This window comes from Citrus sinensis, chromosome 3 (assembly GCF_022201045.2).
Source record: "Citrus sinensis cultivar Valencia sweet orange chromosome 3, DVS_A1.0, whole genome shotgun sequence".
Lineage (NCBI taxonomy): Eukaryota > Viridiplantae > Streptophyta > Magnoliopsida > Sapindales > Rutaceae > Citrus > Citrus sinensis.
This window is the reverse complement of record NC_068558.1, coordinates 47788403-47907744: the sequence shown is the minus strand read 5'-3', so window position 1 is coordinate 47907744 and position 119342 is coordinate 47788403. Positions and strand designations below refer to the sequence as shown.

Below are 119342 nucleotides of genomic sequence, written 5' to 3'. Positions count from 1 at the left end.
AATTAAAATTTCAACATCAATCCAACACAAATTCTCAAATTTAAATATAAAATACACAAATCTATAAAAAAAAAAAAATCACAAACTAGTATCTAAGAGTAACAATTATCATTTCATATTATCATTCAATAGAAGATCTTCATATCATTCACCACCATTAGCACCCATCCAACACAATTCCTACAATAATGATTAAGATTAACATTTTCTAAAAAATAATTTTTTTTAAATATTAATACGAAGAACAAAATTATAATAATGAAATAGTCCGTGCATTAAGCTAAAAAATAATAGTTCATATAAAATTATAATAAGTATATAATAATTCATGCATTAAATTTAAAAAGGTTCAATCAAAATTATAATAAGTATATTTTTAGATAAAAATATTTTCAATTAAAATTAAATTTAAAATTTTAAAAAGCTGATAGTTGTTGGATACCCGCAATTTGACTAAAACTAAACACACTCGCAACCTAGTGCGAGTTTAAATTTATAATATCAAACTCTTCTGCAGCCTACAAAATTACTTGCGATAGGCGTGTTTTGCGCGGACGGGATTAGGTGGATTTGTGAGTTTGTTGGTACCATTGCTATCCATGTATGGACGTGGAAAATATGTTGGAGCCAAGTAAGATAGAGCAGGAGGCATGCATGTGAAAGTATGCAATAGCAAAGTATAGTAGAGTAGGAAGCATGTGTGTGGAAAATATGCTGGAGCATAGAACCAAGTAACGTGAAGTAGGAAATATACATGCAGGAAACACGTTGGAGCAACGTAAAGAGGAGTAGGAAGCATGCATGTTGGAAGAATACTGGTGTAAAGTGATTTAAAGCACGAAGCATGAAGCCACAAATGATTGCAAATTCAGAAGAAAAAATCTATTAGGAAAAATTTAGAAGTTTCAGAAATCCAATTTGAGAAAGAGATAAATATAGATTTTGAAAAAAAAAAAAACTCTAAGTAGTAAAAGCCCATCAAAATAAAGAATTATCAACGACTTTGGATACATAAAAATTGTATTATAAATAGAGAGTCCTTCATGCATAGAGGACATAAGCAAATAGCTAAAAGAAAAAACTTCATTATAATTCTTATTAAATAGTAAAAATTGCTCTTTTACTCTCATGGTCGTACGCCAAGCATTGAACTATGTAAATTCTCTGTATTTGATTTTTTTTTTCGTTTATTTAATTTTCTAGTTGACTTAAAATCAGCATCAACACAGCCCATAAAAATTGGTTCCTTTCTACACTATATCAACTCCAAAGGAATAAAATTTATCATTAAAAACTTAATATCAATTAATTTTAAAAATTTATTAACCATGAAATCCAATGAAAAGGCAATAAATTAATTTGTAAATAAATGGATTTGAATAGTATTGCATTATAACTATTGCATTTCGAATATTAAAGTTTACTTATTGATGGGAGATGATTTAGATCATATATCCAAATTATATCACTAGTAAGCAAATTTTAACTTATGTACTTGTTGTTAATGATAAGTGCTGACAAAATCATTGTTTTATTTATATTCAAGAGTCATATTATTTTTTGAAAATATTAATGGTGTGTTTATTTACCCGTAATTAGAATGAAAATTTTAGAATAGGAATTATTGACGTGTTTACTTACAAATTTGAAGCTTGGAATCGGAATTGAATTCTTGCGAGACTATGATTTAAGGATTCATTACTGAAGTTCTAATTCCCAACCTTAAATCTATCACTAAGATCCTGATTCCTAAAAAGGGGTTGGGAATCAAAGCTCTATTCCCATGATTGACAAAAATACCCCCTATTTTAAATTCTTAATTCTTACTTTGTCCTAATTAATTCACGAGTATAAAAGAAAAAAAAATCAAATTAAAACCACGATAATGGAATTGGACACCACCCAAAATCGAATAAACAACACCCAAACCAAAATTGAACCAACAGCACCTACCATTGCTGATTATGAAGCCACTGACGACCAGCTATGGATCTCGCGTTGAGCAACAGCACTTGCTATTGTCAGAGCACCGGAGTAGCTCCTCCCCAAATTGTTGCAGCAACACATGCCGTTGCTGGAAATAGTAGCCGGTGACGCATCTCCTTCCAATCTCGCATGAAACCAGCAATCAATCTGGCTCGACGGCAGTTGTTGCAAAAATGATGATGATGATGATTATTATTATTTTTTTTTTTAAACGATGACGATGATTATTTTTGTCTCCAAAAATGATGATGATTATTATTATTTTTTTTTGGGCATAATATATAATGTTATTATTATTGTTGTTGTCATGTTTATTATTATTAATTTTATTATTATCATTATTGAAACAAAGTTATTATTATTTCTTATTGTTATTAACAATAAGTTTTTTGAATAATGATAATATAACAAATATTTTAATAATAATAATAAATTAAGGATATTTTAATAACTTAAAATAATTCATTCTAATTCTAAAATAAAGAAAGTAATTTATTAAGAATCTTATTTCTTTTTTTGAATTCAGCCTATTCTCATTTGAATTTATTTCAATTCATTTCAATTACTAATTAATAAACATACTACAACTTAAAAAGAAACAAACCGAGTTACAATTCAATTCAGCCTTTATAATTTAGGTAGTGTTTATTCTCTGAAATGAAAATGAGGAGTGTGGATTCTTTTATTTACAATTTTTAAGAAGAGAGTAGGAATCTCACTCTGTGGACTCCACCCAAATTTAAAGTAGGGAGTGGGATTCTCACTCCTACGGGGGAAGTGGGAGTGTAAATCTACTCCCCCTTCTTTTTTTTTTACCCTCATATTTAAAATAAAATAAATAATATTATAGTTATTTAAATAACATTAGTATGTTATTTTATAAATTAAATTTATTAAAATAATACTATTAAACATATTTAAATATAATATTATTATATTTAGTTAAAAATAATAAGTTGCAGTGGTTCTAAATTAAATTGTTTTAAAAATAATATTATTATACTCATAGAGAATTAATAATATTACTATATTATATCTTTATTTGAAAATATAATATTATTATATTTATTTATTTATTTAATTAATAATAATAATAAATATTTTATTTTAAAAAATATTAATTTTGTACTATATTATCAATGATAATGTTTCATTTGTATTGCTATTATTAATAATTTTTTTATTTACATAATTAAAATTAAAATTAATAAAAAAATTATGATTTACATAATTAAGAATATTAATAATTATTAATTTATAAATATAATAAAATAAATATTTTATTTTTTAAATATATTTTTTATTAATTTTGTAATTAAATATTATAATTCTTTAAATAAAGATAAAACTGTAATTTAAAACCATTTACTTTTAATTCAAGACAATTCTATACTCTCACTCTAATGTAAGTAAACAACCTACCCACACTACTCTCATTCCACACTCCTAATATCAGAATTTCCACTCCTCAGAATTACCACTCTAATTTAAAATGTAAACGCTAACTTAGGTGGCGTTTGTTTTTTTGTCTGAAATCTGAATAGATATGAATTAGTCTGAATTCTGAATATGTATGAATGTTTGAATCTAAATAATATATTTATTTTTTCGTCTGAATCTTAGAAAATAAATATTCAGTTGTTTGTTTTTTCAACTTAAAAAGCTAAAAATATATACTTTTACATTTGTATCCTTGTTAAATTTGAATGTCAAATAAATAATATATTAAATACCATAATATTTTAACATTTATAAGTAAAACTATATTCAAGTGAAACATAATTATTTTGGAATTTTAATATATAAAATACCATAAATTTTAAATTTTATCGTATATAATATAAGAAAGAAAAAACAGAGATATTTTTATGTGAGGTAAATATTTATGGGTGAGTTTTGGGATAGACATGAAAAATAAATTATAAAACAAAGATATTTTTATCATTAGCAAGTAATTGACTTAATTCAGATTTCTCAATTAAGTAAAAAATCAAAAAAATTAGCTTATTTTATTAAGTAAAAATTACCTAAAAAGTCTCATTAAGTTATAAAAATAAACATCTCTAATTAATTTAATTAATTAAGTTAAGTCATTTTAAGTCATTAAGTTAAAAAACAAAAGCCACCTTATTAGACTTTAGAGTCTATCGGATTCAAATTTAACTAATATCAGATTGAATGTGATTTATATCATCCAATCAGATTTGATTTGGATTGAATCGGATTCGGATCTATCCGAATAATCTGATGGTAAATTGGGACTGCACTGCTGATTTAAAAAAATAATATTAACTAAATATAAAAGCACAGAAGTAAAATTCCTAGGTGAAAGGCTAATTCCAAAACCAAAATATCAGCAACGACGCTTCTCCGGACGACCAGACCGACGCCGCGAACCACGCTGCCGACGACGCAACCCAAACGATCCCAGCCGCATCTTGGTCGACATCGAAGTCCAGTCGGCCAGTTGCACGCCGCTCGCCATCGACGTTCCAGACGAGCATCTGACACCGACAGCAACCTCGCGACTTGTTCATGGTAATGCCGACGCATTTTGAACATGATTGCCTGGTTGCTTCTTATCTTATATTAGCTTGTGGTTGCCTGGTTGGTTCTCTTTTGGCTAATATAAATTCTTTAGAAAATTCTCTTTTGGCTCTCTTTTGATTCAGTGGTATACTACTACTTTCCTTGCTCTGGCTGAGTTGCTGACTTAATGTGATTATTTTGATTCTTTGAACATGTAAAATGCTTTGAGTAAATGTTGAATATATGATCAGGAAAGCTTACGATGAGATTAATTTTCTTTTCTTTTCTGATGATTTACATTTACTTGTGTTTTCACTAATTATAGATTTCATGAATTTGTGAAAATTGCCAAAAAGCCCCAAATCCGAAATATCATTCAAATCAGAACTCATCTGAATCGATCCGGAATATTCATCTGGTCCAATTTATTTAGATTTGAGGTTTGGGTTAGAATTGGATGATTTTTTCGCAATCTGATTCATCCGAATCCAATCTGAATCTGAAATTGCCTACCCCTAGATACAACCTGCAAGCCCAAATCAGTCGGTTTCTTAGTTTCCTTCTAGACACACGCCTAGCCTAAAGCTTCTTCTATATTTTCTACACACTGCCAAGGCAGCCGTTTAAAAACGAATCCATGCGCATAAGGACTTAGCTTGTTGGAACTTTGTACAAGCTGCATCCGACAGTCCAGTAAGTTTTATGGGGAAACTAACTTAATTTAGGCTGAGAACTCCTGTGCACAAGTTTTTCATTTACTTTTGACTTCCTTCTCTTTTCTGCGGACAATTAACATTGTATTATTTTTTCAATGTTTGTGAGAATTGCTTTGCTGCTGTTAACTGTGTGATTGATATGAGATTTATGTGTTGTGGGTTTATTACCACAAATCTGATTATTTATATCTTATGGATTTACAGTTAGATTGTGTTCAGAATTGGAATATGTGTGTATGCACATAATTGTTTGATGGAATGACACTAAGAGCACTTCATATGTTTAGGTTTTCAATTCTAAAGTGTATAATTGAAAACAAACTTTGATGTGTGAACTTAAACCATTTGCAGAAATGAAGATTTTCGTTGCTTGGTTACCCGACTTGGTTGGGAATTTTGGACCAATTAAATGTTAATTCCTATTTTCAGTTTTTACTTTTTCTGAATTCCCTGTAAATCAAACAAACACTATGCAAAGTGCTATCGTGAATAAAATAGAGTTATTTGTTCAAAAGAAAAAGGCAATTAAATGTTTCAGTTTTTACTCAAAGTGGGTTGATTCATATAGGTCTAACTAGTAGTGTAATGGTAAATCATTCAATGGTGGAGATAGCACAAATTTAAACTCTTATATATATATATATATAGAAAGGTTTCTTGGAATGACTTGTGCGCACCTTGATAGTGATGCAAGACTTGTTATATTAGTTGAGATGAAATTTCTTCAAGGATTCAGAAATTATCTTTCCTCAAAGATTCTTATTTTTTCCAAACACTGGATCTGATAATGGCATTGAGTACACAAGTTGCCCATTTCCATATGAGTCTCTTAAATCTGAGTTGCCGTGGTCCCCATTATTGTTTGTGGCTTTTCTTGTAGTAGATTTTGAACATAACCATCTAACAACTTCTAGCTTTGTACTTGTAGAATTGAGCTCTAATCTGTTGGGTCATGAGAACTGAAGAGTCGAAAGATCCTCTGAAGGAGGTTGATTGGAAAGCCATTGGTAGTGAATTGCAGAAGGACCCTGGTGCAGGTGTGAAACCAGTTGTAAAGAAGCGGCTTCCGAAAAAGATTAGGCAAATTCCAGACTACTATTTCCTTCCTCGAAGATCTTTACCCTCGGCCATAGCCTTCTATGGGTCTTGCATTGCTGGTGGAATTGGTGCTGGGATGCTGCTGGAGATCTGGATAAACAAGAAGGTTAAAGGTATGACCTTGATGACTATAATCTTTTTGATTGCTGTTATTGACAGGTTAAGTCACTGTATAATTTTAGTGATAAGATATAAATTAATACAAACATACTAGGTGTGGATGTTTCGGGATTCGGTTTGGGTTGCAACCCATTTGGGTTGGAGAATTTAACCCAAACAAGTTGAAAAGTTATTTTGGTTTGGTTTCAAATATCGGTTCGGATTGAGGTTGTAATTTTTTGTTAAAAATTCGGTTTGGGTTGCAATTTTGGGTTACAGCTAAAAATTCAAATTTAATTACAAATTCAGCCAAAAAAAATAGCTTAAATAAAAAAATTCAAAATTCCAAAAGCCAAAAGCCAAAATCCAAGCAAATAAATAATTAATCTTAAAAAAAAAAAGAAACAACATAATAAAATTACTGAATTACAAATTCTACACCAAAATTCAATCTCTATGAATGCTCAACTCGACAAGCAACAGTTACATTAGCAACAATTAACCTCCACCAAAGAAGCATCGGTAATCAGTCCATTTTGCTAAAAGATAAACAATTGTGTTTATCAGAATGTTGTCATATAGATTGACAAATTTGCTGTGTCTAGATAGGAGTCTACAAAACCAATGACGGGAACCAAGCATCAGTAAAGTAATAAACTCAATTATTAGAACCTAGAAGACTGCACGTATTGCTACTTCTGGCTTCAGCTTTTAATTTCAACTTTATCTTCTTAATTAACTACCTAATTATCTTTATTAATCATCAATTCTTTAATAACACAACGACAATAAGATTTAACACAGTTCAGTAAAGCAAACATGAAAAATTAAAATAATTAAACAATATTCTCATCAATCTGAGAGTAAGAGAAAGATTTAATTCCAAGAAAGAATAAGAAAAACCATTGATAAGTTTCGAAATCTGAGCTTGCAGCAAATATATCCACAGAGGAAAAAATATGTAGATAAAGGAAATTAATTAGAAGGAGATAGAGTGAAAACAGAAATTATTGGAAGTCAAATTTTGATGTAAATGTATAGAAGCTAAGATTCAGTTCCAACCAACTTACCATCAAGTGAAGAACTGCAGCGCTGATGAGTTAGATGGGAGCTACAACCCTGACAGCCGATGAGATGGAAGTTGCGACAACCAGGCAGTGGTACTGTTGGGAGCTGCGACGCCGACAAAGTAAAGACTGACTACTGCAAGAGAGTGACAGATAACAAGGGTGGCCAGTGGTTGAGTGTGATGACTGGTGGTGGTGTAGCATGACTGATGGCAGTTAGTGACAGGGAGATGAGTTAGGCTTAGCTTAGAGTCTCTGTTTTAATTTGTTGTTCAGTTCGGTGTTAACGTGAGGTGAATTCAAACCCAATCGGTTTTCAATTCTCAACCAACTTGTTTTTAGGGTCAAACTGAACTGAACCAAAAACCGAAATAAATTTGAGGTTCGGTTATGCCACCCCTAAAATATAGTGCCAGGCTAAAATTCATTCAAAAACACATGAAAAGGACATTTGGTGCCTAATGGTCATTTTTGGGTCTTACGATGACTTTAAGAAAGCTTTTTATGTAAATTGTGATTGTAAGAGTATCTACAATAATCAGCCCTTTTCTGTGGGCTCGTCCCTTAATTTTTTTGTTAGAAAATAAAAAGAGCAAATAATTAATTAGAAAAAAAGAAACAGAAATGAGAAAGAAGATTTTTTTTTTCCTTTTAAGCATCCTGTTTTGATGGGAGAGTAGTTCTTGTGAGTATTCATGATTATTACAAAAAACATGGATCATTTGCCATTATTGTTGATCATAATGCATTAATGCAAATGATATTTGTGAGCTGATGTAGCCATCACGTACTTACAGAGGTGACCAGCTTCGAAGTGTTTTCTCTCTCTTTTGCCATTAAGAATCATGGAATTTCCCTGTCATCATGGTTGAAAATAATCGTATTTGTAGATTTTGGAAGCCTTTTGGCTTGACTCGCTTGCATTTAAGTACTTTGTTATGGCTAACGTATTTGTCATTGTCTTTCAGAGGATGGAGGAGTCATATGGGAGTTTGACAAATAGAGCTCTGGATCATAGGAAGAGTTGCCCGCCTTCTAGACAGTTGCTTATCTTTTTTTATTTTCATTCTTTTGGAAAGTTATATACAGAGGCTGTAGGAGGAAACCTAAAATAGTAGAATGCTCTGTGTTTGGAATTGACATTCATGTTCCTAGCTGTGTGTAATTTTTGTTAGAATTTTACATTAAAAATAAGGATATGGGATGTTGGATAGATGAATATTTGTTTGCTATTTATCTTCCTTTTATTTGCTGCACTTAGGGGTAGCCAAGATTGTAATATTTGTTTATACAATTGTGTAGCTGCAGGATGGCGAGCTTCTTCCTTGACCTCATGCCTTCGAAATTAAGCTTGTCTTCATAAAAAAATATATTTTTATTTCTGGCTATTGTCTTGATACTTGAGTAATGTGTTGAGGGCTATGTTAGTTTTTATTTTTTTTGAAGTCTATTATACAGAGATGTTATTGATATTACATTAGATATTATAATTAATATTTATAATCATATTATATAACTAGAACCATCGTCATACATTGACACATTGAAATACTTACCCATATATTTTAAATCCTCTATAATTATCGTCATACATTGGCACACTGAAACACTTACTCATATATTTTAAACCATCTATAATATTAGAGAAATGTCCACTCCACTCACATTTCGTAAGGGAGAGATTGTATTTACTCAATTATGTCATACATTGACACAATGAAGCACTTACTCATATATATATATAGAGGGGTGTTTACTTTATTTACATTTCATAAGAGAGAGACTGTCTTCACTTAATCATGTCATACATTGACACACTGAAACACTTACTCATATATGGAGGGGTGTCTACTCCACTCACATTTTGTAAGGGAGAGACTGTTTTCACTCAATTATGTTGATAATTGATGAAGTACTGAAATTAATCTCTATAAAACTCTTATGGAGACTCAAATTCTTGAACTCAATATTATAAGTGTAAGACTTCACCTATTGGACCAAATGCCTATCGGTGAGGGCTATGTTAGTTTTGCTCCTAGTAATATTGGGCCAGGATAATATTGCTTTCCATGAATGAGTTTGCAAAAGCTGTTTGCAGTTTCAATAGTGGAATTTCACGTTCAGTTGAGGAGAATTCTCTTTTCGAGGATCACAAAGTTGCGGCGATTTTTACAAAATGGGTTATTTATTTTCATCACTGGAATTGCACCTTTTCTTACCTTGTCCGGTTGACTCATATCATTTTGATCTCATCTTATTATTCAGCATCTCAAAGGGAGGATTCTTGGCATGATTTTGTTATGAACACTTGTGATGCTTTTCAGACGAAAACACTTCCAAGGTCCAATGGCAGTTGCTTGCCCCCAATACAAATTGAACAGGCAAATCCCGTGGCCTAAAAGAAAATAGGAAGCAAAGATGAAGACTGAAATAACCGAATTTGCTAGCTAGCTATCTTTCTCTTGAATAAACTAATTAGCTAGCTAAGCTTTCTCTTCAATAAACTAACTACTGGGCTTCTCACAATTAAGAACGGTTATTTTCTCCGCGATGAGACACGTGTAGAGAATCTACTGGATCGGAAGAATTCAAATATCGTTCATTCCAGTTATCAATGTGCCACGGGGGGCACAATAGCATAAACCCACGAATTATTTTCCCGCTTCGGTAACCGAAAGGATCGCTAGCTGCTTTACATTCCCAAAACGCCCCTAATGAAAGTATCTTAAGCATGCAAAATTGCAAATCGATTTCGAATTTTCGAATTACGATCCTGTTAACGACCTTACATTTCATATAGCTAATAGCTATACAGCTGAGATGGCAACTTTGTAAATAATCTCGAAGGAAGACCTATTTTACAATTTCCATTCTTGAATTCTCTCTAACCGCCAAAACAAAAATAGCACACACTCCGTGCATGTTCAATTCTCCCTAGCGACCTCTCCATTGCTCTCTCTGTGGTAACTGAATCTCTCTCTCTCTCTCTTTCCCGTCTCTCCAAGAAAGCAACCAATAACTGTGAAGGTAATCTCTCTCTAACTGCAATAATTATAACATGAAAATAAAAAAAGTATTTTATATCATCTCACATAAATAATAATCTCTCACTAGAATGACAAAAAAGCTGCGAGATCTCTTACATGATGCAAAGGAAGTAGACATTTTTCCACCACCGGCGCCGGCACATACGAGTGGCTACTCGGCTGTCGACGAGGATATGGTAGAGCAAGAAAATATGTCGCACAAGGAATTTATGTCAGCGGCTTCTTCACTTGCTGGAAAGAACAGCTCATCGGTCGATGAAGCCACAGCGGCGGATCCTTTGGTCGAGATTCAACCGAATGTTACTTCTTCGACCGAGTTTATAGTGATTGAAACTTTACGTACTACCGAAGAATCTAAAGAGAAAGACGATTCGCTATCTTTAGAGGATGTAAAATCTTCAGTTGCTTGGACAAAAGAGAGCTCAGAAGCTTCGCAAAACGGAGAGATACTGAAGCCGGAGAAGGCGAAGAAGACTGTGAGACTGCAGGGCCACGAGAACAACGTCACCGAGAACGTGATTTTGCCAAAGGCATTGCCGTTAAAGCCGTGCCCGAGTGTCGGTACGAATCTTGAGGCCTTTGATCTTGCGCTGAGATCTATCGTTGGTAATCATCAGGAGAACGGAGAGAGTACTGGTGCTGCGATGATGGAAGAGGCGTTGGAAAGACTTAAGAAGTCTTACGTGTACTTTAAAGGAAAGCCTGTGGGGACATTCGCTGCGATGGATCCCAACGCCGAGGCATTGAACTACAATCAGGTAAACGTAACTTGTCCATTGAACTTTCGCTTGTGTAGAAGTGATTTCTTGTAAAAGCACTTAAAATGCCCTTTATGATCAATTAAGTGTTTTTCATTCGTAAGTTCTCCATAGGTAAACATAAATAATCTATTAAGGACTTTTGAAAATGCTTTTGAAAACACTCTCAGATGCACCATCGATTAATCTTAATTTGTATATTGTATTCTTGTGTTTTCTTTATTATATCTGTGTACAGGATTTGAGCTGTGGCATTCGTTCTAATTTGTGCATAAATTTGATTAAATAGAAAAATTGACTTTTCGTAATTTTTCTTTGCGTTTCTTCTCGGTAATAATGCATATCTCATTTTGATTGTATTTCTTATCTGCTTTTTTCCTCCAGTCAACACTGATTGCTAAGTGTAAGCCACTGGAGGTTTTGAGAAACTTTTAGCCGTGCATTATAATTTATTAGTCATTTCTGCAATTTTATCTAATTTAGTTTTGCTTCTCCAAGAGTTGATGATATTTTTCATTGTATAACTGAAGGTTTTTGTGAGGGACTTTGTTCCCACGGCCTTAGCTTGCCTGATGATTGAACCTGCAGAACCAGAGATTGTGAAGAACTTCCTGTTGAAGACCCTTCACCTACAAGGTTGGGAGAAGAGGATCGATAACTTTACCCTGGGAGAAGGTGTGATGCCTGCTAGTTTTAAGGTACTCTTTAACTCGCATCAGCAAAAGGAGACCTTGGTTGCGGATTTTGGTGGCAGTGCTATAGGAAGAGTTGCACCTGTAGATTCTGGGTTTTGGTGGATTATACTGCTAAGATCATATACCAAGTGCACTCGTGACTATGCTCTGGCAGAGTTGCCTGAGGTGCAGAGAGGAATGAAATTGATACTTAACCTTTGTCTCTCAGATGGCTTTGATACTTTTCCCACTCTTTTGTGTGCAGATGGATGTAGCATGATTGACAGGAGGATGGTAAGTCTTTTTGTTAGTTGTTGAAATATTATTACTCATCGAGAATATTATTTTGTCCTAAACGTGAGCCAAGTTCTACTTGGGCTTTCTGTTCTTCTTTGGAATTATTTGTCCCTGTTTTTGGTAGCTAGACAAGAAGGCAGTCTAGCTAGTGTCAACTTAGTTTTTTCATTGCTAGTTATGATGTGAAATTCCTACTAGTTATATAGCTGATAATAAATTCTTTTTAGCCTGTAAGGTTCAAAATTTTTAGTTAATTAAAGCGCATCCATTTACCGTGTTGATCGGATATGCTGGATAGCGAATATGATCCTCATGAAGTCTTATGTTTGATTCTAGCTTGTTGGCTAGCTAGCCAAGTTTTGGGAATTTATTTATCTACTTCGTAATTCATAAAATTATCTTTGACGAGTTTCTTTTGACTTACAGGGAATTTATGGGTATCCAATTGAGATCCAGTCTCTCTTCTATTTCGCACTGCGGTGTGCTCGTCAGATGTTAAAACCAGAGCGCGATGGCAAGGAATTGATTGAGCGAATTGATAAGAGGATCACAGCTCTCAGCTATCACATCCAGAAATATTACTGGCTTGATTTTACGCAGCTAAATAACATATACCGTTATAAGACCGAGGAATACTCCCACACAGCTGTTAACAAGTTTAATGTCATTCCAGATTCTATTCCTGATTGGGTATTTGATTTCATGCCATTGAGAGGAGGATATTTGATTGGGAATGTCAGTCCAGCTAGAATGGACTTCCGGTGGTTCTTAGTTGGGAACTGCATTGCCATTTTGAGTTCTCTAGCCACCCCTGCACAGGCAACGGCAATCATGGATTTGATTGAGGAGCGTTGGGAGGACTTGATTGGAGAGATGCCATTGAAGATATCTTACCCAGCCTTGGATGGACATGAATGGAGGATTGTCACTGGTTACGATCCTAAGAACACACGATGGAGTTACCATAACGGTGGATCTTGGCCAGGTACAAGCACACATCTCATATTTAATTTTTTGAGTTTTGACTATTACTTACCAATGAAGAACTGAAGTTAGCTACTCCTTGATACACCTTTTTTTCTGACAATGTAGCACAGCGTTGTTTGCTGATTATATTGATGAAATGAATTTTACGTGAGTGAGATTCAGATCGTATGTTGTGCTCTTCGAAATTTCCTAATTGAATCTCAGACTCTGTGGACGATCTTTTTTGCATTGCTGTTCCTCTTTTTTTTTTCTTCCTGACATGCGGCTGTTTGGTTTCTCTATGGTAGTTCTGTTATGGCTGCTTACAGCAGCATCCATCAAAACCGGAAGGCCTCAAATTGCAAAACGAGCTATAGAGCTGGCGGAGCAGCGCCTCTCTAAAGATGGGTGGCCTGAGTACTATGATGGTAAGACTGGGCGTTATGTTGGGAAGCAGGCAAGAAAATATCAAACATGGAGCATAGCTGGCTACTTGGTTGCAAAAATGATGGTTGAGAATCCTTCCAATCTTCTGATGATTTCTCTTGAGGAAGACAAGAAGATAGCTAAGCCAAGGCTCAGCCGCTCAGCCTCATTTTGAGAGTACGTGAACGGCAGAGATTACAAAGGCATTTGTAGTAGCAGGAATAGGATTGCAAACAAATCAATCATTGGCTGATGCTACTGCAGTAGTAGTCATCACAAAATTTTTTTGTTAAAAGCCATCAACTATGCTGGGACTCCGAGTTGATTGATTGATTGCTATGATTCATTGAAATGTTTGTAGAAACTGATTGTTCTCCGCACTTTAGATGGGATTTTCCCTTTTGTTTTTTGGGCTTTACTTCTCAAAATTATTTGCTTTTGGGCTGTGGTCATAAATTTTAAACAGGATCGTGTTCCCAAAATTAACTCCACATGGAATATACTCATAATTAGGGGGAAATGAAAAGAAATATAGACCTTAATGCATGGGTACTCATTAATCAAATTTATATTTTCCTAAACCTAACCTCTATAGAAGAATAAAGTAAAATTGAATAAAAATTTAATCGTATGCCATCACCAACACTAATGTTTCCTTTTGCATACTTTTTTTTTTTTTGGGAGGACGCATACTATTCCTTATTTCCTTTTGAAATAAAGTTAAAAACAAACGGATAGTAAATAAATAAAACCTACGACCGATCCATTCCATTCCATATGATATGGTCTGTTGTCGCTATTCTTTGGAGTTCCGGCAAACACATCAATTGACAAAAAGAACGATCCATTACGAAAATAGCAACAAACAAAAAGAAAGGAACCATTTAACCAATCTCTCTTGCCCCGTAAGTATCAATCAATCAATCGAAGCGATGGACAAGCCCTGCAGCTTCATGTCGTGCGATAAGTTGGATCGGGTGGCCAACTGGGTGGGCGCCAACGTCGCCACCGCATTCTTCGCCTCGCTGGAGCGTTGCTCCTGCATCAACCTCAGCACCGCTGAATTCGAAGACGAGGATGAGGCCAAGGACCGACCTCTCATGGTCTTCCGCTCCACTGTTCACGGCCGCTACGACCTCGACGCCCAACACGCCAACACAACCGTTTCAAATGTTAATAAGCTTCAATAAATCAAGCTTCCCGTATAATCATCACCTTCCATCTTCTAGGGTTTGTAAATTGTTCTCTCTTTAGAACAATTTGCCTTCGTTTACAAACTTTCTTTTGTAAGAATGTGTATTTTAATGCGTGTATGACTTTGTAGAAATTTGGTGTTGATCGATTTTAATTACTCTTTTTTCTTTTTATTTGTGTTAGAAACCTATTAATTTCTCACTTTGCAAATTTATGTGTTATATTCTTGTTCTTATTTTGTAATGATGATCTGTTTTCATCTCAAGTTGTGGACTTCGGTGGGGCCTTACTGATTCTTGATCCAATCGTTTATGGCTTCATAAGGTTCGTGCCTGTACCGGTTTTTGTAATCAAAATGTATTTGTTACATTCTTTAGTTCTGATATTTAGACTTGCTTTTGTCTCAAGTTTTGGAGATTTTAACTAAACATATTGGTTTTGTTGGTTGTTTTACTGTACATGTCGCGGCGTTAATAATTTTCCGAACCGTTGAGATGCCAGGATCAGTGCGTCAGTAAGAGCTAGAAGGTTTTTAAAATTTTCTTTCAGTCTTTTAATTGTTTAGTTCGGCCAATCCAGCAAATCCATATAGTATGCTTCATGTTTTTTATATGATTTCCTCCACTCTTTATATCCCCTTCACCCTTTCTCCTTTCTCCTTTCTCCATAATTATTAGACTATTGGTTGCTGATTTTCTCTGGATAGCTTTTTCATAGTTCCTATATCAGGCGAGCTAAGACCACTATCTGGTAGAGTCATTGCTTTTATATTTTAATTGCTGAGATCTTAAGAGCAAGAAGTAATTAGATATCTGTTTGTGGTTAGAATTGAAAACATGTTGCACCATTGGAAGTGAGATTTTGCCTTTGGTCAGAACATTACATTTTGTTTACTATTCTTCTCAAGGCCTTAATTTCTAATTTGTTCGCTGGCTTTTGACTTAGTATTGTGCAGCTTGGTGACATTTAAGTTAAAGGAGAGTCAAGAGGCTAAATCTAGTTCACCTGCAATAGCAATCAGATCTGAGAGTAGGATTCAGGATTTTATATCAGGGGCTTTACATGTTAGATAGTCCCCCCCCCCCCCCCCCAACAAAAGAACCCAAAAAAAAAAAAAACCATTGTCATACTGCTAGTATACGATGAAGTGAATAACTTATAATCTGTGTATCCTTGATTCTTTTTCTTTTTCCCTCTTTCATTTCTGCTGTCTAATTATAATGGAAGATTGTGCAAATATGAATTCAGGACTGTTTCTTACTTCAGAATTTGTAGGGAAATCTTGGTTCTCCGGTCTATGGTTTACATGTTGAATTTTTATCTTTGTCCGGGTTGATAGTGTGTGGCATGGTATTTGAATGCTGCCAAAGCATGATTTTCACTACATCTATTATTTTTCTTATTACTGCTTTTCGCATTTATTTTGGTCGTTAACGAGTTATTCATGAAGTATCCATAGTAGAGGGATCTTGGTGATAGAGAGTGTGGATTGATCTTTAAATGTCATTATTATATCTCTGTACATAATTAGATACGACAAGTTCAAATGCCGCCAAAATGAGAATTTTCTGCTGCATACGACGAAGTCTATCATTGTGCCTTTTAACCGTTGGGAAGTGACTTGATTCAAGGAATGTTTCCCACGGGGTATCTAAATATCGTGCCTTTTAACCATTGGGGAGTGACTTGATTCAGGAAGTTGTTGGGAAATCTTGGTGCTAAAGAGCATGGATTGAATTTTAGTCCGCAATGTGGTTTCCTTTTCTGGTATAATGAGATGTGATGTCCATGCAAGTACCAGTGGAGTAAGGTCTACGATATTGACAGATCCCAATTTATAGAATGAGACTGATAATCCTAGTAGTTACTTGGGCAGTTCAAGGATGTTTCCTACTTCTTTGGTTGGTAGACACATCTTGATGCAAAAAAAAAGTTTGGATGGAATTTCAGATACCGATGTTTTATCTGCTGGAAAGTTCATTTTGTTTGCTGTAGCTTATAAAAGAAAATTCTATATTTGCTTATTAAATTATTAGTTGATTTTGCATAGATCATGGCATGTCATTTATTAGCTTGAAACTTTAACTTGTTATCACCTTATTAGCTTGAAACTTTCACTTGTGCCAGATTATCACCTTAGCTTATTAGTTTGTTTGAGGAGAGTGCAGCCAAATGAAGTACTATTGACAGGCAACATCCCTCGGAGAAAGAATGATGATGAAAAATGGAGCATACATGGTGGATTCACATTAGGTTAATGAACCATTATTGACATCACACAGATGGGGAAAACTTAGATTGCTAGTGACGCTATCTTCCCTGGATTTCTAGTAAACAGATAAATAACATACAACAACTGTATATCCATCAAGATCTAATCACGCATCTTCATGGTCTCTCCAGCAAAGCAGCATCAACACACAGCGCCTTATAATGTACAGCCTTGCTCGCTTCTCCTCTAGAATCCTAGTTCTTGAAACCTGGACTTTGCCTGACCTGCGCCGTGGAAAACCCAGACATCTAGTGGCCATGAGCTTATGAGTCTTGGTTTTGAAGAAAGATGGAAAGCAAGAAAATTCTGCTACCGACCCGGAGTAGTCTCTGTTAGTTGATAGTTACAAACGGGCACCTTTTCTTATATGATGGGTTTCAGACGATAGTGTGAGGAGGTTACAATGGTTTTGTTACATAATTTTGTCTTGGTGTGGTGTGAGCAGTGAGTTTTCTCGGGTGTTTATATTGTAATTGGAAATTTGGAGCCATTTTGGCTTCATTGGGAGCTCCGCAAAAGCTCCTGGAAACCAAATTTCTGCATTCAAATGATGCGTTTTGCTCAAAGTTTTACTGGCATTTTTATGGAGGAGAGAATCTCTATTAGCTTTCTTACATAAAATGTTTTTTGCATTCTTATTCTAATATCAATGCTTGTTTGTTTTTACTTTTTACCGTAAATCTTCTTCTCTTCATATGAAGCTCACTTTTGTAACTCATGGATCCGGAGGCTACAAATGGAAGATTATTACTTGCTGCATGGCATAACGTCTTGGCCTCACTTCCAACCTCCAAGTTCTCGCCAGATAAGCTGGACGTTGGATGAATCACGTGATAAAGGTTTGATTTTACATAATAACCTACCAATTAAATTATAACTTATTCTTAATTACTCCTGGAAAAACACACAATTTAGCATTCGGGTTTTGGGCCCAAACTTTTCTTCAATCTTTTTATCGGACATTTATAAGTAAACCATTTCCTTTTAATCAGACAATTGTAAGTAAACCAATAGAGAGATTCTAAATTACCTCTATTATACTACACCTGCATAACATATTTTATGAAATGTGTGTATGAATTAAATATAAATATTAATTACACGATGATTTTTTAAAATAAATGCACACATACCATAACTATATTAAGTGAGTGTAGTTCAATAAATGTACTCCAGAATCTCTTAAACCAGTCACCATCCCACCTCTCCAATGTTTCAAATAATTATGAAACCGTATCCATTAGTTCTTTGTTACGCTGAGATATATTTATCTAAACGATCCTTTAAAATAATCAAATGCTAAGATATATTTATCTAATCGGTGGTTCAAAATAATCAAATTTGTTAACATTTTGCGCTTTGGATATGTTTAAAATAGGAGTAATGATAAAGTTATAATTTTTTGTATAAACCTATTTTATACAATATCTTTTTGCTCACATAATTTGTTTTTACTATTTTGTATTTTTATCCAACCATTGCTCAACCAATGACTAATACCAATTGAAATTCGCTTAAAAAGTGGATACTCAAATCATGAGAAGAATCTTCTTTTACATTTACACACACGCAAATATATATACATATATAATGCTCTGAACCAAATAACATTGGAAATCTACCTAGATTATAATTGAGGTCCCCTATTGAACAAATTGAAGCTAGATTGATCTTAAGTTGAGAGGCTAATAGTCAATGCATTAACACATGCATGGAATTAATCTCGCCCTCCATCACATTGGTTGAAAGGAGAATTATTTAGCAATATCCGGAGTAGTTAATTAAATTAATTCAAGTTTCACTTTGATTTCTATCTATTTCATTTTCATGTTAGTTATGCTCGTATTATAAAGAAATAAAGAGGTCAACTCTTTGGAGATTAGCTTTTTTGTGTCGGCATCTATACTAAGTCGATCGTTATATATTAAACTAACACATGTTCATGCAAGGATCCATTTGCTCCAAACAAAAACAATGCAACATGATGCCATCTAAGAGATTGATGTCGATAGATAAACTTAAGATTACTTTTAAAATTACGAAAAATACTTGAGGGAAAAAGAAAAGGTCCAAGTTACAGGTGGAATCATCAAGTTTTCCAATCATTTGATATTAGAAATTAGTTAAAAGGGTGGCTTAAGCTTGGTCTTTGATTCATTTACGTGGACTTTTTCTCGGCCAACTGCTCCCTAAAGTGTCAGCAACTCAGCATGGAGCGGGTTTAGAGATTTGTATATACAATCTTCATGGTTCTTATGTATATGCGTGCGTATAGGAAGATATATTATAATAATGTTCTTAAAACCAGCAGGAATTAATTCCTGACACCATTCACCCGCAGGCCCGAAGCGTGATACTGAAGTTACATTATCATATCAATTAGACACAATCATCTATTGGCTCAAGTTTGGTCGACAGTAAAATCCGACTTTTAGCTTGCCCTTTTTGTTATTTTGGCTATACAGCTCGACACGTTCCGTTTCTAAAAATCTATTTTTAAAGTTGTCGCACAGTTGTCTGTGCTTAATGCTCATGATTACATTTTGCTGAGGTTAATTTTAATTGCCTAGGGATCGAGTCACCTAATACAATCTCAATCAAGCCCACTATAGACTCAAGGTGATATTATTGTGAATCAAATGGAATATATTTTAGGGCCACAATTAATGTGAATCATAATACATGATCATAGTCATTCTGTTAAGTACCTTCAGGACAGTGAATATTGCATCATATCTAATAAGTGCATCTATGCATACGCGATTATGTCAGTGGGCAAATTGACTTAATTATCACATGCATGGCGACTCTGAATGATCATATTGTAGAATCCGGACCAAAAAAGATTCAATAGTGAAAAGGGTTAAAACTTTGACGCAACACACGCGAAAACGGCTAGCTAGATTAGCAATCTAATTAATGAAGATTTTTTTCAAAAAGCTGAATGCATGGAGAGAGTGGTTTCATGATATAATTAATTAAGTAGGAAGTTCATGCTGTATAGTTCCCCGCAGAGGCACGATTCGAAAGGCGTGCACCAACTTTGCGTATGATTGAGTAAAAGAGAGTGTCTAACAAAAGCACAACAAACAAGCCCACCCTTTACTCGATTTGAGTACTGCGAACTGCAAACAAATTTAATTAAAATCATCTAGCTCTCTGGGTTCTTTCCATTTCGGCTAGTCTTTTAAGTGCTTTTTCTAACGTTTCATTGGCCGAGAGAATTTCTGTCAGTTAAATGTAAAGAGAATGGCTTTGTTTTATATTACAATATGTATATTGTATAGTAGGCTTGCTGTGCTGGTGGGGTTTTAACACTCTCATGCAGTGCTTAGGAGCAGGTGTGCTTTAACTTTCTCGGTCAAAATATATGATTAATTTTACAGCAAAATATATTGCTGACAAATCAAGCATAAATTAAAAAAAAAAAAAGATCAAATGTTTCTTTTTTGTTTGAGGACAAGAAAAGAGAAGGCCAAATTAAACCTTCCCCACATTGGGTCACATAAAAATAATCACGCCCCCAACATCTTATTATCACGAAACCATGTTAGAGGCATCATGAAAGCTGACAAACATTTACACAACTAGACAAACCCAGGCCTTTCTTCTCAATTTCCCTCTCAAACCTAAAAGCATTATTTTTGTTCCCAACAAAAAAAATACTACTAGCCGTCACCGGTCACTCCCTATTAAAAGAGCCCTTCTCTCAATTCCCTTCTCCACTTCAACTTATTAATCAGCTATATATTTCTCTCAAGAAGTACAAGAATCGAAAATGGCTAGCTTCACCACTTCATTGATGCTATGGCTATGCTTGTTATTCTGTGTTCACACTGTTCATGTTATGGCAACGTGGCCTCGAGGGAGATCAACGAGGTTTTACGAATTCAAGGTTTCTTCTAGTTATATGCATACATACATGCTCGCGCTATAAAATATATAAAATCCAAATGACGTTCTTTATGTTAATGAACTGAAGATTTTGCCTTTTGATTTTGTGTGCTGAATACTGATCAACGATTATAGATACAAGCCACGAGAGTTAACAAACTGTGTAACGCCAAAGACATCGTCACAGTCAACAACATGTTTCCAGGCCCCGTCGTTTACGCCCAAGAAGACGATAGAATCATTGTCAAAGTCACCAATCAATCCCCCTACAATGCGACAATTCACTGGTAATTATATATATATATAGTAATGATTAGTCCAAGTTTCAAGCATATACTTTTATGTATCTATATACGTTATATATACTTGATTATTGAGTCCATTAATAATTAATTTTCAGGCATGGCGTGAGGCAGAGACTATCGTGCTGGTTTGATGGTCCAGCTTATATCACCCAGTGTCCAATTCAATCTGGACAAACTTTCACGTACGAGTTCACAATGTTTCAGCAAAAGGGCACCTTTTTCTGGCATGCTCACGTTTCTTGGCTTAGAGGCACCGTTTACGGTGCCATTGTTGTGTATCCCAAGACCGGAGTCCCTTACCCTTTTCAATTTCCCTATCAAGAGCATATCATTATACTAGGTAACTGCCTAATTTAAATACTAAAACATATGTGTGTGTATATAGTTATTATGTAATAAGAACTAGTAAATTAGACAAAAAAAAATTAAAAAACATAAACACACATTCTAATATAGTGTATTTTATATGTTGTAATATTAAAGTGTATATTTTTATTATCTTTTATATGATACGTTACATTAATAAAATATGAGATCCCTCATTAGAACATCAACTATCATGTGTGTGTACTGTTCAATTGAGACTTAATCACCTTAAATTAAGTCAAGTCACATACCCAACAATGTTTCTGTCTGAATTGTAGAATTACCTAGTAGATTTTTTGGCACCTTCTGCACATTTTTGTTTTAATTACTTTGAAATTAATTAATATATACAGTACATGTATGTATAAATATTACTATTAGGGGAATATTGGCTGCAAGACGTGGTGCAACTTGAACGACAAGTTCTAGCTAGCGGAGGTGCTCCTCCTCCATCTAACGCTTATACGATCAACGGTCACCCAGGGCCCAACTACAACTGCTCCGCCAACGGTATTTGTATAAATATATATATATATTGACACTATTAGGGCGTACGTGCGTTGTTCATCTATTTAGTTTATTAATTTAATTTTTCTAATAATTAATAATAATATGATTTCAGATGTGTATAAGATTGAAGTGGTTCCGGGGAAGACGTATCTATTAAGGCTAATAAACGCAGGCTTAAACATGGAGAACTTCTTTGCCATTGCAAATCACAAATTAACAATCGTTGAAGCTGATGCCGAGTACACAAAGCCATTCAGTACAGACCGTGTGATGCTTGGACCAGGGCAGACCGTGAACGTCCTTGTCACGGCGGATCAGCCAATTGGAAAATATTCAATGGCCATGGGACCTTACATGTCAGCACAAGGGGTTTCATTTCAAAACATATCAGCAATTGCTTACTTCCAATACTTGGGTGCCCAGCCTAACAGCCTCGCCTTACCCGCTACATTACCTAGATTTAATGATAATCTTGCTGTTAAAACTGTCATGGATGGATTAAGAAGCCTAAATCCCGTACCAGTTCCGAAAGAAATCGACGCTAATCTTTTCGTCACTATTGGATTAAATGTCCAAAAGTGCCGGTCTGGGAACCCTCAACAAAATTGCCGAGGGCTAAATAACGGGGTTATGGCTGCTTCTATGAACAATATTAGTTTTATTAAGCCTAATGTTTCAGTCTTAGAAGCTTATTATAAGAAGATTGATGGTATTTTCACTGAAGACTTTCCTGAAGCACCCTTGAAATTCTATGACTTTGTCAATGGGGCACCCAATAATATCCCTAATGACACAAATTCCATGAATGGGACTAGGACCAAGGTCCTTGAATTTGGAACCAGGGTGCAAATTATTTTGCAAGACACTGCAACCGTCACCACTGAAAATCACCCAATTCATCTCCACGGCTATAACTTCTATGTTGTCGGGTACGGTACCGGAAACTATGACCCTCAAACGGCGAATTTCAATTTGATTGATCCTCCTTATATGAACACAATCGGTGTCCCGGTGGGCGGATGGGCTGCAATTCGATTCACTGCTGACAATCCAGGTAAGTTTTTCTTTTTCTATACCTCAGCTCAGCAAAATAATTAGAAGAAATAACTACGTACTGACTTGTTCTTTTTGAAATTTTTTTAATGCAGGGGTTTGGTTTATGCATTGTCACTTTGATATACACCAGTCATGGGGATTAGGTACGGTGCTGATAGTGAAAAATGGAAAAGGAGAGCTAGAGACACTTCCACATCCACCAGCAGACTTTCCCCGTTGTTGAATAATAAACAAACGTTGATCCAATCAAAGGATTCTTTTAATCGCAAGTGTGTAATTGTGGTTCTTCATTTCATTGAGACCGTGAAATTGTGGGTGTAAATTAAAAATGATTGGAGGAATAAAACTGTAAGCGTCTTTTCCTTTCGCTCCTTTGGATTACCCTTATCTTTCTCTTACATATTACAATAGCCAGTACCGACGCATTTATGCAAAACTCAACCACCAAGGCAAATAGGCCCCAATGCTGTCAACGGTAACTACAATCATTGGTGCCTATAGCGGCATTTACAAGTATAGCACTAATAGTGGTGACCAATACTTGCAAGAAGCGCACCAAGCCCTAGGACAATCAACTAGCTAATCCTACTGTCGTTGATGTTACAAAATAACGACAATAATGATAATTTATGCAATAATAAGAGAGCATAAGTGACGATTCACGTATAAATAACATGATCAAAAGTACACAGACAAGACTACCCTATCTGCAAGAAGCCCATATCAGAAAGTCAATTGAAATAACTGAAAATCAAAGCCCCTCCTTTGAAAGGTGGATGGCACACTAGCACCCTCCTATGAGTTTCACGTGGCACAAAATAAATATTGGGTGAGAAGATTGTCAAACACTTGCCTAAAAGCGGAGTAGAACTTTTAACACAATTAATTACCTGTTGGTTGCATAATCCTCTAATGGCTATTTTGAAAAATTATCATTGTTCCAAGATTCTAACCTAATCACCCACCCAATCCAACCACTGACACAAATAGACTTCGAAACAAGTATGAAATGATTGAAAAAGAAGCCACATAATGGAACACATAAAACCCAAATTATAATATATCAAATGTACTACTTCAGTATAGACAGTACAACAGCCATACATAAAATGAATGCGCATATGAGTAAGTAATCAACCAATAATTTCTTTTATAAAAAAAAAAAAAAAAAGCCAATAACTTTCAAAAGAATAAAAATAAAAATAAAATTAAAATTGAGCAAAAACTGAAGGGAGGACTTGGAAATTTTGTTTATATACTGTACATGCTCAGCTAACAGCCCCAATTTTCTTTTTCTAGGAGAGGAATATTTCAACAAACCCACTAATTTCAATTGGCAAGACTGGTACAACCACCTCTCGAGACATTAAAAGTTAAGGCATATGAAAGAATATAAGAGAAGAGGTAGACCTCTTCTCTAAAGGCAATGGATAATATTTCCTACTCCTTTCATTGAAAAGCCTCTTGCTCAAATGAGTATTCCACAACCTCTGCTTGGAAAGAACAATTCTCACTGACGTTTCCCATTATTGGTTCTACCATTCTCCAGTGTTCCTTCACACATTGTAATGGGATACTCATTTAGGCAAGACGCTTTGCATGGGAGGACACTCATTTAGCCCAATGGGCAAGCGAGACTTAGATACAACCACTGCATTCCCTGGTTTCGGGTGCTTTACATCAAAGAGGTATGAAAAACTATTTACACAAGAATTTCTCACGAATCTTACTATCTTGTTTACTTTTTATCAGATTCATCCACACCTATGTCTCCCTTCTACTTACGAAGGTAGAGGAATCGAATTCACACAAACCAATCATCATGTGGCACGAATAAGTATTACTTCAAACCTAATAATAGTGCTCGTCAAAATTTGACTTCCCAGGTGGAAATTCTTTCTGCAGTATGTATATTATTAAACATGTAAAATCAACATTCTGGGCTGGTCTTCAATGAAGCCCAGTATTTCTCTCCATTGTCACTTAGTCTAGACATAAATTTTAGCTTCTGGTTACTCTTCAAATTCAAGTAATCAACCTGTGAACAAGATGGAAATCATAAAAAAGTTATAAGACGAACACAAAAATGTCAAGAAAAAAATACAATCAATTTTTTTTCCTCCTTTGCTGGGAAAATGAAAACTGAAGTAGTTGGTTCTTAAACCTGATCTGGATCAAGAATCAGCACGCAAAATGCATCAACTGGGCCTGCACAAGGATCTAGAGAAAACTCCTTGGGTTGTTCATTAACACTGGGGCAACCTTGCTCAGGATCCAAGTACTGCAATCGCGCTTTCATGGAACAGCCAAACCATGATTTCTCTCTTATCTGCATAATAAATGTAAAGGAAATGAGGAGAACATACAGTATATCTACCAGAATTAGCACCATAGAACGCAATTTAATAGCCAAGTCCTCTGAAAGTCAGGTTCTAAAAATTGGGGTGTGTTATTGTGTGCACATTAGAAGAAAAGATCCAACATCACCTGCAGTTTTTCAGGATCAGAGTTGGACCCATCAATAACATCAACTCTTCCATTGATCCGAAACTGATCCCAAGATTCAGTAAAGTACCAGCATATCTGATGCATCATATATACAGTTAAAAATAAACTTAAGAGAACGAGATAACGAAACCAGAAAAAATATACATGTAAAACTCAAAAAGTGATTACCTCAGAAAATGGACAAGATTTAAGCTCCTCAATCTGCATATTATTAATTTTATTCAGGTAAATTAAGCACTTACATGTGTGTGTGTGTATTAAACAACTATACAAACTGAATAAAATTGATAAAAATTGATTTTGAAAAATAAAGAACCTTTCGACTTCGTGTATCAGAATTGATCTGTATCTTGTCAGTGTTGTCTTGAAATCCTCTAAAAACCCAACAAATTACTCGCATCTCATTAACATCTTCGGGAAAAAAAAAATTAAGTTCTTAAATAAAAATTTTCACTTGAAGAGGGAGAGAGTACCGGAAAACGACAGTGCGATTCGAAGGCCTGCCGTTGGTTCCAACCGTTGCCTAAAAACAAGGTGGCAATTCTTAAATTATGCAAGTCGAGTGAAAAGTATAGTTATAATTAGTAATTACGAACGTACAAGCTGAAAGTAAATAGAGTGCTTGAGGTGAGACTGGGACTCCAATGCCTGGAGAAGAAGCTGCTTCCATGGCGCTGTTACTGGCGTTCCCATTTCTGTCCTTTTTTTGTGGTCGTTTCTTTCAGTTTCAGCTTTGCACTTTCGGCTTCTGGCTTACTGTTTTCGTTTGTCGAAACTCGTAGGTTCTCGGGGTCACTTGTTTTTGGACCTTCATAAGAATCAAGCCACTCAGGCCATTAGTCCGTAGCTACCCAGCCCATAAGGCCCAAATATCCAGAAACTAAGTTGCTTTGCTGGGCTTGGAAGTAGTATTATCTTATTGAGTGGGACTATTGGCACCCCTCAATAACTCTAATAAAACCCTTTTTGTTTAAAGCACCTGCAATGAAAATTAAAATAACATAATCACTAATATCACCCACGGATTAATTTCATAAATGACCTTACCTATTTCTTCCTAAGACCTAAAAGACTTTTATGGAAAGATAACATAAGACCACAAAATTACTCAATTTAGTGTATTATTATAGATTTTTGATCAAAATAAAGGAACTACTGACTCTTCCATGGCGAATAAATAAGTTTTCTAAAAGAAGCTACTATGATTTAGACAACAAGATAACTAATGGTGAAGTCAGAACTACAGCTGCAATTAAGCTTTAAACCCTTTAAATTATTATATTTCTTAAGAAATAATTAAGATTTTTTTTCCTTTCGTTGATAGCCATTAAACTGATTATTGAATGATTTTGTACATATTTTAAACCTAAAAGTGCAAGTTAACACTTGTGAAACTCACTAGTCAAGTGCGTATATAAAATAGAAAAAATTTATTTTGAACTTCCCAATAAAACTAAAACTTAAATAATTTATTTCATCTGAAGTTATTTGTATACACGATCCTTAATTTAGCATTTCGAATAAAGAATTCATTGTAGGTTTGCAGCAAAAATGCAAACAACAAGCAATGGTAACGATAAATGCAGAGTGAGAGAAAAAGAGAGAGAAATCTGCAGTTTGAGTTGAGAAAAAAGATTGGTTTTTTTGTCATTTTATGAGAGGTTAAAATTGTAAACACACAAGAGGGGTTTCGAAAGAGTTTTCAAGGGGTCCTAATAGCATCACTCTATCTTATTATAATATTTCCCTCTTACGTCATTATTAGTTTGTGTTTATAAATTACGAATTGGCAATCCACGGCTACAATCTGAATTTCCTTTCTTTTCAATTTTTTTAGTCATTGCCATACAATTTAACTTACAAATGTAATTAAACAAACATTCGTCACCTGAAATCATTGATTTGCCCATCATTGTCTCCAAGCTCCCGAAGCCGTTCTGTGATTTTGACCCTTACGTCTTTAGGTAAAGTTTAGTTCCCGAAGAAGTGAAGAAAAGTATAATCAAAATTATTTTTTTGGTGTGTTTCCTCTACTGGAAAGAGCTGAAGTGCTCCCGGTGTGTTTGAAATATGTTAAAATTTTGTTTCATTTGTCGGCAATGCAACTTAGCTAAGGTAGTGTTTACTTTTTGGAGTGGGAGTGTGGAGTGTGGATTCCTCCCACTCCAGTGTTTACTTACCTTAAAAAAGGGGGAGTGGGAGTGGGAATCCGTGGGTTCTACTCAATTTTGGAGTGGGGAGTGGGATTCCCACTCCCATGAGGGGAGGTGGGAGTGGGAATCTACTCCCATGAGGAGAGGTGGGAATGGGAATCTACTCCCTCCTCTTCCCATTTTATCTCTATAATTAATTAAATAAATAATATTTAATAAAATAAATAATATCATATTTATTAAAAATAATAATTATATCATATTTATTTTATTAAATTTAATAAAATAAAAATAAATAAATATGATATTTAAATTAATAATACTAAACATTAATTTTAATAAATATTAATTAATTATTTAATTAATAATAATAAATATTTTATTCTAAAAAAATATTAATTTTGTACTATATTATCAATAATAATATTTCATTTGTGTTGCTATTATAGCTTGGCCTCATATGACGTTGAAGTTGCATTAGGATCCGTAAAAGGCAAAAAAGAACAGTTGGAGCATGTGAAGACATAGTTTTGGTTGGGGCAAAGTTTGATAAGTGGGAAGATAAAACTTCTAGATACATGACAAAGACATGTTTTCATTGTTGTTTTGTTTAGCTAAAAATGTAACAAGTCCAAGTGGCGTTTATTAATGGAAAATAACGTAAAATAAGGTGGTCACCATTTATTTATAAATTCTGCATTTTTAATCTCCTTAGTAGAATGAGTCAAATGCAATCTCCATCACCAACTACCATTTATGGAACATAAAGTAGTCACGAGCTTATCTGACTCCAAAGTCCAAACTCAACCAGGAATCAGATGTCAAATTCAACGTAACCATATTAATTGTTTTGGTAACTCTCAACCCATGACATTAAAAATACGAGAGACAATGCTTCGGCACTTTACCCCTTTTCTTTTGTTCACAAAATCATGATACAACTCATTTGATTAGATTCCTAAACGGCGAATTAATCGTGTAGCAATTAATTTGGGTCCTTTGATGGTACAAGTTTCTTGAAAAAAAATAAAAATAAAAATTAAAAATTAAAAAAAAAGGGGAGAATGTCATTAAAACCGATGAAATTGATATCTTCACGTATGACATAACTTTAAAGTTAAAAAAAAAAAATGATAGGCAACCCGGTAAAAGAGAAATTTATGGTTTAAGATGTTGGGTGTGACTCTTGGAAGTGATATAAAAGGAAATTGAATAGTAAGTAATCTCACAGCATTCATTGTGTTTGATGGGGTTTTGTTCAATTCAAACACGATTATGGTTAACTAAAGAAGTCCTTAATTAATTGACCGAAACAATTTTGTATGGTTGTATCTATTCCTTATTGTATTCATTGAATCGAGATTGGTCAATAATCCGAACAGGAGTGTGACAATAACATAGTTTATATATATATATATAGAGGACTTTGATATGCAGACCTTGGCAAATGATCATATACCTCGTGCATGGTTCGAGAAATTAGAGGTACCATTTGCGGTAATGTTACCCACATTTGTATTTATTAATTTACTGATTAAAAAAAAATCAGTAATAAGCTACTTGTATATGCATCTACATTACATCCATGGCAAATGAACGAAGGTAACTAAGAAAATGGTTAATTTTTGGATTACCATATTGTGAAATGATAATTTTTACGATACCTATAAATTATTGCAAATCTTAATTCGCTTTCATTTTTTATTAAGAAGATTAAAAAAAAAAAACTTTCATCAACCGCCTCCCAGTTTTTCCTTATCTTTTGAATGCAATTGGCAAGTTGAAGTTTATAATAATTTATGAGATATTATGAAAATTATCATATTACGAGGGGAATAATTTAAAATTTACCCGTAAAAAAATTTCATAGGAAATGATAAATCATAGATAAATTATCTTACCAATATATAAACACCGGAAAAAAACAAAAGGAATTTTCTCTAGATCTCTTTACATTCACTTAGGTAACAAGTGGTGAAGTAATTTTAATCCATACAATATGAGTTAATTATTCAATAAGATTTTGTATTTTTTAATATTGCTCAAGATATCCCAGTTGTAGATCTGTTTCCATTCAAATGTATTTTGTTATCATTCACATTTTTTACTTTTTGCATGTAAGAATTTATCTTTAAGTTGTGTCATATAAAATTATTAATTTTTCTCTTAAAAAGTTAGATCCAACAACTACAAAAATAATCACAGAGGTGTTTTGTGTGATTTTTGAAAATACAAGAACTACGCAAGTAATATACTCAAATTGTATAGAAAAAAATTAAAAAGAGCACATTTACCTTATGGTTTAAACCAAATTAATCTAATAATTTAAATAATTATTGAAGGGTTTAATCGCGACATTAATACCATAATTAATCATAATTTATGTAAATAAAATATAAGACTTGTAAACTTAATATAATATTTGTAAAATAACATTAAATGTAAAATAAAATATATAAATTATGTAAATGGGGTATAAAACTTGCAAATATAAGGTAAAATAAATAAATTAACATGGGTGTAGTACGTTGGTGTATTATTAGCAAAAGAAACAAAAACTTACAAATGAAACATTAAATAAGTAAATCGACATTAAGTATAAAATAAAACATAAATTAGGTAAATAGAACATCTAACTTGTAAATGAATGATAAGATAAGTAAATAAACATAAGAGTAGTAAGTTGGTGCATTGTTGATAAACAAAACAAAAACTTATCAATAAAACATAATACCTATAAATTAAGTACAAAATAAAATATAAATTAAGTAAATAGAACATCTGACTTGTAAATGGAAGATAAAACAAGTAAATTAATGTAACAGTGATTAGTGTATTATTAGTAAACAAAACAAAAATTTACAAATGTAATATGAAACTTGTAAAATAATATTAAGTGTAAAATAAAATATAAATTATGTAAATAAAAGGCGAAACAAGTAAATTAACCTTGGAGTAGCAAAATTAGTGTGTTATTAAATATTGATTAAAAAGTTAAAAAAAGCTTGCAAATGTAAATTAAAACTTGTAAATAACATTAATTGTAAAATAAAACAAAAGATTTGTTGATTACACCTGAAACATGTGGATAGAAAGTAAAATAAGTAAAATATTATAAGAATTATTAAAAAATAAAAACTCACTAATGTAAAATTGAAACTCATTACCATATTGATTATCTTATATATTTACTTATTTTGAAAATTATTTTTCATGTTTTTCAAAGTTATTGTAAGACAAGTCCACTTTACATTTTTCGAAGCCCCTATTTGATATTAAGGTTGGACAACAATAGTTTTTATGGTTGCAATTTAAAAAGTACAACACTAAAGTATTTGCTAAACATTATCTGTTGTGACTTAGAAGTTAAGTGAATTTGATCCACTACTCATACGATGAAAAAACTATAATATTTTTTTTCCAAAATTATTATTTAAAAATCACATTTATTGCATGTTATTAACTTTTATTTCATATTTAAAAAATAGTTAAATTTTTTTCACAATAATTATAGTTTAAAAGCTATAGCACTTAATATCGAACATGACTTAAACCTCTTTGACAGCAACTCGAAACGATCTCTAAGTATAAATAAAGAGCAAAGTTTAAAATTACTAGAAGTATGTATAAGACTCAAAATTAGATCCAATTTTATTGACTTATCATGTATGTCTAGTAATATAATAATATAATTTTATTTTGTTTTGGCTTGATTTATCAAGAAAAATAATTTTATTTAATAATCTGTATAGTTAACAAATACTATCATAGAAATGAAAAAAAAAAGTTATAAATATCCTACATGATTTTTTTCTTTGTTAGTAAAACTAAGAGAAATTGATACTTGGGTAGGACAGTCTCAATTAGTCTTAAACAACTCTTCAGTCTTCCCCAATAAATAAATAATTTTATTATTCCTGCTATGTATTAGGTGGATGCTGACTTTCTATAACATTATTATGTGATAGAAAAATTTAGCGGTACTGTTCAATAAGTGACATGTAAATGACACGTAATTTAAAGTAAAAATTATTTATCCAGCTTTATAAAACTTAGCATTAGTCTTATATATGTAGTATTGTTTATTGCTTGGATGGTAAATTATGACGGAAGAATCTAATTTTTTTTGCTTGCATGATCATTGAATTCTCGAAATATTGTTTATTACGGTTAAAAATTACAAAAAATTAGTTTGACTTAATATACTTACATGCATAGATATTAATGAAGTCATTGCTAAAAAAAAATATTTACCTTAAATGATATGGGATGCTTGTGAAATGAACTGGTGAATATTTTTTAAATCTTCAAATAGTTTATAATATTAGTTTATGACGCACATGATGAGTTCGATAATTGAGACGAATAACGTACTAGAAAAAATAATGATACGTATATTAAGATAATATGTACGTATTAATTATTATAATAACATTACACGAACAGAGAATTTTAGGATCCATCATAATCTGGGCTAGAAGCTAAGGTAAGCATGTGAAGACAATATATAAGATTCTAAGTACAATTATTGGGAATTGAATTTTTTTTTTGAATTAACAAAAGTGAAATGGATTTCGAATTTACTTAATTCTGATCATTTTAGAAGAGATTCAGCAAAGCAGTCCAACTGAAGTTGCTCATCATCATTCTTCAGGATTTGTAAATACTCTTCATAGAGCTTCTCTAGCGAGTTTTCACCAGGAAAAATCTGAGATTGACACTCAAAATCAGAGCCGTTAACAAGATGATGATCCGCAACAAGAAACCCAGCTGCCCCATCATCACCATCTTTGAGACTGTAAGAAGGAACTTCTTCTAACACATGCGCAGCAAGGACCCCTTCCCCTCCTTGGGAAAAAGTAGTACGCGCAAAACTTTCATTTCTTGGCAACAGGTAAGTAGTCGTAACCCTAATGGGCTTTGGGAGATGGAGCTTGTGCTTTCCTGTGGGCTCCACAGGTGATGCAGCCGCAGCCGCAGCCTCAGCCTCTGTCTTACTGATTCTTCTCCTTTTCTTGATAATTCCGTCTTGAACAAGAGATGGCTCCGACAGTTTCTTGTGGGTATTCGGGTCGGTTCCTTGAACTCGAAGCCTTTTGCTAAGATGGGTATTCCAGTAATTCTTTATCTCGTTATCGGTTCGACCCGGCAGCCTCCCTGCGATGAGAGACCATCGATTCCCGAGAAGCGAATGCAATCTGATAATCAGATCATCCTCATCAGGCGTTATGTTGCCTCTCTTGATATCTGGTCTTAGATAGTTCATCCATCTTAGCCTGCAACTCTTTCCACATCTAAGAAGCCCTGTAAATATAAATCGCTAAATTGTAATGTAATCAATAATATGTATATCTTATCAAAATAAATAAATAAGATCGAACATGATACACAAAAATTGATACTACATTTTACAAGATTATTAATTTAATTTACCAGCCTTTTTAGGCAAAGATCTCCAATGACCTTCACCGTGAACTTGAATGTACTCAGTAAGCAATGTGTCTTCTCTAGGAGTCCATGGACCTCGCTGCAACCCAACCTTAGAACAACAGGGAGCCCTTCCCATTTCCCTTAGAAGGGCTGCTACCAATTATATTTGTGAAATGAATGCCATATAGGCAAGTGGGCATGTACAGTCTGAGAGAGAAAAAGAATGGTGATATTTATAATCTCTTACGTCATATGATCCTATTGTAGACTTTCGTACATTGCACATATATCTCAACAACCTTTCTGCCATCTGCCCTTCTCATGCATGCCCACGTATACCAATCGGACGGCATCATCAGCTCCACAAATGGCATTCAAATCAGGACCGCTCATCATTTGGAAACGTCAAAAGTCAATGTCATCTCATTCATAAGGGGCAGGGACACGAGAAACAAAAGGGGCTTGCTTGCTTGCCAGCTCAACATGCTTTTCCCCTTATTTATTTATTTATTTTGTGAATTTACTAAAAGAGTAAAAAATTTAACAATAATATTTGAGATTCTAATATTTGAGTCCTTACTTAAATTTTAATAATATATGTCATTCATCAATTAGATGATGTATTTTATATCTAATAAAATTACGTAAACACTATTCAATAGATGAATGTGACATCAGTTGAGATTCAAATTAAAATTTATATGTTAGGATATCTAGTATTGCTCAAAATTTAATTTGTTCAACTCTTTACAAATAATTGACTAATCAATGCACTGAAATTCAACAATTTTTGTTTTAATCTTTTAAATCATACTTATGTACTCAGTGAAATAAAGTTGACACGGGAACAATTCAACAATGATCACCTAAAAAGAAAAAAAGACGATAAATGGAAGAGGTCAAATTAATTTCTTTAGATTTGAGAGTTGAGGCTCGTTTTAATTACTTTGCATAATTGGGTTAGGTTATCTGTCTTGCTGCTTCTATATCACTCGCCAAAGCAATGAAAATGAATCACTGTAGGGTTAAGTAACATTAGAGGTTAACTATTCCTAATTAATCGCTAATATCTTTTTTTTTTTTTGGCAGGCTTTAATATCTATTAATTTTTTTGAGAAGATTAATATCTATTAACTGGTATGAGTAATCAATTCAATTTTATTCATAAAAGAGTAGTGGCATTTGACCTACTTAAATTCTCTTTTCAACTCCACTTCTCAATTGTTTTCAGAATTACCCTTATTAATAATTTTTTCCCAACCCAAAATTTGGAGAAACTTGGTCCCAGAATCAGGAGGTGCAGATCAATTGTAAAGTGATAAAAAAAAGGGAAAGAAGGAAAAGAAGATTATTTAAGGAAGAAAAATAAATAAGAGTTGTGTTTGAATTAGAGATGAAAAGAACTATTCTCCTTTGGCAATTGGCAGGACTGTGTAATTCGGTTTCTAAGATTGAACGTGGGGTTTCGAGAGACCAGAATTGAGTGTGCCTGCCATGACACCCCGTCCCTCCCCTTTTCTCCTGAGTGAAAAAGAAAATAAAAATGAAAAAAACTCCACTAATCATTCAAGTGTGATATTTATTAGCATCATCACTTTAAGAAGCAGCTTTAAAGCGAAAACTGATTTCAGTGATTTGTCAGTTGACACCAAAATGATAGTATGGTCACACCCAGCAGCAACGTGTAAGATTTCGTCAGTCGATCTTTTTCATCACTCAATGTTGCCCCACAATAAGCTGGCGCCAAGTAATTTCTCAATCAGTTTCCTTATCCTATTGCTACAAAGATTTCCTCAAAGTTTGTTCTCCGAGTTTAGCAAACTAATCTCTTGCTTCCTAACTGATGAGTATGATATGTGATGGTAAAATGTTCTACCGTAATGTAAATAAAATCACTGTATTACTTGTATCAAATTGAATCACGATCTGTGTTTGCTTCTCCAATGCTTTGTTAAAAATCGAAAATTGTTTATTGATAAGTAAGGATAATTTCGAAGATAAATAGAATTAATTGAAAATACAAACAGTAATAAGATAAAATGAGGGAGTTAAATATCACCAACTTTTCATAAAATTCATTTACCTTCAATGTACATATACATTAGAATAAACTATATTTTTATATTTAGTAATTAAATCCTGATGTGAGCTTATCTAATCTTTGGGAAAAAAATATTAATACATATCTTTGAAATTTACTCTCGCTATTAATAACTAAATATCACACTTTAAATCCTTACTAAAGTAAAGCTCGTATCACAAGAAATTTTTATATTTGGTTGGCGAGTTTTTACGAAGATATCATCTGCTTCATGATTCCTAGCCTCACGTATATATACATGGTGTGATTACATAACTAAGTGCTTAAGTAAATGAAAGCATATAACAATCTACCAAAACAATTAGTGCTTGTTTGGTAATGCTATAACATTTAAAATAATTGGTGTTAGTTGTGTTATAGAAATAATCAATTATGAATAAAATCAATTAAATATTTAGTAAAATTTATTTTAAAAATACTGTGAGTTTTAAAAACAGTAATGTATGTTTAGTAAATCTTACTATTAAATTGTTGTAAGAATATAAATGATTGAATTGGATATAATACTAAATAAAATTTATTTACACGTTTATAAACATGTATATGCAATATTATTTTCTGTGTACATATATAATAATTGATAACTAAAATAAATATTTTATAATATTAATTTTATTTTTCTATTTTGTTATCTCAATATAATTGGTAATATTAATAATTTCTTTAAAGTTATTTATTTTATTTCCTAATTAATAAGGAGAATTTTGGATTTTTGTAATATATATGAGAATATATATGGAATTGTATTAAGTTTAAAAATGATTCTCAAAATCATATTTTGAAAAGCTAATCATTCCCTTCTTTTTAAAATAAGTGGCTTTTCAAAATCTACTGTAGAATGGGTGGTTTTACAAAAAAGTAATTTTAAAAAAATTTACTAAATACTAAAATTATTTTTAACTTTTCAAAATTACTTTTAAACTTCTCAAAAACAATCTTAAATGGGCCTTACTAAGGGCTAGTTTGGTAATGCTGCAGCTTTTAAAATAATTGTTGTTAGCTGTGCTGTACAAATAATCAGTTGTGAAGAGAATCAATTAAGTGTTTGGTAAATTTTATTTTCAAAAGTACTGTGAATTTTGAAAGCAATTATGGGTGTTTGGTAAATCTTATTGTTAAACTGCTGTAAAAAAAATAAATGACTAAAATGTACATAATGTAAGATGAAATTTACTTATACATATCAATATTGATTTTGTTTCCAATTTAAATAAGGATAATTTCGGATTTAAGTAATAATTGTAAGGATATTTATGGAATTATATTAAATGATAAAATTGATTATCAAAATCAGAATCTAAAAGTTACTCCTTCCCTGTTTTTCAAAATTAGTTGTAGGAGGAGCTGATTCTGACAAAATTGATTTTGATTTTTTTTTACCAAACACCAAAATTAGTTTTTAGATTTTTAAAATCACTTTTAACCCTCCCAAAAGCAATCCCAAACGGGGCCTAAATACATTGATTTTTTTTTTTTTTATTCGGGCATTCGCCCATCTCTCAATTCATCATCAAGAGAGAGTTGGTGGACGAAGAACCATCTTTAGATTTTAATTTAATTTTAACCAACCAAAAAAAAGTTAACGACAGTTTCCGTTGACACAATTTCGGACCAATATTAATGTAGATGTAGAAATTTAAGACGGTGGCAGGTGGACCTATTACTTTCAAAAATTATAACATTTGGTTCTCTAATGAATTATCAGGTAAATATGTAAAAGTATAATTAATGTGCACCACTCCCTCTGCTCCCAAAAGGGGTATGTAATTGAAAAAGAAAACTCAGCGATACTGAAAATTGATAGATGATCTTATTTTGTCCATCAAGCTGCTAGCTTTGCTAGGCTAGCAATAAGCATTAAATTATTTCTTAAATGATCAACAAATCACATTTAAGGAGGAAGGAGGATGAATTGTATAATATAGGGCTCCAAGCCATGTAACCCTGAATAATATGACGATGAAAATGGAAGTTTATGGTCTAACTTTTTTCTTTCCTGTTCTTTTTTTCCTTTCCGTCTTGAATTAATGTTTCTACTTCGTTTCCATATTGTCTGTAAAGCTTAGCTGCCTTAAAGAAGAATAAAAATAGATAGCTCGAACTGCGGTTCCGGGGAAGTAATAATAAGGTTTTGTACGCGTGCATCTAGTTTTTGCAGATATAAAAAATGATAATGATGATTTTGATAAGAATAATAATAATTATAATAACAGCGAAGAATTGGCATCTCTGGGCCACGCATGCTAATAAAAGGTGGCTCTCCTGGCTGCCATTATAAATAAAAACAAGGATGAAATTCCATATTTATCAAAGTCTCTGCAATAATTAAGTTTAATTTTCGGGCCTACTATGTCAATTAAGTTAAATTTACGTGGCAGTGGGATCATTTCCAAATAGCGCCACTCATTTGGAAATGATCCCCTTTTGTTTTTCGATTTTAACTTTCTGGGGCAAAGCAATTAGCCCAGGCCACGCCCCTGGTTTAGTATGAAAGAATTGTGTGGATGTCGTGACGTTGATGCTAATATATGGCTTTCGCCGGGGAAAGGTCAAAGGAGACCAATGTCAGACTTAGGCCCAATTAAACCTTGGGCTTCTTTAGAATTTCAAATCCAGCCCATTTTCACGTAATTTACCAGCAAAAGCATGCACCGTTGTTCTCTATTTCCAACATTTCCAAATTTTCTGTGTTTTAAAATAATAATAATAATAATCAAAATTTTCGATCACAGTTTAAAAAATAATACATCTGTTAACGCCTGTTTAGTTTGACCAATCAATAATAGAGGCTTCTTCCGTAACAAACATCCGATATTAATAAAATAATGCATGTGTTGATCCGGGCCAGATGGCATCGCTCGTCTCTCATCACTCAGTGCCAATCCAAAATACATCGTATAAAGTTAAATTGGCCATCGGTGAAGATACAATAAAGTAGTAGTGTATTGTTCATACAAAAAAAACTTCTTCCTCTGCTCTTTTCCAATTTCAAATGACTAATCAAGTAGGGTATCGCTTTCTTTTGAAAACACAGTGAATATGTATAGAATTTGTTAGTTCTTAAATTAAGGAAAAAAAAATTGAAATAGACATGGCTTAAGAAGGATATGGAAAATTCTCAACAACAAAAAAAATAAAAAAAAAATCATTGAATAAATCAAATCCCAGGTACCAAAAATATAGACCCACTTAATAAAGGATACATAAGATTTTTGTGTTAATTATGTTTCACATGCAAGTTATTTTGCAAACTTTTTCATTTTATTAATTAAAAAAAGAAGAAGAAGAAGAAGAAGAAGAAGAAGAAGAAGAAGGCAGTGAAATATCTGCAGGGGCGTGACGCGTGAATTAGTTTTTTTAATATGGGAGGGAATCTCTGTAATGACATTTTTCTCTGGCTTGTAAAGTAATTTTAACTAAGGTTAAAAATGTTAAAAGTGGGCTACTTTTTCCCTGTACGGAGATCTTCGGATTGGATCGTCAGCATAATGTGTTCTTGGACCAGTTCTAATTGGATCACCAAAATGATCCATTGTACATTATTAATCTCTCTGAACAAAAATAGTGAACTAATGATTTTTGTACATGTTGGATTTAATTAATAGTGCCAAAATATTTGTACCATAAAAAGATATAAATCCTTAAAAAATACTGTTATCAATTAAAAAATTATTTAAAATTAAAAAAAAAAAGAGAATTATAATGGATCACAACAGCCTCTCTGTCGATCAAATTCATTAATTTAATTTTAATTAATGCTAGCCATTATTTATTAATTAACTAAATATCTATTCACTAAATTAAACTAATAGTAGAGATTAAAAAAAAATCTAAGTTCACAACTCCCCCATTATTCATATAGAATCACAGAAAAAACTTATTTATTATTTAATGATGAATTTTAAGATAATTCTGCATTCATTAATGATATTTTATCATATAATTAATTAAATTAACCCGAACACATACACACAATCTATAACTATAAGCTAGCAGGAAAAAGTAGAGATCTATATATGGGGGGAACATGAAATGGAAATAGACTCCAATTGTTTGCGAGACAAAATTAATGGTTGAAATTCAAACAGAATCAGATACGAGCACATAGGAATTCTCACCAAACAAAACAGGCGCAGTATTTGGGCCCCAAATCAGGAAAAAGCATAGTTTCAGGAATCAAAATAATAGCAATTATCAATGGCGTCGCCGAATTATGGGGATATATATATCCATAACGCAAAGCCGAAGCGCATGAAGTTGCAGGAAGCCCTCGTGCAGAATTAACAACAAAAAAGACGCATTAAAATTGTGTGCAATATGTATGTATATATATATATATATATATGCATATTTGTCGATCGATCAACGAATATATAATTAATTTACGAATGAATTAATATGCGCGGCGTCGATCGCATATTGTGTGTAATATATTTTGATGCATGCATGGGCTGGGTGGGTGCATCCAATACGGCAGGAATTTTTGAACGGTAGAAGAAGGGGCGGGCGACTGACGTGTAGAGCATTAGAACCGCAACTATGTGTATGTGTACATATCCATCCATGTTATTCACGTTGAAATATAAGGAGAATAATTATTTTGCCCACCAAAGCATCTGTCTGTCTGCCGTGTGCCCGCTTTGCAACAGCCAATAGCAATCCCCTATTATTCTCTTCTATTTTTTTTCAATAAACAAAAGTCAGATTTCTGTTGATTGATGTGTGTAAATATATATATATATATCAATATATGTGTGTGTGTGTGTGTGTGTGCATGTACATAGATAGTGCAGAAGAATTTTAACTTTTCAAGGAGACAACAAAAAAAAGGGTTCATTTGCAATCATGCAATGTATAAAGATCACTTTTTGAGGAAAAAAAGTAATTGAACGAAATAAATAATCATTTTGTTTCGAGACGACACCCCAAAAGAGAAAAAACAAAACAAAAGTTGGCCATTTAATTGTACAATCGTAATAACCTCATGTCACGTAGACAATATTCAAATTGAATTTTTTAATTTTTTAATTTTTTTAATTTTTTTTTGGTTGGGTAAAAAAACGAAATGATACGATATACGAATTATTGTGCTCTAGGGTTTTGAAGGTTCAGCATTTCGAATTTGAGATTTAAGGCGAGGGGTGCTTCGAAGAAATAGAAATAGAAATTGAAATTGAAATTGAAGGCACAGTCAGCATCAAGATAAAGAAAAAGGCCAGCAAAACGCCACCAACACGATGAAATTACAAAGCAAAAGCAGAAATTTCTCATCAATCCTACCGCATTAAATGGGCCCCACAGCGGTCGCTTTTTGTCGCCTCTTGTCGGAGAGTCCCCCACTTCTCCCGCCGTGAACTTTCCATTTTCACTTTCATTAATTGAATCCATTCGTTTATTAATTAATTAATTCATTCATTACATTACATTCATCATTCCACTCCTTCTTACGTCCTCAAATTTTCTTTTTGTTGTTCGTTTCACAAATGACTCAAGATTACGCCTCCGCAAGTAGTAATTTGTAAACGAATTATTATTCGTTCGTTAGATGCGAACTAATATATATATATATATATATATTCATTAGATTTGTTCACTTGATTACTACTTAATTCTCGTCCTTGATGTACACTTATGTAATTAATTATTATACATACATATTGGGCACTCCAGTTTGCAAATGTTTTTGATAAGCTACTTAACACTATAATTATTAATTTGTTAATTTTTTTTTTATGGGTAATTGTATAGTTTAATGAGAGTTTCATCAAGCTAGTGAATATATATATATATATATATAAGTTTTGAGAGATCGATAATCTAGGTTCATGATTTTTTTTCCCCCCCTCCTTTTTAAGGTAACAGAGAAATCAGACTTAATAAGAATGTATGTATTTTTCATGAATTAATACCATTTTTGAAAATCGTTAAAAGTTGTCCCGTGAAAGCAGCTACATAGCTAGAAGCCATGTATGTCTATCTTTATCGATCTTTACTTAATAAGAAACCACGAAAAGTTAGAGCAGAATTAATAATGTAAGGATCGAGATCTGTTGTCAAAATTACGGAGGAATAAAATCTTATCCTAGGCTCCTAGGCAGCGGATTGTCCAAAGTCCAAAGTCCAAACAAATCCCAACTCCCACGCTCATGAAGGGTCGTCGAGGGGAGAAAGAAACATTGAAAAGGATAGTGACAAGAGAATACAAAGAATAAAAAGACTTTCTCTCCATTATCAAGTCAAAAAGTCGAAACCCACCACAGTAATACACACTCATATTCCACCCACGATCATTAAACTAATAATTTAGTACCACTATTTCTCTTATAATACAATCCGACAAAAATTCCCCACTTCAAATAATTAATAATATATATAAAATACCAAAACCTTAATCCTTTAATTTCATTTACTTTATTTAAAACAAAATGTGAGTAGTCAAAACAAACACCCTCTTTGTTTCTTTTATCATTTATATATATATATATATATATATATATGCACATTTAAAAAAGAAAAAGAAAAAGAAAAAGAAAGAAAGAAAAGGTTTTTCAAACACATAAAGCCAGCACAGAAACTATCTAAAACATTCTTTCTTTGAACAAATAGCAGCTGCTGCAGACAAAACTCAAAAGAGGTGAATTCTCTCTTTCTTTCTCTCTCTGAAGTCATCACTTGCTTTTCATCAATTAACTTTTGTTCTTCTCAATTTATGGATGCCGCTAAATGGCCACAGGTTGGTTGATCTTATTTCCTCGATTAATTTTCTTTCCATATAAAACTGATGGATTAAATATACGTATCTATTTCTTCATGCTGCTGCAAGTTTGATTTTATCTAATGATAATCTTTTTGATGATCATATGCATATAAAGTTTGAAATATGTTATTAAAACATGAAAGCAGTACATACACTTTATCTTTTTTCACCTCTTGGCTGGTTTATGCAATAACTGATAAAAGGAAAGGAATGGGAAAAAGTTAACCCTTTTTTTTTTTTTTGGGTTCTTTTTCATTTTGTATAATTTTGATCGATTCAGTCGAAAAGAAAAGCATTCAATGCTTTTATTAATTTTCTCTTTTTATATAATCTGTTCTACTTTAATTTGTGGATTTATGAATTTCTGTGTGCTAATTTTGTTTTCTGGTTTTTTGAAAATAATGGCCGGTTAACTCTCTTTTTTTCAATCAGAACTTTCCGGAGGTTGGAGGGGTGAAGGCAATGGAAGAGGTAGTTTCAAATACATGCAACAGCAGCAGCAGCAGCAGGCCGCCGATGTTAGAAAGAAAGGCAAGGCCACAAGAGCAATTGAATTGTCCGAGATGTAACTCAACAAACACCAAGTTCTGTTATTACAACAATTACAGTCTCACACAGCCAAGATATTTCTGCAAGACTTGCAGAAGGTACTGGACTGAAGGTGGCTCTCTTAGAAATGTTCCTGTGGGAGGAGGATCAAGAAAGAACAAGAGATCTATATCATCATCAGCAGCAGCAGCTTCAAGTAGTAATAATAATAATAATAATAATAATAATTATAACAAGCTTATTATTCCAGATCTAAACCCACCAAGCCTCTCACACTTTTCTTCTCATGAAAACCCTAAGATCCTCAAAGGAGGCCAGGATCTTAATCTTGGATTCCAAGTCATGCATAATAACGCAAATGACATGTCTCAATATGCTGATCATCCAGCAGTAGCGTCCAAAGCCGAAACTAATACTACCAGCAATGATAATATCAATAACAACATGTCTCCTGTTTCAGCTCTAGATCTCCTGAGGACAGGAATTGCTTCGAGGGCGGGTTTGGATCATTTTATTCCAACACCGATGCCGGATTCAAATACTTTATTTTCATCTGGGTTTCCTTTGCAAGATATCAAACCAGCAGCAACCCTAAGTTTTTCAATTGATCAAGCAAATAGGTTTGGAATTCAAGACAATATTGGTAACGGGAGCCGGCTCTTCTTTCCTTTCGGAGAACTGAAACAACTTTCAAGCGCCTCAACGACTGAAGTTGATCATCACAGCAACAAGGGAACATCCACTTCAACGGGATACTGGAATGGAATGTTTGGTGGGGGATCCTGGTGAATTAAGTTTATTTATTTATCTTCTTTTTCACTTGCCTGCGCTCTGCTGGTCACTACTGTTAATTGTTTTAAGTTGTTTCGATATTTAGAAGTAACTAACAAAAAGATCCATATTTATATATATATATATATTTTTTTTTCTTTTCTTTTCTGTTAAAATTTGAACAGTGTATGAAATTTGGAGCTTCTACATTTTCGGTTAGCTTCATAGGGGGTTTTAGTTAATTAGATACTTTGTGTGTGGTGTAGACTGCATGTACATAGAAGAGGAGGTGAATACAGCTGCATAGCCAGTATTCATTTGTTCTTCTATCGGACGAAGTTGATGATTATTAGTTAGGGCACCAGCTGATGACATTGCTGTATTATGTTTTTCTTTCTTTGTTGAAATGTAAGCAGTGAGAATTGGATATGGGAATGAGAGTTTGTAATCAACAATATTACTTATCTATTAGCTTGCTTTAATTTGCTTTTCCATTTACACTCAGCAAAAGCAGGTCTCTTGTGTCAGTTCTGACACTGACAACTCATGTGTAGCATCTAATGAGATTCTTCTTCCAACCATGAAAGCACTTAGTCAAATATAAAAAGGGGTTATTCAGAGATAAAAGAAAATTACGGAGGCAACAGTCTAGCTTCAGTATCCCAAATTTCTATCTCAACTGCATCACACATTGTAATAAATTAATTATATCCTTAATCAGAAAGTTTAGATGCATTGCAATAGCCAGTAGGCTTTTGATCAGTGGTTAGAACTCAAACCTCCAATTGTGAGGTCATGGATTTGAACTCTCACAATGTAGGAACTCTCATAATGTAGTGTGAGTGTTTAATTTTCTTTCTCAATTTGAGTGAATGCAGTAGTCGTCTTTTTTCTTTCGAAATGTGAATGTGAATAATTTAAATAATTGTTTGATTGTAAATATCAGTGTACTAATCTCATGAAATATAAGTTGTAATTTTATCAATAATCTCATATAATTAAAAAAAAATACATTGCAACAACTAGTTGCTAAAATCTCTTAAAATCTAGTTTGAAAGCAACAAAGCCTGATGATAATCGAACAAATTGTACTTGAGTTTAAAAATAAACCAGTTTACCTGCCCCAACTATAAAAAGCTAGCTGACATAATATTTTGTTTGATACACTAGCTTTCGAGCAAGGAACAACGCTAATGTTGTTTTATCATCATTACTTCATGTTGCTTTAACTTGTTTAATATTCGAAGAAGAGAAAATTATGACAAATCCACCTTTCTTTGGTCGGGCAAAGCGTGCAGACAAATTATATCTTCCACCGAGACAATCCTCCATACATAGAATCTCCAACTTCTTTATTTTTATATATGTATATATTAATGACTGTGATTATAAAGTCGCAATTGTTCTTTTGCTTGTTTATTTATTCTGGGTAAAGTTACAATTACGACTTTAAATGTAAATTTGCATATGTATGTTACATTTTTAATAAAATGAGAATTCTCTTATTAGAAGGTGAGTACATCTCACAAACTTCACTAATTTTAGAATCCTTGTTTATTATGTTGTAAAATACACTAATATGCATACCATAACAAAGAAACTTGAGAGAATTTATTATATCACAACTTTAGATACATATTTTTACTGTCATCGAAGGAATATCTAGTCCACTACATTAGGTGGAGAGATATTTATACCCCTACCAATTAAATTGGAAGGAAAACGGAAAATAAATCCCAACAATTACCCATGCTCTTTGCTCAAATCCACATTTGCATAAACTTCATGCATCATCATGGATGAGGCTCATAACTCCAAGAAATGTTGTCTGCACCATCGTTATAAGAAACTGTTGCATTTCATTTCATTATTGGACACAACATAATTGGCATCAAGCGGGCGAAATATGTGATAAACTGACAGATAATCCACATTCATAAATTATCCACTGTACAAATATGACACAGATACACTTATTCCTTCGTTATCTAAGAGACAACTTGTGAAAGCAGCCAGCAAAAGAACATTACATACGATATTGTTCATTACAGTTCAGTCTTCTATACAGAATAGGAGCAGTTCCTTTTGAGTAGGTAATGGTTATCCCATCTATCTTTATCACAATACCAACTCACTTATCTGCATTGATTCCAAAAATCCGGACCTTGTGCATATTCGGGAACTTGGCAACAACAAGAACAAACACTGCTAAAGTGTTGAAAAAGAGCATTGGATGTTGGTAGTCAGTTGTGTGCGAGGCTATCAAGTACCTGTTAACAAAAAAGATAATGGTCATGGTGGTTTCCAAATCTACCGAATCACAACCTATATTTTAGGTACTGCGATAGTATCAACACACAATGAGGAATCTCAATATTGCACATGCTTAAATAGACATTCTCACCAGAACTTAGTGCAATCTGAGAGAGTGTCTTAAAAATGAAGTAACCGCTTAATAACATAATTCCTGTGATTGTACTTTTTGGTTGAGAAATGAATTTTCTACGTTACGTAGAATCAGCAAGGCCGAATTCAGAAACTCTATCCCTACTCACACAGAAAGGTGGGGAGAAAAGAGGGGGAAAAAAAAAGAAAAGATAGGAATTAGGCTTTAAATTCACAAGAACAAACGTCTTCTACTCTTCCTCTGCCTGATAATAAATAGAGTGAACACTGATAGAAACAAAAAAAAAATAAAAAAAAAAGCCCTAATACACAAATACATGTATAAAGTTGTTCTCTCCCGCGAATGTCCACGCAAAATAAATGAGGATTTAGTGTTTTACACCATTGTTAATCATGCTAGACCGTAAAACGCCGAATCTGTACTTTATTTCATGCGGACATCCACGAGGGAGAATTTTCACTATATAGTGAAGAGTGGGCTTCTAATCAGGGACCCACAACCATATTAAAGTCAGGGACAAGCTAAACGACTTAAAAAAATAAAAAATACTTCAATACGCTACATTGGCGTTGGTGTATTTTTTCTCTTTTAGCTTGTCTATAACTTTTATATGATTAGGAATCCCTGATTGAAGAATTATTCTATATATATAGAGAATTTTTGTCTAATCTAGGAATATATGAACTCCAATGCGTTAAAATTGTGTATTTTGTCTTAGTGTATTGGACTTTGTATTTTATTTTTTTATTCTTCCAATGGCATCCGCATTTTAAAATTATGAGGAAGTCCGTATAAGAGATTTATACACCCATGTAATACAGATAAAAGATTGGACTGATATTCCAGAACTTGGCAATTTTATAATGTACACCTAGCAAAGATACTTAAATAATTCCAACATCACAATTCGGCCAATGCGCTGTGTTGAGTTCTAATGGACTCCACAACAACAGCAGCAAGATTCGTCAAATTAACAATATTAGTTCAGACTAATTATTATCAAATAAGGTACACGGATGTGTGAACAGATATTAACCGAAGGCCTTAATCCTGGCATGTATAGGTTACAAAATCCAGCCTAAACAGACAGACAAAACAAGTAGGTACGACCGTGTCTCCAAGCTCCAAAAGTACTTCTCACTGTCCCCCCCCCACCCCCCAACACAAAACAACAACACAACAAAGCCCCCAAAAAGTCGAACAACAGGGTTACTCTTAAGTCTCAACAAATAACTTTTGCCAAACAACTGCATAAAATGATGACCAAAGTTCAAGGAACTACAAGTAAGCCTTCAAGAATACAGTCTATCATGATTTTCCAACTTACAAGTATGCAAAATTTGAAAATCAGAAAGACACTGTCTATGCATAAAAACAGAGGGAAAAGCGAGACATTTCAGATCACTGAAATGAACTAAAAATAAAATAAAAAAATTCAAAAGTTTTAAGATATTGAATATGTAAACTTACAGCACCACAGGTACAACAGTTAGGAACTTTCTATTGCGTGTAAGCTGCTGTCCATTGTCTATCTGCTCCCACCAAGTCAACCCGTTATAAATGCCCTGGTCTTCAGCAAAGGGTGTTCCTTTTTTCCAGTGAAAGAAGTGATACGTGATCTGCAAGGCGAAACATTCTGGTCAATAGTATTTCACAGATGTTGGAAGCAACTTCAAGATAAATTCAGAATGAGGTAGAATAATGATCACATAACTAATGCATATCAAAAACTAAACTTGGCAAGTCAGCTCTACTTCATGCTTGCCAGAACATTTTCATTTTAAGCAAAATCCGTGCACACAGAAAACGTAGTAAAAACGAGAAGAAGTACGTACATCAATAACATAGAAAATGACATAAGGCAGTTGTATTATCTGTATAACAGAAAAGAAAATGTCCAAATTGCATTCAATTTATCACAGCAATTTTATCAACAAGCATTGGGGCATCACTTAATTGGTTCAACACTCATCTTTTCTTTCTGCTGAATAAACATGTGACCAGCATCTAAACATCTAATTTTAATTTCACAAACACTAACCTAATTCCTTGTGTACAAATTAAATATATGATAGAGAACTTCATAGGCATGCAGTTGAAAGTAAAATATCCAAAAAGCAATAGAGAATACTAACACAGGGGAATGTAATCTGGATGCCACATATTCATCCAACTGTCAAATTTATTTAATCCACACAACTCGAGCTTTGTTCTAAATGAAAATGGTCAAAAGGATCAATTTTCTCTGCTAGCACCAAGTGATAAGATTAAGATCCATCCATAGGACTTGGATTATGGACTCCACAGAGTTTCAGTTTACTCAGTCCCACCAGCTGCCACTTCCAATAGATGCCCATCTACTCAATCTTACTAGGTGCCCAACTTATTCCAGAGAACGTGACTAGGAAACAAGCTAAGAGCTTGAAAGCTAAAAACTTTTCATTCGACAGTAAAACGACATGAAACAGAGAATAACCTAATTCAAATTCAACTTGCAACTAGTTAACACCTACCCAGCCAGAATTAGCAATTCACACGTGAAACACCTAATCAAATCCAAAATAAACCCTAATGAGCAAAATACAGCAAATTAATCAATAACAAAAACAGAGTAATAGAGAAAAGAAAATGAAACATACGAGAAAATGGGCGAGATTGACAATGGTCCAAGCCATGCCAGGAGAGCAACCGAAAACAGAGAGAACGATAAGCCAAGCGAAGAATAGTATCAGTATATACGTAGTCCATACTCCTGGATACGTGAACCACTCCGTGTTTCTGTTCAGATCCGCCGGTGGCGTCGCCTTCACGTATAGATTCGCCATCATATGATTTCTCTTTTTTCTTTTTCAAATTATTATTATAATAATTTTTTGTAAACCCTAAGCAAACTGCTTACCAGCTCTCTTCGATTAGACGGTTCTGTTATGGAGGTTTTTGGGTTCACGTTCTGAAAAAGAGAAATTGAATGACAGGTTTTTGGATTCAGGTTCTAATAAAGAGAAATTGAATGATTTGATGATTTTTTGCTTTTTCCGGAGACCAATCCAAAAAACCAAATGGCCTCAATGACGGTGATGGCGTGGCGATTTGTAATGAAAGCTTATAGCTAATATTGATTACTTTCTACTAGGACCATAATAATTACACACAACTAGCTAACAACCAAAAAGTCCGTGTGATTTTAGGAAAAGTGTGATAACGTCCCACTGCCGTACGACGTCGTACTAAACCGGGCCTCGAGTATTCCATTCTCCTAATTTGGGCTTTAAAATCCAGCCCATTATTGATTCGGCCCGGGCAGTGCGCCGACCCCTCAATCAACGATCAAGATTTCATGAGATTAATTGTTTGAAAAATAACCGCCCCAAAAAAATTTAATTGGATCGATTGCAAACATTGTTAGGTTTCCATTCTTGAAATTCTTTACTTCGCTCGATGAGAGAAGGTTGGGAAAAATCTGAAGGTATCAGTCAATAATCGGAAAGAATCTCGTTGTTATTTTCTTGTCTCAAAATTGCTTAAAATCACATAAATTTTTTTCTTTGTGATGGATTCTTATTCCTTTCATGATCGGTTTGCTTAATTTGTATTATGAAGACTGAGCACTATTGCGCTGCTTATTACTTACACTTGATTTCTGATTAATATCATAGGTGTAACACTCTCATTTAAACGATCATACACAATCATATTATATATAAGATATTTGATTGAGTACAAGTACGATACAATTTTTTTTTTTAAAACACTAATCATTATCTTTAGAGAACTTATAACTTTTTGTTACATTCCAAAGTTTTTATTGTTGATATATCATAAATTTTATATTAAAATAATTTAACTAATAGTTGAGGTAGCTTAATTTTTCCTAATCATGTTTCTAAGAGAACTGAGTCAATCACTGCAGTGGCAAAATTAGGATTTTGGTTCGAGGGCGGGCAAAACCAAAAAGTTATAAATTCGGCATAAATTTTACAGAACTGAAGAGCCCAATGATAATGGGGCTATAATGGATAAATTATAAAATTTCATAGGCTACAAAAAATAAAATAAAAACCAAAGGGCCGAAACATAAAATTTATATGATTTTATTAATTTGAACCGGTAAGACTACTAGGGCGGTAAAACTCTTCCAACAAGTATTTAACACAACTCAATAATAAGTCTCGAATCGAGGACTTTGATTCAGTTAGAACAATCATATATCAACTGATCTACACGCTTGTTGGTTAAAATCTCATTTTAATTTAGTATTCAGGGATTATTATTATTTTTTTCAGCTTGGCCAACCAAAAATTTTTGGGATTTTTTTTTAGCCTGCCCACCCAACCAGTGAGGCACGTATGCACGCTTCTCATAATCTTTAATAACTAAACACGATGATTAAATTAGTTAAACCCATTATTAAAAAAAAAAAATTGGAAACCCTAAAAGCAACAAGGGGTTTAAAATCATGACCTAATTTTGACATGAATATATAGATAGATTAAAATATACAATCTCAAACATAGTGATTAGCTAAAGGCACGAGCAACATTCTAACGCACAAAGTAGATAGCTAGTAGGCCACGTAAGAGAATCTTTGAATCAGAATTATTAATTAAGAGCTGATAATCGTTCCACTTAAGCAAATTAAACACTCGCTGACCCAATGAAATTAAAAAGGTTGCTTATCTTTCATTCCAGAGAAAGACCTAAAAATTAGGTCCCTTGCATGTGTAGAAACTAATTTAACAAATACGAGGATATATAGTTAAGGATGATTTAGAGATGATGAGCACGGAGGCTTCGTCATTAATATTTAAACATGCATCTTGATAATGATTAACGAGCCGTACGTAGCATAAACATATGAGTTTGAAATTACTTGCTTGCTGAAAGTACAATATTTTTGTTTTCGAAACCACCTGAGCAAAACTAGTAATAATATTTTAGAAAAATATAAAAAGAAGAGAGTAAATTTCTTGATCTGATTCATTTTAAGTGGTTACAAAACACACTATTTATATAAGAGAAAATACTATCCTTAAAAGTAAATATCTGTTAAGTTTTTTTTTTTTTTTACTTTCTTTCACATTTATAAATCCCCCACTAGCTTCTTCTACTAACAATGTGGTGTACGTACCAACAATATCTACTAATAGAATTTAAGTTTTATTTTTCGAATTAACATACATGTATATTATGATATATTCTTGTCATATATTTGTGTATGATATAATAATAATAGAAAATGACATTTAATAATTAAGAAGTACCTTCATGCGATACTCATCAAATGGAACTAATCATAAGTATCGAGAGTGAGATATAGGTGGTGAAAGGGACTGGTAAGGTTTGATATTATGCATGAATTAATTGATATATGTATCGACCTAATCTGGCCTCCCTTAATACTCTAAGCAATCAGGACGCTGCTATAACCGAATTGGTGATATTTCTATTCACAAGAATCCTTTGTGATATAATTATTTTACTGTCGAGCTTGATAGCAAATGAAAGTACTTTTAAGCGCATTTACTTTCCAGAGATTTGTGCTGCTTCCAACTTACTCCGACCAAGGAAATTACGTATGAACTGAGATATGATCTCTGTGTGCATGCTTATATATATAGGTATATATAATTAAGTTCCACTCGTTGGATGACGCTTCACAAAAGTTGATTCAATTTTTTAGGCCATGTTATGTTATCTGTTCTGCCCCCATGGGTCACTGATGCGACAGTGGGCTTACCTACCTAAAATCCTAAAAAGTTCCTCGCACTTCCGTCCACATATACAGTTCTGGTTCACAATATATATGTTAAGCAACTCAAGCAACCAGAAATATACTTCCGTACACAAACACATATACTCATTTGAAAGCTGTACACACACACACACACACACACACACATACAAAGCTTGTACATAATAATGGGAAAGGAAGCGTCGAGAAAATTGGAATGGAGGATAAATGTATCTGATGGGGTGTCGGAGAGATTAGAGCCTGAAACCGGGGCAATCCTGAGAGCGTGGACGTGGTTCAAGAGACTGATGTTAGGAGGGTTCATTCTGAAAATCTGCAAGTTCTTGGAGAAGGCTTGGAATTTAGCAGTTGACGAGCCTAAGAAAGTCATCCATGGTCTCAAAGTAGGGCTAGCAATTTCCCTTGTATCTCTTTTTTATTACATGAGGCCTTTGTATGATGGCGTTGGAGGTAACGCTATGTGGGCAGTTATGACTGTCGTCGTAGTTTTTGAATCTTCCGTAGGTCAGTATTCGAAATCATTTCATTTTTGTGCATGTTGTTATATTATTATTCTAAAATTAATTATAAATTGTGCGTTCTTCAATTAAAAATCCCTAACTATATTAAAATCAGGGATAAATTGAAAAACAATAAAACTATAAATTCCAATGCAGTGTACGTATTTTGTAGTATAATATATTAAAATTTATGTTTTCTTATGTTTTAATTTATCCCTAATTTTAATATGGTCAGAAATTACTAATTAGAAATTATATATATATATGCATATGCATGCATGTAATTACTGTACGTAACTGATGGTACGCGTTAATTTCAGGTGCAACACTCGGAAAATGCATTAATAGAGCAATAGGAACGTTTCTTGCTGGGTCACTTGGAGTTGGTGTTCACTGGATTGCTTTTCACTCTGGAAAAAATTTAGAGCCCATAGTTCTTGGAATCTCACTTTTCCTTTTAGGTAAGTGAAAAATATTCCTAGCTTGGCCATTTATATTTTAATTAAGTCTTATATATATAATACACACACACACACACACACACACGCATACACTAACAAATTAATTCTCTTCGCTGCAGCTTCAGCAGCAACATTCTCTCGATTTATGCCAACAATCAAAGCCAGATTCGACTATGGTATCATGATCTTCATCCTCACTTTCAGCTTAGTGTCGGTTTCAGGCTATCGTGTGGACAGATTGTTGGAGCTGGCCCAACAAAGATTATCGACAATCGCCATTGGAGCCTCCATCTGCATAATTATAAGCATGCTTTTCTGTCCCATGTGGGCAGGTGATGAGCTTCACCTTCTTATTTGTCAAAACTTGGAGAAATTAGCTCATTCATTGGATGGTATGTTCACAAAAAGTCAAAAACCATATTAAACCTATACGCAATGAAACATGCAATACCATGATATATATGTTGATGTGGCGTTTTTTAATCCGTTGTCGAATTTCATTTCTTTTCAGAGTGCGTGGTTGAATACTTTAGACACAACAAAACTTCGACTGCTAAAGATGAAGCTTGTAGTAAGAAAATGAAAGGGTATAGATGCGCGCTCAATTCAAAGGCGACAGAAGAATTGAAGGTAGTTTGCTACTTTTTATTTGTTCAATTATTGTAAGTGATAATACATAAATGGCACTGAATTTAATTTATTTATCCAAATTAAAACTTAATTTATGTTTCTTTGCAGGCCAACTTTGCGAGATGGGAACCAGCACATGGTCGCTTCAGCTTCAGACACCCATGGAAACAGTATCTCAAGATTGGGGCTTCAATACGTAACTGTGCTTATTGTATTGAGACTCTCCATGGTTGCGTAGATTCAGAAACTCAGGTAACCCACTTAATTAATTTCAATAAAGAATCCCATATTTATAATCAAATAAGTCTTGTGCTGGACACAGTTTCAAATTCTTTCACCAAACACTAAAAATAAATCTTTGATATTTTTTGTTCTCCAATAAGCAACTTATCATATAATTTTGACCACAGGCACCTCCTCATCTAAAGAGGCATTTGAACAATATTTGCATGAGATTGAGTAGCAGTTCCTCTAACGTCTTGCAAGAATTGGCATTTGCCTTGAAAACAATGAAACAATCATCTAAAATAAATTTATCAGTTGGAGAAATGAACTTTGCAGTGCAAGAACTTAAACACGCCTTGATTTCACTTCCTAATCACAACATCAGTATTAAAAACCCATCCCCGTCAACAGTGGAAGCTTCTGGAAATTGCAATACAGAGCCCATCACGAGTATCAGAGCCTCATCTTCTTTCATGGAGATTCTTCCCCTGGCCACTTTAGCGTCTTTGTTGATAGAAAATGCAGCAAAAATCGAAGTAATTGTCAATGGAGTCAATGAGTTGGCCGTCCTTGCAGAATTCAAGCCCACAACTGATAACAAGAAATCTAAAAGCAATCAATCCCCTAAAAAACTCACTTCAGAAAACCAAGATCCCGAAACAGTTAAGATCCCCCAAAAGGTCTGAGTTTATCTTGATTTGACAGAAGAAATCAATTCTATCAATGTTTCGAAGATCCCAGAGAGTCAATTAGCAAAAAGTACTTAATTTACACTTGACATACTGTGCAGTAAAGAAGCATTTGAATGTCCAATAAAGCTTTGTTTTGTTTCCCCGAAATTCTATCATCTCATTATTATGTATAATAAATTTTAAGTTTGCTCTACCAGTAGATAGATATTGTTTATCATGTACGTTAAAGTAAGTAAACAAAAAAAAGAAAAAGTTACTGCTTTTTTTTTCGAGAGAGACAGAGAGGTCAATTCATTACTTTGGGCTATTGCATTACACCATGCAATACACCGATGTAGATTGTGCGATCAGCGTTGTGCCATTAATTATTCGTTATGTTTATGTCGTACATTTCAATATTTCATAGCCTAACTTTCATTTGATAGGCTCTACACTAGGGATGGTAATAGGCACCGCCCGCAGCGGGTTTGCTATTATCAAATCCAAACCCGCACAAAATTTAAATTACCAAACCCACCCGCAACCCGCAGCGGGTTTTAATTTTTTTAAAAAAATCCACCCGCAGCGGGTTTTAACAATTACCAAACCCGCAATGGTATCCGGTGGATTTTTTACGGGTTTCCGTATTTAAAATCACAAATATTTAATATATAAATTTATAATAATAACCTCAAGTTCCATATAACATATTCAATTTTATATTTAAACAATGTAAATGAAAAATTAAAATTTCCACATCAATTCAACACAAATTCTCAAATTTAAGTATAAATTATACAAATTTATTTAAAAAACACAAACTAATATCTACAAATAATAATTACATTTCATATTATCATTTAAAACAAGATCAAAGAGAATATATTTATTTTATTCACCACCATAAGCACCCATCTAACACAATGCCTAAAATAATAATTAAGATTAATATTTTCAAATACTAATTCGAAGGGAAATGCCTTTAGTTTTCTTTAGGTTATGACTTTAGAATAAGAGATGAGCCATATACACACATACACAACTTTGAGCCTTTTGCTATTTGATAATTTGATTAATTACATTATTTTCTTTATATATTTTTATATTTAAATTAAATTAAAAATATTTGAAAAAAATTATTGCGGGTTTGGTGGACATCCATGCGGGTATCCACCAGGTATAAGGTTAATACCAAACCCACCCGCATCCATATGCGGGTTTTAATTTATAATACTAAACCCGCCCGCAACGGATAAAATTACCCGCAACGGGCGGATTTTGGCGGGTGGGTTTGGGCGGGTTTGCGAGTTTGCGGGTACAATTGTCATCCCTACTCTACACTTTCATGTTTCTACTCTATACAAGTGGCTTAAATTTCTTGTTGGGCGGCTTCATATATCAATGAATCCAGTCATTAATATACAACGATATACGCCATTAGGAAATTAAGCAAAACCTACGATGATGATTTGGGATTTTTGAGAGAATAAATTAATCAATTGTAAGAGTAAAGAACAACTTTCCAAATGCGAGACACAACAAAACAAAACACAACAGAATTTTCTTCAATGTCATTTGTCACAGGCTGATACAAGTTCATACAAATTACTTGCGTGCCTTTCTAAGGCCTATACCAATGTCAAGTTTCAGCTTTTACGCTCTTCTGACATTTCTTCAATTTAAGCAAGTATCAGGCTTCAGAATTTCTCCAGTTTACATATTGCCAACTAATGTTCTAATATCACCAGCTGATAAAGTCCAAAAGTGAAGTTTAAATAACATTAAATGGTAGAGCACCCAATACTTGATTTAAACCACAATTATTCCAAGTTTTCCAATATTTGATACATATTTTTAAGTTTTAACACCCAAAATACAGTTGCAGGATAACCTTGAGAAAAGAGAATGGGAGGAGAAACACAAACACCATAAGTTACATATCATCGATGGCACTAAATGCTTGTTATGCTAATTGCCAATAGTATATCTACCCAGCTTTGCATGCACCAGGGATAACTGTCACATGGTTATCAGTTGGTTAGAAGACTTGTTTTCTTCACTTGTTTCCTCATGACGACTGAGCCAGCCCAGGTTCACAGCCAAGTCCTCCACTGCCACCTTGATCACGTCAGATCGAACACCAATATCTGTAGCATATCTGCTCATACAGTACATCCCAGCAGTAACTGTTGCCATACCAACAGGACTAGGCATCAGTAACTTCAGTGGAGAAGAAAGAATGGCAGCTAATGGGGCACCAATTACAGAAGAAGCTTGACCACTTGATCCAACCCCTTGCCTATCCACAATCAGAAGACCTGTTTTGCAGTATAGGGCAAAGTCCTCACAGTTGTTTTGAAACACATTGTAGTTACCAAATCCATTTTGCAGAAGATACATAGCTCGGTGGATGACTGTTTCTGGTGGGTCAGATGTTGCAGTTGTGCAGGTACCACCACGTACTTTGGCTAGAAAAACTGATGGGGCAACTCCATATTCAAAGCAATACAGTGATCCATTTCCAAGGAAACAGTCCAAGCACGAGAGGATAACTCCACTGTTGGGTTGCCTGAATCCGCAATCAGGAAAGATCAGACAGGATGATGGGAGGATTGAATTCTGTGTCTCAGAAGATGTCTCCGCTCCCACAATTAAGTTCCGTTCAGGTCTAAAATGCACTACCTTGCTTCCCCCGACATAAATACCTGTATGGTTTGATATTCAACAGAACTCATGATTAGAGTAGATTCAATCACAAAATAATCTGTTGAAAACACAAGGATCTTATTATCAATCGACCAAGAACATTTAAACTCCACCCCATAAGATACTGTTACAAATTATTTTACGGATGATTAACCAATAATTCTGCATCAGAATGGGATATATATCTGATTGAGAAGGGAAAAGATTATCCAAATCTTATGTAAGGCACAATAATAAGAGAAAAATCTAAATCCACAAAATATTCTTAGGTCTCCCACCATCTCAGCCACCAAAAGAAACATAACTGTAAATAGTAAATGATCCAATAGCATAGATGTTTTCTTGCACAGTCAACTTAAAAAATCTTAGTAATCAGCGAAAAAAAAAACTGCAATGGACAATAGTAGTCATAAATCTGCACAGGCATTTTAATGAAACATGCTTTCATTTCACAATTCTGTTTTGCATTTTGGTTACCCTGAAGCAGTGGGAGCCAATTCACAGCTTCCATTGGATAGTTTGCTTTGCAGAAGCTGAAAGAAAGAGCCCTCATAATATACAGATATGGAAAAACAAAGAAAAAAAGCAACCCAAAAGGGTAAAAAGAAGAAGAAGAATTGGTGCAAATAAGAATTAAAATGAAATAAAGGCAATTTAGGAAAAAATTGAACCAAAAACAGCGGTGGAATTGAATCAAATACAAGGAAAAAAAATCTTAAACGCAAAAACAAAAGAATGAGTATTAAACGACGAACCCACATTGCAAAATTCAAGAAAGATTAAAGAAAATCGTAATCTGTAAGCCAAAACAAACAAACAAACAAAAGACGAGAAAGAAAGAGATAGAAAATACCATGGTGAGAGTAAGCAAAAACAGCTCTGTAAGTGTAAATATGATCCCCCGCCTTGATCTCATTTCGCTCTACTCTGTTTGTGAGCAGACCCATCTGCTCTCTTTCTCTCTGCTTCCCGGTCTGCAGCGACTGCAGATAGTGAAAAATAAGTTCTCGTTTTGGTAAAGCAAAAGCCAAAAAATGGTAAAAAGAAGAAGAAGAAGATGTGACCCCACTCGAGTTAAAAACTTGATAAAATGCGGTGGCAGCACTTGATTGGCTAGCTAGCCAAAGCGTCAGCTCAACCACCGTTACCGAATATCGTTTGATATTGTTTTTCCGGATTTATTTTCTTCAGAAAAGGCTCGCTATCATTGAATATGAAAAGAACTATAAATACGATAATAATGATGGCCAAATTCTAAATGTTTTCTTTCCGTTTTGGCTTCTAGTCGGAAAATTGAAGGGTCATATAATAATAGTGGGAATCATATTGTGTTGCCGAGCCAGGAAGGGGACCAACAGGTGATCAAAGAAGAAGATTGTGAAATTTGAGACGCCTAAATCATTCATGACCAAAATAAAATTCAACTATGTAAGCAAAAGCGGTGACGTTTTCCGGTTAAGAAAAAGGAATCCAAAGCGCTTTGGATTCTTTGCCATTTTAGCAAGATATGCTTGGCTTGGGCCTACGTCACAGGTCATCATCATTTGAACAAGAAAGTTGATGCTCCCTTTCTAGGCCATGCCCCAACTCAATAAGAGGAAGCAATATCTAAGCAAGTTCATTGAAAAAAACAAAATACACATGCATCGGCCTTCTTCTTCTGAATTTCGTTGTCGTGTTTTATTACCGAGAATAAGTATTTTAATTTGTTTTCTCGTATACATGCTTACAGACTCGTTCACTTATACAACAATGACTTCAATATAGAATCAATATGAGCATCTAAAGACACAACAAAGAATAAGCTATTTTCTTGAAGTTTCCCAGCATACGGGCTAAGATTCTAAGTAGATGTTCCAATTGTATACTTCAGAGTTAAAATTTGAATCTTTTTCCAGCATGCGTCTTAATTCTGTGGCAGATTCAGCATCCTTGGCGAGTAATAATGCAAAGCCCCCTCCACCAGCACCGACTAGCTTGTAGCCGCAACAGTATGGATCAGCAAATGCAAACAGCCTGTCAACAAATTCGTTGCTGCAATGGGGGTCAAGTTCCTGATGCAATCTCCAAGCCTCCAGCATTATCTTTCCCAGTTCATCTACATCACAGTTCATTAAGGCGTCTCTCCCATTCTTTGCCAATTCAGTCAGACGCTTGATACTTGATATAAGAAGGTTATCCCTTTGAAGATACCGAGTCACCACCTTTTGTAGCACTTGATGTGCAAGTCGAACCTGTTAAGTAATTGCAAAATTCGTCAAGGACAAAAAAAATATCTGTATACAAAACCCAACAATAAAAGAGAATCAAGTCTTTGTTTCAATATCATCCTTTTTTCTACCATTGAAAATGTTGGTTTATTCATTTTTTAAGTTGAGGGCCAAGTAACAGAGTTTTAGGATATTCGATGGAAAAAAAAAACTGAGACTGACACAATTAGCCTATCTAACACGAAAAGCTTTAAAAATCAATACAATCTTAAAACCCTTAAAAATTAATGTTGTATCAGGGAAAAAATCAAAAATAAATATCCAATAGGAAAACAAGGGGTGAACCATAAAATTAAAGAAAGGGGGGGGGGGGGGGGGCTAGAATACTTACTTGACCAGTAAATACCACAAGCAATCTTTGCTGCAACTCCAGAATCAGCTGAGGAGAAGCCAGTAGGGGGATCACCTGGAGCCGCAATGGTATTCCAGGGAAACTTGAAGTGAACTTAATGCCTGGGTACAAACCTCCAATTTGATCTTGCCAGCCACCACCTGTGCCCATGAGCTGCTCTAACAACAAAACAAGCCGCGCAACATTTTCATTACTTTGATCTCCATCGGTTATCTGCAGAAGAGCTTTTACAACAGCAGCTGCTAAGATGCTAGAAGTTCCTAAGCCACTACCACGGGGGACATTTGCCCACGTCCTGATCTGCAAGCCCATGGATTCAATAAGTTTTTCATGAATAACGCCAGTTACTAGCAATGCAGATTTGACGAGCCGAAATGGATCATTATGGTCGAAGGGAGTAGCAATGGGGGTGAGGTCTTCAATATGTAACTGGTTTCCAGCATCATCACTAATCAATACGCCACTCATTTTTGTTGTCTCTATGATGGTGCCAATCGGAAGAGAACTTTCCAAACTTATTGCCACATTGAGAACACAACCAGCACGCTCCAAACTCCAAGGAGGAGTATCACTCCAACCCCCAGCAAAATCTATCCGAACTGGTAATTCAACCTTTACAGTTCTTGGTTGGAAAGGATGATCCACAAAGCCATCATCATTTTTATTCTGATATGCTGAAGAACCTCTGCTGAGGGGCTCCAGAAGGTATTCTACAATTAATTGGGGAAAAAAAAAGTTGCTCGTAAACTATGGGCCGTTGAATAAGTTATGAAGATTATAAATTAACATTAAGATTGATCACTCTTTTATTAGTGCCTATACAGCTTTTTAGTATTTTACAAGAGTATGATAATAGTAAAGCAATGAGAACCTCTAAAGCCATATTTTATGGCTGAAGCAGTTTCATCAGCAACTGCAGCCCAAACTTTATGCTCCAACTCAGAAGCTGTTGTCTCTTCTTTGCATGCACGGAGAAGATCAACTTGCGCTTGATATGCCCGGCTTTTCGGAAGAATTTTGGAATTCTGATCCTGAAGTCTGGGACACAAGTCTAGAATGTCTTTGCATATATCAACCCCAGAGAGTTCTTTTTGAAGAATTTCTTCGCATAATTGCGATAAGTTGCGCCCAAGCATGCCATAATTAATGCATGCTTTGGCAATTCCAGCTGCAAGATCTGCTTGGTGATTACTGGAGCCAGTACACATTTCTGAAAAGTCAATCGACCTGTGCAACTCCTCCAAACTGACACGGCGTGAGTTTTTCCACAAGGGAAGCAAGAATCCAGTTTTATGGTCACTCAAGCCCATCAACCATGTTGCTAAGGTAAGCATCTCAGAGTATGAAAGAATGGGGAATATTTTTGCATTCCATAAGCACTTTTCCTGACTGCCTGTGGAGCTCCACAGGTCGCTTTCCTGAATGCCTAGATCATGCCAAACTTTCTGCCAAGGTTTACCACAAAAAGTCCCATCCTTGGTAAGTGAATTTTTTGGATTATCATGGAGGCCACAATAGACTAATACTCTTTCAGTGCATCCTACTAAGGGAACCTCCCAAAGACAATGGCGATCTGGAAGCATGAATCTAAATGAATCTTCTGCTGTTGAACCAGCTTCTTCGGGAAAATTAGTGCCAACAACTATGGATAAGGAGCCGATTTGTATTCCACTGGAAATGTTTGAATCATATATAAGAGAATCTTCCCCAATGGAGACGCCATGCGCGATTTTGCTAGAAAGAACAACAGCAGAAGCTGCAATGTCAGATACAGTGGTTGCTGGGATGGAACATAAATGTCTTCGACCTACAAGTCCTGAAACATCCCCACTTAGGTGATCCAGAACTTCACTTGAGGTTCCAAAATGTAGAAACAGCAATTCATCTGCAGTGGAATAATTAAGCAAGGATAACATCAATAAAGGAAGTATGAAGATAGTAACAAGAAAGAAAAACGAGATTTGATATTTAAAAAAGTAATTAACATACAGGCACAATAGCTGAACATCCTCTGTTTTCCCAATTTGCTAACAAGTTCTTTGCCCAACGGGCGTAACATCAGCCAGTCATGTTTTGCTGGTACCCAAGCCGCAACCAGATCTTCATACAAACTCATCTACAAAGAACAAATGCCAACAATTGAACTGTGAGCACAGGATAAAAGTTCTATAATCTTGTTGTAAGAAATCCATATAACGACTAATAAAAAAGGGGAAAAAATTTTCTAGTTTCTTTGCCAAAAGGTACAAGTTCCATCTCAGAGGCAATCAACAGTTTTCTGATAGAGACAAAATATGAAAGTAATTTTCATAGAGCAAGACATCATAATAAGGAAACAAGGACAATCAGAGGCCAAGAGATGACAAAAATATATGAAATACATCCATTTTCTTTTTGATATTACATTTTCAATCCAAAGAATAAAATTGCCAACCGATAACTTGCCTCTTTTCCACTCTTTAGAAGCTCTGAAACCATTGGTGGGCAGGAACAAGAAAGCATGACCAGCTCTTCCCATGCTTTCCCTCTAACAGCTATTATTCCTGTGTCAAGCAACGCTCTACCATCATCTAGAATTGCATGATTCTTAGCAAGCTCATCTACATTTGGTTTCTGAAGGAGATCATCAACTAGACTAAGTGCATAATTTTCATTGAGAATCCCGTCTTTTGCTGCCACAATAACACCATGGTTAGATGCAATATCAAGGGTGATGGGAACAGTTATGATACAGGATGCATCTTCTGGCAGAATCATGGTGGAGGCATCAAAACATGGAAGAACATCCCCAGTCATTGTGAATATTCCGCCTGCAATAAAAAAAGGGAAAAAAAAAAAACTCCCAAGGTGAATATCAAAAGTTGTAACAAGAAAGTGAACCAGTGTGACACTGTCAATGCATGGATATTATGTAGCAATGATGATGTTATTACTATTATTATTATATTTGGATGATAGAAATAAAAATAAATTATTGTTATGGTCAATGGTTTAAAACTGAGATTATTCTGGCTACAGGAAACTAATGCACTGGTCTGACAGCACAGAACCTAAACCATGCTCAAGTCCATTATATACAATTAAGCAGCAAGATAAATTGGCATTGGAGGAGCTCAAGTAAAGATAGAAGATTAATACATCAAGCTGTAAAATGCAGTGAAATTGAACAGCCATTCTGATATTTGTAATGTTATATAACTTCGTATGGTTCACACATATCCTCATCTGTGAAAGCCAATAGAGCATACCATCCTCCACTCAACTTGAATGATAATGAGATTCTTGATCCCCAAATGTGATGAATGTCTAAATAAGGATGCATGTATTCTATTGCCAATCAACTCTAAGTGAAACGTCACAAAGCACACATATAACCTTCATTTTTCAAAGCTTGTCTTGCACAAGAAGAAATTGCAAGTATATGGTCAAAAAGCAGCGGAACAGGTCCATCCGGGTCATCTGCAGCCAAATAAGGAAGCGGAAGGAAAACTTTCCCCATAGGATTGGCCCATGGGACTCTCTTGGAGTCACCTCCAGCATGAACCAATAGTATATGCTTTTTGGCCATGAATTTAACCATTGCACTAAGAGATTCTTCACTCTTCATAAAAGATCCAGAATTCCCACCATTTGCAATTGCCTGTTGATAATAAAAATACACCATTAAAGCCAGAAACTGAAAGGATTTCCATTTCACCAATACCACAACAGATAGCTGTAAAGCCAGTATTCTCATAACATAAAGCAATCAAGATCATCTTTTTTTTTTTTTTTTTGAAATACAAGATTCTTAAAATCTGCCAAGTGTTCGATTTTCGTTTTAATCAAGCCTGGCGAAAATGACGACGCTAATTATACTGACAGCTTGTAGTTAAGTGAAATTACCTCAGGGCCAATATCCAGGCAGAGCTTTTGATAGTGCATAGCGAGGGAAAAGATGGCATTGAGAGTGGCTGCACCGGAGCCGATCCGTTGGCCATCGGGGTCCGGCACGGCAAGAGTGACAGTGGAACTGGCGATTCGGCCCATGCGCTTGGCGCGCCTGAGCTGCCACTCGTAAAGCTCGGCTTGCTCGGGGCTAGCCGCCGTGAGTACAATAGCGTCCCACGTGGGAACCCGCGACGGGTGTCTCACCGACAGCCTTAAATGGTACCATGATTTACGAAGGATTGCCGCTAAGTCAGCTTTAGCTCTTTTGTGTTTGGTTCTCGAGAATTTCCCCACTCTTCGCGGATCCATTTCGCACGGGATATCCCGCTAAATTTTTGGATTATTATGCTACTTCTACACTGAGCGAAGAATGAAATATACAGGGAGGTCAAATCCAAAAATTTTTAAAAGGGAAAAAAGTTTTCAACAATGGCGTCGCCCGGACTCGAACCGGAGACCTTCAGTGTGTTAGACTGACGTGATAACCAACTACACCACGACACCTAGTTGGCAGTTAACTGCAGATGTTTTTTAATAGAAAAGTAAATCGAGAAAAAATTGGAATAAGCCGTTTTGATAATTACGAACTGTTAGTAGGATGAATGCAATAGCTACTTAGTTTTCCATAGTGTGTTGTTAACTTGTTTACCATAAACTTGACACAAGGCATTTTAAAGGTAATGGGCAGATTTACAATTGAAAAATAAAATGTATGAAATTGGCCGATTGGGAATGATGTTGTTGAGTAAGAGGAGGCAAGAAATACTTGTATCAAGAACTGTCATATTAACTTTATGATTAATTTGATGTAATCATTATCAATGCAACAATTTCAACATATAAATGGGAGTACTTTGATTATAATAATTAAAAAATCTACCCTTATTTAATTTTAAAAATCTTACGCGTCTCTAAAGTTTAGAAAAAAATTAAATTGAAAGTAAAAAAAGGGAAGTTTTTTAATAGGTATCATAACTTCATAAGTAACAACAGTATCTTATTTTCATTTTACATATATATTAATGAAAATATTATGGACAACTAAAATTATATACGTAAAAAGAGGTATAAATTCATTCAGAATGCACTCCTTGACAGTTAATTACTGTGCATAGTCATAGTCGTTATTTGACAAGTCAATAAAAAATAAAATTAAAAAAAAAAATCCAAGAAAAGCGGCGTCGTTTATCAGTTACGATCAACATTTACTCAATTTAGATCCCGCGGGTTCTTCAATCCGCACAAATGTTCGTTCTTACCTTCGTTCCCGCACCCGACACACTCATAACGAAATCACGGCCTTTGTCTCTCTTCCCTCTCCATTTCAAACTTTAATCAAACGCTTTTGCTAACTACTTAGCTTCTTTTCTCACGTCTCCAAATTTGCCTTATAAATTTTTATTTTTTATTAAATAAAAATAAAAATAAAAATTAGATTTAATTATTTTGGAGCAAAATGTTATTGGAGAATTGGATAAAGTTGGGTTTGGTATGAGAATGACGGATTTGAATTGCGGAGGGGACAGTGGGGTTATGAATAGTCAAGATTATTCATCGCCTCTGGAAAACGACATCGTAATCGAATGCCGCTTCCGTTTGAAATCGGCGGCATTCGATTCCTTTTGGATTGCCTCCGAATCATTCTCCGACTACAAACGTCGCCGTTTCACCCCCAATTCCTAAAAACGAAAAATATTAAACCCATAATTGCCGTTTTCTTTTTGGTAGCTGTTTGGTTCTTGTCAGGAATGTTGGGAACAGCAGAGCCACCCGATGCGGATTCTGATTTCGTCGAGAAGGATCCCAGCGGTCGATACGTAAGGGTATGCAATTTTTGCTAAGTCTTTCGTTATATCACTCTTATCTGTGCCTCTGCGTGACTGTATCATTGCTTTTAACTAATTCCATGCGGCCTCAGTTTGTTTATGTAGTCTATATGTTATAATTTATTGGCATTTGCAGATTTAAACTTTTGCTTGACCTTGATGGGCAATGTTATTGCCTTGATTTAATTGCCCTTGCTTCCCTTCTAGCTAGTATGAAAAAATACGATAGTTATTTGATTTATACTTTCATTTTCAAGCCACTCCTTGAACTCTTATCAGTTGATGGATATTGTTGTATTCAAGGGTCAGTTTTCTTTTAACTAATTATCAACAAATCGAGGAAATGGTTCAAGCTGCCATGATTGGTATATGTAGTTCATTGTAAAGTGATTTTCTCTTTTGTCTTTATTTTCATTATTTGGCTTTAACTTCAGTAAGGGGGAACCTTGTATCTTATGTCGGTATTATTTTCTTTGTTGGAATTGAGAATTCTCTCTTTTCTGCCCCATGGTCATTTATTTATTTATTTATTTATTTTTCCCTTTTTTATATATATTTAACAGTATGATGAGGTCTTGGGCAAGGGTGCTTTTAAGACTGTGTATGATTTCTAAACTTCTCTTTCCCTTTTTCCTATTACTCTCTCCAGTCTTTTAGTTCAGGATGGTTCTTACTGGGCTTTACATGACACCCTTTTCCAGTTACAAGGCATTTGATGAATTCGCTGGGATAGAAGTTGCTTGGAGCCGAGTGAAGATTGATGATGTCTTGCAGTTGCCAGGAGATTTGCAAAAATTGTATTCAGAGGTTCATTTGCTGAAATCTCTGAAAGATGATAATGTTGTTAAGTTTTATAAGTCATGGGTGGATGACAAGAAGAAAACTGTTAACATGATTACTGAGCTCTTCACTTCTGGAAATCTGCGGCAGTATGTTTTCTAGTTGTGTTTCAGTTGTGTTCTTGTCATTACTCTTATGAGCATTTGAAGTAATTTTGTACCTTTCTGTTACCAGATATCGTAAGAAGCACAAAAATGTTGATATAAAGGTCATAAAGAACTGGGCAAGGCAGATTCTTCATGGTTTAGTCTATCTCCACAGTCACAATCCACCGATTATTCATAGGGACTTAAAATGTGACAATATCTTTGTTAATGGCAATCACGGAGAGGTTAAAATTGGAGACCTCGGATTGGCAATTGCCATGCAACAGCCTACCGCCAGAAGTGTCATTGGTAAAAAATTGATTTCTTTAAATGTCTATGCTTTAGTTTAAATTGACTCAATGAGGAGTGCTGAACTTCTCCTTTCTTTTATCTTAGGAACTCCTGAATTTATGGCTCCAGAGCTGTATGAGGAGGAATATAATGAACTTGTTGACATTTATTCTTTTGGGATGTGCATATTAGAGATGGTTACTTTTGAGTATCCATATAGCGAATGCAAAAATCCAGCTCAAATTTTTAAGAAGGTTACCTCTGTAAGTTGACCAATCATCAACCTCTTATCTAGCATATATAGGGTTGTTGAACTTCCTTTCAGTGAAAGCTTATTATGCCGAGTTGGTCTTTTGTTGCAGGGCATCAAACCTGCCTCTCTTGCTAAGGTGAATGATCCCCAAATTAAGGGATTTATTGAGAAATGTCTGGTTCCGGCCTCTGAGAGATTGTCTGCAAAAGATCTTTTGAAAGATCCATTCCTGCAAGTGGAGAATCAAAAGGAACCTATTTGCGATCCCCTGAAGTTACCTATTCAAAGTCTGAAAATGTTACGTTTACCCATGTCTGGACCCTCTTCCATGGATATAGACTCAGACTATAAGCAGCTCTCTTTAAGCACATGTACAGAAAGCAACAATGGAAGCCCACATTGTCCAGTTTTGGAATTTCAGAGGATGCATAAGAACAATGAGTTTAGGCTGAGAGGGACAAAAAATGATGACACCTCTGTATCATTGACCTTGCGTATTGCTGACTCATCAGGTAAGTGATTCTTAATGTTTAAATGTTGATGTTCATTCTTGTTTCAAATTGTTCGACATGTACTTTTTTTGTTTTTAATGATAACTTATATATATATATATATATATATTTTCCTGATTTCCCCCTTTGCTTATAGGTCGGGTGAGGAATATACATTTCCTCTTTTACCTTGACAGTGATACTGCACTGTCAGTGGCAGGAGAGATGGTTGAACAACTAGACTTGGCGGATCATGATGTGGCCTTCATAGCTGAATTTATTGATTACTTGATAATGAAACTATTGCCTGGTTGGAAACCCTCATATGATTATTCCTCCAGTGGAGCATTAAGTTTCTATAGTGTGTCTCCCATCCTGGGAAACGGCAAAACCTCAACACCATCCCCATGGGATGCAATGGGCGCTGGTGTTCCTTCTGAGTTTGTGGTTAAGCAAGATGTTGTCTCTGGGCCTACTAGAAATCCTTCCCAAGATCTTGCACCAGCACAAGGTGAAAACCTTCATGATAACGCCGGTGGAGGAGGTATTTCTTCTCCAAGTTTGGCCAAATTGGAAGATCAAGAGTCACAATCGTCAGTTGCTTCAGATATTTTTGTTGACGATACTTCCACAAAAAATGATAAAGCATCTGAATTTTCTGACTACAGTACTGATAGAAGCTATAAGGACTTGAATGGTTATGTATCTGAGTTAGAACTAGGGGATTTGTGTTATGATGAGTGTAAATTGCAAGGAAACTATAGCGAGGATGGAGAAGACATCTTACTTTACCAATTTGTGAAAAATTCAAAGCTGACGTTCCCCAACCTGAGCACAGTATTGAGCTTGACAAGCAGCTATTCATCTCTGTCCTTGACTGGCAAAGATGTAGATGAGCTAAAGATGGAAATCGATGCAATTGAGGCTCAATATGAGCACTGGTTCCAAGAATTATCTAAGATGAAAGAAGAGGCATTGGAGGCCTCCAGAAAGAGATGGATGGCAAAGAAGAGGCTGCCCGTTAATTGATCAAAAGCTATCTGACACGGCCATTCTCTTTTTCAAGTTCAATCTCACTATTGTTCATAACATTATCCATTGTTTATTATTATTTTTTTTTAAAAGAAAATTCATATGGATTATTATAACAAGGATGACCCATTGTATAGGATTCGACTCTTTTTCTTTTTCTTTTTTTTTTTTCTTTTTTCAAAGGAATTCGTGATACTTTAGAATTTGGTAGGAGCTAATTTCCTACTAAGCTTGTTTGGAAGTGCGAGTACATAGCTAGATTTGCTGATATCTCAACAAATTCAAGCTTTGTTTGTGCATCTTTCTTCAGCAGGCATGTATTACAAAATGCAATTACACGATCAAAATAAACCTATGTTTTGTAGTACCGGAAAGAAAATGGGAAAAAAAGAAGTAGAAGAAAGATTTGATTGAGAAACAGCCTTCAGATCATCAATCTTCTTCTTTTCTCACTCGTTCCATCGGTGTTTACAATTCTTGTTAGCGCACATGTAGAATATTGTCATGGGCTCATCAGCTGATCGAGTCTGAAGCTCGTGGTAAACGGCCTTTCCATGTTTGCAAGCAGGGCATGTTACTGCCAACGAAAACAGGGAAGCATTGAGTGAAAGAAATAATAACAATAATAATAATAAATAAACGAAAAAGAAAAGAAAAGGACAACGACAACCTTCAGTTTGGGGGCCTTCCATCATTGCATCTTGAGTGAAAATTGGTTGTATTTCTTTCTTGGAAAGAGGCTGCTTTCTTTTTATTTTAACCTGGATATATTTTTTTTTTTTTTAAAAAAAACCTCCAAAATGTAAAAAATCTCGAACGCATTTGGGAATTGGGATCGCCCAAAAAGGGAGAGAGAGCCGTAAATGCATATTACTCACTCTGCTCTCCATGTTACAGACGTAGGGACATGCAGGACAGGAGAATCTAGAGGGACGGTCCATGTGTGGCAGCTCGTATTGCAACATCGTACCACACGTCGGACAAAATTCCATTTCCTTTTATGAAGCTCTGCAACCGCAATGATATTATGGATCAACGATTTATACCTGTTGCAATTTAACATAAGAATCGCCATCGTTATCAACACCGAATGATTATTGAGAATTAGATTTCATACATACCCCGGCTTTAGCAATGCAGCGAGATGGGATTCCGGGTATATCTAACAAAACCCTAATTTGAGTTCCTTCCTTTCAGTTTCAAGACCTGTTCAGGAAGAGTACAAGATTTATTTGGTACTGGTTCTTAAAGCCCCTCATCTTTATTCATTTTCATTTCTTGCCCCCAATAATTATGTTTTCCAACTTGTGCCCGTATGTTTAATCATGTTTACGTGTGAATCCTTTCTTTGTGTTTGCGCTGACTTGAGAGCAAATTCAATCATTCAAGATCTAGGCAAACGTATTCTTAAAAAAATCAAATATAAAAAGGTGTGGTTTTACTTAATATTTTTAATACCTTGTGGAGTTACATTGGATTATTAAAAAAATAAATAAATAAAACTTCTCTTAGATCATCAACCATAATATTAATCTTGTGATTAGACCATCTCTTAATATATCGTTGGTGCATCATCATGCCTAATAATGATGTTACTAATTAATTCTCGAATCAGATTCCTGCACGAAAATTCTTACTTGAAAACTTTCAATTTTTGTTCTTTTGCAAAGAGATTTGATGGTAAAGGGAAGAAAATAATAATAATAATAATGTGATTTAAATGGTAATTTAATTCATCAAAAACTTATAGAAGATTGGTCGGCGTTGGATGAACAAACGAAATAATGCTCGGAGGTTTTCCATTCATTTGAGTGAAATAGAAAACACAAAAGACCATGACGTGCGACAAAATTACTATCTAGCCAAGTTGGTTTTTGTTTTTTTCCTTCTGCGAAAAATAGTTTCTTGATGGATAAATAAGACAAACAAGAGCCATATTCATATAATTTATTAGAAGTTTGTTTGCATAGAATTTTATAATCTTGGTTTTAAAACAATATGTATTATTTTTGTAGTAGGCAGTCTTGATGGCCAATCCTATCTTTATCAACCCCATTTGTTTACGCCATTTCTATCATCCATACAAGCATTAATTATGTTTAACCACCAGAATATTCCTCAATCGTTAAACCAACCATTAATGTTTAGATGACTCAGGGCGGTTAGATGGGATTAATTAGAATTAATTCTGATCAGCATTGATGAGCTTATAATATTGAAACTGATCTTGAATGGCGGATAATTTGATCGGGCCACGGAGGTACAGCTGCTACAGGTGCCGGAATCTTGTTTCGTGTCATGAGGATATTGTTTCAAAAGGATTTCAGGTGAGTCACCAAATTCCGGTTTCGACGGGGTCGATTCGATTGTATAATATGAAGCTTTATATTATATTTTCTCTAAAATTGATAATTATTTTTATTTTTGTTGTCGAATTAAATTTAATAAAATGTCCTGCAGGCAAGCAGTGGGCGAGCCTTTCTGTTTAGTCACGCGGCGAACATAGTCGAAGGGCCCAAAGAGGATCAGCATCTCCTTACCGGTCTGCACACAGTTGCCGATGTCTATTGCGCTGATTGTGGGGAATTGTTGGGCTGGACATACAAACGAGCTTTCGAGGAATCCCAGAAGTATAAAGAGGGCAAAATCGTTCTCGAAAAGTTCAAGATTGCCAAGGATAATTGGTAGCCAATTTCTATGATCTTCGTGTTGATGCACGTTGTGCATTAATTAATTTATTCATCAAAAATATTTTCAAATGAAATTATTTTTCAATTTTTGGACTTTTCTTACTGTGGATAAATCTCCAAATGTATTTGATATCGTATTTTGTAATTTATCCACACTGTAAAATATTAGTACATTTATTTGCTTTTGCTCTCTTTTTTTCTTTTTTTGACATTTCCTGTATTTGTAATCAATTTATTTAGTTGATGCGGCATATACATGTGTTCCACTAGAACTAATCTTTTTGTTTCAATTAATATTTGGTCCGTATATAAAATTAACAATTCTAAAATTTCTGGCAACATAACATTCATTTTTTCAGCATCCTAAATATGTACCCAGTGAAATAAAGATCGAAGCACATAATTCAATCAAATAACTTCTAAAAAAATATTACAACACAAATAAATAGATAAAATATACAAGATTCATTCAAAAGTTATCTTAGGATGATAGTATAAAAGTTTAAATATACTACAATATAACCACAAAATAGACTTTAGTCACAACTAACAAAATCAAGGAAACAAGATAAATTAGAGTTCTAATAGTTGCATAAGGTTGAAAAACTTCTTTAAAAGAAAATTATGATCCAAACAATGATGTCCGCTCCCAAATATTGTATGGAGTTGTCGGCATGAATAGGTTGAAAATGAGTGCTTGAGAAATAGGTATCTTGTAAGCTCCTTTCAAAATGGGAGGACTTCGAAAAAGACACTGGGAAATGCCCAAAGTTGATCTTGGTCACTGGTTTCGTTGATTGAGAATTCGATTGTGAGAAATCTGAGTCGATTTCAGGCAACAGTTGAATGTCCAAAAACGTTAGTTGGGCTTCGTGTGCTATCGACAACAAATAGATACTTCCTCATCGCCAGTCTAGAAAATGGAGCAATCATTTGTAAGATTAGGAAGAAATAGAAAATTTTCATGATTATTGTGGTGAGTGTTGGCGTGTACGTCAAAGAAAAAGTTAATAAAATTTCCCTCAATCAACAGAATGAGCTAGTTTGTCTAAACTCTATTTATCTCAAGTCTATAAGGAAAATAGAACTAAGTAGTCTTTTGCAGGGATTTCAAGCTTTAATTAAAATGAAAAGTAACATAGAAAGAGCAAAGAAAAATTGGCAAGATTATAAACAACTAGATATATAAAATTGAGATCCTGATGTGTGGAAATTCTAAAGAAATTAAACATGAGACGAATTAACTTGGCAGTTGCATTTCCAATTAAAACTATAAGTACTGATTCTACAAAAAAAAAAAAAATCACTCAGCAATGGATTCAATCATTATTAACATTGATTTTACAAAAACAAAAAAAAAAAAAAATCAACCCTAATTCAGAAGTCAAATACAAATTCAAAAATCAAACCCAAATTCGAATTTCGAAAATCAAACTTGTGGTTTGATGATTCAGGATGGTATGAGCATGCACAATAGTGGTGTTGCACGATGGGGTGGTGATGGAGCTAGGGGTGGCAAAACGAATAAACGAATCGAATTTGAATCGAATCGTAAACGAATTGGGTCAAAATTCTGCGGATTCGGATTCGATTCGTTTATTAAACGAATATTCAGTTCAATTCGTTTAATTCATTTAATATAATTGATAAACGAATCGAATCGAATCTGAATTCGTTTATTATTCGTTTATCCTTAACGAGTCGAACCGAATCGAATCGAATCAGGATTCGTTTACAATTCGTTTAGAAAAATATAATTAATAAACAAAATTAAGTAAAATTAAATATAAAAAATCACAATTTTAACATCCCACAACAAAATACAAGTAACTCAAACCATATTATGCAGTCATCTAAATACCAAATACCAAATCCCTAATAATACAAATAACAATAATTAAAATTCAAAGTATAAAGTAAGGTAATTTCTTTAATTCTCTTCATTTGTTTTTTTCACCTTGAAAACAAAAATCCTACACCAAAAAGTAAATAAAAATGTTATTAACAATTTAACATACTGCAATATTGATAATAATCATTGTAAAATTTCAAAATATCAAATATATAGCAAATTTGTAGTATTTTTAAGGAAATAATAATTAAACAAGACAAAACTTTACCTATCACACTCACACAAATCCAAGGATTTGGAGCAGTGGCAAAACGTAACACTTGCTGGATGTAAAATTAAAAAGAAAAAGAAAAGGATTTGGAGAAGGAAATGAAGGGAAAGAGATGACAAAATGTAGCAGTGGCTGCTGAGTTGCTAGGAGATGAGAAAAAAGTGCATGTGAAGTGTAAAATTAGGGTTGGTCTTTTGGTTTTATGTGTTATGCTTAAAATTACAATATTAACCTTCATATTTTAAAAAGCTTTTAAATAAATTTAAGGATAAAAAAGTAATTTAATTAAACAAATAATAAACGAATTTTAAACGAATCGACCTGTATTCGATTCATTTATGACCCGTTTATTTAACGAATACTAAACGAATCAAAATCTTCAAACCCACATTTGATTTGTTTAATTAGCGAATCGAATCAAATTCACCCGGTTATTAAATGAATCGATTTTTTCAAACCCAAACTCATTTAATTCGCATCGAATCAAATCAAAAAAACGAATCTTGATCCATGTTGCCACCCCTAGATGGAGCTGGCTATCGTGCAGCGAAGTAAGATGGCGTGGTGGTGGAGTGTCGTGCGTTTGTAAGAGAGAAGAAAGAATGCGAAGGGCACACATGGCAATGGTGTTTGTGCGGTGGGATGGTGGCAATTGGCAAAGCTAGGCATAGTGCGGTAAAGGCAGATGGTGTGGTGGTAGAGTGCTGCAACACATCCCCTATCCCTAAAACGGGTTCAGTTGATATGGGTTTAACTGCATTATAATTTTAATTAGTTCAATACATTATAACTACCAAATATTGTATTGTAATAATCTAATACTCTAAGAGGCTCTAATAACATATAATAAGGAGTACCAAACATATCCTTTAAGTAAAGTGATGACCCCTCTCTGTTTTTTAAACAAATCATAAAGAAAAAAGAAAAATCTTTCCAACAAATAAGTTAGCAAAGGGCATGTAAACGTGGGGGAAGGTTGGGATGGAACGAGACGGGTATTGTGCGGGGATACTAATATGCGTACCCGTACCTATTTGATAGAGGATATCTCTGTCATCGTCTCATATCCATCGTGGGCTTGAACGAGTATGGGTTGGGGATTTTCAAATTAAAATTAGGGATATCCGTCGCGTTTGCATATCCTCTATATTCCTTTTTATTTTTTTAATAACTGCATACATTTAAAAAAGAAAAAAAACAATACTTAACTATTTAGCTCTAGATGAACATGCAACACCTTATTTTAAAATATTTTTAAAAAATCATTTTTTTAATTTTAGGTTAATATTAGTCATGATTTAATAATTGTTAAGTTCAATTTGAATTAATGTATTACTAAATATTGGGATTTAAAACAAAAAAATCACCATTCTAGTATTTCTTTATCCATCCTTTACTCCTTTTTAACTAATCATAATTGGAACATCATTCCATTGCATTTGTTTTCAATTAGGATAAGATTTTAAATGACACACATGTATAAATAAATGTGCAGGCACACATTTATAAATAAATGTGTGGGACGGTATCACATTAATTGATTGTTCCTACTACTAAAATACTAAATAGTGACGTTTACGTTTTAAGGTTTTAAATTTTCACTTTAATATTTATTTAATCTGTCAAATGAATGGATATAAAAAAAAAATTAATGTTTTAGACTTGTATTCGATCCATCAAATTAATGTGACCCTGTAAAAAATTATACCCATACCTGTTTTCTTGTTTTAATAAAATAAAAATAAAATCTGACGCAATTCTCGATCTCATTACAACGGACCTCCACCGGCCTGTACCCGAGCGATTTTTTTTCTACCCGTGGTAGGGTAATCACCCGGGAAATTTTTGTCATCCCTTTATGATAGAGTGGTCACACTGACACCCAATCGATTGATGTGAAAAAGGAAACAAACCTTTGCTACATCAAACTATGATGCGAGGCCCACATTGGTACAACTACCACCACCCATTGGGCCCATACTTACGGGGCACGTTGATTGCTGGGGCGCAGTTTTATCTTTTTATTCTTAGCCTTATGCGCCACATCCAATTTTGTAATTTATTTGCTCGTCTTTTTCATTTTCTCTGGAAATTGACCAACGCCAGGCCCATCATCAATGTAACAGTGGCATGTCCCGAATGCGCTAATTAATAGCAGGTAGCACCGACGATAAGTCTTCTTTGCGCGGCAATCAATTAAGAAGTTAAAAAGTTTCTATTAAGAGGTCATCATTAATCTTAAAAATTAACGACTTAAATTTAATACTGAGTTGAGTTGTGTTCACGTTTCTATAATTTCTCACCATACATACATCTATAGTAAATCCAAAAAAATAAAGTTGAGATGCAGATAGAGATGAATACATATCGTTGGATATGAAACATCATCAATCAGTATATTGGGTCACTTTAAATGACATGCACGCACAACACATGTTTTTGGTGATTAAGGGTCCGTGCATCATCATCCAAGTGAAGGAAGGAAGGAAGGAAGCTACCCTCAGGGTCAGGGGCCGAGGGTAGGACCTAAAGCTAAGAAGGGGCTGGCTTGCTGTTGCTGGCCCTATTCTCTGTCAGATTATAGTTTGGGTCGGCCTAAGTTACAGTTAATAATGAGTATTCATAATATATAATAAATGGACGGCGGATAATGAATATGATTCAACCGAAAAAATAAGAAAGAATCCAAAATGTGATATCAAGGAAAGGAAGCTTCACCGAAGTTCGGCTCTGGACAATTTCAGCAACTCCTTGCAACTCTTATCAAGAAGATTACGTGTACGTCCCACTCTTCAGACTCTCTCTTCCATTTGCACCTTCCTCGAAACTCCAAGTCCTTTAATTGGAAAATAATTTAATCACGTTCCTACTCGATTACTCGAACGAGAATACTTTATGCAGAGCTGGCATATCCACGGACACATATCATTTCAAGAATCATGGATCACACATTCGTGTTTTCTTTAATGGATCAAGCCGTCCAAACTGTCTTGGAGTTGGAACGACCCATCAGTGTAATTATTGGATGGCTGAGATCAAGACAAAACGTAAACCAGGGGACTGAAAACTGGCACAACGGGAGAACTAATTATATTGCTTGAAAAGCGTGGATACTTTTCTCTAATTAAGGTTATAATTAATTAATTAATTAACTAATTGTAAAAGGCTTCTGTAACTCCTATATATGTGGGTGTGTGCGTTTGTGTTTTACGTGCATACATATCCCATTAGTTGGAAAGCGGAAACTCAGTTGACATTAAAAACCAGAAATATGGAAAAAAGTAATAACAGTAGTAGGACCGCAAAAGGAACAACGAGCACGGGAAGTGAGTACGAGGATTTGTTGCCAGTGATGGCTGAGAAGCTTGATGTGGAGAGCTTTGTGTCGGAATTGTGTGGAGGGTTTCGGCTTCTAGCGGACAGGGACAGTGGGCTGATAACGCCGGGGAGTTTAAGGCAAAACTCGGCACTTCTGGGGATGGGGATGGATGGGATGACTAAAGAAGACGCTGAGGCTATGGTTAGAGAAGGTGATCTTGACGGTGATGGTGCCCTCAATGAGACTGAATTCTGCATTCTAATGGTCAGACTCAGCCCTGGCATGATGCAGGATGCTGAGGCCTGGCTCCAGAAGGCTCTTGATCATCAACAACAATAAAGCCTCTGCTTCTTTGTTCTGATTAATCATCGGTACTATTTGGTTACTGTCATCACTGTTGCCATCTATTTTCCTTCTAGTTAAAACTATGCTTTGTAAGGACAAAGTCAGATTATTAGTAATATGGAAATGAATTATCAAAAACTGTTCAAGTGTGGTACCCCAAATTAAAGGCAAGTCTTCTGACTGTCATCCACACTAATCTATCCATCCGATGTAAACTTAACTCTGCTCTGGCGAACTCAATTAACAGCATACTCCCCCTTCCATCTTCCACGCTGCTTGGATATTTTTTGCAAGACTCAGAAAAATGATCATCTTTTTCTTCTTTTCAAAAGGATATTTATTATATAGGACCCATTCACAATTTTTCTTTTGTTGTGTGCAGCAAACATCGACTTATCAGATTTTATAATCTTTAATCCATGTTTACTTGGAAAATATGATAAGAAAGGACAAGAATAGAAAATAAATAAGGGAAGAAAAAGCAAGGAGAAAACAAAAATCTCGATTATATCTTTTAATTTCATACGAAATTCGCACCCTTTTTTCTCTTGTTTCTTTCTCATATCCTTCGTTCAGTCATTTCTTCTGAACCAAAAGACATACAAGCTGCTAACCAGTTAACTGGAATCTTCCACCGCCTCAAATAAGATGCATCTTCGGCCTCCTCAAATAAGAGATGAGGGTGGGCAGGGGGAAGAGAAGTCATTCGTTTCTATGATATACAAATTAATGGACCTCTCGGATTATGAATTTATTCATTCATTCAATATGCTCCAACAGGTAAGACAGGATTGCTTAGCATTACATTTTCAAAATTAAACTTTCAAATCAACCGACAGATTACGACGACGGTAAGTTAACTGCTAAACCGTCCTTCAGATTTAAATTTTCTAATTGTACATAACTAAAAATTACCCACCCTATGTAGCCCCAAGCATTCAGTTCAAACAAAAGATGATGAGGTTTAAATACCGTTTCATTGCAAATGCTGGGAATCCATAACCAACCATACCCGCACAACCGAGAACTGAATCTCCAGTTTTAAATTTCTATTTATACAGAGTACATCTAAAACTGCTAAAAAGCCACAAAATGACATATAGTCTGGGTTGAGCCAGCTTCTTCCCTGCAAGTATATGATGCTTCAAGTTCTTGACCTTCTAACCGGTGATCGACTGTTAAGAGAGATTGAAGGGAAAAGGTGATTACTATATGTGTGAAAGCATATATATCAACATAGAGTAACAAAGCTCACATACTTGGCTGCTAACAAACTACCTGCGGTATCTACCAAAGTTGGGACTCCTGTTCCTTCCATAATCAGGACTCCTGCGCCTGTCATAGACGGGAACAGGACTTCTGTGCCTCCCATGATCAGGGCTCCTTCGCTGGTCATACACTGGACCATTGTACCGATCATAAGCTGGACTGCGACCTCGACCATAATCAGGACTCGGACGCCTGCGATAAGCAGGACTTGGCGACCTCCCATATGGACTATGCCTACCATAACCACCTCTTCTAGGACTGTCATACCTGTCATCCCTCTCACTATCATCCTTTAGAGCATACTCCACAGAAATAACTCTGTCCACCAACTTGCTGCAGGGAGCAAAGTGGTTTGTTAGGAGCCAAAACAATAATCACAATATGCAACATTAAGTAATAGCCATGTTACAACCTTCTATCTGTAGACTCAAGGGCCTTGGTTGCTTCTTCTTGTGTTTCAAACTGCACGAATGCAAAATTGCGCCGAATCCGGACATGAAGGACATTTCCATAAGGTTCAAAATGCCTTTTAATATCCCGTTCCCTCGTTCGAATTGGATCAAAGTTGATAACAAACAAAGTTTTCGTCGGCCTCTGATTTGCCATTGACTTGGACCCATCGCGATGCCTACCACGTTCCCCCTAATTTTATTTTAAAAAAAAAGGATTTGCCATGTAATAATAAAATATAAGTTAAGAGTGTTGAAATTTCAACCATTTCAAAAAAAAAAAAAAATGGCTACAGCAAAGTTCCAGTTACTATGAAGAAGAGAGGACAGAAACAAAGAAAACAGAGTCACCCTATAAACAGAAATAATCAAAACATACCCTTGCCCATTCCACGGAGAGCCTGCGCCTGTCATAACCAAATGGTATATTGTCAAGTCCTCGGATGGCATCAGCAGCATCGCGATCATCCTCAAAATAAACAAAAGCAAACCCTGTAATAGCATGAGCAAATCAGATATGGAAATAATGATGCGAGACATTTGTTATATCCACACAACCTTCGGTACATCAGCCAAACCAGGGTTTCTTTCCCTGAGGTAAACTTTGAAAAAAAAAAATTACGACACCTGCATAATGAAGGCTGATGCACATAAGATGTAGAAGCGTTGCATGATGAACAAAATTAAAGAACTAAAATCCAAAGATTCAGGTCTGAGACGTCATTGCTAAGCATGCTTCAGAATTCAGACAGCACGTATTCAGTAATGGAAGGCATGGCATGAAAGAATTCATTGATCCTCCTATAGTGAATGGTAGAAGCATGAATAATAATTTGATTGCTCCCCACCACGACAATTCTTGTGGAATGTAAGACTTTGGCGGTGAGGTGGGTGAGTGACAGATGATTGTGTGAAGAGAATGCAGGATGATGCCATCTGTGAATGGAAGTGAAGGAGAGAGGCAGGCAGGAAAGTTTCCATTGCAATAAGAGTTATTTGCAGAGTAGTTGGCGAGCCCAGAAAAAGCTCACTTTCCATTAGTTGAAGTTCCTGCGTCAAAACAAACACTTAATACGGAGGCTTTCTCCAAAGAAATTGAAAATTTGAGGTTTCCATTTTAATTTCTGCCTGGATGCCATAGCTGGATATAACTACTGCAATTGTAGAAAGATATCCAAGTCATGTAAACGCTCTTATGTTTTTTAAATTAACATATCAGGAACCTGCGCCGGGAACTCATGACACCTGTCTTATGTCCATACAATCAACATTATGAGGTTTATGCAGTGGGCCACTATGTCAATAGGGCAATTATCAGGAAAGCAAGTATACCCATAAGACCAACTACAGAAAACATTAGAAGAGCGTGTACCTAAAGAGAAAGAGAAGAAAGAGAAGAAAGAAAAGGGGGGGGGGGGGGGGAGAACTATCAACCAATGAATCCACGTACTCGACGGAAAAAGACAAAGAATTAGAAAGGCCAAAAAAAAATACTAATATGCAAACTAACTACAATCTCCCGAGTCCCAACAACATGGAAAGAAAAGGTAATTCATAAGACACTCTTCTAACAGAAGGGAGGACACCACTTCATTACTTAACTAGTCACCTATTATAATGAACAATTCCAACGGTAATAACAAAAAAATAAAATCAGTCAAGGCAAACACAATGGCCCAGAATCTTAAATAGGTAATACTGCCAGTTAGCAGGCATTAATCCAATCAATAACCAAAAGATATCCATCAGCTTCTCCTCAAGAACCGTCTTGGAGATTTCACTCCCAAATTAAGTTAGAACACTATCTAAAGCGGAAAAATAAATTAGCTCTAAAAGGCATAAAGCACTGCTTGAAGCCATAACTATAAATACGGTGTTAGTGAAACAAATTTATAAAAATAATTTCAAAGAATCAAAGATAAAAGAATGCAACGAAAGCCAACAGTTCGGTCAATCATCTAAAAAAGAGCATACGGTTACCAGATTTCATGTCGACGCGCTCGATTCTTCCGTATTTGGAGAACAAACGTTCCAGCTCCGACTGCCGAGTCTCGTACTCGAAGTTCCCGACGAAAATGGGCCTCGACATCGTGCCTTCACCAACGATTATGTGAGAATCTAAAATTCAATATATATATGAATACCAAGCAACATTACATATATGTATATACCAGAACGTATACGATTAAAATATTATAAAGTTTCGTTAGAAATATAAGGAAAGAAAACAATTACCTTATAATCTTTGATTCGATATGATACAAAACCCTAGAGAGAGAGAGAGAGAGCGTGAAATTAGGGTAAGACGAAACTTGATATGAGCAGCTGGCCTTAATATTTTATATACCTAAATAAAAACCTAATTACGCTGGCATGTTTTCCGTCGCCGTACGATCGATAGAGTCGGTTTCGCATCCCTCGTGGCGCGACATTATCCGCTGCATTCTTCGACCAAAAAGAATATGTCCGTTGTTTTATTTGGGCCTTTTTAATGGGCTTGAACTACAGACTTATCATTTTACAACTTTTTTGTTTTTGTTAAAGACACCTACTAATCTATTTGAGTAGTCCTTTGACGCTCCTAAAAATTTATCATAAAATTTATTTTTAATTGAAATTATTCAAGTAATTAAAGTTAAATTAATTCGTTTGTTAATTTGAATGAAAATTCAATTAAATACATAAATAAATTATTCTTATATATATATATATATATATATTACACACCCCATTTCAATTTCATAATTTATATTTATAATTATAAACATTTTGATAAAAAGTATAAGAATCTAGATTTATAAATATTTTATAAATAAAAAATTAAAGTCTTATGTGGCAAGATGATTAATTTTAATATATAAGTTTATATTTTGTAAATTAAACTATGGGTATTTTAGGAAAGAAAATTCAAACAGTTGCTATAACTTATAAGGATTTTACGGGAGTGTTAAAGCTCCACTCAATATATTTTTGTGAGAATTTTTTAATGGGTTGGCTAAAAATTTGCACTTAACTCCAACGTTAGAGCTTATTTTGAAGTACCCTAACACCTTAATACAGTTCATCAGTCCCCACTTCTCAATTAACTATATTTAGCATTATTTTCAAAATTTCCCTTTCTCATTACTTTTTTTTAAAAATTATTATCTACGTTCCAAATTCAAATTTTCATAAGTTAATTTGGTATATCCGAACTCTTTTTGATAAATTACATGTTAAGGATTGTTCATTCTTATGTTTGAAAGTCCTTCAAATTAGTTTAGTTTGACCACCAAAAAAATTACAGTTGACTCCTCTAATTGTAAACTACCTCAATTTTTGTTAAGATTGGTGAAATAAATTGTAGGAGGTTTAAATATCACAACTGTTTTTAACTACATGTGTGCCAATATTAGACACATCTCAACTAAAATAAAAGATTTGATTTTTGTATGGAAACTTGAACTCATAGCTTAGTAAATTATGGATATAAGGACTAACTAATATCTTATGTGCACATCTACCTACTCTTTCGCTCAAATGATTTCCTTTAACTATCATAAATAAATAAAAAATTATTATATATAATAATAATAATTAAAAGAGTGAAAATATAGTTCTAAAATAAGTTTCATCCAGGAAGGGTATGTTTGATGCTATTGTTGGGAGTTGTGGTTTAAAAACCTTAAAGCCACAATTATTAAGTGTTTGGTAAACAATTATAATTGTAGCTTTAAGTAAATGAAAGTTTATCCCACTGTTGTTTGATGATAAATTTATAATGTATTAATTAATTTTGTTAAAAATATAATTTAAACCGAATGTTCACTAAATACAATCAACTTTTATTTTATAACTATAACTTATTATTATTATTATTATTTGACATTGTGACTTTTAAAACGCGTTATCACGTTACCATGCGCATCATGAGTTAACAGAGATGAAATAAAGAAAAGACTTCAACAACTTGATAATTACTTTTTGAAGCGGCCAAACATTTGATTTGTTAATCCGAGTGGTTTAACTATTTAAACTAGGGTCCGACTAAGTTACGTTAAACGTAACTTACGGCCTGGCTGTGAAATTTCATCCAGCCCCCCATATTCACTGTTATTTATATTATATTCATGAATATTATAATAATTTTTTATTTAGAAAATTTCATTTAACCCCTTACACTCAATTTTATTTTATTGAAGTCCTAGAGTACGAATTTGCCCCCTATAATTTTAAATTCTCAAAATAACCTTATTTAATTATTATTAATTGAATTATAATTATAACTATTATTTTATTATAATTATAAATATATTTATATTTTTTAAATAGATTATTGTTATTATTAATAACAAGAATAAAAAGTATTACAATTAATTAATCTATTAACAATAATTAATAATATTTTTTATTAAATTGTTAATAATAATAATAATAATTAACGATAATTATTATTAATAATTAATTTTTGAATAATAATAATAATTAACAATTATCGTTAATAGATTGTGACTGACTCTGAACAAGTTGCCCGATATTTATATCATACTGTATGCATTCACTTCTGGCTGCAAAAGAAATTAAAGCAATAGCTTTCTTGTTAACCAAACAAGAGATTTAACAAAATCAGAAACACACGTTTCTCAAAACTAACAAGGACTTGGACAATTATGGCACTAAGTAGTACTGCAATTAATATCAGTGATGAGGGTATGTTGCTACTTTGCTAGCTAAGCCTAGGTGGGCATTGGCATTCCTAGGACTCTGAACAATTATCATTAATTTTCAAAAATTAATTATTAATAATAATTATCGTTAATTATTATTAATTTAATAAAAGTTATTATTAATTATTGTTAATAGATTAATTAATTGTAATACTTTTTATTCTTGTGATTAATAATAATAATAATCTATTTAAAAAATATAAATATATTTATGATTATAATAAAATAATAATTATAATTATAATTCAATTAATAATAATTAAAATTTTTAATTAAATGAGGTTATTTTGAGAATTTAAAATTATAGGGGGCGAATTCATACTCTAAGATTTTAATAAAATAAAATTGAGTGTAAGGGGTTAAATGAAATTTTTTAAATCAAAAAATTTTATAATATTTATGAATATAATATAAATAACAGCGAATATGGGGGGCTGGATGAAATTTCACAGCCAAGCCGTAAGTTACGTTTAACGTAACTTAGGCGGACCCTTTAAACTATTGAGAAATAACATTAAGGTATGATAAATATTATATTTTTAAGACATTTTTTTATAAGACTATTTCTTATGATATTTACAATCATATAATTATTGAAACAAGTTTATATCAAATCTTATATAACACTGTTCAAATTTTGCCCAAATTTTAACATTCTTTAATATTCGAGAGATGTCAACTCCGCCCATAAGAGAAGACTATCTTCACTTAAAATTTAAGGAAAGAAATTTAAATTAAATATTCACAATACATCTGTGGGAATTCAAATTGCTTCTCTCACACTTGTGAGGGAGTGGCTTGGCAGAATGATTATACTTTTAAGTCTTTATTATTAAAGAATTACAAAAATCTTATATTTACTACTTTTCTGTCATGACTATTAATTGATCACTGACATCATATTAATGTAACATGGGTAAAAATATTTTTATACATAAAATAAAACCAAAGTTATAATTTCATTAAATATAAAGGGCAAAATTATCATTGAAAACGTAATGCAATTGGTATTGACAAAAAAATAAAATAAAATACTTTGTATTTAATATTATATAAATTTATTAATAATTTTTTATATTTTATCAAAGTAAAGGGCAAAATTAATATTTCAATGATCAACTACCGATAAATTAATAGTTTTAATACAAAATTGTAAAATATAAGATTTTATAATTCTTTAATAACAAAATATTATGAGAATATATTCATTGGACTTATTTGTTATTTCCCAATAATTTAAGTGAGTGAAAAGATAACCTTGTTATTAGTTATGTGAAAGTGAAAGGTACCACCAACCAGTCAAGGTGGGCAGCCATTATATTATCTTAATTTCCTTGCCTCACGCCACTTGCTTTTAAAAATTAAAGGAATTGAGTTTCATTAAGAATTTAAATAAAACAATGTCATAATCCGGGTATTTGGAATATTTAAGTTGCAGCCTGGGCTGGTGGTGATGCAGAGAAGTCTCCCAGAGGCTGGAAGCAGGCTTGAAGCTTGATCATGAAATCATACTCGCTCATTTTGAGTCTTTGACACGAGTGCTGATATTGAGACCGACTCGCTGACAAAACGACAATTTGGCTCTCGTTTTGGGCTTTCGCTCATTTGTTCATTCATTTTCGTCTTAAGCAAAAGCAAACTGGTACATACCAAAAACAGAAGCAAGCAAAGCTACCCGCGTGCACGCACTGGGCATCCGCACACCACCACGATTATTTTGTTATCTCCAACCTTACCAAATGCAACGCTTACACCAGCAGCGAACCGGAACAACACTCATCTTATAAAAACACTATCGTTTTTTTCTTTTTCATCTTCTTTGATTTTGAGCGGTGGTACTAGCTTTGATTTTGCAGGAGCTTGCCATTATTTTCAATTTGATTGTTTTGGATTTGGTTGGTAAAGTTGTAAGAGAAGCTCTTCTGTGTTGGTAAAATTGATGTTTGTAGTTTTTTCACGGGTAAATTTTAATGGTTTTCCACTTGTTGAGCTAAAAACGGGAGTCAGATTTGCCGTTTTGTTAGAATCTTTGGTCCCTTTCTCCTTAATCATTTTCCTTCACCGCCCACTTAGCCCATTATGATTTATAAGGAAGAGATGGCAAGAAAATTTGGATCCGGTCCACACCCACAAATATCCGACAAATCTGAATCTGAAAAAATTCTAATTCGAATCCGTATTATTTTATATTTAAATTATTTATTTAATATGTATTAGTATAACTAACTCTATAATTTTGATTGATTTATGTTGTGAAATTTTAAATTATGCATTTATGGTGTTATTGTATATTATTTATGTTGAATTTTTAATTGTTGAATAATAAATAATTTTTATTTAATAATATTACATAAATTATTGAATTTAAAATTATATTTAAATTTATTATGTAGATCCGAATTCCATTAAATAAGCATCATTAATTATTCACATTCTAAATTTTAAGTTCCTAGCGTCACAAGTAAACACACCATTATAGAATTAAGTATTAGGTTAGTTAAAAATAATTCAAGAGTTTTTAATAGATGCATTTAAAAATTAGTAAGGTATCTGGTTACTTTCTCTTACAACTATTTTCTTTTTGACAATTCAAAATTACTTTTTTATCTTTTGAAAGAGTGATTTTAAAGTACCTCTACGTACTATAGTTAATGCAGCGTACATTTATTTAAAAAAAATATTATATAATTAATAGTCAAAGTTTTAATTTTGTACACATATTTTATATATATAATATATATTAAATGGAAATAATATAAAAGATGTCCTCTAATATCTCTCCCTCTGAAAAAAAAAAAAAAATCCAACTGAAAGACGCATCTAAGAACTCCAGCAACAACTAATGTGACAAATTATAAAAAAAAAGTCTTGTTAAAAGATCTTTTTCGGTTTTAGGCGGGCCCAAAAATCAGAGTAAATTGGTCGAAATCTTATCAATTTTCTTGTCTACGGTTAAAAGTCAACCCCAAAGGTCGAATCTGTAAGCACACCAACGAGCGAGGGCAATTATTTTGAAAAAAATAATAATAATAATAATAACTGCTGACTGAAAGGGAAGATTAGAAGAAGGAAGATTCAAATATTCTACACCTAGAAAGCAGAGAGGGAACCGTAGAAGTTCAAAAAAAGTGACCACTGACCAGTCATAATGTAACCACAATTCTTCATTTTTATTATTTTATGAGATGTGTATATATTCCGCTTACTTGCTTGGCCCAAGATTAGATTTTGTGGTCGTCGAAGAGAATTTTTTTAGTCTTCTGCTTCGTTACCAAGCCATTAGCCACCGCCTTTCTTGTAAGTTGCTCTTCCATCTTTAAAGGCTCTTCACCCCCCCCCCCTCTGGGTACTTTTCTACTCTCTTTGTTGTTTGTCTTTTATAATTAACTGCAAACTGCAAACTGAGGGTCTTTCGTTCTGTTTTGAGAAAAATTTGTAGTTGAAATCAGTGGTTGTTACTTATGTTTACTGTTATTTTGTAGTCGTATCCGGTTTATTTATCCTTTGGGTTTGTTGAACCACCCTTACTGTGTTATTTATTCATTTATTTTGTGGGTGGTGGTTAGTTTTGGTGTTAAAGAAAAAGGATTGTAATTGTGTTTGTAATTCATGGTTGTTGTCTGTTTTCATTTCTAAAACTTCAATTTTTCTTATGTGCTGTGTGTTCCTTTCTTTTCTTTTTTCTGGTATGGAATCATAGCTTTATTTATATGGTTTTGCTGAATTTTGCTTCATGTGTTTGAACAGTTTTGCAGGAAGTTGATGTTTTTATTTATTTATTTTTTTTTTCGGTTTGGAGAGATAGATTGAACCCCAAATTTAGAATACCATGGAGGAAAAACCATTTCCTGCTTGGTCATGGACTGTAGAGCAGTGTTTGAAAGAGTACAATGTGAAACTAGATAAGGGTCTGAGTTCTCGTGAGGTGGAAAAGCGGCGGGAGAGGTACGGATGGAACGAGCTTGACAAGGAGAAAGGGAAACCTCTATGGCAGCTCGTGTTAGAACAATTTGATGATACACTTGTGAAGATACTTCTTGTTGCAGCTTTTATATCTTTCATTTTAGCTTATTTTCATAGTAGTGATTCTGGGGATTCTGGTTTTGAGGACTACGTAGAACCATTGGTGATAGTGCTGATTTTGGTTCTTAATGCAATTGTTGGGGTGTGGCAAGAGAGCAATGCTGAAAAGGCTCTTGAAGCCCTCAAAAAGATCCAATGTGAATCTGGAAAGGTTTTGAGAGATGGGTATCTTGTACCTGACTTGCCAGCAATAGGTCTTGTTCCTGGGGATATTGTGGAACTGGGGGTTGGGGACAAAGTCCCTGCTGACATGAGAGTTGCAGCATTGAAAACTTCTAGTTTGAGAGTTGAACAGAGTTCATTGACTGGAGAGGCAATGCCTATTTTAAAAGGTACTAGTCCTGTGTTTTTGGATGACTGCGAGTTGCAAGCCAAAGAAAATATGGTTTTTGCAGGCACGACAGTTGTGAATGGGAGTTGTGTTTGTATTGTTATAAACACCGGAATGAACACTGAGATTGGGAAGATACAGAAGCAAATACATGATGCATCTTTGGAAGAGAGCGACACCCCATTGAGAAAGAAGCTGGACGAATTTGGCAACAGGCTTACTACCGCAATTGGGCTGGTTTGCCTTGTTGTCTGGATTATGAATTACAGAAATTTTCTTTCATGGGATGTTGTCGATGGATGGCCAGCAAATGTCCAATTTTCTTTTGAGAAGTGTACCTATTATTTCAAAATAGCTGTTGCATTGGCTGTAGCTGCAATCCCTGAAGGCCTTCCTGCTGTAATTACAACTTGCTTAGCTCTTGGTACCAGGAAAATGGCACAAAAGAATGCTATTGTTCGGAAACTTCCTAGTGTAGAAACTTTGGGATGCACAACTGTGATTTGTTCAGATAAAACTGGGACACTGACTACAAATCAGATGTCTGTGACTGAATTTTTCACTTTGGGCAGGAAAACTACTATTTCCAGAATTTTCCATGTTGAAGGCACAACTTATGATCCTAAAGATGGTGGAATTGTTGATTGGCCATGCTACAATATGGATGCTAACTTGCAAGCAATGGCAAAGATATGTGCTGTTTGTAATGATGCTGGGGTTTACTGTGATGGCCCTCTCTTTCGAGCTACAGGTTTGCCCACTGAAGCAGCTTTAAAGGTTTTGGTTGAAAAGATGGGTTTTCCGGATGTTAAAGGAAGGAACAAGATCAGTGATACACAACTTGCTGCAAACTATTTGATCGACAGCAGCACGGTTAGATTAGGTGAGTGGAAAATTTATTTAAGCTCTTCAATTACAACATGAATTTCTTGATCTCATCCAATAATATATTCAAATATAGGCTGTTGTGAGTGGTGGACAAAAAGATCAAAGAGGGTTGCCACATTGGAGTTTGATCGCATTAGAAAATCGATGAGTGTTATTGTCCGCGAGCCTACTGGGCATAATCAATTACTCGTCAAGGTGACTGCCATATTTTATTAAATTCCAACTTCATTGTAAGAGAAGTAACTATGTAGAAATTAGTATGATAGTATTGTTTTCACTTTGATTTTGTTTTCTGTTGATTAAGTGACAATTAATGAAAACACTAATATGTGTGGATATCTTATTCTTTTGATTTTAAAACTTGTGAGTATAATCCATTCAAACAGAAAGTTGGTACAAAACTGAATCAAAAGAGGCATGATGCATTATATTTTTGCATTTGCTAGGGCAGTAAATAAGCAAATGGAAGTTTTAGGCTCCAATTTTTTGTTATTTTCTGCAGAGACGGCTGGCTGACTTTTACAATTAGCATGAAATCTTGGAAACCGGATGGCTCTTATATGCTTTATTTAATGGTCTGATTTGCAGGGTTCTGTTGAGAGTTTACTGGAGCGCAGTTCACATGTGCAGCTTGCTGATGGATCTGTTGTTCCATTAGATGAACCATGTTGGCAACTAATGCTTTCAAGACATTTGGAGATGAGTTCAAAGGGGCTGCGATGCTTAGGAATGGCATACAAGGATGAGTTGGGAGAGTTTTCAGACTACTATTCTGAGAGTCATCCAGCACACAAGAAGTTGCTCGATCCATCGTGCTACTCCACCATTGAAAGTGACTTGGTCTTTGTCGGGGTTGTTGGTCTGAGAGTAAGTAAATGCCATAGTACTTGTGCTTCACATCAATTAATGTCTATATTAGATTCTTACTAAACACATTCAACAGGACCCTCCTCGTGGTGGAGTTGATAAAGCAATTGATGATTGTCGTGGAGCTGGGATTGAAGTTATGGTGATAACTGGAGACAATAAGTCCACAGCTGAGGCAATTTGTAGGCAAATTAAATTATTTTCTGGAAATGAGGATCTTACAGGGAGAAGTTTTACGGGTAAGGAGTTCATGGCTCTTTCTTCTACACAACAAATCGAAGCTTTATCTAAACATGGAGGAAAGGTGTTTTCCCGTGCTGAGCCTAGGCATAAGCAAGAAATTGTGAGGATGCTAAAGGAGATGGGGGAAGTTGTTGCAATGACGGGAGACGGTGTAAATGATGCTCCTGCACTGAAATTGGCTGACATTGGAGTTGCTATGGGCATCACTGGAACTGAAGTAATATGAATTTTTAAGCTTTGTTGCATTTATGTGCTAGCCCAAAGGCAGTGGGCAGTGAATATAGAGTTGCCAATAGAACTAATATCTTGCAACCATAGTATAACTTTTTAAGTAAAACTAAGGGCCTGATTTTCTTCCAACTATGGAAACCCTCTATGTTTACTGTTCCAGGTTGCAAAAGAAGCTTCGGATATGGTTTTGGCAGATGATAATTTTGGCAGCATTGTTTCAGCTGTAGCCGAGGGTCGCTCAATCTATAATAACATGAAAGCTTTTATCAGGTACATCTCTATTATATCATCTTCTTCCTTCGATTAGTTTATAGATGTCTTATTCAAGTGTTCAAAACCTTCAGGTATATGATATCATCCAATGTTGGAGAGGTGATATCGATATTCTTGACAGCGGCTCTGGGCATACCAGAATGTCTGATACCTGTGCAGCTTCTGTGGGTAAATTTGGTTACTGATGGTCCTCCAGCCACTGCCCTTGGTTTCAACCCTGCTGATGTTGATATAATGCAGAAACCACCCCGGAAAATTGATGATGCTCTGATAAATTCATGGGTTCTTCTGCGTTACTTGGTTAGCATTGATCAACATTCTTATTCTTAATCAGAACTTTAGTGGCATTTGGTTCTTCTGCATTACTTGTTAGTATAACAATGTTAAAGATATTGTCAACTTTTCAAGATCATGAAGCAAAATGAAGTGCAAGATAGTTAATGACATGTTCCTGAATATAACAAATGAAAAAGCAGAAGCTATCCTCCTGCAAAATATTTAAATAAAACTTCAAAAGATTTGTGTGATTATTAGGCAAGCAGGATGGTTCTTACTATCTTTCTGTTTTTAATGACAGGTAATTGGTTCTTATGTGGGAATTGCAACTGTAGGCATATTCGTCTTATGGTATACGAAAGGTTCATTTATGGGTATCAACCTTGTAGGCGATGGACATACACTTGTGACTCTTCCTCAGCTCCGCAATTGGGGAGAGTGCTCAACATGGTCTAATTTCACCGTAGCTCCATACGCAGTTGGTGGGGGTCAGATGATAACTTTCTCCAACCCTTGTGACTATTTTACCATCGGTAAAGTTAAGGCAATGACTCTGTCACTTTCTGTATTGGTGGCAATTGAGATGTTCAATTCCTTGAATGCACTCTCTGAAGACAACAGTTTGGTTACAATGCCACCTTGGAGGAACCCTTGGCTTTTAGTTGCCATGTCAGTCTCATTAGGACTCCATTGCCTCATACTTTATGTTCCATTCTTGGCAGACGTGTTTGGCGTTGTTCCTTTGAATCTGAATGAATGGTTTTTGGTCATTCTGGTTTCGGCTCCTGTGATTCTTATTGATGAAGTTCTTAAATTTGTGGGGAGGAATAGAAGATTAAGTGGGAAGAAGGAAAAGACTGCATAAGATAATGGGTTGGAAGAATTTTTAGATTCGACACTGATGGTGACAGATTAAAAATGAGATTCTAAATGTTTGTTAATTTTTAAATTCTTTGATAAATTTGTTTCTTTTTTCCAATGGGGAACAACTATAAGTTAGACGTTTTAGTTTACTGCTCAATTTAGCAGATTACTGTTACTGTTCGATATTCTTTTTTTTTTTTTTATAGAGAAATACTTGTGTTTTATTTTTGTAGAATTTCTGAAGAATATGAACAATATAATAGATTGTGTTTATGGATCCAGCTGCCTTACCCCCGGGTTTTCAGATGTAATGTTGTTTGGTGCTACCAATTATTTGTTCTCCGCTTTTAACCTTCTCATTGTCTACTATGTTGCACAAAAATTGTTTCTCACCTATGTTTGGTTGGAAGAAGTACTAAGAGAGGAAATGAATGGAAAAAAAAAAAAGAAAATAAGAGAAGAAAAAGAATCAATCTTATTTTCATTGTTATTTTTTAATTAGATATAGAATTCATCTTATTTCCTCTTATTTCTTGTCCTTTTCTCTCCTCTGCTCTTTTTATATTTTGTTCAACCAACCAAGTTATTGCTCCCGCGGAGCTCACTGAAGTTAACAGTCCATTAGCCTTGTAGGCTGTTTCTTGCTCCTCCCTGGACCTTGAGGCATATCTGTTTCCCAATCTTTTACCTATTCTTTGCCAGAATAGCCGTCTACTTCTTGTAACATCTGTCCGTACTTTAGTCATAGGATTTTTTTTGTTTGTCATCCAACGATGGGCTAACTACATGACAACCGGACAGGCTTGTTTACCCCACGGGCCACGGCCGCGGGTAACAAAGCCTTGGCATGTATTAATGTCTAATTTCAGAATATTTTCAGAATTACCGTCATATTCTGTTACGGCAACGAATAAAAATGCTTCTCCCCGAAGTCTTCAAAGTCCCAGCATTTCGCATAGCCTGCTATTATTGAAGGCCAACGTTGGGGGTACTTTCACAAAATCACAAAGTATTTCATTAGAAGACTTGTGATAGCATACACGCGGATTATTGCAGAGGCTATAACACAAAGAAAGAAAAGGAGGTAGGAAAAGAATCCAGCTCTGAAAAAATAAAATTCACTATGAATAATAGTCTATTATTGGGGACATTAACGCCGACTTTTCTCCTCCTCCAATGAAATCAATTACCAATTGGGCTTCAATTCAACTGTACAGACAAGATCAAACCTTACGGCGCTAAAATAATGGAATCTCACCCCTCCAATAATGGTTTTCATTACCACCAGAAGGACACACTGCAAATGTTCTTCTTAAATAAGAAGTCGTTTCAGAAAACTACATTGGTATTGGCTTTGAAATGAACCACCATCAGGTCCTGTCCTAAGATGAAAGGCATGCTCTGTTCAGATTTAGACATGCAAACTCTCATGCTTTGCACGCGCAAGTCATCCTCCAATTGTTCGATGATTCTGGGTGCTGCCTTTGTGAAAGCATCAAGGAGAGGTACGCCATCATTATCTCATCAGCGCAAAAATTTCTATAAAATTCAAATTGGTTCAACCTACTAAAAGTTCTTTAGAAATAAGAAGACTGATCTTGGAGCACATTCAAATGAGCCAGTACTCTGGCTGAAAGAGACTTCATACTACTGTTGCCTCGTTGTGTTAAGTCGACCAACGGCATCTGAGCAGATTTCCCGTACTTTTGTTTAAACTCTGGCAGTCGGAAAATCCTTCTACAGAATCCAGAGCCTTCTCCTGCAATTTTGGAGAGGGTGAACTAAGAAATCTTACCATACGGTCTATGGCATTTGCATCTTCAAGCACCTTGCTGCCATTCTGTAGTCTTTCACCTTCAATTAATGTTACTAATGCATCTAAAGAAGCCTCACAGGCCCCATGATCTGGATCTTCAAGAACCCTAACAAGTGGTCTAACTGCATTAGCCTCCAAAAGGCAAAAAGATGATTCAATGCCACATAATCCTCCATGAACCTGGCAGCCAATTTCTGGTGGAGGTGAGAAACACCAGAACCCCTTACGCTTCGGTATTGGTCGACTTAGCCCAAGGGAATTTTTGAAAAACGAGCAAGAGACGTGGCTGCATGTTCTTTTGTCAGGGTGGTTCCATACTCTATAACTGAACCAACTTGGGAATAACACCAGCTTCAGCTGCTCTCTTTTGCCATTCCAAGTTTGTCGGAGCAGTGAAACGCCGTAAGGCTCCAACAGCATTTTCAACACGACTTGAAATCTATTTGGATCATTCTGCCTTCCATTTTTCAGAAAATTTAAAACAATCGGAAGTGCACCGGCATCCAGAAGCCACTGAGTGAATTGAGGTACTTCCGGAAGTTTAGAGAGAATTCCATGCGGAGGCAATCTCTTCCTCATTGTGAGAAGATTGGATGATGGTGACTAAGGTCTCAAGGCATTTCTGACCCACATGCTCCCGGATGATTGCTTCATCTCCATCATCTACCAAGCAACAGAACAACTTCACAGCATTTGCTCTGACATTTTCGTTATCATGCTCACATAGCTGAACTAGAACTGGAATAGCCGAACACTGCCAATTATTAAACCAGTTAATATGGATTTAAATGAAATCCCACAGAAACTGATTATAGAGGAAGTCACACTATGGAGGTATTTGAATTAGGTGTGGGTTGAAAAAAACAGAGACTTAAATAACATGAAAGAACTCAAAAATTAACCTAAACAATGCAATACAAACTGTTTTCACTATATGTCAATATCTAATGCAACGCAGAATTAAAATTTCTACTTATATTTCCAAAGAATAGGCACTAGCTTTCTTTCAGGATGAGGAAACATAAACAAAGACAGAGCATGCATGTACCCAAGCACACACAAACACCTCTTCTTCCATTAGGATGTACCTGTGTTAATGTGGTCTTGATATTTCCTGCAGAAGGAGATCGACACAAAGCATTGAAGGTCTGTAAAATTCTTTGTTGCACATTTGGCCCGGTCAAATTAATTAAAGAGAAGAGCATAAAAATTTCTTTATCAGATTCCAGCAGCGTAACTGGTGTCTGGCTGGACTCTTGGTACATGGTTGATACTGCAAGATGCATAATTGCAGTTGCTGTCTCTTCACGTAAGCTAGAGGATGATGAGCTGTGATGAAGGAGAAGATCTACTAACGGTCCAACAGCACCTTCTTTTATCATCTGCAATCCATTTTGGGGCACACTTGAAAGATTCCGAAGAGCTTTAACGGCCACTTTTTTCATTTGAATGTCACCACGAGAAACCAAGTGAAGAAGTGGACCCAGTACATTTCCTTCAAGCAAAGATGCTTTGTGGTGGTCAGTCAACTCCATTTCAGCCAAGGTTGTTGCCATGCGCATTTTTACACTTTCAGGTCCTGCACAAATAAATGAAACAGCACTATTAGAACATGAATAAAATCCATTGGCTAGAAAAGAAACGATATAAACCTATTCTGCATCTTCTAGCAAATAAATTCAAAGTCTAAAATAACAAACTAACTTGACTCAAAGTCAGAGAAGCTATATTGTAACACGTGAAGTTTTAGAACCTGCAGAAAGCCGTTGAAGCAAATGTTTAAAATAATTTGCTTTTGCCATCTGAACCACATTATCGTCAGAGAATGAGAGGTTCTCCAATAGTTCTTGTGCATCTCTGGAAGCTTGATTGTCATCACTGCTTGCCATAGTCACCAAGAGGAGAATGCACCCCTGAACGTCCCCAATCTGGTCTCGTAATGTATTACAAGTGGATAATTCCAAAAGTAATGCAACTGCCAACTTCCTTTCCTCAATACGACGCCCAAGAGATCGAACAATAGATTCAACTGCATCATCACCATTTGCGAGTCTTTCCTGCAAAATGTCTTCAGTTATCAGGGTAAACAAAATTTCATAAAGCAACCTGCAAATTTTTTAACAATTAGCATACCCACTTCCCATAGTAAAATTGAAAAATAGAATCTAAATCTGCGTAAGGGGTAAATCAACCGCCCACATGCAAGGAAAAAAAACTCTGAACAAATATGTCTGGAGCTTATAGATCAGTTTTAGAATCAAACTCATAAACATGCATAATGATAAAGCAACAACTCATGTTGGACAAAGTTTTACAATGAGTTGAAAGCTTCCTTGTCCTATCTTATTAAGAAACATAACAGCCAAACAAAATTTGAATAAATGGTGGTTTAAGTTAAGAGTACCTTAGTATCATTGCTATCTTTTACCAAAATGTGAAGAATGATAAGAGCACGATTCCTTACATCACGATTTTTGGAACCAAGTAAATAAATAAGTTTTGGTATGTAGTTCTCCAATATTACCCATTCCCGGTGCTGGTCTCTTTGTTGACAGAGATCTTGTAGCTGTTCCAGGCAATGAAGCACTTCTTCAACCTCCGTGGACACGAGTTTTGGTTTCATGGAAGCAATTGTAATCATGGTGTTTCTATCCTTCCATTCTTCAATCGATTGCCTCAGGGTTTTATTTGGCCTTAGAATTGATGTGTCTAGAACAGTCATGGTTAGGGGACACAAGTTGTTCCCATCTGAAAACCATTTTTCTATAGCACTTCTCTCAAATGTCTGTCCCGAAGAAGTCTCCACAGGGTCCACCATGACATCCCGCGTGATTGGGCAATAAAATGATTGGAGAGGTTCCAAAGGCTGGCTACCCAAAGACTTCCGCTTGGAGAAATACTTCATCTCCTTCTCCCTTGGAGATGAAGCTGCATCGGCCCTTTCTAGTAAAGCAATAATCTGATCCATTTGTACAGCCTCTGCTTGATCCTTTCTCATCCGGGAATTTTCAATCTCACTCTTGAATTCATCAAATTCCTTTTCAAACGCTGACCTCTCAGTTGAGATACCAACAGCATCTGCTATCAGAGATAGTAAATGATTGGCATAAGAACGATCAACATTCCTTTCCTGTATTCCAGACTCAACTTTCTCCAAAATTTCTTCTTCAGCTATAGCTGCCCTAAATTCAGCTCTCTGCATATTGTCACAGACCTTCTCAATCTCTTCAATTATATCTGTTGAAAGATCTAGGGAGGCCAAAGGAAGGATACCTAGTGCCTGGCTGATCTCTCTAGCAGTGTCCTTTAAGCGCTTAACTATTGCCCGGCAATTCATTAAGAGATACACTTTGTTTCTCTTGCTGCACTCTGTCGTAAGTTCCTTTGCACCTTTTATTTCTCGATTGAGAATCTCTATAGCACTATTTAAGCCCTCAGAATGACTGAGATCTCTTTTATTCAGCTCTTTTAGGACTGGGACAATCCTTTCCAAATAAGCTGCAAGTTCCTTAAAACTCTCCTTCTTAATGAGAACATTATTAGAAGCAATCATCACCTCTAGAATGGCCTCTACAATCTGAGAAAGCGCTTCCGAAGCTGGAACAGTTGAAGCACTAGTAACCACATCCAGTGCCATCATATGAAAACAACCCAGCAAAAGCTAGGCAGCAAAACCTTCTCTTTCCATGCCAATAGCAACTACAAATGGCAGGAGTCAAATTGTATGGCAATTGTCGACTGTCTGATGCCTAAATCACCCTGCTAAACTTTCACTTGATATGCCTACATTCAGTTCCAATTTGAAATAAGTCAGCCAGCAATTTGATTGGAATAATCACGACTCGAGAGTCTAAAAATGAATTCGTCCTATAAGCCACAAATTAGTTTCTGAGAATATGGAGGACCAAGAAAAATAAAATTGCCGAATCAAAAGTAAGTCATATTCCTTGAGAAGTATAAATAACTTCAATAGATGTGCCTAGTGAGCTTGCGAATTTTTTGGAAGACAAAACAACAAAATCATTACATTGATAATACATTATCGAGTTGTTCCTAATAAGCAAAAGACTGTGCATCTGATGAATCCAATCCCCGAAAGAAAAACAAATCAACTCAGCCAAGCCAGATTATTGCTTGGAGTCAGTTTACGAAATAATAATAATAAATTTAAAATTCACTTACAATTGCCATCATAGAGCTGGTATGCATGTTGTAGACAGATGTCAATTTGGTCAAAGTTGAACAAATGAGATCAAGAAACAAGGAGTTTATTTCATCAACATTCAACTTAAAGAACCAAACTCCAGCTAAGAGGTAAGAGCGAGCAGCAGAGTCAACAAAGTCAACAGATGAAAAGAGTTAATGCCCCTGAAAATTCCCGATTTCAGCCTTGGAAACTGGAAAGGACACGCCTTTCGCCAGCAGCCGGACCAAATAGAAGAGACCCAGACAAACAAACAAACAAACAAGCTTAGCTCAACTTAATAATATGAAAATATAATTAAAAAAAAAAAAAGACTTTTTTAAAAAAATAAATAGAAGTGTTTATTTATGTTTTCTATTTTATTTTATCTGTTGGTTTTCTTCTGTATAAGAAAGAGAGTAGCTGTCGCCCCGGCCCCTGCCCCACCCCCCGCCCATCCCATCCCATCCCACGTAGAAAGGATAAAAATGTAATAATAATAGTAACCAACGACCCTCTTCTAAAAACCAACTTACGCGGCAAGATGAAACGACGGAACAAAATTGTCCGTTTAGTTTATGTCATGAAATAATTATAGTTATGTAAATATTTATCAAAATATTTTTTTTTTATCTCATAAGAACTTATGACTAATGATGTATTTATTAATTAATTATTTAGTTCATTTATATAATTATAAAATTATAAAAAGATGATTCATTCCTTATTTGCAAATACTGAAAATTAAATGAAATTTTTCTGTAAATAATATGTCTCTTATTTACTTTCTCTCTCTTTCTCTTTTTATATCGTTGGGCTCTTCATTGATAACTAATTTAATAATTTCTTTATTTTGATTGATTTATTTTTTTATTCTTTTTACGTTTAATTTTAATTACAACCCAAAGCCTAATGCCGGTAATTTATTTATGCAAAGCTAAGCACTGTTAACTACTAATGTGATACTGTAAATCTGCAATTATTATCTTTAGTGATGAGGTATTTAATAATATGTATGTAATCTTCTTTGTATGAATTAATTACGACATCATTCAATTTCACATTTCATGATGCAGTAGTGCCGAAGAGGCGTTTCATGTCCGACCAAATTGTGACGAGAAATAATGAATGAAGATTCAACAATTGAAGGAAACAATTGCATTTTAGGCTCGTGTCACTTTGTAAGTTGAAAATCAAATTCAGTGACATTATTTTATGGTTAAAAAAAAAAAAAATCAAAGACCCGTACACGGCTAACACGTGAAATGGACGGCAGTACTACTAATCTAACCACCATTCAAATATAAAAAGTACCAGCAGACTAGCATTTGTCCAAGATGACTACGCCTAAGCTACGACTTTTCTTTCAAAAATTAATAACCTCCGCGGATTGGTTGACTTGTTCAACATGGAAAATAAGCCACAACCACCTGCGAGGTTTTTTTAAATCTTATCTTCGGATCACAGCTGACCCAGACCCACGAAGGGTCCCTAACCCAATTAGTTTTATAGCTTTCAACTTTTAAGAATCCTCCAGGCAAGTCTTAGATAGCTGGTGGAAAGTTTCCCGGTGATAGCAGAAAAGGAAAAGAAGAAGAGTAAATAATGCCAATGGCAACGGATGAAGAATTTTCATGTACACAGTTAACACATACATATTGAACAATTTGGAAATTTACAGCCCTCAGGTCAGGACCACCTCTCTACTACTCACTAGGGTCGGCAACGGGATGGATGATGGGTTGATTTCGACCACTAGATTCAAATTCAGCTTCTCCCTACGAAATGAACAGAGAGTGGTTTGGCAGCTCAAACTTCAAACTCATTTTATCAACAAGAAAATAACACAGACGTTCGAAGAATTGGTGTTTAGCTGCGAATGATCTAATTCTAGACAAATGCATATTGTCTGTCAAATGTTCACTTTGAGGTTTCCACGATTTGTCATGGGATCAAAAATAACCGTTTACCTGCAATTGATGATGATTGATCAAACTACCACCTAGCTATAAACCCATCGGACCTATTCTGACTCTAACAACAACAAAACAACGTTAACAGGAAAATCAAGAACAAAAAATTTTGCTTTTTTAGGTGCGGAAATATTAAGATGATCCAACACACATCTTGCCCTCTGATGCATTGAATCCATGTTGTACAAATTATAATGAACTCACAAGTGCACGAGTCTATTAGAATAGAAGTCAGGAATAATGAGAACGAACTCACATGGATTGCTAGTTTTATGAAAGACAAATTTAACTTAAGCTAATTATAACTCTTAACCTAGTTAAAAATAGAATATTTTGTTTGAAGAGATTTAAACTAAAGATGCAATTAAAATTAGAACGAGGAAATTAACGGAAGAATTCAAGAGATTAAAACTTTTATAATTATCTAATTATCAATCAATTTTAAATTTTGGAGTGACAACTCCAAATCAATATAATATCTACTCATGAATATAAAAATTAAGCTCAATTAAAATTAATTATATATAGTTTTTTTTTCTTCTTTTAATAGTATGATATTTAAGCATCCCTTATAAACATATTGAATAACAAAGAGTCAAAATTTTCATAAGCACTCAGTGTAAATAACTTAATGAAAAACACATAATAAAAAATAATCATATATAAACTTTATAAATCCAAGTAGAGATTTAGTGAAATATTTATCTTAACAATTAATAATACACGACAGTAATAATGAAAAGATTTAAAAACATTCAACTAATTATGTGAAACAAAACAATAAATATTGAAATACATATATAAAAATTTAATTAAATAAAAAGTAAATTATATTATTGAACAACGCATCATCCTTAACCCTAATATAAAAATTTAATTACATATAATTAAATTAGAAATAAAAAAAAATATAAAACCAATATGAGAAATAAATTCAAACGGCTTGCTCTTCTCAAACCCGTGGGTCCCCTTTTTTTTTTTTTTTGAAGTCTGTTATACACAGATATTACTGACATTACATCAGACATTATAATTAATATTTACAATCATACTATATAACTGGGACCACCATCATACATTGACACACTGAAGTATATGCCCAGATAGTTTTAAACTCTCTCTGATATTCGAGGGGGGCGCCTGCTCTACTCACAATTTCATAGAGAGAGACTGTCTTCACTCAATTAATTGATAATTGAGGAAGAACTGAAACTAACCTCCATAATGCTCTTATGGAAGCTCGAACCCTTGTACTCAATATTGTAAGTGCGACTTCTCCCATTGGACCAAAAGCCCATTAGTGGTTGTTGCTCCATTTACTTGAATCAAATTGGGATTTTCATTTCTTTTTAATGCCATGCACGTGGTAACTATAATGGTAATATTGCTTCTCACGTGAGTTTGATGGATCACATGTCAATTTGGATTAAAACGTTAGTAAATTAATTCTTTTAATTCCTTGTCCTCTTAATTCTTAGTCCTTAATTTCCGAAGCCTGCTCGTGCTATAATCTTCTATTTCTCTTCCAATTACATTCCTTTAAACTCATTTATTCTCCAATGCCCAATTCAATTCCCTGTTCAGTAAAAATAAATAAACTAACTAAAAATATTAATAAAAGAGACTTGCCAATATATGGCTAGAGGGGAAATATATCAACATATTATGCCCCCAATCCACTTCCACGATCAGCATAAAACAGACATACCTGACTGAGTCTCTTTACACTTTGAAAACAATTTGGAGCGTGACCTTGTACATATTTCACAATCAAATAACAGAAACAGCAAACTGTTCCCGTCCTTGTTGTTTGACCTAGTCCTTCCCCAAACAGGCCATTAATAATTAAATCACTTCCTAGTCTGCTCAAATAATTTGGACCTTAACAGCTAAGTCATTGATCTAAATCAAACTGGACTCAGTTTTTGACTCTGCTGTTTGCCAAATGCTCGCGCGACAAAGGCAGCTTCAGTTCCATGTGATCCATGTAACAGCTACTTGCCAGTGAATTCCAACCTCGACCAAGGTAGAAACAGCTGGTTGATCCATGTCTCCTAAGTACCATGAGCAATGTGCAACATGCCATGAAAAAAGCGTGGATCTTCAATTAGCAATTTTTTACTAATAATTCATCAAGTGCACCAGCCCCACTATCCAGATCACTAACAATCCTGGTCAAGAGAAAATTCCAGGAATCACTTTCAACACTTCCACTAGCCGTTGCCATTGAAACAACCTTACCAACCTCTCCTTCATTTCCTGACTCGTACAGGCCCTCGATCAACAAAGAAAAACTTGTCTTATTTGGAAAACAGCCTTTATCCAGCATTTCCTCTAAAATCCTAATCCCCTCCTTTGCATTACCAATCTTACAAAAACCCTGAATCAACATGTTATAAGTAAACACATTTGGTTCAACCCCTTTCTCCACCATATCATCCCACAACCTCCCCGCCTCGGTTAACTCCGCACTCTCACACATTCCTGCAATCAGCGTATTATAAGTTAACAAACTAGGAATGGAACCTCTCTCAAACTCATCAAACAACTTCTTGGCTTCCCAAATCTTCCCTTCTTTACAAAGCCAATGAATAATTGTGCTAGAAATGGCGTTATCTGGCATACAATTCTTCCTCAAAAGTCTTTTCCACAACTCGCAAGCATCCTCAACCTTGCCTTCCTCACACAACAAATCAATAACCTTACAACAAAGAGCCGAACTGGGTACGTACTTTCTCTGAAGCATATCATCAAGCAAGTTACGTGCTTCACCTGATTTTTTCCCCTTACAAAAGGCTTCAATCATAACCCCATAAGTAACTTCATTAGGCTCAACGCCATTATCCTCCATCTCATCCATTACCTTGACAGCATCAGTTAATCTCCCTAGCTTAATATACCCATCCATTAAAACCGTATACGTTGTCGCATCAGGAACCCACCCACGATCCAAAATATCGCCAAAAACTCTCTTAGCATTCTCAATATCTCCTCTCCAAACATACCCACCTAAAATTGTCGTATGCGTCACCAAATTAGGCACCATTCCCATTGATGGCATTTCATCTAAAACCCTAATCGCACCCTCAACGTCATCTTTCTTACAAAGTGCTTTAATCAGAATGTTACAAGTGAACACATTCGGGACGACCTTAAACTTGTGTCGGGAATTCTTGAACATCAAATGAACCAAATCATACCTCTTGTTTTGCACTAAAGCGTTTAACAGAGTATTCAACGACCGTACAGAACGTTGCACGTTAAATTTTTCAATGCGCAAAAATGTCTTGACGGCTAATTCAGGGCGACCGGCGAGACCGTAGTTACGAATGACGGTAATGAATAAATTTTCGCCGCATTTGATTTCCGGGTTTTGTTTTAGCTCAGTGAGGAGAGATTCGACTGCGTCGAAAGCGCGAGCGCGAGCGAGTTTGTGGATGATGGAGTGGTAGGTGTCGTAATTGTGGGAAAAGTTGGGGTGGAATTTTCCGGCGTAGTGGAATATTTGGAGGGCAAGATCGAGATTTTGCTGACGGAAGATCATGGAGACAAGGCGTTTTGGGTAGAGGCGTTGGGGCCAGGGTTTGATGGGGGGTGTGACTGTGATGGTCGAGAGAGAACATCGTGCGCCTCCGATTGATTGGAGAAGGCAACTTGGGGCTGTGATCTTCTGGTGGAGATGACGCAGCATCGCAACCCCAACTGAACAGAGCTCGAACTCAAGAGAAGCAGTTACTGGGTCTTGGTCCTTTTGGACTTGGAGAGTTGTATTAAAGCGTTTGCCTTTTTTTGTTTCCCAACTTTTTGGTAACGAGCAAATCATCTGTTTGAAAAGCCCAATTGATTATTTTATGCCCAAAAATTGTTTTTTCATCGAATTAAATTTTTAGACAATCAATTTTTATCTCCCATTTTATACATATTTAGATGTATTTTCTCGTATTAATCAGTGCACCCGAGGGTTTTTGCACTAATTTGATATCACCAAAAAAAAAAAAATAATAATAAATGAATAAATTACAACACTAATTGTGTAGGACTGTTAAGGTAACTTTGTTGAGAATACAACAATCTTTAGTTATACAGCAACATAACCGTTGCGTCAGCTCTATAAATTGCAATGAACATGATTAAGGATAGGATGGCACTCCCTCCTGAATCAAATTTCTAATCTTGACTTGTGCAGCCCCACAAAGGTTTTGAACTCTCTTAGCAATATGAAAGAGTTGATCTTCCTCCATCTTCTTTGCAGACGAAACAAACACAACTCGAGTCCCAATCAAGTCGTCATAGATCCTCTGAAATTCCTCCAAAACATCACTCACCATGGCCACCTTATTTCTCTCAATCAGCATCCTCAGCAGAGCCGCCAAATACCTATTAACTTTCCAACTACTCAACAGTTCCTTCACTATTTGCCCCTTGTCTTTATCACCCACAAAAGGGTCAGCACAGACAGCTTGAATTTGCTCATTCTTGAGCAACCTTGATAACTTTAGGACATCCCTTTGGACAGCTTCAAGTGAACTGTGGCATAGAGCTTTGTCTAGAAGGGCTGCAGCGTAGCCGCTGGCAGGTTTCTGATGGCTATTTGGGGAAGCTGACTTGGGAGTTGAGGTTCCGGAGGAGGAAATTAACGATGGATAACTATTAGAGAAGCTCCTGCGAGTGAAAGAAGCGGCAGTTTTGTTGGGTCTGGTTGAGCTGAGGTGGGACTGGTGTGGATGAAACTGATGATGAGATTGGGATGTGTTTGGAGGAGCTTTGAAGTTATGTAATTCTCGAGGTGTTGAGTGAAGAGCTGCAAATTTGAAGGTGGAAACCGAGCTTGAAAGAGTATCCATGGATACAAAATTGCGGATGGAAGAAACCAAACTTTTGTCCGTTGGCCTTGGGTTGGGTGGAGAGGAAAGAAATCTAATATAATTTTGTTCTTCTTCTTCTTCTTCTTCTTCTTGTAAGCAAAATTAGATGTGGACGAGTTTCAGCCACAAATGTTTTACTTTCTGCGAGATGTGGCCCAAGGCTCAGAATGTTTTGGATTGGGTCGCATTGGGACTTCGACGTTGGAGCCTGCAAATCACATCCTGACCTGTGATTAAAGCGGCCTTCAAAGCCTGAAAATGACATGTGATGTTTATTTGTTTTCTGTGTTGGTTGTGTGTATCCTTCATCACTTTAATAAGCCAATCCTGAGGAGCATTTGTTTTCCGTGTTGGTTGTGTGTATCCTTCCCTTCGTCACTTTAATAAGCCAATCCTGCATCAAGTTACTTCGTAAATCAGTGAATAAAAAGTTAGATAATGTTCGAGACATTGATGATGAGTTTACTGTTTTCACTACTTCATTATGGTGAATATTTTCGTTCAACGAAAATTATCGGAAAAATTAAGTAGTAATTTTTCAACAACAAAAGCAGCTCAGCTCTCTCATAAGGAATGAAAATTTGCAGTTTTATAAAACTATTTTTATAAAAATTAAGTAGTAATTTTTCAACAACAAAATCAGCGATGATGTGGAACCGCTGGAAAGGAAAAGTAATCCGGCAATTTTCTTCCAGAGTAGGAGGCCCCATGTCATAACTGCATTAGTATTTTGTCGGTGCAAGCATTAGAATGTCCATTAATTTTTTTTTCTTCAATAAATAAATAAACAAATAAAATTGAACGTCCATGAATTCAGAATATCGTATGTTTGAGTTTGATCCCACTCACTTACCTTGAACCCCTAGAATAGACAACTCGCAGCCAGCCCCGCCATGTTGCGAAAAAAGCTGAGACGTACCATCTATAACAAAACGGATGATTAACAATTAGAGTAAACATTAAGTCTTCTTTATTTATTTATTTTTTTAATGTAAAAGAGAACTGCAAGAAAAGGAAAACTGGATTTTCAAATATCAAATACAAAGTTTGTATTAAAACTATTGTGAGTCATTTATTCATTGGTGCTATGATAATATAAAAAAAAATTGAGCATCACTTGCTAAGATCATGTTATGTTGCATTTTATACTTTTTGTCACAATCTAACTAGCATAAATTTAGAGCAATTTTAGGATACTTCGGTAACTCTTCTTTTATCAGTTTATATATATATATAATCATTTTCATATGCGAACATGCATATTTTTTTAAAATGAGAATACACTTTTAAATCATGTTATTTAAAAGAGTTAGTTATTGAATAAATTATAAAATCATGCGGTTTTAAAGTGTTAAAAATTAACTATTTTAAACTCCGTATTTTTAAAATGTGTTTGCATGAAAAAAATGCATACGCGTTATATATATATATATATATATATATATATATATATATATATATATATTATAATAATAATAATTTTTCAACCAGTGATCCATAACTTTAATAAAATTAGAAATTAATTAAAAGACAAAATAAATACAAACTCCAATGCACTATATTTTATCATGTAATGTGTTAAAATTTAGTTTTTTTTATCTTTTAATTAATCCCAGACTTTATTAAAGTCAGGGATACTGATTGGAGCAACCACGCTTGTCACCATGTTATTTTATTTTTACAATTGTTACATTGTATCTAATGATTATAACAGATGATCTACTTTAAAAATGCTCCAATTTAACTGCACCCAAAATAAAATCGTTGGCCCTACCCCTAATTCATTGGAACACCAGTGAAATCTATGTGCAAAGCTTAATTAATTTATTTGTTTCACGTAGATTATAAACACCTCAATGCGACAAGCCGACAAGACATAAAGAGAAAGCTCCTAATCGATCCGCGATTAAGGACCAAGACCTAGACCAACAACTGTTACTTTATTACCTTTATGAACCACTTCAATCATGTTTTTTTAACGAGGAGCCATGGATTATGCCGGGAATTAAGACAGCCGAGTGCATAATTGCAATTCGTTCGCAAATCCCATTAAAAATCCCACTTGGCAGCAATTAGATATAGCTTTTTGACAGACAGACAGGGGGTCAAACCGGCGCGAAGTTTCTTTAAAACATGAAGTACCAAAATTAATTGATAAAACAATAATGCACGGCTTGTCGTCGAGAATGCATTACAAAGAGGACAAGGACTGCACAGTGGGCGTAGACATCGTTTTCATTTTTATTTTTTATTTTTTACTTTTTTTTTTCACTGGCGAGGCTGTGACCGAAAAACCTTGAACCCGGCTTTAGTTTGTCTCCTCATCTTTTTAGACGTTAATTTTTTTTTCCCTCTTCACTTGCCCCCACTTACACCCACCAACACCAAAAGCCAAGACCAAAGCAAAATCAATATATCAAATATTTCATTCATACATACAAGAGGAATATTTAAAAAGAATACATCCCCCTCCAGAGTGAGAATTTTTTCTGGTGAAAGTGAAAAAAAGAAAAAAATGAACGAAGAAATGAGTGGCGATGCCACCGATCATCGTCATCAACAACAAGAGAATATGATTCCTGACAAAATAGACTATGTGTTCAAGGTAGTGGTGATCGGTGACTCGGCCGTGGGCAAGTCTCAGATTCTTTCGAGATTCACCAAGAATGAGTTTTTCTTTGACTCGAAATCAACCATTGGCGTCGAGTTCCAAACCAGAACTGTCACCATCAACGGCAAGATCATCAAAGCCCAGATCTGGGACACTGCTGGCCAAGAAAGGTTTGTCTTTCCGTATCACGAAATAGGGTCCAAAGCTGAATGAAAGTTATTTAACCATTAAGTCTTGTTGCGTTTGCGTTTAGGTACCGGGCGGTGACAAGTGCGTACTATAGAGGTGCCTTAGGGGCCGTAGTAGTGTACGACATCACGAAACGACAGTCGTTTGATCATGTGGCTAGGTGGGTGGAGGAACTGCGCGCTCATGCTGACAGCTCCATCAGGATCATACTGATTGGAAACAAATCTGATCTTGTGGATATGCGGGCAGTTTCGGCGGAGGATGCTGTTGAGTTTGCAGAGGATCAAGGCTTGTTTTTCTCTGAGGCATCCGCACTTAATGGTGACAATGTGGATACTGCCTTTTTCAGGCTGCTCCAGGAAATTTACGGCGCCGTTTCTAAGAAGGAATTGGAATGCGGCAACGGCAAAGTTGATGGGCCGCCGATGCTTGCGGGTTCCAAGATTGATGTTATCTCTGGGGCTGATTTGGAAATTAGTGAGATGAAGAAATTATCTACTTGCTCTTGTTGATTTTTCTTTTTATTATTATTATTATTTTTTAAAAAAAAATGTAACGTCGTACATTATTATTGAGTGAGATTCCTTGTATATTTATTTTCTTTATTTCGTGGCGTGTTTATTACGTTCGATTTGGTGCTCTGTGATGTCCTTTTATGTTTGAATCGATGAGATAAATAATTATGACAAGTATTTATCTCGTTTAATTATTTATGGTATATCATTAAATAGGACTCAACTATCTTCTGATATATTTCTTTATCGTTATTATTCTATTTTATAATTACATTTTACCATTTAATACTTTAATTCTTATCATTTTATTATTAAATACCTAGCTTTATTTTAAAAAACCTAACTTTTATTTTTTTAAAAATGATGACGTTGCAGGGGTATGTAAAGTACTTCAATTTAATAAATTTAATCAGCAGTGATGATTTAATACCAAAAAGAAAAAAAGAATGTGGTAATTTCTCAATAAGACAATACAATTATTTACTATTATTAAATTAAATATTATAATTGATGTGTACTCATTAAATTGATTTAAATAGCCAATTACAAATGTTAAAAGAGCAAGCAACAAAGATAAAATAATTTTCTTAAAATAATTATTTATTTTTATTAAATATATTACTGCAATTTATTTGTATTATTAAAATTAATATAAAATTAGCATCAGTTTCTTGTTAGGGATCATCAAATACCACTTAATATTTTTTGAAAACTTTGGTGGTAAAGTGATATGTTAGAAAATATTATCTGGGCATTTGATAATATCCCTTCTTAATATAATCATTTAATTTCAAAAATTTCAACATTGAAAAACATTTGATAATCCAAATTTTTGTTTCCTTATTTTTTTTTTTTTAATTTTGAAAGATAAAATGAAAATATTTAGGTAGAATTCGATAACATTCCACTATTTATTACACCAGCATTTGAATTAGGCAAATATAGTCGGTCCAACTATTCTTCGGGCTAAAGCCTATGTTTACAGGCCGTTGGACCCAAGCAAACTACTTTCACTGGTGCAAAAACCAACGAGCTTTATATTTGAAATTGTATCTACTGCAAATTTATCCGATTGCAGAAGTTTGAATCCAGGATGTGGTCTAGCTTGGCTTCAAATTAATTCGAATCCAATCAAATTTGAATTTTAATTGGATTGAATTATCAGTTCTGTTTTTCAAGGTGGCCCGATGTGTTTAACGGAAACACGGAATTGATTAAGTCATTTTTTAAAAAAATGTAAAAATGACCAAATTGGATTTAATATATATCTATTTAAAGAGAGATTTTGGTGGTTTAAGAGCATGGGTACCTTAAGCATTATTAATTGAAACACATGCATGATAAAGAGTGAATGAAATATAATAATTTCATTATTTCAAAAAATTAAATTGGAGTTTGAAGAGTCCAAAGATTTATGAACTCGCTTTGGGAAGTTTGCACGTTGCTTCGCACATTATATGTCACTTTTTTGATTGACCTTGTCACCTTAAATATTTGACAGAACTCCGGCTGATTATACCCGAAACTTAACCTTATTGAGTGACTTATAATGTAACTCTGAATGATTTGTTAGGTGGATGAAAAACCTATACTCTTTTGGCTTCTTGAAGAATCTTTTATGCCTTTTCAAAAGGAAAGAAGAATTCTTTATTGATCAGTTGAAATATTCTTTATTGAACAGTGGGCACCATAAAAAAAATTAAATCAAACCCGCGAGTTTGTTATTAAATACTGAAAGAAGCAATACCATCGGACAATCTAACATGTACAGCTTGGTAGAGGAAAAAATCTGCAACTGCAAGAATTGTCAAATATAATATTTTCCTTCATTATTCACCCATTTCGATCTATCAAGTGAGGACGTGAAGTGATAGCATTGCGTGTTAGCTGGACTTGTACTCTTGTCCATTTTTAATCCTTCGAAATCAAACCAACACTACTTCGGTTAGGTATTATCGGCGATGACTTTTTAACTCATATATATATCAATAGTTTTTTTGTCCAGAATCTTAAAGTACAGGAAAAATTTTAAAACCGCGGAATTTTAAAGGCTTAAAACTTAAAGTGTTTAAACCGCATGGTTTATTCGTTTTCCAGAATATTCCCGCAAGAACACAGGTATATATAATTCTAAGGAATAAATCGAATAAATTGTTTCTTACAAATGCAGTAGTAGAACTTGACTTTTTGGCTAAAATTTTTGGATCAGAATTCTCTCATGATCTGATCATTTATTGAGCAAATAATTTCATTACTGATTGGTAGTTAAACAATAAAAAAGTAAAAGAAGTTAAATTTTATCCATACATTATCACTAAAAAATACATGATAAAATATCTTTAAAAATTTAGTTGAGTTCAAATAAGAAGAGTATCATATTCCATAATTCTTTCAAGCGCGTGGCTTAATAGTTAACAATAACGATTCATTACCTTTGAAAGAGTTCACATGTTTGCGTGTGCGGGCATATTTCCGGACGAAACAATGCAATCACACACTAGGATTTGGGCCATTCGTGCGATCTTATGAAATCATGTTATCGCATTCATTCATGCCTGGCGTATATGTCATATTCATATAATAAAAATTGCAAAGCAACTTTTCTCCCATACTTACAATTATTGAATCATGCTCCACAATTATTACAAATACGCAATCATAGATCTATATAGAAGCTTACACGAACTGTCACACGAGCATTGAAACAAGATTTCATGTTAATTATTCCTTAAATTCGGAAATAATTGGGGTTTAATTCATCACTGCTTCTTAGAAGTATCCATTTATAAAAAATATTGTCTGATTTTATCAGTAAACAATGTTAAATCATTTTAAAGGCGGCAGACTTCGAAACCCGCAAGCCGTAACTCGCGCGGTCGCGGGGCAGCTCTGGGGGTGGCTTAAATATTCATTTTGTTTCTGGTAGTAGTAGCTACTGGCTGTGAAATTCGGTTCCGATACAGCAATTAAAATCGAGGATAAGACGTGATATGACATTCTCCGATATCAGCTGGACCAGCTGGCTTTGACCACCCTCCTTAATTTTCTGATATCAATTTTATCATGCATCGTTTGTTCTTTAGCAATTGTCATATATATATATATTGTTTTTCAAAACTGTTTGAATTGAAATTTTGTCCAACTAATCTTTTCGATTGTGGACCAATTGGAGAGACGGGACTTTCATTTTGGCTTATCCCGGACGACGGCTGAAAACAAGTTAACAACCAGAAGAAACCAGAATTTTGTTAAACGTTGATCTCGAATTTACTGTATTAAATAAATCACAGTCAAATGTTAAAGGAAGCGTATATTTATGTAGAATTTTCGAATTATACTTAATAGACATCTTAATCGTACTATAAACTATAAAGCTTATCGATTTCATATTTCCAGTAGACATGAGATTGTAAATTTGTAATATCCATTCCGCAAGACTATAAAAATTTAAAAAAAAAAAAAGAAGAAGAAGTTGACAGCCAATGAGACAAACCCTCCTCACATTCATTTTTTTAATTTTGGGTAACGAATAATGAACTATGTTCCACGTACAGCCACATTCATGATTCTTGGCTATGCTTTGGTCCAACAGTATGTGTCTAAAGAAAAGATGACTACCACAAGAATAGTTAGAAAATGATGAAAACTCCTTGGCAATCCGTAGCAGAAAAGGAGCAGCATCGCAACGAGAATAGAGTAATGGACGAATTTCCCTACTAAATCATAGAGGTTCAGTGACTCAGTTCTAGTAGTCAGTGGTTCGGACCACTTGCAAAAAAGATCAGCACCGATCTCTAATTTCAGCCCCCTCACTCAATGGGGCGCACTATATATCTGGGTTTTTGAGTACATATTATTAAGATACATATTTTGAAGAGAGAAATTAATCGATTTCAACAAAAACATCAAGGCAACAAATTAAAGATGAAAAATAGAATATCGTATCTATTAATTTATGTTGTTCCTATGTATAATCACCACCCTCAAATTAAAGCTTACCATGGTGCCAATTTTTTACATCGTCGATTACAAAATATGAACCACACGATCAACTATGGTTTTCGGCTGCAGCCAAATCGAACGACTGAGATTTTCTACTATTCTTCAACGTCAATAAACCGTACAACTTTCTAAACTCCTTGACAGTATTTTCTCTGCTAAATACCCCACCGTGTTCACCCGAATCGGCATCCGTTGACTTCTTTGACCCGCTTTTATCCAAGCGCCGTCCGGCATTCGCTGCCCCCCTCCCCTCGCCGTCGGTTTGCAAAGCCGTGATCACCGATTTCAACGCCCGACTAGGCGAGTTCCGGTTCGCAATCATCAGCTCGCCGATCTCCGCCGGGCTCAAACTCGAACCGTTTTGAAAGATCTCTTCCACTTGAGGAAACAACTTGTGATCTTTCAGCCCTAAATAACTGCTCGCTAGTGTTTTAAACGAAGAAAAATCGCACAGAGGAAAATGAATGTGAACGTCAATGCGTCCGGGTCTTAAAAGGGCCTGGTCAACGTGATCTTTGCTGTTCATCGTGAAGACCATCACTCGCTCCTCGAAGCAGCAGGAATTCAAAACCCCGTCCATGAAGTTCAATACACCCGATAAGCTCACAGCCGCTGGTTTCTCAACCAGAAACCGATCAAGATCCTCGATCAATATCACCGACTTGCTCGTGGTTTGCAGTAACAGGGATTTGAGATCCGCGTCATCAGCGACTCTGGAAAGATCGACATCGTACACGTCGTAGGACATGAAACTAGCCATGGCAGCCGCGAAGCTTGATTTCCCGGTTCCGGAGGGGCCGTACAGTAGATAACTCCGTTTCCAGACACGGCCCAACCGATGGTAATAGTGCTTGGCCTTGAGGAAAGACTCAAGATCGGATTTGACCCGATTTTTGAGATCGGTCTCCATGGAAATCGTGTCAAAAGTGGAGGGATGCGTGAATGGAACAGATCTCCACCGCCCGCAGCAGCCATCACGATCGTTTCTGAGATTGACGAAGAGCCTCAAATCTCTCTTTTTCTTCTGCTCGAGCTCGTCGGAAACCGCGTGTATGTGTTGGAGATAAGGGCGGAGGATTCTTCGTCTGTCGGCTTTCCTGAGCTTCAAAACGAGGGTTCTGGCGGTGGCGGAGTCGTCCTGGTTGGCCCAAGAAAGTGGAGCTCCGAGGAAATTGTCTTGGATGAGCTGGTTTGGATCGAGGCCGAGGACGATGTCGTTTGATTTCTTGCCGGTGAAGAGGTTGGTGAAATCTGAGTCTTCGATTGAAGTTAAAGAATTTAAATAAGCATACACTTTGCGGTAGAGTTGATTCTCCTGCATGCCTTCGTTGAATTCTGGTACCTTGAAGAACTGGTGCACGTGCAAACAATCTTCGATGAATCTCCACCATTTTTTCGCCACAAATATCAAACCGGTCTTGAACAATAACACGCGAATCATAAACAATAAACAACCAATTACCAACAATACGATTATCGCCCTCATCATGACTCACGACTGACGAGGCAAGCAGCTGGCTATACAATCACAAAAGCCTAACTCATGTTGAGATTGAATTAATTCTCAAAAGAAGACCGAACGACGGAACCCGGTTCAAATCAATCAAATGAGAGATGATCCCTAAAAGAGGAGACAGGCGGCGGCGGATTGCCGGCAATGTCAAAAAAGAGGTAGAGGCAGGAACGAGAGACGAATTACAACAACTACTAATTAATACGACGACTAATTTTATCAACCTATTGTGTTAATTTATTAGACGGCATATGAGGGGAGAGGATGGAGAATTGGAGATGATGATGATGATGATCGATTAATAATAAATAAAATAAAATAAGATAAAATTGCTATTTGTATCTCCGTCAAAATTGTAGCTAGCTGCTAGCCAGCCAACCAGCCTAAATAAGAAGTCATTAAAATGGTCGTCCTCGTATATACATTTTTTATGTGTTTAAATTTCTTTAGAATTTGTCTTCTTTACACACACGGTTTGGCCACGTTGGAATTTGGAATTTTCGCACCTCATTTTAGTTAATTTACATAAAATAGCCGAAATATTTGATTCGTTAAAGTGGAACTTTAACAGATCAAAATCTTGATTAGCGTAAAGTCTTCTAGATTTCGACCGTAGATCCCAGCCCCAGCCCATCTTTTCCCTAAAGGGTGGTGCCTCTGAATTTCTTTCATAATGGGATGAATGGGGGTATTTACGGTATTAAACATGTCAGTTTGAACATTATTAAAAAAAAAAAAAAATTTGCAGCAGAGGTTAAGGGAATCATTTAGATAATTATTTTTTCATTAATAATGAAGAAAGTAGCTCGTGTGTCTTATGCATTATCCATGAGTAATGTCGTCATACCATTAGCTAGTTAAGAATTGAGATAATTATTGCCGGAGTCGAGTATCTTGTGAATAGTTATATAATGAAGAGTCGTCCCTCACAAGCCACAAATCACAACTGAGTTATACAAATGCTGTTCACAGCTCCCATTCTTTTTGGGTCAAAAGAAAAGGAATTTTGTTTTCCCCCCCCCCCCCCCCCCCCCAAGTTTTTGGTCATGCGTATTGCGTAGGGTAGTCATTCATGCTTAATTCTTCGACATAAATGAATAGATCATACAAATAATATTTTGCCCCAAAAAGGAAATTTTTTTTTTTAAAAAAAAAAAACTCTTTTATTTGAATATATCATCTCGTAATGAATTTCTAGCAAATAAAAGTTCTTACTGTGATTTTATGGAAATGATATTTAGCAAATGCTAGGGAAAAGTTCCTAATTCTATGATCTCAACAATCTTTTCCTAATATAAAATTCGACAGATTTATTGGTTGTACTAACTCTTTATGTTCTATGAAATTCTAGTATGTATAATTTATTAGATTATAATACAATTATAATAAAGTTAAAAAATTTTGCATATTAAAATTAATATATACCACTTATTTTTTTACTGTTTTGATAATAGTTAATAACTCCGCAGCATAATTTTATTGTGTTACACTTATTTTCAAATACACTTTTATTTATATTTGTTATAAATAAAAATAAATCATATAAACAAAAATAAAAATAAAGATTAAGTAATAAAAATAAGAAATATATGTTTTGTTATAAATAAAAAAATTAATAAAAAGATACTTTTCTCATACTTTTTATTATTTTTTAAACATCTCTTTTATAATAAATATGTATCTCATATTCTCAATACAAATTATATAATAAATGACTCATTTATCCTTCTTTTCCTTTAAAGTGTTTGTGCCAAAGGAATTTTTAAATATTATGAAAATAGTAGGAGAGTAATTGGTATATATTAATTTCTGTCAACAATCTCCCCAAAAAATTATGTGCCTCATAAGCTTATTTCAATAATATAATGTGAAGTAGAGTTTATGGTTAAATTTTTATCATTATCAAAGATAATCATATATAATTAAGTTTGCTTGAAGCTTTCATGGTGGAAGATAACAAAGTACAAACTTTGAAAATTTATTTACATTAATAATAGCTAAAATACATAGTTTGTATTCTAATTAATTGATATGATATCTAATGTATTATTCTTTGAAAGATGGAGTAAGATTATCATATTAATAGAAATATAAAGCCAACTAATGCTTAACACAAAACAAGAAATAATTGGTGATAAACAGATTGGGATGCAAATTATGTATTACAGCTATGTAACCATAATATTATTAAATTTCAAATTATCATTATTGAGATAATTTCTCAGCATTGATGAATAGGCACATCAAGTGCCATGTCGTTTAGGCTATTAGACGGAATACTTTTTAAATAGTTTTGTTTTACTAGCAATCTAAGTTCAAATCTTGAGATACCAATTTTGAATTCTAATTTTTTAACATATTATTTCGGTTTTTTTTTTTCAATTCTAAATTGCATTAATTAAAATGAGTGCATTTAGTCGCACTTATCGAATAAAATTATACGGCTAGTAAAGACTCAACCAAGTCCACAATAGCAACATATGATAGTTGAAATTCATGACTTTGATCATAGTTTTTTTATAATTTGAATAATACTATGTTTGTTCCCTCTACTTGACTTCTCAAAATATGGAACAGACAAACAACGGCTACCGAAGACTACTCATTGCTTTGTTCTCCTGTAATTTTCATTCGTTTGAAGAGACCAAGTAAATTACCCAATAAGCTTTTTAACAAATGTCGAGTTTTGAAATGATGATATTTGAACATTTCAACTGCAATCTAACTGGCATCAAACCGAAGGCTGGCTACCATTTTGAGCGTCTCTAAAAAAATTTTCAAATATGATATTATTATTATTTATTTAAAAAATCACATGAATATTTAAAATTTTAAAAAATATTTTAATTAAAATTCTTTAAATAAAAAAATAATTATTTCTCTTTAATTTTATAGAGTTACTTTCTCCCTTTTTAATTTATATTTTATTATTTTTATTAGAGAGAGTGAGAAGTACTTTAATTACTATTTATTTTACCTTTGAAAAAAATTATTTAATTAAAATAATATTAACATATTTTTATTTAAATTTTTTTAAAAAATAACATATTTTTTTATTCTCTTTTTTATCACATAAAAAAATAAAAAAATATTTAAATAATAAAATTAATAAAATCTTTTACATATACTTTTAGGCACTTACACTTTGAATCTTGAACAGACGAGCTCAATTTGTCATTAAGGACGTTTTGGTTTTAACTTTTTTTTTTCAGATAAAACTATTTTGTTTTTCTATTAAAAATAACTAGCGGCTTAAATTGATCCCAAGTGGCAGATTGATGCTCCATGCATGAGAAGACTTGGAAACAGATGCCGATTGAAAGGATCATAATATTTGATTTCTCGTTTTTTCGTACTACTTTTTGGCATTTCGTCTTTTGCGGACATAGGAATTTATAAAGTACTTTTTACGAAAAGAGATCACGAGAAAGTCAATTTACGAGAAAAAAGCACTTTTGAACCACGAAAACAAAATATAAAAACAGAATATTAACCTTCTTGCGGCTCTTTAAATTTCAAACCCCTTTATTCCCACGGCGTGTTCCCATTAGGGATGGCAATTGTACCGTAAACTCGTAAATCCACCCAAATTCATTCGCTAAGACCCATTCGTTGTGGGTAATTTTATCCATTGTGGGCATGTTTAGTATTATAAATTAAAACTCGCACATGGATGCGGGTGAATTTGGTATTAATCTTATACCCGGTGGATACCCGCATGGATATCCACCAAACCCGCAATAATTTTTTTCAAATATTTTTAATTTAATTTAAATATAAAAATATATAAAGAAAATAATGTAATTAATCAAATTACTAAATAGCCAAAGGCTCAAAGTTATGTATGTGTGTATATGGCTCATCTCCTATTCTAAAGTCATAACCTAAAGAAAACTAAAGACATTTCCCTTCGAATTAGTATTTGAAAATATTAATCTTAATTATTATTATAGGCATTGTGTTGGATGAGTGCTTATAGTGGTGAATAAAATGAATATCTTCTCTTGGATCTTGTTTTAAATGATAATATGAAATGTAATTATTATTTTTAGATATTAGTTTGTGCTTTTTAAATAGATTTGTGTAATTTATACTTAAATTTGAGAATTTGTGTTGAATTAATGTGGAAGTTTTACTTTTTTTATTTATATTGTTTAAATATAAAATTGAATATGTTATATGGAATTTGAGGTTATTATTATAAATTTTTATATTAAAAATTTGTGATTTTAAATACGGAAACCCGTAAAAAATCCGCCGGATACCATTGCGGGTTTGGTAATTGTTAAAACCCGCTGCGGGTGGGTTTTTTTAAAAAAATTAAAACCCATTGCGGGTTGCGGGTGGGTTTGGTAATTTAAATTTTATGCGGGTTTGGGTTTGGTAATGGCAAAACCCGCTGCGGGCGGTGCCCATTGACATCCCTAGTTCCCATATGGAAATATCGTATAAATATATTCTCCATCTAATCGCAACATGTCAACCTCAATACAACTTTGCCCACTTAGATTTTCAACTACATTTCGCTGTTTTGGACTCGCCTGTGGTTATCGTCGGTGGCTTGGTGCTAATACAAACAGCGCCGTTATGCGCACAGGGCGCGCGCGCGCACATACACTCATGAGTACAAGAATATTATGTCTTAAATTAATGAAAGAAATATTAGAATTTTGGATATGTAAAATCTCTTTTTATCACCTGAATTTTATAGATATATTTTTGTTCGTCAAATATAAATCTTTTTAATATATATTGTTTTACCTTCTTTAGGCTTATGGAACATTTGTAACACACACACACACGCATGTTATTCTGAGAGTATTTTGGTGTTCCATCCGTGTTAGTTTGCATTGTGGTTCACAACAACACGCAAGTTTGCACATCAACCATATTAACTACAGTATGTTTATGGATATAATTTGACGATGCGGAAATGTAAAAGTTTGATAGTTAAGAGAAATAAAGTTTTTTAATAATGAAAACATTATTGAATAGTCTTAGTAATCAAAACTAGGGTTTTGGATTATTTTATATTAACCCTAAATATCGTGAATTTATCAAAATAGATAAATCTATAATATTATTTTTATAATAAAATTCTGATAATTTAAGTAAAACAAAACAAATGACACCCAAATTCGATATCTAAGAAAAAAAGATTAAAATCCTAAAAGTAATAGAAAAAAATGATTTAAAACTGTAAAATGACAAGGAAAGAAATGAATTTTCTATCTCGACCACGAGAAAGAATGGCAATAGTGATTTTGGGTTTGATTCATCTTCTTGTAAGTTTCAAAACAGTATATTATACGCACAAAATGAACACTTATGACTCTTGAAGATATCCCACTTATCCTATACATCTACCTAACTATATCATAATTCAGTAACTTTATTGTATGCTGATAGGGAAATGTGAGAGGAACCAAATATTTGTTACATTTGCAATAGCGATGGTTGCAAATCACCTTATATCATCAATCTGTCAATTACGTAATAGAACTTGAATCAAGAATCATTCAAAATTATGTTCTTTCTTTTGATGATGTTTGGTTAGCCACAACATATGTGCACGTCTTAGTGAACACCTAATATACACAGATACAATTATATATATGTTTATGTTCTTAACAAAATTCAGTGTTTATTTAGTACGACTTATTTATTAGTCATAAATATTTATTTAATCACATGAATTTTTTTATTATTATTTAATTATTTTTTAATAAATTATTTAAAAATTAAATAAATTATTTCACCTCTATCTAAATAAACTCTTTATCGAAAAATGACATTATCTTAAACCAAGATGTTGTTTGAATGTGCGTGCGCGCGTGTAAAGCATTTCAGCATTCGTGGAGCGGCGAACAAAGAAAGAAAGAAACATGATTTTAATAGCCCAGAAATACAAAATTGAAATCTCATTCCATGGATCAATTCATCCACTATCAAATCCATGCATCAGGACACGCGGACTTTTGGATGGGATTAACTTCAGAACTTGTTCTAGTTAGATGCCGTGTCCGTTTATTATTGGCGAGATTCTCCTTCTTCTTTATTCTTCGTTCTTTTTTCTTTTTTTGGTAGATTCTATCGTTAAAATGAGATTTGATGTTATTTTCCACTATTTTCAGAAACTTCTAGGAATTTGATCTTTTGTTAAAGAAAGAAATTAAAAAAAAAAAAAAGAATTGAACATAATTTTTTTGGTTGTAAATTTTAGATTTTTATTTTAAACATGTTATTGAGTGAAAACTTTTCAAAATCTTCATGAGGTGTGAAATCAGAAGAGGGATTGTAAAGTTATGGGTTATTTTATTTATTATTTTTTCATGATAAAAAATTGTTAGTTTGAAACTATTGTTTGCAGAGTCCATCTCGTTTTTGTTATTTTTTCGGTGCTGCTAGAAAGAAATTAGAAAACGACATGCACTCGGGCACACATGTCGATGACGACGACGTAGTT

The 119342-nt window shown here is 34.4% G+C and overlaps 19 protein-coding genes, 2 long non-coding RNA genes, 1 other non-coding gene and 1 pseudogene across 33 annotated transcripts; 10 read left to right on the top strand and 13 right to left on the bottom strand.

The window, feature by feature from the left end:
* Positions 1 to 4289: 4289 nt before the first annotated feature.
* Positions 4290 to 8883, top strand: LOC102629815 (uncharacterized). 2 transcript variants are annotated; one of them, XM_006491244.4, is made up of 3 exons: positions 4290 to 4593; positions 6160 to 6442; positions 8464 to 8883. In XM_006491244.4, the coding sequence occupies exons 2-3, from the start codon at positions 6184 to 6186 to the stop codon at positions 8496 to 8498; spliced, it is 294 nt and encodes a 97-aa protein (XP_006491307.2). In that variant the 5' UTR covers positions 4290 to 4593; positions 6160 to 6183; the 3' UTR covers positions 8499 to 8883. The 2 variants fall into 2 exon arrangements, with proteins under 2 accessions (XP_006491307.2, XP_006491306.2); XM_006491243.4 differs by having other exon boundaries at positions 4293 to 4524.
* A 1439-nt stretch (positions 8884 to 10322) lies between these two features.
* Positions 10323 to 14068, top strand: LOC127898593 (probable alkaline/neutral invertase F). 2 transcript variants are annotated; one of them, XM_052438846.1, is made up of 5 exons: positions 10323 to 10522; positions 10610 to 11300; positions 11831 to 12268; positions 12698 to 13256; positions 13546 to 14068. In XM_052438846.1, exons 2-5 carry the CDS (start codon positions 10611 to 10613, stop codon positions 13836 to 13838), a joined length of 1980 nt encoding a protein of 659 aa, XP_052294806.1. In that variant the 5' UTR covers positions 10323 to 10522; position 10610; the 3' UTR covers positions 13839 to 14068. The 2 variants fall into 2 exon arrangements, with proteins under 2 accessions (XP_052294806.1, XP_052294807.1); XM_052438847.1 differs by lacking the exon at positions 10323 to 10522 and having other exon boundaries at positions 10557 to 11300.
* A 6584-nt stretch (positions 14069 to 20652) lies between these two features.
* LOC102629065 (laccase-6) lies at positions 20653 to 23627 on the top strand. Its single transcript, XM_006491418.4, has 6 exons — positions 20653 to 21024; positions 21159 to 21310; positions 21424 to 21668; positions 22076 to 22204; positions 22317 to 23258; positions 23353 to 23627. Exons 1-6 carry the CDS (start codon positions 20908 to 20910, stop codon positions 23481 to 23483), a joined length of 1716 nt encoding a protein of 571 aa, XP_006491481.1. The 5' UTR covers positions 20653 to 20907; the 3' UTR covers positions 23484 to 23627.
* Positions 23628 to 25080: 1453 nt separating this feature from the next.
* LOC127901469 (pyridoxine/pyridoxamine 5'-phosphate oxidase 2-like) lies at positions 25081 to 26549 on the bottom strand. The gene is made up of 7 exons (XM_052438852.1): positions 26369 to 26549; positions 26242 to 26291; positions 26085 to 26142; positions 25937 to 25969; positions 25748 to 25843; positions 25425 to 25589; positions 25081 to 25298 (listed from the first exon to the last, which is right to left on the bottom strand). The coding sequence occupies exons 1-7, from the start codon at positions 26459 to 26461 to the stop codon at positions 25191 to 25193; spliced, it is 603 nt and encodes a 200-aa protein (XP_052294812.1). The 5' UTR covers positions 26462 to 26549; the 3' UTR covers positions 25081 to 25190.
* A 5765-nt stretch (positions 26550 to 32314) lies between these two features.
* Positions 32315 to 33561, bottom strand: LOC102630916 (transcription repressor MYB6). Its single transcript, XM_006491247.4, has 2 exons — positions 33355 to 33561; positions 32315 to 33225 (listed from the first exon to the last, which is right to left on the bottom strand). The coding sequence occupies exons 1-2, from the start codon at positions 33485 to 33487 to the stop codon at positions 32516 to 32518; spliced, it is 843 nt and encodes a 280-aa protein (XP_006491310.1). The 5' UTR covers positions 33488 to 33561; the 3' UTR covers positions 32315 to 32515.
* Positions 33562 to 41942: 8381 nt separating this feature from the next.
* Positions 41943 to 44011, top strand: LOC127901468 (dof zinc finger protein DOF2.5-like). 2 transcript variants are annotated; one of them, XM_052438851.1, is made up of 2 exons: positions 41943 to 42086; positions 42642 to 44011. In XM_052438851.1, the coding sequence occupies exon 2, from the start codon at positions 42672 to 42674 to the stop codon at positions 43545 to 43547; it is 876 nt and encodes a 291-aa protein (XP_052294811.1). In that variant the 5' UTR covers positions 41943 to 42086; positions 42642 to 42671; the 3' UTR covers positions 43548 to 44011. The 2 variants fall into 2 exon arrangements, with proteins under 2 accessions (XP_052294811.1, XP_052294810.1); XM_052438850.1 differs by having other exon boundaries at positions 42022 to 42185.
* A 1425-nt stretch (positions 44012 to 45436) lies between these two features.
* Positions 45437 to 49052, bottom strand: LOC102606829 (hypothetical protein). The gene is made up of 3 exons (XM_006491250.2): positions 48576 to 49052; positions 47407 to 47555; positions 45437 to 45799 (listed from the first exon to the last, which is right to left on the bottom strand). Exons 1-3 carry the CDS (start codon positions 48762 to 48764, stop codon positions 45661 to 45663), a joined length of 477 nt encoding a protein of 158 aa, XP_006491313.1. The 5' UTR covers positions 48765 to 49052; the 3' UTR covers positions 45437 to 45660.
* Positions 49053 to 51798: 2746 nt separating this feature from the next.
* LOC127901378 (aluminum-activated malate transporter 10-like) lies at positions 51799 to 54338 on the top strand. Its single transcript, XM_052438527.1, has 6 exons — positions 51799 to 52192; positions 52509 to 52649; positions 52769 to 53041; positions 53161 to 53279; positions 53388 to 53531; positions 53690 to 54338. The coding sequence occupies exons 1-6, from the start codon at positions 51856 to 51858 to the stop codon at positions 54188 to 54190; spliced, it is 1515 nt and encodes a 504-aa protein (XP_052294487.1). The 5' UTR covers positions 51799 to 51855; the 3' UTR covers positions 54191 to 54338.
* A 1613-nt stretch (positions 54339 to 55951) lies between these two features.
* LOC127901097 (protein LEAD-SENSITIVE 1-like) lies at positions 55952 to 58373 on the bottom strand. 2 transcript variants are annotated; one of them, XM_052437209.1, is made up of 3 exons: positions 57951 to 58373; positions 57735 to 57864; positions 55952 to 56880 (listed from the first exon to the last, which is right to left on the bottom strand). In XM_052437209.1, exons 2-3 carry the CDS (start codon positions 57826 to 57828, stop codon positions 56195 to 56197), a joined length of 780 nt encoding a protein of 259 aa, XP_052293169.1. In that variant the 5' UTR covers positions 57829 to 57864; positions 57951 to 58373; the 3' UTR covers positions 55952 to 56194. The 2 variants fall into 2 exon arrangements, with proteins under 2 accessions (XP_052293169.1, XP_052293168.1); XM_052437208.1 differs by lacking the exon at positions 57951 to 58373 and having other exon boundaries at positions 57735 to 57929.
* Positions 58374 to 58533: 160 nt separating this feature from the next.
* LOC102607405 (bifunctional fucokinase/fucose pyrophosphorylase) lies at positions 58534 to 63832 on the bottom strand. The gene is made up of 7 exons (XM_006491252.4): positions 63389 to 63832; positions 62879 to 63143; positions 61949 to 62313; positions 61493 to 61619; positions 60375 to 61388; positions 59483 to 60213; positions 58534 to 59115 (listed from the first exon to the last, which is right to left on the bottom strand). Exons 1-7 carry the CDS (start codon positions 63740 to 63742, stop codon positions 58717 to 58719), a joined length of 3255 nt encoding a protein of 1084 aa, XP_006491315.2. The 5' UTR covers positions 63743 to 63832; the 3' UTR covers positions 58534 to 58716.
* A 31-nt stretch (positions 63833 to 63863) lies between these two features.
* TRNAV-AAC (transfer RNA valine (anticodon AAC)) lies at positions 63864 to 63937 on the bottom strand. The gene has a single exon. It is a non-coding gene; the product is annotated as a tRNA-Val (tRNA).
* Positions 63938 to 64638: 701 nt separating this feature from the next.
* Positions 64639 to 68374, top strand: LOC102607695 (probable serine/threonine-protein kinase WNK10). Of its 2 annotated transcripts, XM_006491253.4 has the most exons (7): positions 64639 to 65256; positions 65823 to 65860; positions 65961 to 66188; positions 66274 to 66494; positions 66582 to 66739; positions 66839 to 67241; positions 67378 to 68374. In XM_006491253.4, exons 1-7 carry the CDS (start codon positions 65017 to 65019, stop codon positions 68247 to 68249), a joined length of 2160 nt encoding a protein of 719 aa, XP_006491316.1. In that variant the 5' UTR covers positions 64639 to 65016; the 3' UTR covers positions 68250 to 68374. The 2 variants fall into 2 exon arrangements, with proteins under 2 accessions (XP_006491316.1, XP_006491317.1); XM_006491254.4 differs by lacking the exon at positions 65823 to 65860 and having other exon boundaries at positions 65107 to 65256; positions 65909 to 66188.
* A 146-nt stretch (positions 68375 to 68520) lies between these two features.
* Positions 68521 to 69537, bottom strand: LOC127901395 (uncharacterized). The gene is made up of 4 exons (XR_008053538.1): positions 69374 to 69537; positions 69131 to 69298; positions 68923 to 69013; positions 68521 to 68829 (listed from the first exon to the last, which is right to left on the bottom strand). It is a non-coding gene; the product is annotated as an uncharacterized LOC127901395 (long non-coding RNA).
* A 663-nt stretch (positions 69538 to 70200) lies between these two features.
* Positions 70201 to 71202, top strand: LOC102608869 (protein yippee-like At4g27745). The gene is made up of 2 exons (XM_006491258.4): positions 70201 to 70579; positions 70713 to 71202. Exons 1-2 carry the CDS (start codon positions 70484 to 70486, stop codon positions 70938 to 70940), a joined length of 324 nt encoding a protein of 107 aa, XP_006491321.1. The 5' UTR covers positions 70201 to 70483; the 3' UTR covers positions 70941 to 71202.
* A 1494-nt stretch (positions 71203 to 72696) lies between these two features.
* LOC127900910 (uncharacterized) lies at positions 72697 to 73243 on the bottom strand. The gene is made up of 2 exons (XR_008052789.1): positions 73063 to 73243; positions 72697 to 72915 (listed from the first exon to the last, which is right to left on the bottom strand). It is a non-coding gene; the product is annotated as an uncharacterized LOC127900910 (long non-coding RNA).
* A 2933-nt stretch (positions 73244 to 76176) lies between these two features.
* Positions 76177 to 76949, top strand: LOC127901124 (calcium-binding protein KIC-like). The gene has a single exon (XM_052437372.1). It carries the CDS (start codon positions 76250 to 76252, stop codon positions 76721 to 76723), a length of 474 nt encoding a protein of 157 aa, XP_052293332.1. The 5' UTR covers positions 76177 to 76249; the 3' UTR covers positions 76724 to 76949.
* A 738-nt stretch (positions 76950 to 77687) lies between these two features.
* Positions 77688 to 80896, bottom strand: LOC102609625 (serine/arginine-rich splicing factor RS31). Of its 7 annotated transcripts, none has more exons than XM_052437369.1 (7): positions 80795 to 80896; positions 80683 to 80715; positions 80428 to 80541; positions 78827 to 78939; positions 78411 to 78640; positions 77989 to 78331; positions 77688 to 77904 (listed from the first exon to the last, which is right to left on the bottom strand). In XM_052437369.1, exons 3-6 carry the CDS (start codon positions 80534 to 80536, stop codon positions 78004 to 78006), a joined length of 780 nt encoding a protein of 259 aa, XP_052293329.1. In that variant the 5' UTR covers positions 80537 to 80541; positions 80683 to 80715; positions 80795 to 80896; the 3' UTR covers positions 77688 to 77904; positions 77989 to 78003. The 7 variants fall into 7 exon arrangements, with proteins under 7 accessions (XP_052293329.1, XP_006491323.1, XP_052293330.1 ...); XM_006491260.4 differs by having other exon boundaries at positions 78008 to 78331; positions 80795 to 80891; XM_052437370.1 differs by lacking the exon at positions 80795 to 80896 and adding an exon at positions 79075 to 79497 and having other exon boundaries at positions 78008 to 78331; positions 80683 to 80713.
* A 5065-nt stretch (positions 80897 to 85961) lies between these two features.
* Positions 85962 to 91486, top strand: LOC102610538 (calcium-transporting ATPase, endoplasmic reticulum-type). Its single transcript, XM_006491264.4, has 8 exons — positions 85962 to 86450; positions 86901 to 88450; positions 88529 to 88650; positions 89044 to 89322; positions 89399 to 89782; positions 89957 to 90066; positions 90141 to 90369; positions 90647 to 91486. Exons 2-8 carry the CDS (start codon positions 86983 to 86985, stop codon positions 91208 to 91210), a joined length of 3156 nt encoding a protein of 1051 aa, XP_006491327.1. The 5' UTR covers positions 85962 to 86450; positions 86901 to 86982; the 3' UTR covers positions 91211 to 91486.
* An 827-nt stretch (positions 91487 to 92313) lies between these two features.
* On the bottom strand, positions 92314 to 97535 carry LOC127901234 (U-box domain-containing protein 44-like; annotated as a pseudogene).
* Positions 97536 to 100792: 3257 nt separating this feature from the next.
* LOC127901334 (pentatricopeptide repeat-containing protein At5g16420, mitochondrial-like) lies at positions 100793 to 103125 on the bottom strand. The gene has a single exon (XM_052438439.1). The coding sequence runs from the start codon at positions 103002 to 103004 to the stop codon at positions 101289 to 101291; it is 1716 nt and encodes a 571-aa protein (XP_052294399.1). The 5' UTR covers positions 103005 to 103125; the 3' UTR covers positions 100793 to 101288.
* Positions 103126 to 103180: 55 nt separating this feature from the next.
* LOC127901335 (ATP synthase delta chain, chloroplastic-like) lies at positions 103181 to 104422 on the bottom strand. The gene has a single exon (XM_052438440.1). It carries the CDS (start codon positions 104023 to 104025, stop codon positions 103312 to 103314), a length of 714 nt encoding a protein of 237 aa, XP_052294400.1. The 5' UTR covers positions 104026 to 104422; the 3' UTR covers positions 103181 to 103311.
* A 1968-nt stretch (positions 104423 to 106390) lies between these two features.
* LOC127900531 (ras-related protein RABA3-like) lies at positions 106391 to 107451 on the top strand. The gene is made up of 2 exons (XM_052435643.1): positions 106391 to 106827; positions 106911 to 107451. The coding sequence occupies exons 1-2, from the start codon at positions 106562 to 106564 to the stop codon at positions 107356 to 107358; spliced, it is 714 nt and encodes a 237-aa protein (XP_052291603.1). The 5' UTR covers positions 106391 to 106561; the 3' UTR covers positions 107359 to 107451.
* A 3828-nt stretch (positions 107452 to 111279) lies between these two features.
* LOC127901174 (AAA-ATPase At2g46620-like) lies at positions 111280 to 113274 on the bottom strand. The gene has a single exon (XM_052437755.1). It carries the CDS (start codon positions 112850 to 112852, stop codon positions 111410 to 111412), a length of 1443 nt encoding a protein of 480 aa, XP_052293715.1. The 5' UTR covers positions 112853 to 113274; the 3' UTR covers positions 111280 to 111409.
* Between the last annotated feature and the right edge of the window lie 6068 nt (positions 113275 to 119342).

What these genes read in the sequence shown, in the direction of transcription:
- LOC127901334 (XM_052438439.1), bottom strand. Translation starts at nt 103,004, where the DNA reads ATGATTTGCTCGTTACCAAAAAGTTGGGAAACAAAAAAAGGCAAACGC.
- LOC102606829 (XM_006491250.2), bottom strand. Translation starts at nt 48,764, where the DNA reads ATGATGGCGAATCTATACGTGAAGGCGACGCCACCGGCGGATCTGAAC. An exon ending in TCAATCTCGCCCATTTTCTC is followed by an intron (nt 47,556 to 48,575) that starts GTATGTTTCATT and finishes TTCGCCTTGCAG; the next exon opens with ATCACGTATCACTTCTTTCA. An exon ending in ACTGTTGTACCTGTGGTGCT is followed by an intron (nt 45,800 to 47,406) that starts GTAAGTTTACAT and finishes TTTTGTTAACAG; the next exon opens with GTACTTGATAGCCTCGCACA.
- LOC102629815 (XM_006491244.4), top strand. Translation starts at nt 6,184, where the DNA reads ATGAGAACTGAAGAGTCGAAAGATCCTCTGAAGGAGGTTGATTGGAAA. An exon ending in GATAAACAAGAAGGTTAAAG is followed by an intron (nt 6,443 to 8,463) that starts GTATGACCTTGA and finishes ATTGTCTTTCAG; the next exon opens with AGGATGGAGGAGTCATATGG.
- LOC102608869 (XM_006491258.4), top strand. Translation starts at nt 70,484, where the DNA reads ATGGCGGATAATTTGATCGGGCCACGGAGGTACAGCTGCTACAGGTGC. An exon ending in TTGTTTCAAAAGGATTTCAG is followed by an intron (nt 70,580 to 70,712) that starts GTGAGTCACCAA and finishes AATGTCCTGCAG; the next exon opens with GCAAGCAGTGGGCGAGCCTT.
- LOC102607695 (XM_006491253.4), top strand. Translation starts at nt 65,017, where the DNA reads ATGCCGCTTCCGTTTGAAATCGGCGGCATTCGATTCCTTTTGGATTGC. An exon ending in CCAGCGGTCGATACGTAAGG is followed by an intron (nt 65,257 to 65,822) that starts GTATGCAATTTT and finishes TATATTTAACAG; the next exon opens with TATGATGAGGTCTTGGGCAA. An exon ending in ACTTCTGGAAATCTGCGGCA is followed by an intron (nt 66,189 to 66,273) that starts GTATGTTTTCTA and finishes TTCTGTTACCAG; the next exon opens with ATATCGTAAGAAGCACAAAA.
- LOC102609625 (XM_006491260.4), bottom strand. Translation starts at nt 80,536, where the DNA reads ATGTCGAGGCCCATTTTCGTCGGGAACTTCGAGTACGAGACTCGGCAG. An exon ending in CTTGAGTCTACAGATAGAAG is followed by an intron (nt 78,332 to 78,410) that starts GTTGTAACATGG and finishes TGCTCCCTGCAG; the next exon opens with CAAGTTGGTGGACAGAGTTA. An exon ending in AACTTTGGTAGATACCGCAG is followed by an intron (nt 77,905 to 78,007) that starts GTAGTTTGTTAG and finishes CTCTCTTAACAG; the next exon opens with TCGATCACCGGTTAGAAGGT.
- LOC127901124 (XM_052437372.1), top strand. Translation starts at nt 76,250, where the DNA reads ATGTGGGTGTGTGCGTTTGTGTTTTACGTGCATACATATCCCATTAGT.
- LOC127901378 (XM_052438527.1), top strand. Translation starts at nt 51,856, where the DNA reads ATGGGAAAGGAAGCGTCGAGAAAATTGGAATGGAGGATAAATGTATCT. An exon ending in AGGCGACAGAAGAATTGAAG is followed by an intron (nt 53,280 to 53,387) that starts GTAGTTTGCTAC and finishes GTTTCTTTGCAG; the next exon opens with GCCAACTTTGCGAGATGGGA. An exon ending in GCGTAGATTCAGAAACTCAG is followed by an intron (nt 53,532 to 53,689) that starts GTAACCCACTTA and finishes TTTTGACCACAG; the next exon opens with GCACCTCCTCATCTAAAGAG.
- LOC102610538 (XM_006491264.4), top strand. Translation starts at nt 86,983, where the DNA reads ATGGAGGAAAAACCATTTCCTGCTTGGTCATGGACTGTAGAGCAGTGT. An exon ending in ATAATCAATTACTCGTCAAG is followed by an intron (nt 88,651 to 89,043) that starts GTGACTGCCATA and finishes TCTGATTTGCAG; the next exon opens with GGTTCTGTTGAGAGTTTACT. An exon ending in AACATGAAAGCTTTTATCAG is followed by an intron (nt 90,067 to 90,140) that starts GTACATCTCTAT and finishes CAAAACCTTCAG; the next exon opens with GTATATGATATCATCCAATG.
- LOC127898593 (XM_052438846.1), top strand. Translation starts at nt 10,611, where the DNA reads ATGACAAAAAAGCTGCGAGATCTCTTACATGATGCAAAGGAAGTAGAC. An exon ending in GCATGATTGACAGGAGGATG is followed by an intron (nt 12,269 to 12,697) that starts GTAAGTCTTTTT and finishes TTTGACTTACAG; the next exon opens with GGAATTTATGGGTATCCAAT. An exon ending in TAACGGTGGATCTTGGCCAG is followed by an intron (nt 13,257 to 13,545) that starts GTACAAGCACAC and finishes TCTCTATGGTAG; the next exon opens with TTCTGTTATGGCTGCTTACA.
- LOC127900531 (XM_052435643.1), top strand. Translation starts at nt 106,562, where the DNA reads ATGAACGAAGAAATGAGTGGCGATGCCACCGATCATCGTCATCAACAA. An exon ending in GACACTGCTGGCCAAGAAAG is followed by an intron (nt 106,828 to 106,910) that starts GTTTGTCTTTCC and finishes GTTTGCGTTTAG; the next exon opens with GTACCGGGCGGTGACAAGTG.
- LOC127901468 (XM_052438850.1), top strand. Translation starts at nt 42,162, where the DNA reads ATGGATGCCGCTAAATGGCCACAG. An exon ending in ATGCCGCTAAATGGCCACAG is followed by an intron (nt 42,186 to 42,641) that starts GTTGGTTGATCT and finishes TTTTTCAATCAG; the next exon opens with AACTTTCCGGAGGTTGGAGG.
- LOC127901335 (XM_052438440.1), bottom strand. Translation starts at nt 104,025, where the DNA reads ATGGATACTCTTTCAAGCTCGGTTTCCACCTTCAAATTTGCAGCTCTT.
- LOC127901097 (XM_052437209.1), bottom strand. Translation starts at nt 57,828, where the DNA reads ATGGGTCTGCTCACAAACAGAGTAGAGCGAAATGAGATCAAGGCGGGG. An exon ending in TTTTGCTTACTCTCACCATG is followed by an intron (nt 56,881 to 57,734) that starts GTATTTTCTATC and finishes CAAACCATACAG; the next exon opens with GTATTTATGTCGGGGGAAGC.
- LOC127901174 (XM_052437755.1), bottom strand. Translation starts at nt 112,852, where the DNA reads ATGATGAGGGCGATAATCGTATTGTTGGTAATTGGTTGTTTATTGTTT.
- LOC102629065 (XM_006491418.4), top strand. Translation starts at nt 20,908, where the DNA reads ATGGCTAGCTTCACCACTTCATTGATGCTATGGCTATGCTTGTTATTC. An exon ending in CGAGGTTTTACGAATTCAAG is followed by an intron (nt 21,025 to 21,158) that starts GTTTCTTCTAGT and finishes CAACGATTATAG; the next exon opens with ATACAAGCCACGAGAGTTAA. An exon ending in ATTCACTGCTGACAATCCAG is followed by an intron (nt 23,259 to 23,352) that starts GTAAGTTTTTCT and finishes TTTTTAATGCAG; the next exon opens with GGGTTTGGTTTATGCATTGT.
- LOC127901469 (XM_052438852.1), bottom strand. Translation starts at nt 26,461, where the DNA reads ATGGGAACGCCAGTAACAGCGCCATGGAAGCAGCTTCTTCTCCAGGCA. An exon ending in AATCGCACTGTCGTTTTCCG is followed by an intron (nt 26,143 to 26,241) that starts GTACTCTCTCCC and finishes TTGGGTTTTTAG; the next exon opens with AGGATTTCAAGACAACACTG. An exon ending in CTGATACACGAAGTCGAAAG is followed by an intron (nt 25,970 to 26,084) that starts GTTCTTTATTTT and finishes AATAATATGCAG; the next exon opens with ATTGAGGAGCTTAAATCTTG.
- LOC102607405 (XM_006491252.4), bottom strand. Translation starts at nt 63,742, where the DNA reads ATGGATCCGCGAAGAGTGGGGAAATTCTCGAGAACCAAACACAAAAGA. An exon ending in ACAAGCTTTGAAAAATGAAG is followed by an intron (nt 62,314 to 62,878) that starts GTTATATGTGTG and finishes TTTTTATTGCAG; the next exon opens with GCGGAATATTCACAATGACT. An exon ending in TTGTGGTATTTACTGGTCAA is followed by an intron (nt 59,116 to 59,482) that starts GTAAGTATTCTA and finishes ATTACTTAACAG; the next exon opens with GTTCGACTTGCACATCAAGT.
- LOC102630916 (XM_006491247.4), bottom strand. Translation starts at nt 33,487, where the DNA reads ATGGGAAGGGCTCCCTGTTGTTCTAAGGTTGGGTTGCAGCGAGGTCCA. An exon ending in ATCTTTGCCTAAAAAGGCTG is followed by an intron (nt 33,226 to 33,354) that starts GTAAATTAAATT and finishes TTATATTTACAG; the next exon opens with GGCTTCTTAGATGTGGAAAG.